Source organism: Lutjanus erythropterus, chromosome 20 (genome assembly GCF_056507025.1).
Source record: "Lutjanus erythropterus isolate fLutEry1 chromosome 20, fLutEry1.hap2, whole genome shotgun sequence".
Lineage (NCBI taxonomy): Eukaryota > Metazoa > Chordata > Actinopteri > Lutjaniformes > Lutjanidae > Lutjanus > Lutjanus erythropterus.
The window spans coordinates 6390181-6534359 of NC_139336.1; the positions used below are offsets into that span (position 1 = coordinate 6390181).

General features: G+C 39.2%; 2 protein-coding genes across 3 annotated transcripts; both read right to left on the minus strand.

Annotated features, from left to right (window-relative positions):
- Window positions 1-753: 753 nt before the first annotated feature.
- Window positions 754-86573, minus strand: vldlr (very low density lipoprotein receptor). Of its 2 annotated transcripts, XM_084746651.1 has the most exons (20): window positions 86057-86573; window positions 68003-68122; window positions 60345-60467; window positions 50787-50909; window positions 47099-47307; window positions 42022-42184; window positions 40344-40466; window positions 38815-38937; window positions 33748-33867; window positions 31054-31179; window positions 29558-29729; window positions 27924-28148; window positions 27710-27828; window positions 24868-25007; window positions 20241-20382; window positions 19330-19479; window positions 9106-9165; window positions 3271-3348; window positions 2534-2703; window positions 754-1092 (listed from the first exon to the last, which is right to left on the minus strand). In XM_084746651.1, the coding sequence occupies exons 1-20, from the start codon at window positions 86127-86129 to the stop codon at window positions 1057-1059; spliced, it is 2595 nt and encodes an 864-aa protein (XP_084602777.1). In that variant the 5' UTR covers window positions 86130-86573; the 3' UTR covers window positions 754-1056. The 2 variants fall into 2 exon arrangements, with proteins under 2 accessions (XP_084602777.1, XP_084602778.1); XM_084746652.1 differs by lacking the exon at window positions 9106-9165.
- A 16290-nt stretch (window positions 86574-102863) lies between these two features.
- sh3bp2 (SH3-domain binding protein 2) lies at window positions 102864-124844 on the minus strand. The gene is made up of 13 exons (XM_084745891.1): window positions 124450-124844; window positions 110326-110465; window positions 110114-110216; window positions 109659-109776; window positions 109357-109424; window positions 108139-108224; window positions 107970-108047; window positions 106983-107748; window positions 106768-106891; window positions 105476-105531; window positions 105214-105289; window positions 103652-103711; window positions 102864-103533 (listed from the first exon to the last, which is right to left on the minus strand). Exons 1-13 carry the CDS (start codon window positions 124551-124553, stop codon window positions 103396-103398), a joined length of 1917 nt encoding a protein of 638 aa, XP_084602017.1. The 5' UTR covers window positions 124554-124844; the 3' UTR covers window positions 102864-103395.
- Between the last annotated feature and the right edge of the window lie 19335 nt (window positions 124845-144179).

Sequence of the window (144179 nt, forward strand, 5' to 3'; positions counted from 1 at the left end):
ACAAAATAGTTTTTACCAAATTCATTTTTTTTCTTTTTTTTTAGCTTTTTTCTTTCTTGTTAAATACATCTGAACTCTAACCCTGGTATGATGCCCAACCATAGCAAAAAATTGATTTCAAGTCAAATGTATACAATCTTATTTACACAAGGAACATTTGATCAAAGTGCATTGAAGAGAGTCCTGATTGACCGTCATGTCTTTGAGGGATGATGGGTAAATATGTACAATGTTTACAAATGCTGTAACCATGGTGATCCTTACACAGCTTCAATAATAATATTAATAATAATATAATTAAACACTGACTGAAAAAACAGCTTGTAAGAATGCACTCCAGGAAGTACCGTTGGAAAGAAAACATAAAAAAATAAAAATCAACAAATAAAAGAAAACTTACATCTTAGATATTACTGCTCAACTCATGATGATACGTAAATATATTCACAAATCTGAGCCTTGGATCAAAGGAGGCATGAAATAAAGTTTGGAAGTTCCCCCATGAACACCTCACTCCTAAATGACCCTTCACCACTCTGAATACGGTCAAAAAGGAGTCTCATGCTGTCTTTAACCCGTATCACGTCAGATACTGACAGCTCAGATCCGTCGATCCGTCGATCTGTTTGGCAAGAGAAACACCGCATCCTCAGCTTTCCAGTTCAGTTTGAACACAAAAAGCCCCATAAGAGATGATCAAATTATGGAAAATTCACCGCGTTTCTCTCATCTGTTGTGAAAAGATGGCATCAGACTCTAAGATGGACAGGAAGCTGAGTCTGAGGCCCAAAATTAATAAGGACCAAAAGGAAAAAAAACAAAATCCTTAACACTTTGGACGCACTGAGTGAAAACAGTTATGACACATAATTCATTGTAGTATTCACATAATAAATAACCTTTCTTCCGGTCATACTCCAACAGATAATGACATAATGCACTTCAGAAGGCATGTGGTCGTACTGTAAGGGCTGCTGCTGCTACGGTCAACCGTTGGCGTGGGAACGAGGAGGCTCCGTGCAACACTACGGGTTGCCGTAAAAAAGACAAAGGCGATCATGATAAATCGTCATCTGTGCTCACTATCGAAATCTGGAGACAGAAAGAGGGAGGGGGAGCAGAGAGGAAGAAATGGTTTTATTAAATGTTTATTTGTTCTGATAATTTGTTCTGATAATTGACAGCAGAGACATGCTCCGAGGTCAGTCAACAATACACTCAAGCTTACTTAAGGCCACAAGGGTCAGGGTGAGAGTAGAGGTCATTAACAGGATAGTTGGGATTATTTGAAGTGGAGTTGTATGAGGTACTTATGTGTATTAGCTACAGTAGGTGGCAGCTGACACGCCCCCAGGTTGAAAAAGAAACAGGAGCTAAGCAGCGTGCTGCTGTGGACAGGGCCAACAACAAAACATATTTTATGCTGTTACATAAGCCAAATATTGTACTCTCCAAACCAATCAGTCTCCATGGCCAAAATCAGCCATTTTATCTCACGGAAGACAGGAGGTGCTGGTCTACACCTGCCTTGATCTCTGAGTTTTCATGTACTGTTGTATGACTTGAACGGAAGACCAGCAACTCCTGTACACTAACAGATAAAATTAACTTTTCTCCAAAGGAGCCTGGGTGCTTTGGAGAACACAATATTTGGCTCTTATAACTTATATTTATCCTGTCAGAAAAGGCTGTCTGGCAATAAGGTAAAGTGGTGAAATTACTCTAAATATTGCATACACTGAAAGAGGTTCGGTGCTGACCCTGTCCACGGCAGTACATTGTTTAGCTTCCAACACTGATACTCCTGCTGCTTCTCCAAACTGGGGGCAAATTGACTGTCATCTACTGGAGGTAATACACTGGCTATTGTACCTCATACAACCTCACTTCAAAAAAATCCCAACTATCCCTTTAACATGTAGAATTCATCCTCAGTCGGGATGAAAGTCAAGCTGCATGGTTGCTCAGAAACTCCAAAGCAGCAAATTATTTTCTGATTGTTAGCAAAACATTTCAAGAGCTCGTTTTATTATTTAACAGTGTGTGTCACGATTTTAGGCTTCGAAGGTGCTGCATGGGGCTTTTTGTGAATTCCAGCTTACATATTCTCTACTGATGATGAATTTCTAAGGAGATAAGCGTGTTTTCAGATCAGTACATCCAGCTTTTGAGGTCTGAGGCCTTCTTACCCAAGATGCTACAGGGCTCAATAAGGTTTACCTCCTAGCCTAGGGCAAGTCAGTATGCCATGTAGGACAAGTAAATCTTGTAAATCTAGAAACCTGCCCGATTGCAAGTGGTAAAAAAAAGAATTAAACATCAAAGTGAATGAGTCCAGCCCTGGGGATAAGGGGAGGGGGTCATACTATTTTTAATATGCAAGAATGTTTGTTGCTTCACATTTATTACATTTATTGTTCTTGTTTTTATTAATTTACTTAAAGATTCAACATGCCAATTGTGTTGGGGCAAGTAAAAGTGGAATTTGGGCAAGTGAACCCTGTACTGAGAGGTCATTTGGTTGTTTACTCACCGCAGGGTAGGTGTGTCCCACGTTGGCGCTGTGCCGGGTGATGTCAATGTTGAGGTCTTCTTCTGTGGTCTTCAGGTAGACAGGGTTGTCAAAGTTCATGCTCTTCTGGTTCTTTAGCTGCCAGTTTCTCCACATCAGGTAGCCACCCGCTGCCGCCATCGCCAGCAGCACTTTGGAGAGAGACAGAAACAGCAAATATTCAGCTCACTTCATTTCATACTCTAAATATTTTATAAGACAGTGCCAATCTAAACTGAACCAGATGCTTCAAGAGTACAAATTGGGGGAACAAATAAAATTTATTGGTTACACAGCTAGACTGTAAGCTGTCATTTTAGCAGGGAAAATAACTACAGGAAACAGCTGCAGCTAAAGAGTGGATCAAATTATATTCTGTCATAATAACTACATCAGGCTTGGATGTTTATATTTAACTACAACGTCTTGGAGGTAGTTGTGTTTGTTTGTATGATAATCTGGTAAAGTGAGCAGACAGACAAACACCCTGCCCTGGCTTCATCAAGATTTTTTTTTAGGCAGAATTCCCCCTTCGACCCCTTTTCAAGAGCACATATTACTGTTTTAACTGAACTTAAGTATCATGAGAGCACAATTTATTAATTAATGTGATTATTTTTAGACATAATATTTCTAGACAAATGCCTAATTTAAGATAATTAATTCATGGCCCATATATTCAGACTCCATGTGTGTGTATGTGTTTAATTTCTACTCACAGACAGGCAGTATGGCCCAGGCAGCAGCAGACCCTCTGGCTGTGGAGTCCACCTGGATTGATGTGCTCACATTTGCTTCTGAAAGACAAAACAAACAAACAGGTCAACACCTTACACCTAAGACACTCCAACACGCCAACAACAAATAACTGCTGTCTTTTCCAGGACATCTCCTTGTTCAGTCTGAGAATGAAACATTTCAACGTGTTGAAAAGGAAGAAAGTTTAGTCAGAGGTTTGACTGACATGTTGTACAGATACAGGTCTTTTAATGGACTGAGTGGCAGACAGAGTGAGGTTGGGAGGATCAAGATGATAAATTGTGTGTGCTTTAAGTAGTGCAGCTCTAAAGCGCCTAAAGAGAGGACACGTTTCTGTTGATACATGGGAAACAATGATTGGAGGTCATCATGAGTTCAGCTGATGTCTGAATGATCCTTTTTGGAATTTAACATCAACAGCTGCTAAAACTTGACAGACAGAATCACTGGATTTTTTTTTTTTTTTTAAGATCATTTTTTGGGCTTTTGCCTTTATTTGGATAGGGACAGCTGAAGATATGACAGGAAAGGGGGTAGAGAGAGGGGGAATGACATGCAGCAAAGGGCGGGAATCGAACCAGCAACCGCTGCAGAGGACCAACAGCCTCAGTACATGGAGCAAACGCTCTACCAACTGAGCTATGGGAGCACCCCAGAATCACCAGATTTAAAAGTTAATCGGCTACAAGCCAACTTATATGTGAACTGATGGGTTAAACATGAGTCACATCATATTGCACATGGTCTTGATGGAAAACAGATACCGACGGTGCCCAAATTTACCACCTGATCATGACATTGCAAAAGATGCCAACCACTTTCCAAAAGGTTCTGTGTTATGGAGTCCCTGCCAGTGAAGAGAACCTGTCTGTTTGACAATTAAAGCTTAAATGGTAGATAAGTATTTTATGTCTTAGAAAAACAGTGAAAACATGTTTAAAAAAAATTAAAGCATTTGGGTACAAACACTGAGTTGTTTTGGTATAAAAATGGTCACACTCAAACATTAACACTGTAAGCACATCCAGTCCAAAATTATCAGCCAACAAAATTCAGTCAAACGTCAGCTGCTGTGTATCTTCAGAGATAAATGTTAAACTTTGTAACAGCACTGTGTAAGGAACTGTTAGATCCCCCAAGTAAACATTATTCAGTCTCAGTGTGTTCAGTGTCAGCAACAAGTGAGTGACATGACTGGCAAACAGCTCGGCTGAAAGCAGCGGCAGAGACTTCAGGACAAAGACAAAAAACAAGGGTTGTTAACTCGAGTTCTTGTTGCCAGTCAGCTGCCTCTGCTGCCAAATGACTCAGTGATGTCATCAACACGCCTCTCAGCCACAAAATGAACAAGACACAGAAGAGCTCACCAGCCAAACTCCAACAATGTCTCCAATAAAACTCATTGAAAACTACTACTTCTACAGTAACTCAGTCATCTGCCTGGTTAAACACATTTTAAATTCTACATTTGAACCACTACAGTCTAAACTACATTCAGACAGTTCTAGTTGTTCTATTTTTTAGCTTTATCCACTTCTCTCTCATTGGGTTAATATTTTGTGAAAGCACCAACGGCCATTACAACAATACTGGCGCAATACTGAGATATTTTGTTAAAAATATTGTGATATTTACTTATCCCCTTGGAGCACACAACATGTCATCAGTCACATCCTACATGATCAAGAATTATTGATATCAAACCATCTGAAACTTCACCATCATGATAGGTTCTTCAGCTATATTGCCCAGGCCCACGTATAATGCATTGTTTTTTTTCAAAGGCTGGTGATATGGTTTTGGTCTTTGAATGTGACTTGTTGACAGAAAGAAATCATCATCTGTCTCTAAATACTTTCTGAATATTTCCCTCTTCTGTTTGTGGCTCTCAGCCCATTGTTGACTAGTGAAAATTTCCGTCTTCAAAAAAAAAAAAAAAAAAAGAGTTCAAATATATAGTTTCATCTGCAAAAAAAAATCATATAACAGCTGGCCATTCGTTTTTTTTTTTTTTTTTTTTTTCAATTGTTTCTCAAATGCAGCCATTTAAACTTTAAAGTTGTGAAAACACAGTTGTTACCAATGACACTAATTAAGAGTCAGGGTGCTGCTAATGTGCATGCTGACTCACTGGAAAGGCTCTGCTACACTAAATGGAATGGAACCTTAGTTAGTATCATTGTAATCCCTGTGCTTACCTGAGTATTTCAAATCAATACAGCTGCAGATTAATACACATGTGGTGCTCCAGTGAATATGTGGGGCAGCAGGATGATGTATGTGGGATTGACTCAAAATAAACTAGTGTGTGTGTTCATGGTAATGGAGGAACAATGGAGCTATTGCATAAGGGAACTTTGCCTATTTTTTATTGTCAACAAATCCTATGAAATGACAATCACTAGATTTATCATTTAGTTTTAACATGTTTTAGTACCTTTTCATATAGTACTGCTGCAGACACAGTACTAATCCAAGGCTGTATTTTGAGTTGTGTGGCAGAAGGAGAAAAAAAAGACTAAATAATCCAAAAGAAAACTATGCAAGTCTGCAAGACTTTTTTAACCCCTGATGTAGGAATACAGTTTGTGTTCGGCCAGACGCTGAGTTCAGAGTAAAACATGATGCAAAGGAAAATGAGACATGCTGATGTCTACTTCTCTTCTTGCTCAGCTGTTTCCTGAAGCTGACTGAAGGATTTCAATTACAATCAGTTGTCATAGTTTTGTATTTTCATTACTTTTTATTTCATTTTCAATTCAATTTACCTTCAGTTATTTTCCAGAGTGGATTTGTTTGTTACTCTGTGAGGGTAACTGACTTTTCCACACCTTGTTCACACCTAGGTTTAGTTTTTTCAGTTTACTTTCAGTTAACTATGATAGCCTTTGTTACAGTTCTTGTGTTTGATAATATAACAATCTTACTTTAAATTGAACTTTACACAAGTGGAATTTGTACTGATTCTGTTGTTTGGGGACACTTCCTTGTTTTATCCACTAGGTGCTGCTCCTGGGCTGTGCTTGAGGACAAACATCTGTTTCATGCTGAACTATAGATTAATATCCAGATAATCTTCCCCACCAGCTGATTCTACAGCAAAAGAGGAGCAAACCTTCTGAACACTGAACATCCTGTGCAGATGCATCCAAAGTACTGCATCACATGTCTAGCAGGGGAGTGAACACCTTTAACAACATTACAGCTTAAAAACAAAATGTAAGGTCAAACTAACTGAATAAAAGTCATGAGAACAAGTGCTGTAATTAGAAACGAATGGGAACTCATCAGCTAACTGTGCCTGTGCTCCTCGTGTTGTTGATTAGGGTCCTTGTTTCAATGTGAAACTCATTCACCAGCTGCATTTCTCAGAGGATTAGGACAAAGTTAGTGAGCAAACACTTTACTGTAGCACAAGTTTACCAATCAGATTTTAAACCTTGTGAGTGTGAAATGTTTACAGGATGGAACAACGCGGCCAAATCCACATACAGCTGACGTCAGGCCAGAAATGTGAGCCAAGACAGACATAGAGCACATACAAGCAAATGTCAGCAAATTAATCAATTGCCAACATGAAAAGTGGGGGCAGACTCACTGACTTGATTCTGGTTTCAGATCAATGACACAACAGGTATGGAAAAAGCAACAGAAATGCACTGGATTCACAACTCTTTAAAAAGGATTTCTCAGCTGAGAGAAAATCTTCAGAGCTACTGTATACTCTAATCACAGCACAAAGCCTCTGTATATTTTATGTGTGAATGGTTTTAAAATGAATGGTGGTTGAGAAAAATGTAGAAAGTGAGAGAGGAAACAACTTTGTGCAATTAGTAGGGATGGGGAACGAGAACTGTAACTGTTGAGAACTGGCTCCAAATTGTCCGTTGGAATCTTATGCCTCTGAACTTATTAAATTGTTTCATTGAATGTTTTTCTGACAGTTGCCCCTTCACAAAACAACGTATTTTGCACTTCTGCCCAGCCGGGCAGCAGGTCCATTACCGGGAGTAAATATACTGTCATAATAACATTAGTATCACACAGGCAGAGTTAACTTTTTTTTTCTTTGACTACCACTTTCTATTCAAAAACATTTCTTCATTTCTTCCACGTTTCTATGAGATTTATTTATTTTTTTCTATTTGTGCTACTATGTAATTGAATCTGGCTCTTGGTTTCATACCATCGCAACCTACAGCCCATTTAGAGTGTAATTCCCAGGGTAGGTGATAAGAGTGAAAGCATGACAGCGTTTCCCTGACAACTTCAATTTGCTCAATATCAGTGTCATTATGTTGTTGCATAACTTTTCATCTTATTTATATATACTTTTTTGAGGGTGCAATGTGCCTTTCAATGGGCCAAATACACACAATCTGTTGGACTTGACTGCCTGACACCTCAACTCAGCAAGTATGTGTTATCTTTATCTGCCTGAAATGTTCCTTCTCTTCTTTATTTGATGAAGGTTGAAGGACTAAAACATTGTATCTTTAATACATTTTATTGCAGGTAAAGGACTATGTAGAATTTATCTCTCTTGCTCTTTAACAAACCTAAGTGAAAATGAACGCTGTACAAATATTCTCTCATTTCTTCAGACAGAGTGTTGCTACAGCTACATCTCAGGCTACAGTCAGCTTAACTAAAATTGATGAGGAATCAGTAAAGGAAATGATAAAGAATTGGACCAATAAGCAAAGTCAGTAATCAATAAAATCTCATCAATTCCCATGCCTAGCAGTCACTTCAACAAAAGAGAGAATGTAGCCTGAGCACATGGTATAATCTACACAACAACAACAGCAACATAATCTGTTACCAGAAATCATACAACACACTGCTGGAGCAAGACATAGTCCCATGTCTTTTATACTGAACCAGTCAGAAGCAATGCTGAATAAGACATTATGTGCTGAAACATTGATTTTTTTAACAAAAAGATTTAACAATTAAGTTTAGTGTGCGGAACATGAGAGCTCCCTAAAAGTCAAGCCAAAGCAGTGCAGATTTGGTCATAGATCCCACCTCGTCTAAGTTAACAGAGGGTATGTGGGCCAAACTAATGAGGGGGGAAAAAAAATCAAATAAGTTATTTAATGTATAAAAAGGCAATTTCATGTCATGATTGGCAGCTGAGCTCTATGGGCAGGACCCAAATATTGCAGCTCAGCTCTGATCATGACTGCACAGACTGGCTCCAAATGACTGGGATATTTCGGCTTCATGTTTGTACAGTGGAGGAAGTAGAGACATGACATCCATCTTTATTTACAGTCAATAGTGCAGATCAAGACAGCTGGGATGGTATTACCCCTTGAATACCTCGGGCTACTTGATCATGTGTTAGAAATTAAGTATAAACAGACTTAAGTGAGTTATCTGAAAAGCACACTGGCCTGAAACACATCTAAATGCCTTTAATAACCCAACACCAAAGCACCGATAGAAGCAGTCAATACAGATACAGCTAGACAGGAAAATGACATTCAACCCAGGATGTTAAAAATCTCCACAGAGGACATGAGAATGGTTTGACCATTTCATTTTGTCAGTAGATGAAAAAAAAGGCTGATTCAAGAGAACATGAGGCAAAGAAATTAACTGCAACTGTGGCTGCAGCCAAAAACAGAGACAGATGTTTCCAAATTTAACAATTAAAATGGAAAAACACCGTCTGAATCAACTGTAAGGGAGAAGTTTGTTAATTTTTGAACAAAGCCCAGCATGCTTTAAAGCAAGTCACCATCCCAGAGATGAGCAGCAGAGCAGGCGACAGCTGATGGTTTTACCTGAGGGTGGCTGTGTTAGAGCTTTCCCATCATCCTTTGAGGGACCTTTGGTAGAAGGTTCTGTCACAGAGAGAGCCAAGAGTCATGCTTATGACAACAGAAACTGAAATCCAAACATCAGACCACAGACGCTGTCCTATTTTTAAGCTCCACACATGCATGTAGGCCTTTCTTTGAAAATAGACCAGATCTCAGGAGACTAAACTAGTAAATCAGCGCTCAATAGACGAAAGCAGGATTCACATTTCTTCAGCGAGAAAGAAGCCAAGCCATCATCAAGCTAAGATACAAGACAAATAGTCATGACACACTACAGTGTACAGAAACAGCAGAAGTGTTACATCTTTACATAAGGACAATTCATTATGGTTTCCCTGCTTTGATAAGACACTTAACATTCAAGCCAGATGTACACTAAAGCTGGAAAAGCAAGAGCCCGACATTGAGAAGCTATTTAACGGGTTCAGAGCTACATTATGCACAGTAAACAACATCGATCAGGAAGCCCCTATCAGCATCTGTACAACCAGGACAGGCAGCTGCAGCAACAATAAAATCCTTACTGGCTCATCAATACAGTCCTGATTAGCAGCGGCAGCAGCAGTGTTGCTGTGTTTACTGTAAAATCACAGGGCCATTAGGTCTGCAGTGTAGGAGGTGGAAATGAATGCATATCGTGCTTACTGATAAACAATACGACATTAAGCACAGTCAAGCTGAGACTTTCAAAGCCATTATCCCCAGCAGACTAAACGTGTACTGACTAGATGACTGATGAAGTACTGATAAGTTGAGCTGAAAGTTGAGTCAAGTTTGCTCATCAATTCATCATTTATCAAACAACATGCCAAACATAAAGAGAGTACTCCAGAGATTTAGCATCAACCTGCTTTACACTGAACAACAGTACCAGAGACACTGTCTTTTTATTCCACACCATGGATAAGTAGGTTATGTAGTTAAATGGTTTCTCTGTCTTCATGATTGCGAGTCTGTGCAGGGTCTTTTATTTTGAAAATTGACCAGATTCTGACAGTTTTTTCTGCGTCTGACTTCCTGCCTACTCCTTACAACTCTGCATTGGGAAACATCCTTAAACTGTTGGACTATTTGCCCACAGTTTTTCATAAAGTGAACGTCACCTCATCTTTACTTGCTGAATGTTCCAAACACCTGAGTCCCAAATTGTTTCCGGCATCAGATTGAGAATGAGTATATTTACAAAACACAATAATGTTAATCAGTTTGAACATTAACTATCTGGTATGTGTACTGTATTCAGTCCCAACTTTTTTGGAATCAGGACTCTATTCCTCCACAACACCTGTAAACAGGTGTTGATATTTTAAGCAGTGGAGCTCCCCTTTTAGTAAAATTTGAAGTTTTGCTGCATTTCTTGGGGTTTTTGTTAATGTAAATTTGATATGAGTGTTTGGTCCTGTCTGGTTTCTCAAATGTCAAAAACACTTCTAATCAAAGTGTTTGTCTAGCAGCCTTTCAACAGCAGATTGTCAGGTTGTTCGAATACAGAAAATTGTGTTCACTGCGGACATCGTTTGGTGAGGTATACAGCGGTGACAGAGGAGGCAGGATTTGAACTCTTGGGTTCACTTTTCTCGTTCTTCACGCAACCTACTTCTGTCACTTCGTGTGTACAACCCACTGCAACACCATGAATGCGTTCAAGAAGAGACTCTCCAGAGGTGTGTGCCGTTATCAGAATTTGTACATTTTATCATGTTGAGACTACAAAAGACATCGAAAAACAAAGATCAGGGGAGGCAGCGAGATAAAGCGAGGTGGAGATTATGATGGCAAACAAAGCTGTTTAAAATAAAAACTTCAAAGGGTACATTCAAGAACATAAATCTAAAGAAATTCAATAAGGAAGTGGAAAGGATTTATTTGATTAGTGTATTTGACTTATAATTGAGCTTGGATAAAATATTGACAAGCCCAACCCTAACTGTAAAACATTCAATCTATGATTGTTTTATAAACAGGTTGGTGTGATGATGACTGATATCTTAGGAAACAAACTGTGGAGCTAAATGGAGTCCCAACAGTGTCAGAAAACCCCTGAAACAGCCTCTATTTCAGCCCAAGATTGTTCAGCCTGAAGGAAAACACTCCCCTGCTGCCTCTAAAGGCTGTTACATGAATCCCTCAGTGGTAGTTTCAGGTTCAGCCCTGACGTGAAGAGCATTGCTTATTACTTTCTTTTGCTAACAAGATTAGAGCTGGTCAAAGCTGGAACCACACAATGCTCTACAGTTCCTATTCGTTTCAACTGCACCAGCTGTAAAATGGGATAAATATGTTAGCTGGAGGTTTAGTAGAGAGAGAGCAGGTCTTTGGCTACAACCCAACTAGGAGGAAGGTGGAGGAGCATTCAGTAAGTGACAGGCATCTCTCTTTACCCCCCTCCCCAACCATTCTCACTTTTAAATAGTACCAGAGACACAGACAGGCCTGTAAACAGTTGTAGAAGCACACACGCTTGGATAAAAAGTTGCATGGATTCACATACACAGAAATATACCCTGGACCTGCCAGCACGCACTCACACAGACCTTCTGTATGAATAAAGACGTTCACGAGCTGCATAAAATTGCGCAGAGAAGAAAAAGAAGACACCACACACATCTTGGCAGTCTGGGTGGTACATTCAGTCATCAGAGCGGCTGTAAAGAACCTGGAGGCAGCTCCAAGTTTGCAAACAGGCCATGAGGAGGTGAGTCAGGCTGCAGGGACGTTCACTATATGAAGGCCATTATACATTTCTGTAGAGAAGGCAGGCTGTAAAAGCTCCTGCAGAGCACATTTTTATTGGTGCAGAGACTCAGAATTTTTCAACGATTTAAATAGGTCTGAAATCACTGCTGTTACAGACTAAAGGCGTAAGTATGCTTCAGCTTAAGTGCTTTTTGAGCAGTATGTCACCTCTGTCCTCAGGATAAATCAGGTCAAACTAGAGCAGCAGTTTACTCTGCAGCTTTACCTTATAATTCAAAGTGTTTTTTTTCCTTCAGTAAAACTACTACATTCAAGATTCAAGAACTTTGTCATTGTGCAAGGCACAATGAAATTGCAGTCATGTCATACTTTACTACTACTACAGCTTCTGCATCACAAAAATGTGTGATTTAATCATTTTTTGGAATAAATATTTGAGAAAATGTATTTTAGAGCAGCACTACTAGCCCAAAGTGCGAAGAATGTACACTTTAACAGTTAAGAAAAAACTATAAAAGGCCAATCTGGTCAGAATTCATTTTACTTAAGAGAGACAGCCAAGAAATTAAATGATTTCACCAATATACATCATTAAGACCAAGACTGTCAAAAGTATCACCAATTTGTTACTTCTGATATGTGGAATTAGGATTGGGTGATATCTACTGAACGGCATATGATGACGTCCACATTTAAACATTGCAATGGATGATGATATTGTTATACATGCGTCTGTGATAAAGCCAAAAAAATGATGGATTTAAAAATATTTTTTACATTTCCTCCTAAATTCAATAAGCTTTCACAATAAATAGTATGATTAAATATGCTGTTTTTACTTCAGTAAATCAGGTGCAAGGAGCTAGAATGTATAATAATGGTTGGAATAATAAAAACATCCTTCACTTTTGCGCTTCATTGCTTCAGCAATTTAAATCGCAGTGTTAAGATGGTAGAGGGCTCAGAAGTCAAGCATCACCACATTGCTGTAAAGCATCACAATGGACGATGGCATTGATCGGCCAAACCTTACATGTAATCACACAACACTAACATTTAATAGTATCAAAAGTATAAACACTATAAGAAAAATTATCTAGAGTGCTCATTCAATACCTCAGTTCAGTCTTAATTGTCCTGCCTGAAAACTGGCTTGCAGCATAGCAAAAGCAGACAGTGTTCAGTGACCATCACTGTGAAGGTTCTATTTTGTGTGCCTTTGACTTCTTTTGCCGCAGTATCATAATGGTAAAAACTCTGGTGTCATGACAACTCTAAAACCGACAAGTACAGTAGGTATAAATGGAGTAGCACTGCAGAAAAAGATATCACAAAGGAGGATAAGCTGCAAAAACTGTCAAGAAATGCGGGAAACAGTCTCCCAATTCTCACTTAGAAACAGAAAAGAGTAAAGAAGAGAAGTCCTTAAGAAAACTGAACGGGCTAACTAGGCAGACTTTCATTCAGGAGGACGGTGGGGCAGAGAGTTGTCAGGGAGATGTTCTAGTACTTTGTGTATACCAGTGTCTCGATCTACAGTTTGAGTCCAATTAGGAGAGTATGTGTGCTGAATTCGGCTGTCAGGTTCCTATCTGACACCGCTTCAGTATGAAAAGGCTAATCTGTGGGAGCGCAGAGAGGGGCTGGACGGGCTGAGACAAAAACAACTGGAGCAGAGTAGATCAGAGAGGGAGGACAGAGTTTCCCAGCAACCTTTTTACAGCAGAGACAAAGGGACGGATGGAGGGCACGGCTGCAGTTTGAGTTTCATGTTTAAAAGATTGTAATTAAACTGAAAATGGAAAGTAATTAAAGTACTTTTGACACTAAGTTCTTTCATTGTTTGCAACTACATACAGTAACTAAAATATTTAGCCTCGTGCTAATTAAAAACATTTTCCCAGAGACTAGTGACTCTTACCAGACGTCATCATTATATAAAGTCAATGGAAACATGTAAGTGGATGCAAGCAGACACAAATTCACTCTAGGTGACGTGAATTAGGCAAAAACATTTCCACACATTAAAATGTGAACTTGAGAAGTAATTGCTTTATGATTTAATTGAACTTAATTATTATTATACAATTATTATGACTCCAAGATTTACATAATTTCAATGGACTATGGTCCAATAGACTCACTGAGTGATCGCAAACACATTGATTAGACTGTCCAAAATCTTAATCCAGTTAATCAGTATAAAACCACATAACTGCTTTTGCTGCCAAGAAGTCTGATTATTTTAACAGAAATTGCAATAGTAGTCATGATTTCAGTGGGAACAATGTTCTCTTTGGACATCTAGGCCTTGACAGTTTTTTACTTTTAGTGTGGGACTGTTTCTAATGGTTTGGCCTCTGCCCCTCAAATCCAATGAAAGGAAGTCTTAAAGTTGGAAGTACATTTTTATCGAAAAGTACATGCTGTTGCTTAGAACAAGTTGGGAAAAGACCTTTTTCCATTTCAGCATGACAATGTCACTGTGCACGAAGCCAGGTTCATAAAGCAATAGTTTTCCTATTTGGTGTGGAACAAGAGCTTGCACAGAGCCCTGACCTCAACTTCATCCAACAGCTTTGGGATGAACTGGACCGCCAACTGTGAGCCAGGCCAGCTACAGAGAGCAAATCACTGCAGCCAGGTTCCAAATTCTTACGGAAAGCCTTCCCAGAATAGTGGAGGCTGTCACAGCAGCTGATTATTTCCCATGGATTTGGAAGGAAATGTTCATAATATGTGGGTGTTCTGCCCCATAAAGTCAGCTGTCAAGGCACTAAAAGGGTCACATCCCACTCATGAGTCCAGAGAATTGAAGGCAGCTCAGTCCAGGGCTGAACCTGACAGGCTAAAATGAACCAGAACACAGCGCTGAACAGAGCCCACCAACGACTAGAAGAAGGATCAACCTCTGGAACCCACACAGTTCAGCTGTCAGGATGAGACGACAAAGACACTTTCAAACAGTAGAGGGAGGAGACGGAGCTGCAGCTGAGATGTGAAGGAGGACGGTGTTGAGACTTGCCAAAGAGACACTGAAAAACTGGATCACAACACCAGCTGACTCAGCTACTGTTCAGCTGTCAGACTACTAACACAAATAGACAGCTGGGTTTGTGGCTGGCATGGATACAGATAGAAGACAAGACTCGCAGGGGAACGCACTCACACCAAGGAAACATGCTTGAGTGCCTGAGAAGGGAGGGAGTGACGAAACTCTTCTTTTCGCATCAAAGCCAGTTTAACCCAAAGAATCAGACTGAATTAATGCTGTTTCTTACAATTGATTCTGTGTGTTTTTTTTTTGGGGGGGGGGGTACATGGTGAAAGCAGAGCTCCCCTTAGCCTTTTCTTTTTAAAATCAGTTCCTTAAGAAGAGGCACATTTGAGACAAGCAGCACAGTAAAGGGAAGATGAAGCAGAGAGGAACGCACAGGATCGCCTTTGTGTGTACAGTAATTGAAATGCACATTAGCACAATGAACAGCTACAGGTTTGGTGGTTTGTACTCTCCCAACCATACAATTACCAACGTTTTCCCATGATGCCATCCGCAGCAGCCTGAGGCCATCAAGAGGCAAATTAAAATCATTTGGCTGGATTCGTGGTAATGTTTACCCCAGGGTTCAAGTATTCAAGTAAGTTTCAATTTAACGTGGGGCTGGGTGGTATGACAAAATTTTCATATCACGTTTTTTTTTGGAACTCTTATCGGTTTCATGGTATTTGATGGTATTTTTTTTTTTCATGCAACAGTGTTCTTACCCACATTTTCTTCTAATGAGAAAAGAATTAATGCAGTTGATTGGCTTTAAATAGCCCATTTTACTATTATAAGAACTGTATCATGTTTTTTTTTCATGTCCATGACAGGTAAAAGCATGACCCCTTCAAAGTATGGTTACCATCACATGGCAGGGACGATTATATGATTAAAAGTCCCCATCCACACTATTCGGCACCAGAAATACTAGTAGTTTAAAATATTTATCAATATTTCATTCATGCACAATGCCAGTTATCTGTTGCCTCTAAGATTTTCTGCAGCTGCACGCCACTGGTCGGGGCTGCGGCTCTGTCAGACAGCAGCCCCTCTCGCCCAGCGTGTATGAACCAATCACTGTGGCAACTCCGGATGTTTATATCAGCAAAGTCGGACAGATGAATGTAGACTGTGACAGAATAAGCTGATTCACTCGACTGGATAAACATGTGACCACATTAAGCACATGCACAGACATAAACCTGCAAGCGGAGCTGCTGCTTCTGCCACTACTAGCACTGCTAACGTTAGCCACACTGTGTGTCAGGCTGACAGCTAATGTTAGCGTCTTTTACCCGCAGACACCGTGAACCTCTTCGGTCTGAAAAGGTGAAGTGTTTATTGAGTTGCTGTCATGTTTTGAACATTAATGTGTAAGGCTTGTATTGCACAGCGCAAAGTAGCGCACATTTCAGCTGCATTTAAGGTACGATTTGGCGATTGTAGACTGTGATTAACGGCTTCAAATGGCTCTTAATACACACAGTATTTTTTTCGGACAGTGTTTAACTTTATAAATGAATAAATTATGCTAAATTTTAACTGCTATATGAGTGTTTTCTTGGTGTTAGACTACTCGACTAGTCTAAATCGACAGGGAAATTAATTGCCAGGAACATCCCTAGAGCACACGCTGAAGCAAGCACGCCTGTGGTGTTGGTGTGCAGCAGTGAAATGGGTCCCCGCTGACACACTTTCCCGCCGCGCACGTTCCGGACATTGTTTGGGCTATTCACCGGTATGGCGGTATATGAAAAATTCATATCATAACAAAAATAAAGACCGGTTTTCAGTACAAACTGGTATACCACACAGACAAAATTTAACATTCTTACTTTTCTTGAAATATTCCCAGTTTTGCTGCTATAAACTCAATTCTCCATAGTTTATTAATATTCTAGCTAAAGTTAGATGGCACAGAAACCGCAGATGAACATGGAGTCAAATGCACATTGAGTAGAATAACGACCTTTCCATGTGTTTCTAAACTTACTGGCATAATTGTGGGGGAAAAAACTAAATCACTGATGCCAAGCAATCACCAAACTTCTTTTCATTTTTCTTTTCATTCAATTTCTGGAGCCCCTTTTCTGGGCCTGCACTATTCTGGACTATATGACAACTGAAAATATCTTACTCAGAATAGATATTGCAATTTTCTTACAATTCTTAATTGTCTGGGTCCAGACATTTGAATTCCCCCACTCCACCGAGTTGACAGATTCTCTGGTCCAGCATCATGACATCGAACAATGGTTTCTCGATTGAAAAATGACTGAACAATTAGCATGGCAGGGGTGGACTTGTGGTTATCCAATCAGTGCCACTGGTCCTGATCAACACCACTGTCAAGCTGTTGTCAAGCTGTCCCAGAGAACCAAGAAGGGGAAATAACAGCGATGACCACTAGAGACAGGATAGCCGTTGCTATCAACACTGTTACAAGTCAACTAAAGAGAAGAAGTGTGTAGATCAGCTTGGGCTCCTGCATAATAGTTACTGAAAGGCATGTGTGTGTTGCATTTGCTGCCACAGAAAAGAAATAAAAAGTTCCTGTTTAATGTGTTTGCAAAGGCAGAGCTAGCTAATTAACAGCTACAAGCTAATCTCGTGTCCAGTGCGACCAAATGAAAAAAAAAAGTCTGAATTTGTTTGTTATCCTACCCACAGCTTCCAGCTCTGCAGCTCCAAAACATATTTAAGAGACCTCCGGTTTTAGGCTGTATTAATTCTCTTTAGCCTGACTCTTAGCTGCAAACTAGTTTTTCACAGTCTGAACCAACTCTGAAGTAAAGAGTACATGAAGACGATGTAGTACATTACAGGTAGTTCTTATTGCCTTTCTGTAGCAGCAAACACACACATCTTATTCTCATACTTTATGGCTCACTAAATGTAAAGCACTACTATATTCAATTAAATACATTTAATGTTTAAGATGATAAAGTTAGATTTTTATGAATATACACTCACTGAATTTTGATGTAACTGCAAAAAAGTTGGGACAGGGGAAACAACAGATTAAGAAGTTGTGTAACACTCAAAAAAACACCTGCTTGGAACATTTCACAGGTAAACAGATTAACTGGTAACCGGTAATAGTATCTTGATTGCTGTTATAGGGGTATCCTTTGAAGGCCCTGTCATTCACAGGCATGGATGGGGTGAGGTTCACCAATTTGTGAAAAACTGCATGGGCAAATAGTTCAAAGTTTAAGGACAAAGGGCATGGCTGAAAACCAGCACTGAATGCTGAAAGGTACATAAAGGGTTTGGAGCAACATATGTTGATATCCAAACATTGTTTTCAGATACACCCCTCTTATTTCAGCAAGATAATGCCAAGACACATTCTGCACATATTCTCCAACAGTGTGGCTTCATAGTAAAAGAATTCAGGTACCAGACTGACCTGCCTGCAGTCCAGACCTGTCTCCCATTGGAAATGTGTGATGCATTATGAAACATAAAATATGACAGAGATCCCAGACTGTTGAGAACCTGAAGTTCTATATCAAGCAACAATGAGAGAGAATTTTACTTTCAAAACTTCAACAATTAGTGTCCTCCTTTCCCAAACATTCACTGAGTGGTTAAAAGGTTATGAATGACAGTGACATCTTCCTGTCCCAACTTTTTTTGAACGTGTTAAAATCAAATTCTAAATTAATGTATATTTTCAAGAAACAATAAGTTAATCAGTATGAGCTTTAAATTTCTTGTCTTTGTACTGTATTCAATTGAATATAGGCATATAGACCTTTTCCACAACATTAAAACTTTTTTGAAATTGGGGTTGTACATTTTTCTCTCTTCACTACTGCTGCTGGCAGGCTCTCCTTGACACTGAATAATTTTGCTCCTGTTTCTGTAAATCTTCAGAGGCTTTTCATTTCACTGAGTTAATCTGCCATCTGACATAATGTCTCTGCACATTTAATCACACGTTGTAATGCAGTCTTGGTCATTTGGTGAAGCAGTCTGGGAAGAAATTAGGAGAGCTTGTTTTGATTCAACATATCTTCATACTAATGCAGCAGGATCATCATGAGACTGCACAAGCATGAATCAATATGAAAGAGATTAATTGTGCAGCCCTACAGTTTCCATGCAGGATTCTACAAGTGGTATCTTAACAAGCCCTGAGGCCTGTTTCACAAAAGCAATTTGCAAGCCATGCTCACGCACAGATCACAAATGGGAGTGTACCATTTCACAAGTGATTGTCACAGGCAAACTGCAGATACATTTGTCAGTGTTATGAATTAGGTCAGGCATGTTCATGCATAGGTTGCAGGTTGTATTCTTTTGATTACAAAAACTTGTTAGAGTTAATGCAAACTCATATCTCACGTTGCAAATTTGTGCTTTTGGTTCGAGTACAAACATGAATCACTAAAATACCAAAAATAAATGAGTTTCACCACCATGTTGTTTTGACTCACCAGGTTTGCAGCGTAATCCATCAGCAGCCAGCTCCTGTCCCTCTGGACACACACACGTGTACTTGGGGGAGTGTTTGTTGATTTGAGGTGCAGGAAGACACATGTAGCTGCAGCCTCCGTTCACACCTTTCTCTGTGCACCAGTTAGTACCTGCACATAAGATAATTAAGTATTGATTACTTTGGCATGATGTGGAAAATCTGCAAACTAAACCAATCGTTACAATGAGAAATGGGTGCTAGAGCTGCTGACTCCCCTGAAAATCCATCAAGCCATGGTACAGAAATGATTCATCATATATAATTAAGCCAGTTCTGAAAGGGCCGATATCCCACGTCAAAGGATGATACATGTGTATTTGTTAACAAAATAATATACTGAAATCCTATCTGTGATGTTTAAACTTTTCATTTTTTTGAGTAAATGTCCAATTACTCATTGTCGCCTAAACTCCAAACATTGATGACTGTGTGATGACTAATATACAATTGTTTTATCAGAAAGGAAAGAGATGTTATGTAGGTATTCTTTATTGGCACCCTCCTTTTATAAATCTCAGCTAAATGATGTCAGAGGTTTGCAGACCTGTGTCAATTATGACTGCATGATTATAACTAAAATCATGATTATCATTAGTACTCCCTGTACCTGAATCATGTGTAATTACAGTAATTTCTGATTAACTTTCTTTTCTTTTCATTAGCCTTTATTAACTCACAGTCTCTGTTACTGTAAAAAAAAAAAAAAAAAAAAAAATGGCAGCAAAACTTGAGGCTGCTGTGATGTCATCATGCCTGCAGGACTGATGAATAAGACAACTTTGTAGCCCAACAACCATTAATACCCATCCGTTCTTCCTGCCTCTCTCTGCTCATTTACCCCTCCTCTGTGCCCTCCCAGCAGGAGCTTACCCGACAGCTGGATCAGTTCATGGTACACTATGATGTCCTGGGGGTCATTCAGGTTGCTGGCAAGTGTCACCACGTCAGAGCCGGTGAACTTGTTTGCGCCATAGATGGCTTCATTTTCACCATCTGTCCAGAAGACTCGATCCTAGAGAGGACAGAAAATTTTCCATTAACGTCTAAAAGCTTTGATTACTATAGTACAGATGCCATCTCGATTGAAGAAAATAACATAAGGCCACACACCTCTGTATCAGGGTACCTCAATGTATTATCATGCTTTAACAAAGATCATTTACTAAAGTAAGGAAAATGGTTAAAAAAAAGTCATCATTGTTACCCTTATCTTAGCTTGAATTGGTTTAATTGACCAAAGTTAGTCTGACCATAAATCAGTTCGAAGTGAGATTGTTCTGATATCAGTATTGGAAACACCTCCCATACAGCCAGTGATACAGTCAGGTGAGTAGGAATATGCAAGTATACATACATATCTGATATTACTTAATGGTACTGTGTTACTTCCCAGCAGCAGCCCATATGTCTTTTTTTTTTTTAACCTTAGCCTGGGCAATACAACAATCTCAGCAATCATATCACATCCATACAGTGTTAGACTCCAGACTATAATAGAGCCCTGTGTTCCACGTATGCTCAGTAGATTGGTATCTGTAGTAGCCACATAGACAAGTCTGTGGAGTATAAAATATTTTTTATTTTATTTTGGGGTACGCTGCTGTACACACAGCATACACCCTCTAAAGATGACATTTATGTCACATGAGCCCTTGCATGCCCCCATACACAAGGGAGTGTACAAAGTATACTACTATCTTTAGTTCAAAGATGTTGAATCACTGGTACTGGATCAGATCAGTAATGTATTACTGCAATATTACTTTTTCCAGTAATGAGTAGTGTAAGGGATTACAATTTCCAAAACAGTATTTATATTAGTTACTATTTCAACTGACTCTGAGCTACCTTTTGACCTGGGTAGGCTATCCTATGACATGTACATGTGGCAGGTCACATCAGCTCTTAGCCCAAAAACTAAACGACAGATAGAGGATGAGGGAGAGGGGCAGACTTTTCACAAGTGGAAGCATTGCTGTTACTCTGAGTTTGTTTGGCTCCACAAGAGGAATCTGTGGTGATGGAATCTAACTTGAAGGCCACACTCAGAGAGGTCGACTTTGTTTTCACCACAGCAGACATCTGGACAGCTAAAAACAAAAGCTCTGAGTCTAACCTTTCACTGGATCAGCAGTTCAATTTTTGCGTGCAACAAGCTAACACAGTAATATATAATAATATAACAAGTAACATAATTACTTTTCATACCAAGTAAAAAGTAAAGTAGTATTAATTTTAGAGGAGTAAGAAAGTAAAAAAAAATAATTTATTTTTCTTTCTGAGTAACTTGCCCAACACTGGTACTGAGTCTTATCTCAGTATCAACATCGGTACCGGAACATCTCTACTTCAAAGTACCCTGCCAGCCAGTCTGAAACAAGAATTTAAGTGTCTATGTAAATACAATTATCTTGCATCACTTTAATCAATTCTTTCTTCAGTAAGAAACACTTTTACAGAAATTTAACTTGATCACTATATCACTGCAAAGCTCGAAGAGACTGATTTCTAAAAGCAATACCCCATGGAGAGCAAGCTTAGGTTCAGCAGTATCTTCTTTTTTTTTTTTAATTACAGACAAAAAAAATCCAAAACCCTTTCAAAAACATAAGATATTTCATTCTTTTCTTCGCAGTCAGATGTTCAGACGATTTCTCCCCTCACAAATGGGTGTGAGGGGCTTGTTGAATATAAATACTGTACAAAATGGAGATGGAAAGATTGTACACCACAAATTCAACCATCTGTGTTCCGAGACCATCTGTGTGGCATTTCTGCACTGCACTTTGCAGGGACCACCTGCCAATCAAATTCATTTTTCTCAGTGGCTCTGTGTTTTAGTCTGTTCAGCCTTGATGGATTTAACTGTTGTTAAATGTTTATTCCCCCCCAAAATTGAGCTTCCTGTGCAACATATTTTTTTCCCCATGAAGGAGCTACTAAACTACAAGTGACGAGAGCACTGAAGAGGAAATGCTTCATGGACTGGTTATAAGTTTACACCTCTATCAGCTGGAAAAAAAGAAGAAACAAAATGTAAACTGTTACTAATTATTACTGCTACTATAAGAACTGTTACAGCCTGCTGTTTCGTTAAAATCACTTCTTGTTAAAATTATGCATCATGGTATTCAGACATGAGCTGTGCCTTAAGCACAGTGCCTGCATGTTAATAAATGTGTCATCTGTCTGAGTGAGAGCGAGCTGGCAGTTGTATGAGTGGGTGGAGGTGAGAGAGACAGCCAGAGAGCCACATGTCCATGATCCTATGATTCATAGGGATGTGAAACACACATTACTGATATATGAAGAGTGCAAGTTTTAAACAGCAGATATAATTATTAGTACTTTGTACTCAGTCGTAATATAGAGACACACTATAGTTTTCATGTTCGACCTGCTTTCTCCATGTTAATCCCCTCACTAGAACAGTGCTGATTTAAGCTAAACATGCCAGCAGTGTGACCACTAGAGTGCAAATTCTAAGCTACTCTGAATGTTTAACAGATAATATGATGAAGAGTAAAAGTTCACTTGCATCCTTAATTTCCTTTCATTAATTTTGAACCAGGAAATTAAACTGAGAAACAATAATGAAGGGCAGCACCATATTAACATGTCTACTTAAGCTGGTATCACACTTTAAAGTTAAGGTTGGTCTCAATAGCCAGAAGCACATATTGGACAACTGAGTAAATACAGCAGACAACACAGCAGCAATGCTGATATGAAAAAGGAGGGTAAACACAGGTGTTACACCGACACAGAAATGAATATTTAGAGTAGTTTGCCCTGCTAATTTACTCTGCAATTTCTGCCGTAAAGCCAAAGATACAGATGCAAAACATTAAATTTGGATTATATTTTGATGGATATGTTGGCAATGAAATGATGGACTGAATGACTGTGAGTGGCAGATAAAACTTGAATACTAAAGTGGATGAGATCAAAATAGTGCTTGAAATTGAGTCTAGGCGACTAAAGAGGACAACTACTTATCGGTCATTAAACGAAAGCTCTGTAACTGGCAAAAGCAGAACCAAGCTGCAATATAATTCATCCATGCAACTGTGCTGTCAAGTCCACTAATAGTACTTGTTTTTAACAACTGACAGAATCACCATGATCAGAGCAGATCAGAGAGCCAAAGTGTCTGACAACATTATGGAAAGGACCCGCACAGAGAGAATCTTTGTTAAAGAGTAAAATGTTTTGTTTACCCAGAAACAGCCACTATATTGCTCTGTTCAAAGCGACCAGACTCCATTGACAAAAACAGTCATTTAATTCTCTGATGTACTGCTGCCTTGCACAAAAAAAAACTGATAAACTAGATGGCACAATGAATGTTTGCTCAGTCCTGATCCAGGACCGTGAAGACAAAATGTCACACTAGATATATAGTACAGGATCAGGGCTACTGTTCTGACATATGGAGTGTTGTTGAAAACAAGTGTAAATATTATACTTTTAATGATAATGACTGACTGGATCAGAAGACATACATTTATCAGTCCTAAACACCACAGGAGTATGATCTCCAGACTGTTGACACCATTCACTGTAAATTTAGATCAACAATGCACCTACTCTGCCTCCCACTGCTAAAATATCCCAGATATGAATGCTGCCATGTTGCGCTGGTGTTATCATTTGGAGCCATGTCTGCATAGTAGTGATCAGGGTTTGAGCCACATTATCAACCACTTATACGTACAATCGTAAGCAGAGCTCAGCTGTCAATCATGAAGTGAAACCCTCTTTTTATAACATCAAGTAACTAATAAAAAAAACAACCTGATGAGAATAATTAAGACTTCAATATTCACCAGCATGATGAGAATTACCTAAAACAACAGAGATCATCATCTTGGTCTATTTATGCAATGTGTGCTTTGATGTTTAAAACACGGAGGGGGTGGGGTTAATGATCTATACTGCAGCCAGACAACAGGGAGTGATTAAGTTTGGGAAAAAAAAAAAAAAAAGATCGCTTGAACAATCATAACAAGGGATGAAACCATAACCAGATTCACAATAAAATTCAAGATGATTAGTATTACTCTTCCAAATTATAAAGCCTTTAAACACCCCCAGTTCAGTTCAGTTATTCTGGCTGATTAGACCTCTGCACAGGCTGAAGGTGGGCTGGAGGTTTGGGAATATATTAGGTCACAAATCTCGTCTATCAATAAGCATGATGAAGGTGTAATTTGTTCCACCCCTAGACGGTACAACAAAGCTAAGAGGAAACTTAGGAGGATGTCGGTCAATTACAGACCTGAGAAGAGGTCTAATCAGCCTGATCAACTGAAAATACCTGTGTGGGTGTTCACAGGCTTTAATCATCATTAAAACTATGTCTGATTACTGCGTTTGGAAAAATTCACAGTAAATACTGTCCAGAATCAACTGACATTATCATAACATGTCTATAAGCTTTATTGCCAGAGAGAATAAAGAGTGTGTGTGAAAGAGAATATAATAGCAGCAGTACCTCAAAAACAGTGAGAGCGAAGGGATGGGCCAGGTAGTCTGGAGACTGAAGTACTTTCTTTCTGTTGTCTCCGTTCAGGTCGACGCTACAGAGCATGTGCAGCTTTGAGTCGACCCAGTACAGCCTGCCTTTGATCAGATCTGAGAGGAAGATGAAGCGTATGAAGAAACAGGAGAGGAGATGGTGAGGAGAGGAGAGAAATGAAAGGGAGTGAGATGCATGAAATAACGAAAGAATGGATAATAAACAGGGAAAACGAGTCGAAAGATGACAGAGGGCAGAAAAAGACGTGAGGGAAAGAATAATTACACATGGTGAGCGAGGAATGAAAGCAGTGATACAAGATGATACAGTTGAACATTGAATAAAAGTGTGTTGACAAAGGAAATTAAACCAGAGAGTTGAAGAATTAAGAGGAAGGGTACAGAGAGAAGATGAGGCATGGCGAGCAGAGATAAGGAGAAAAGAAGAAAAGAAAAAAAATCAATACAACATTTCATTAACAAGGACAAATCGATGCTTCTCCACTGTGTTGAGGATGAAAGTACAGGAGGAGAAACCGAACAAAGGCAAACATCTTATTATATGTTCTGGTGAAGTGTTAATGAAGTGATAGTATGGATTAAAAAAAAAACAGTTATTCAATATAAATCAGTAAGGATTGATGTATTCCATGAGAGGATTTAACTTAATAACATAAGCTTTGATCACGCAGAGTGGAATCACAGTAATTAAGTAATAAATCCAGAGGCTGCATTGTTCACTCTTTTCATCCAAGTGAATTTTAAATAAATCTCTTGAGGTGGACAGAAAAATGAAAATGCTACAAGATGCAAATAAAAACTAAAAATTAATAAATGACACTGAAGCAGTGAAAGAAGTTGAGGCGGCAGTTGAAAACCAAAGCTCTTAAAGGATGGGTGGCAAAGTAAACCTAAGTACTGAAAAGAGCTGACTTATCAGCTAAAGTGCTTAAAAGGACAGTTCACACCTAAAATCAAAAATACATATTTTCCCCCGGTCTGTAGTGCCATCTGTCCATCTAGATTTTTTTGGTTGCGACATACAGAGTTTTGGAGGCATCAGCTGTAAAGATGTCTGCATTCTATCCAATATAATGGGACTAAATAGCACTTAGCTTGTGATGCTCAAAGCAAATACACACACACACACAAAAAAAACACATTTGAAAAATTCTAAACCAAACCAACTACTTTCTTTCTGCTGTAAAATCTCCCAGAACTACTTTAGAATCCACCAGATATAATTTCTTTTCTACTAGAAAAAAGTCCCTATATTAAACTGCTCACAATAAGGTCTGTGGAGTATCTTGCTATGATTTCTGGAAAGGCACTGGATTTACATTTTTCAAAAGAATTATTTGGGTGCTATGAGCACCGCAAACTGAGTGCCACTTATACTGGAAGACATCTCTACAGCTGATATCTCCAAAACTCTGCAACTCACACAAAAACTATCTAGATGGATAAGGAGCAGGGGAAAAATATGTATTTTTGATTTTGGGATTAACTATCCCTTTAAAAGGAGTCGAGCTGTCAGTTGAGGTTTAAGCAAGGGTGCAGATCTCATTACAACTTAAAGGAGGGGCAGTGATGTACTGGGAAAGAAATTCAGCCCTGGACTTATCCACTGGGACCGGGACTAAGAAGGGTGACGTTAATTACATTGTTGTGGCAAAGTGGAACAGCTGTCTCTATTTTGATTGCTGTTTGTGCTTATTACAAAACCTTTTACTATGAGCCGAGAGAAGTAGAAAACAGGTCAGATTCAGCCCCACTTTCTACATTATTTTATGCTTTTTACAAGATTCATTACTAGAAGGTAGGTCAGCTTAATTTAAGTGAATCACTAACATTAAAATACCCTCTGGTCCAGGCAGGCTTTCAAGTGAACTGACTGTTAAACCAAACTATTCTTAAAGCTGGTGTTTTATGGTAGGGACATTTTTTCCACATTAAAAACTTTGATTACAGCATCCCTAAGACTTTTCTGATTCACATCAACCTACATGCACAATAGTCTCAAGTGTCATTTACTCATTAACTAATCTGTGATGTGTGTGCCATAGATGAATGCCTGTTCTGCAATGGTTCAGACCAGTGAGCAGTGTAGAAGGGAAGGTGGTATGAACAAAACCTTCATCATGGCTATGTTTATGTGTGAAGTACTTCAAAGGTGAAGTCTGCTTCTAATAAATGATTTTTAAATAAATTATGCAATTGAAAATAGTTTATCAGGGGGAAAACCTTGGAGGGCTCTCACGCACTGCTCAAACTCACCATAAAATTAACTTTTTTAGTAAACAACTTCCAACTATTTTCAAGAATACCTTTTGAAAACCCATACCCAGGACATATAGTATGAATGCAGCCAATTAATATTATAATTGTAGATATTGGGGTAAATCTGACCAGTAATTGAATATAATCAATAGATTTTGGTAATTTTACCTAATCTGTTGCTATTTATATGTTTTTGTGAAATACTGGTCATTCCATCGTGTAGAGGAAGATTCGGAGGATCCCAGATCAGAGATCCTGGAGCAGAGGTCTTTTGTCTTTTGTCTGTTACACAGGCCCGGCTGAAAACTAAAGGGGATGGGGCATTTTCAGTCAGGGCCCCGAGGCTCTGGAACAATCTGCCTGAGGAAGCAGTTGGTTAACAGTGTTATTGGTTGGGTGGATTTTCCTTTTCATTTGATGGATCAGCAATAAAGAGAATGTGCAGAGATCATGTGGACATTCTGCAGCTTGCTCATTGGTTCAGAGTGTGTGTGTGTGTGTGTGTGTGTGTGTGTGTGTGTGTGTGTGTGTGTTCCTACCTAGAGTGATTCCATTAGGCCACTGGATGTCCGATGCCACCAAAACCTGCCTGTCCACTCCATTCATACCAGATTTCTCAATCTTGGCTGGCTCACCCCAGTCAGACCAGTACAGGAATCTACAGGACAAACACATATGTAAATAAAACAGATATTGTGAATGTACATATCAGTTGGAGATAAAAGGTCATCAAAAAATCAGTTTTCCACCCACCCAGACAGTGGATCCACCGCGATGGACGCCGGTTCTTTGAGGCCTCTGTTGAACAGAACCTTCTGCTTGGTTCCATTGAAGTTGGCTACAGAAATGGTTTTGGTGCTGAGATCAGACCAGTACAGGTTCTTATAGATCCAGTCCACGGCGATTCCCACGGGAGTCTGGACATTGTCTATCACTTTGTTGTGTGTGCCAACTTCCCCTCGTTTGTCCAGCACCGTGCTACATGCAACAAAACAGAGACAATGTTACTCAAATTTCAAGTTTCAAATCATCTACCAAGAGTAACATTAAGTAAAACATCATCCAGTTGATGGTCAGATGGCCACATTACCTTAAAGCTACTACAAGGAGCTTTTAACTGGTTATGAAACAGACTCTGCATAAGTTAATGAGACCATCAGCAAGAACATCAGCTATTTCAGTATAATTTTTCTAAATGCCACCAAGTTGGATTAAAATCAGATCAAACGAGCCTGTGTTTACATTTTCACAGGTAAAGTTACAGTCAGTAGCATGTTAGCCAGGTAAAAAGAAGCAGTAGGAGATTTTTATTGTTGATGTTATATTCTGTGGTTATTAAGGCAGAAACACTACCACTGTTGTCCACACGGTCCCCAAAAGCAACAAAAAAATGAAAGCTTCAAATTCCTCCATTTTCTATAAAACAATAAAGGCAAAGTCTGAGCAACCACTTTTGTCTAAAAAGTTTAAAAATCTGATATATCCAACTACAAATACGGATCCTCACTTCAGCTAAAGTCTGTCATTCAGAGTAATAAAACTAACTTGAAATTTAATGCAAACACCTCTTTATTATTATTAGTACACGCAATTGCTAATTTGCATTTTACACAAAATGCAGCTGTAATGTCATCCAGTCAGTCTTGCAGGTGTTTGGTCTTAGACCAAAGTATATGACAAATTAAAATTTTGGCCTGCTGTTGGTGCTACAGGAAAGTCTGGAGATCACCAAAATTCACTCACACAGGGGCAATGAACATCTCCAAAATTATCACACTTTGTGCTACCCATAAAATGTCACCTCAATCTGTCTGGTAGTAGAACCAAAGTGGTGGACCAACTGACTGTCAAACATTGCCGTCCTGAGGGCAATGCTGGTAGAATGGCTAAAATAAAAATCATTAGGGTCAGGGATCTAGACGCGTGGTTGAATATGCAATCTGTGAGAAACACTTTGACAGGGCGTTTCTGTTTTAACCAGCACAGCTTTTCTAGCCTTTATGACCATGGTTTAATTGCCCAGGAAACTCAGACCACTTGCATGAACTGTAAATCATCTCACATGATGCTCCACAGCCAGTTAAACAGTGCATTCTGATAACCATTAAAATAAGGTTCAGTTTGGATGTACTATGAGAATCTTAAAAACAATGAACCTTTTTCTGAGCAAACAGATGTTACACTGATGTATGTTTCAATGCTTTCATGCAGTCACCATTCACCTATAATGTTACAAAACATGAAAATCTACCTAAGCAAACTTGAATGCGACTGTGGAATTTTACAGTTAAATAAATTCATGAAACTCTGGAATCTATTAGAAGTGTTCTTTACATTTTCATGATCAACATTTATTTCTGTGCGGCTGCTTGGTGAGTGTAAACTACCTATAAATGGCCTTCTGGCCCAGATCAGCCCAGAAGATCATCTGTTGGTTAAAGTCTGCGTCCAGAGCCACTGTGTTCCTCTGCTGCTCCACAATCTGAGTGTACTCCTTCCTCTCCAGACCCAAACGACGGATGTCACGGCGGTTAGTGAAGATCAGGCAGGGCTCCTTACCTGAGGACAAGAAAGACTTGGCTAAATAGGAGACACTTACAGATGCTGGAGACTTTCACATCCTTCTTTAAAACATGTAGAAAGTGTGTAGGCTCTTTTTTGGTCATGTACAACACATCTAACTCTATTACAAATGTTTTCATTTGAAGAACATTACGACTATTATGTTATGGGGAGGTACCATCAGGCTGCAGGATACAGTGATGTCTTTGTCAACAAGCAACACAATAAAGTCTTTTTCCTGCTGAAAAAATCACCAGACTAGAGGATGACATCAGCTCCAGCTGAAATCAGAGCCTTTCTGGTATTTGAGAGGTGTCACTGAATGACATGTAAAGATATTTAAGATACATTTCTACTTCAGATTCTCAAAATTTCACTTCCCCAATTGTTCTCACTGTGTTCTTGCATACTTCTTGCATATAGATTTTCAAAGGTAGTTTTAAGATTTAAACTATAAATCACTAGGCTAAATCAGTGTTTTGCATAAACATCTGCAGCTGACCACTCATTCTCTCTTTTTTTTTTAAAATTTATTAAAATATTTTTTGGGGCTTAATTTATAGGACAGCTGAAGATATGACAGGAAAGGGGGGAGGGGGGAGAGAGGGTGGGGAAATAACAGCTGCAGGTGGAGTTGAACCCACAACCACTACAGAGCCTCAGTACGTGGGTTGACCACTCTATCAACTGAGCTACAAGGCCACACCATTCATTAATTTTGTATTCTAATAAAACGTTTTTTATTAACAAGTTGCAATTTACAATCTGTATATATTTTATGACAAAAAATGTGCATTACATATTATATACTATATGAATGTGTGGGTAAGTGCGCCACACTCAACTGCTGGGTAGTGAGGGCAGAGTCGGCTTCAGTGTTTGACTAATATTAGCAAAATAACTGTTGAATCAATGCTGTTCTTAATGTGTTGTTTCATCAGGAAGGGGTCATCCTCAATGAATGGGATACTTGAACTCAATAATTAAGAAGGCCCACAAAGTGCTGCATTTTCTATATACGCCACACAGACATATATGGGCTTAATGAATAAATTATTAAATTTACACTGCAAACAAACTATTGCCTCCAAATTGACCATATAGTTGAATCATCACCTCAGCCACATAGTAGTCTGGTGTGGTTTACTGCAGTGCTTCTGAATGATTAAAGGCATCTCAAAACATATGCTGTATTTGTAGTGTATAATTCTCTATTTTCAGTGGGAGAACAAGTAAAAAAAAAAAAAAAAAAAAACTTTCAGGTTGAGAGCTGCTGTTGTATTTCAGGGAGTTCTGTTTTCCCACCCAGCTGTTGACTCACCAACAGCCTTGCAGACTCCGGTGGTCGGATCCATCTGATAGCCGTTGTGGCATTCGCACTTGTATCCTCCCTTCAGGTTGATGCAGATCTGACTGCAGATGCCGGGGTTCAGACACTCATTGATGTCTGCACACAGAGAGAGAGAGAGATGAGAGAAGAGGCGGAGGAATGAGGAAGAGAAAACACAGGGAACACAGCTGGTATCTGACATGTTTAATTAATCAAGTCTGCTGAATGCTTCAGTTGGGGTAATCAGACATTTGCACACAGCTCTGCTGCAAAAAACATCCAAATCCTGTTTAGACCCAAGATCTTTTAATGAAATTATACTGAAAACAATTACTTTTTTGAAGCATTCCCTTGATTCCTTTTGCATGAGATTGCACAATGATGTGAGCTTGGGATACACAAAAGGAAAATTAAACCTGACAATAATTGCTGTTGAAGTTTTGCCAGAACGCTCTCAAGCAACAAGCTGCTCTCGCCAGAGCTAAATGTAAATATACAAATCTTTTCATGAGTTTAGTGGTTATTTTACACTCGGGAGTAGATTAGGTGCCTCTGTGCAACCAGTGGAGTTAATTCCAGATGGGATTAGACACTTTTCCCAATATCCATAGCGACGTTTGAGGCAAAGATTGGCTCAATAACAAAACCTGTCGGATCAGTGCCTCCTGAACATCGACAACAAATTACAGCACAGCCAATCGCATTACACACTGAGAGAGCCCTGAGAGAGGCCAGAAGTGCACAATAAGAGCATCCATTTCACTTATGGCTGGTGCAGCACCAGCATACAGTATGTCTGACCAAGGCTTTTCACATCTTCAGCCTGACAGTCTCTCATGTCTTAATATTTCCTTTTCAAATGAGGCAGAAAAATAACCTGCCAAGGATATTCTGATTTTGGATTAATTTTGACTGCAGACAGTTCTATCTGATCTCATTTTCAAACAATTGAGGTTTACTGCTGCCAAGAAACAAAAGCATGTCAGTGACAACAATGAGCAGTGGCAGTTTTTTTTCCAATAATAAAAAGTGAATGGTGTCTTAAATGCTCAAGTTTGAAATATTGCCAATGTTAAGCGTACACTTAACTGACTAATTTGAGCTCATGCAAATAGTCAAACTGACATGAGAATCATCTTTAAAAAAAAGCCATGAATATAATTTCCAAAGACACGGCTGAATTGAACAATGTAACCATGATTCAACAATGCAATCATTCAATCAACTACCAATTACTAAAGTATGACTGATGTGATGACATTTTTCATTAACTGTTGCCAAGTCAGATTTCTGTGCTCTCATTTTCCTTCTTCACATATTAAGTTTTGCCAACTGATGACAATAATGATGATGAAACTGAGTTCAACTCTCCCTCATGTCTTCAAGGGTCCACCCAGTTCCTAGAACAGACACTAGGGCTGCACAGTTATGCCTAAAAATGATTATTTTGATAAATACTTTTATTGCACTTTCACATTTAAATTTCCAGAACACTGCTTTCATATTGTGCTACGTTCCTACTAAGGTACAAATCTGTGCATTAACGTATGACTGGTCCTAATTCATTGGTGAACCTCTTAGAAGCACTGCTTTTACTTTTATGTTGTGCTACATTCATATGATGATGCGCCATACAGTTATGTTATGGATGTCTGAGATGATGCCAGAAGAGGCGGTTCAATGAGGCAGGGAGTGTGTTAGCAAGGTTATTCTTTTTGGCCTTCAGTGACTCATCGTACTACAGTTTGTAGCGTTTTTCAGGTGGTTGAACAAGTTAGTTGTATTGCTTTCTCATGCACCCTTAAAATATGATTCGTTCTCGATATCACTTGCCCTAAATCCAAAATACTTCCAAGCAACAGATAATATGTTTTGAGGGACTAGCTCTTTGCCTTTTGCCCAGACATTTGATTTCCATTTTGACACCTGCTCTCTGTTGTATATTACTCTTCTACTCTGAAGTGCAGCCGCAACATCCAGGACATTTTGCACAGGCTGGTGCTGCAGGGTTGCTGGCCAAAGCACTTGATTTGCTATGCAGCAGAGTATTCTATGAGCGGAGCCTGCATTTTAATTGTTAATATCGCAGTTGATCATGTTCATTTAATTGTGGGAAGCCAAAATCGGAATCAAGATTAATATTCAATTAATTGTGCAGCCCTAACCAAGACCCAAGCAGAGATGCAATTATATTCAGTCTAATCGGGATGGGTCCCGTTTTGTCACCGGGTGAGTCAAGAATCCAAATCGACTATCAGCTCTGAACGTGTGGTGTTTCGTCAACATCAGAGGGGACAAATGTTATTTTAAAATGCAAATTGAAAGCGTGAAGTGAAATGAAGAAAAAAAAAGGTGTGTATAACTGCTCTTTAGTTGGCGCATCTCTCTTCTGTGTGTGGGGACTCTGCATTTTAGAGGCTATTCAGACATGGTCCGTTCATCTTCTGGTGCTCTTTTGACATGTCAGGTCAGGTCCAAAACTTTTAAGTCATAAAATGATATCTGAAAAACGGCTTCATCTATTGGTGAGGTCGATGGGGCAGGTTTGATTGATGCTACCTTAAACAACAATGCTCACTATGAAAGTCATGTATTGTTTTGACAAAATCCAATTAAAAAAATAATAAAGTAGGAGCACAAATTTTTACAGCTGTCAGTCACAGCTCTAATGTAAAGGTCACCTACCTCCGCAGGTCTTGTGATCTATGAGCTGAAGTCCAGGTGTGCAGTCACACTCGAAACCAATCACCATGTCTTTGCAGATGTGAGAGCAGCCACCGTTGTTCAGCAGACATTCGTTTAGATCTGAAGCACATGAAGGAAACAAACAGGGTTTGTCAAAGCTGTAATATCTAGGATTGTTATCATGCAAGCAAGACACAAACTTTTGATATGATTTTACATTCTGCTGGAAATGCTGTCGGTCCAAAGCTGTGAAATGGAACATCTGAGATTTTTGCTTTCATCTAAGCATCAAGAGTTTAGACAAGCAGTAAAATGGAGGCAAAAATCACAGTCTGGATTCAAACTGATGTTGAGGTTATGGACCAATATGCCAACTTTAACCCTGAAGTATTATAATAGATTACAGTTTGTGATGCCATTTTGTGCACCTGATTTAGTGTGTAAGGTTCAGCAGTTAAAAGGCTGTTTGCAGGTGTTAGCACTCCTGATCAGCTGTATTTTAATGCCACAGCAGAGTATTTACTGCTGCATTCGTGTAGTTCAGACAGCACTGTAAACCGGGACAGGTGCAACCTGATTATGCTCATTAACATTTCCGAACAGCAGAGTGCAGAGCATGACTTGGCAGTTTACTCCATTTTGTGTTAACCAAGTCTAGCTTGCTGACGGCCTCCAGATGTCGGAGCTTCTCATCCTGTCACAGAGTCCAAACACCCTGTAAAACAAAGATCTTTTTGGCCACCCGAACTAATTATCCCACTCTTTCTGTACACAGTACAGTTTCTTTCAAGTACACACAGTTCATGGGTCTGTGGGTGACATTTTTGCATTTGACAGAGAGGACAGACAGCATAAGGCAGTGGTTCAAAATTGGAGGGTTGGCCCCCCTGTGTGTGTGTGTGGGGGGGGGGTCATGGATGACCAGGGGAGATACAGTGAAACAAAGGTGAATAAATATGATTTATGTAGGGGAAACAATCCAACACAGTTTGCTGGTGCTACCGTGCTGACCTTTATTTCACTAAAATTCAACTTGAATCCTTTTTTATCAGTTGCTTCCTCAGTTATCATTAATGACATGTAAATAATGGTGTGCTGGTGGGGTGGCGTGAACCTTTTTCAGCCTCTGAAGGGGGGACATGCCAGAAAAAGTTTAGGGACCACTGGACTAAGATCCCAACAGACACATTTATTGTGAAGTATCTCATGTTGGGTCTTGAGATGGATGTATTGAACAGATTCCCCATGATCAAATCTGTCTTTGAGTCAATACTCCAACACAATCCAGTTCACCTATGGTGAGGCTGCTTTTTAGCCATGGAAGTCTCGTCAGAGGAACAGACTTTCCGGCACACGTTTTGAAAACCTCTCTGTGTAATAAAAGAGTTAACCATAGAGAACCGCTGGTTTGGTGACTATGTGATTTGAAAACATGGTGTTAGTTTTAGTTTAATGAAGGTATGGGCTTTGAGAAGCTAACTGGTTCATTAATTGCATGTTGAAAACATGGAGTGTAGGCTGTACAAGCCTGTGTTTTATTGTTTTCATACAGACAGCCGTGTAATGTGCCTTTGCTCAGTTCATTGTCAGATTGTCGGCAGCCAAAGTACCCCCAATTTCCATTAACCTACATTTACTTTAAATAATACAACTTTTTGCCTTTATTCAGATAGGACAGCTGAAAATATGACAGGAAAGGGGGAGAGAGAGAGGGGATGACATGCAGCAAATGTGCTACAGGCAGGAATTGAACTGGCAGCCACTACAGAGGACCGATAGCCTCAACACATGGTGCGCACACCCTACCAACTGAGCTATAGGGGTGCCTGTAACTTTGCTTTTAATGGCAGTAATCTTGTAGTGTGGTAAGTTACTTTTAAAATTAACACTACCCAATCCTGTGAGGTGGACAGAAAATACTGTAACTCGGGCAGTAATGAGCACCTCAGTATGTTACAAACACATTTAGCTTTCAACTGAGTTCTCTAATGAAAAAAGAATAGACCTTTAACTTTTGCCCAGGTAGCAGCAAGTTCTTTTACAAAGATGTACTATTTAACTCTGCAACAAAAAAAAAAAAAAACTCTACTGACCATGATCTTTGATAAAAACAGAATAAAAGAAGTTCCTCTCTCTCAATTCAACAAAGCAGGCAGTGCATGAAACAGGATTATTCAGCTCATCACCAATTATACAACTCTACACTGAAAATTAAAAAGGAATAATTTTCAGATTTTTGTTCTTTGATCCATTAAATTGATCATATAACATGACATGCCAATCTTTTTTTGACTGAACTGTCATACAATTCAGATTCAGATGTTTAGTATTCTGCGTGTGGAGAGCATAATCACTTTTGGCTGAGTTCTTTGATCCATGAAAGAGAATTATTTAGATGCACTATTCATTTTCTCACTCTGAACCACAGACCTATTCACACTGCATGAGGCAGGGTTTATGTAAATACCCACTCTTTATCAACCTAAATCCATGTGCAACAGAGAGCAAAGTCAAGTCATGGACACTTTCCTGCCCACAGGAAAAGACGTGAACTTACTGAAAAGCAATTTGTCTTCAGAACAGTGACTGAGTGACCTGTCCAGAGAAATCGAAATGTTGGAGCTTCTTTGCTTTGGTTTGACTTGGTGTAAAGCATCAATGTCAGGACTCAACAACAAGACTTGCCCAAGGCAAGTAAAAATGCCATGTTGGGTCATTAAATCTGGCAATTCACTTGCCTGACTGGGCAAGTGATAAAAAAGAATTTAAGTATGAAACTGTGATAATAAATGGAGAAAAGCAGGAAATCTCTTATCAAAACAAACTGAATATCTTTGGGTTTTGGACTGAAACAACATAAATGAAGATATCACCTTGAACTCTGACATTTTATAGATACTGCAGCCCTTAAACATGAAAATTAACTTTAGCCTTTGTTGTATTTATTATGCTAATAAATAAAACCATTTTTAATGGGGGAAAGCAAAAATTGACTTTAGGCAAGTAGATTTCTGACCCAGTTGCTCGACCAGGCAAGTGAAAAGAAACATTGAACCCTGAATGTACTACAGAATCAGCATTCTGGGAACTCAAATTCAAATATCTCTAGTTCAAACATTTTTTTCATGTCACTGACATTTAGAGCTGCCTGCTGAGGAAGCCCTAAAAGACTTAACAAATGACATTTGCAGATTACACTAGACAAACACACCGTGGGTTGATCACAACTCACTCTGCAATATCATCACATTTACACAGATTATAGTGCAAATATTCACACATAATTAATAAAAAAAATCAAACATGTTTAATCCTTGTGTGTTGTGACATGCAGTTGCTAATATACAGCAATATATTAATAATCCTCTAAAGTGTCACCTGCTTCTGTTTGTCTTAAAATCAAGCTTTCCTGTGAAGGCATGCCACTCTGAATTACTTCAGTTATTTCCTTCCTCATTTATGTAAGCTCCAGTAGTGCAGTTGCTAATATACAGCAATATATTAATAATCCTCTAAAGTGTCACCTGCTTCTGTTTGTCTTAAAATCAAGCTTTCCTGTGAAGGCATGCCACTCTGAATTACTTCAGTTATTTCCTTCCTCATTTATGTAAGCTCCAGTAGTGCACAATGATACTGAACCTGGTAACCTCACTGTTATTACAAGACTCCAGTGTGACTCACACTCTCACTGCTTTAGACGGTTTGTCAAGAAATTGCTCAAACATGTAAAGCATGTAAATCTATTATAATACCAGGGCAGGAATTATACCACAGCCAAAAGGGCAGTGCCATGGATTACCCAAAGCGTGGCCATAATGCCCCTTCTAAAACTAACTGCCATTTTGGCATACCCTGTTTTGAATTGGCTGTTTTGAAGTTTCAGATTTGCTTATTTAAAACTACATGGGACACAGATAAACAAACTTTTCCCAGTCCCTCTGTCATGCTGAACAGTAGCATAAGATACTCCCACTCTCCCAAATGTAGGTTACATTTTTGCCACATTTTGTTACATTAACAGCTAACTCACGAGCTAACATTAGCTAACCATTAACATTATGTGGTAAAGGACAGGCAACTAAACAGTGTACAGTCTAAGTATTAATACATGTGTTGAAGGTTTACCAGGATGCTGCTGCAAACGGGAAGCAACACACCAGGTAGTTCCTTCACTAACAGCTGAAATACCATCATACACACAATATACTTGAATCAGCAGTGTTGGGAGTCGGTGTGTATCTGAGCCACCAACCAGCACATATCTTGATGAGAAATCTTAACTTTTGAAACAGTTCACTTCTCATCCCCACAGTCTGCTCCTTCTAAACTGCACAGCTATCATGAAATCCAAAATGTTTGTACGGAATTAGAGTTTTTAGAGTCTTTATGGATTCTGTTGCTGCTGAATTGACAGAAGGATTGTCAACATTTAAGTAACACTAATGTGCAAATGAGTTTTTTCAGCTGCTGCGATTCTGAGGTTTCAGCTAAATAATGTTTGGACGATAAACTCAGCTTATTTTCACTGTACGCATCATCATGAATATTGCAATTTATCCTAAAAAACATGACAGCAACTCACTAAATGCTAAAATAAATAAACAAATAAATACTAACATTTCAGACTGAGCAGGATCACGGCGTCTGCGGCGACATCAACTACCACACAGTGTGGCTAACATTAGCCTGCTCTACTTGCAGTGTCCACATGTCTATGCTGAATGTGACACTTTATTCTGATACAGCTTACAAACAACCTTTATTTTCATTCTCTAGATCAAAATACTGCCAAACTACACTGGTTTTACAAGCTGTCTCTCCCTCTTTACTGATAAAGGCTTTAGCAAGGAGAGCTGTTGTCTGCCCTGGGCTGCAACCCCAGCTCATGGCTTGCAGCTGCGTAACACACAGGTAACAGTGACCAATGTTGCAAGTTAATAAATATTCATAAATAATTTAACTGACTAGCATTTCTGGTGACTATTGAGTGTGGCATTTAATTGACTAGTCAAATAATCGTGTACATCCCTAATGACTAGAGAATCAAATCATTTTTCTTTCACTTACTGCATTCCTTGATGGGTTCGTCGCTCCAGTCAGGACAGTCTCGGGCTTTGTTGCACACTTTGCTCATCTCGATACACTCCCCGCTGCGACACTTGAACTTCTCTGGCCCGTTACACTGAGTCACTGTGGAGAGGTAAGAATTTTACAGATGAAGAGCAATTTGTGCTTATATATAACATTCTGCAATATTTACATACAACACCTTCTATGCCTATCAGGATACAACTTTTCTTTTACAGTTGTTCTCCTGTCTTTGTATAGAGCCATGTAAACCATTCCCCCTGCTTCCAGTCTTTATACAAAGCTGAGCTAAAACACATTTACAATAAAGCTCTGTTCTTAAAACTGAACCTGCTACAGCCTATGAAAGACATTAATGGTAGCTGAGTTGAAAAGGTAATGGTTAGAATAAAGATATTACTATCATTTGTAACTAGATGTCCTAAGGCATCAATCGGAACCATCTATATTAGCTTCTCAGGAGGGGGGGGCTAAATAATCCTCCAAAGTTAAACAAAACCTTGGAGAGAGGAAAAACTGACATGACCATTTTTAAAGGTTATGGGACCCAAAAGTCTCACTTTTACAAACATTAATGCTAACTTCATGCAGTTTTTTGCATGGAGAAATTGTTAGTTTAAAAATGGTGTATTTAAATATTCCTGCATACTGGCGTCCTGAAACATATTATTATGGCTGCTGTTAAAAATGTCTTTTAGTTGGGCATCTGGTATTACTCCTCAGCTTCCCAGCTTTCAGATGATGTACAGCACTTCTATGTGGCATATACTGCTGACCTGTTAACTCCATATGAACTTTAGCTGGTGAAACAGAAGACTATCTACAGGATTGAATGTGTGAAAAAATATTAAGTTGTAATTAAAGAACATTGCTGTATTCAGTTCTGGAAAGCTCTTCTCAGTTCTTTAAGGAGCATAAGCCTTCAGTCGGGATTAAAACCTCAAGTAACTAAAAAGGCAGCTGAATGTTCAAAACAAACGGTGACAACAATCTCTCTTTGAGCAGTGTGAGCGAGAATCTGCTGAACTTGTCACTCTTTAAAGTCTGTTTTCAAAGCCATGTTTTATAGTACTAGAGCAAAAACAAACCAGGAGATTTGGTATTTTTGTTCTCTTTGGTACATTTATCTTCTAAAAGAGCACACAAAATAAAATGGCGCAATTAGTACAGCCTCAAGTGGATTGTGACACTGTTTGATTGTTCTCTAAACACGCTGCTTTGGTACCTGAGCACAACCTGAGGTGGATTCTCTTTTTTTCGTTCTTTGTAAAACACACCTAGAAAATGTGTAAAGACCATTTACATGCACACAGCATCTACACTGACAAAACACACAAATACATGCAGCTCCTAAACCTTAGGACAGCCTGAGGTGGAATGTAAAAACTGTAACACACACACACACGCTTAAAAAAAACAGATAAATAATGTCTTTTCATTTGATGATGCCCTGAGTCATTTCTAAAGCTGTGCACGTACACACTCACACAGACACAAACAGCACATACTGTTTTTGCAGTTGACTTCGTCTGATCCGTCACTGCAGTCTCTGAGGCCGTTACACTGTCTGCTGCCCAGGATACAGTTTCCATCATCACATTTGAACTGATCCGGTCCACAGGTGCGTACAGCTGCCAAGACACACAAACACACACCTGAGGTACGCATGAAAGTAGAGCTGAAAGATCAATGTATCAAATAACTGATCAGCAGAAAATGGATTGACATCAACTTTAAAATTCAACATTATCACTTAAGTAATTTATCCAGTGTTTCCTGTGGAACGAAAGGTTTGCTGGGGGGCAAGTTTTGTGTGCATGCATGTGTGTGTACACAGTATGAGAATAGACTATTAAATATAAAGTAAGATATAAAGTGTATAGAAGGTAAATTTGAAAAAAAAGATGATAATGATGATAATCTGACCCTGGGTCACCTCTCTTGCACATGGTGGAATCTTGTGGGTTAACTAATGTGTTTTGCAGCAACAACTGCACAGGCTGAAGAACACATTACCAGCAAAAACACAGTTATCAATTAAAAAAAACAAACACACATTCTTTGGTTCCAGTTTGCCAGTTAAGAAGAGTTGCTGCATTTCTGTTTCATGTAATTGTAAATTGGATATATTTGGGGTTGTTGGACCGTTACATGGATATAAACAAATCGGAAATGCCACCCTGGGTTCTAGGGATTTGTGATGACATTGCTGGTTGTATCCTGATCACTGCATGAATTAATATGGAGATAACTGGACAAGTGGATGATTGAGGATGAATTATCAAGTAATTAATGTGAAATGAAAGGAATGAGAACACAGCAAATGGATCAATGCTCACGCTGTTCTTTTCCCCCCAAATATCGACTACTTAATTTCTTCAGCTGATTATTCCAAAGTAAAAATTTCTGAAGATAGATACTTTATTCATCCTCTTTGGAAATGAAACTCCTTAACTCCACCTCCAATACTGATCTTTTTCTTGAGGACAAAATCTGCATTTTTTTCACTGTTCATTTGAAAAATCAATAAATTCATATAACAAATTATGTACAGGTTACAATGCTGGATGCTTGTGGATGGTACAGAAGTTTATCTGTTTTTATTTGTCAGTTCTACATCTCTTTTATTTATGGCCCATGTGACATTATCTAGGGCTGCACTGAATAATTGATAAGTTGCAACCTTTAAAATTAATGACCAGCTATTTGGATAATTGATGAATTGGTTTGAATTATTTGTAAGAAAAAAAGAGTCAAAAATTTCTGATTCCATTTTCCTAAATGCATATATTTTCTGGTTTCATTACTCTCTCCGACAGTAAAACTGTCATGACATAAGGCATTTTCGGTCATCATCCTGTGCTTTGGGAAACACTGATCATAAGTTTTGATAGATCAAACAACTAATCGATTAATCAAGAAAATAACTGACAGATTAAGTGACAAAATAATCATTAGTTGCAACTGTAATCACATCCCAAAAGTCCCAAACTCATCTGACAAACACATGTCCATCACTGACTTGTTCACTTATCTTGGCATTCTTAAGTAAAAGGAAGATCAACACATATTAACACAGTTGTAATAAAGAACAAACCAACCAGCCTGCCATGGTGACAGAAAAAACATACATTGTTATGTTGTTAAAATACTTGAATATGTTAATGACAGCTGGTGTGTACATACGACAGTTAGCTTCATCACTGCCGTCCTTGCAGTCAGGGTCTCCATCACACCTCCACTTCTTGTGAATACACTCTCCAGAGCGGCACTGCATCTCACTGGACGAACACTTGGCCGGCGGCGTCGGGTGACGGCCACAACGAGACGGAGACTCATCTGACTGGTCCTGCAGGGGACAGAGAGCAGATGTTTCAGAGAGGAGTGAATCATGCCTCGCCTGAAAAGCTACACTCACGATTTCTTTCTTTTGATGGGGAAACTGATGCCACTTGTAATTTTAAAGATAATATGATGATGTTAATGAGAAGGCTGGTTTTGTTCCACTGTGTTTTAGCCAACACTCAGCAAGCAAAGCAAGCAGCAAATCTAAAAGCTTTCACAAACTGATATCCACACTCTCTTGTACTCATTTCTTGGCAGGGAGCCTGCAATTTAACTTAAGACTTTTAAAGATGAGTTGGAATAAAAAAAACAAGAACAATTTTAAACTCATAAAGCATGTGATGTTTTGATCTGGAAATCTGGGGGACAAAACATAACCATAGAAATGATAAAAAATTACAAAAAAGGTGCAGCATAAGAGTAGGGATTTTTCAAAACAAGTCTAACATAACCCTTTTTGGTACAAACTATACAGTGTCTTATAGGATTTAGTGATATCTAGAGGTGAGCTTGCAGATTGCAAACACTTGGTCTTACTCTCCCTTCCAAGCATGCAGAGGAACCTACTGTGGCTGCAAAACTCAAAAAAAGAAAAAAGACAATGAAAGACCCTCTCTAGAGCCACTGTTTGTCAGTTCTGGTCTACTGTAGAAACATGGTGGTGCATGTAGGTCTGGGTACTGTTCACATTTGAACTGAGGTACTGATACCCAGCAGTGCCTTTTTTCTGTGCTTTACTCCCTCGGTAATAAACATGAAATTTCCTTTGTTAAAAATAAGTCTACACTTCTCAATTTGAACATTGTTATTTCTTTCAGATATTTTATTTAAAGCATATCACACACCGCACAAAAGTAAAATCTATCCCTCTCTCCTCTCGAACCCATCCACAACCAGCAATCTGTCCATCTGTCACCAGAGCAAACCTGTTGTTTGTGTCGCAGAGGAAGCGCACATGATTTCCCTCCTGTTATGGTGTGGCCACTGCTGTGCTTGCACACGCTAACATTTCACCATTAATAGTCTACAATTCTCAAAAATTGGTTTTATACTAAGGTTTCAGACATACTAATACATTTCACACACTGTGCCCTCACCAGCTTTGCATTTCACATTACATATGCTCCACAGAGTGTTCTGTGCTGAGCTTTGAAAAGTTTAACCACATGTGTGGCTGCTTTCGTCTTACTGTTGCCTGGACTCACTTCACTCCGCTCTGTGAACTGTAGCAAACTGCTGCTCACTCTAAAACTACTCCCTCTTTTTCTCTTCTTTATTCTCTGAGATACTCTTATACCGAGATGCACTCCCAGGTATGGAAATTTGACACTGACTGATTTAATGTGAACTGGTACTCTGAATGATACTGACTGAATTATTTCAAAGTACAGAGGTCAGTACTCAAGCCTTGCAACACGGCAGCCTCCGTGGAAGAGTACCCACTCCCTCTGTAGATATAAAGGCTTCATTCTAAGTTAAAACATTTTAGATTCTACTATTCCTTAGAAAAATACCAGGGTGCCTGATATCTTTCAATGATTTTCCATGCTATTGGTTAGAATAACATTTCACTCACCCCTTCCCTTGTTGACATTTGGGAAACAAGACTTCTGCAAGAAAGACTTGCAAGGAGTACAAACCACCTACAGCTTTACTTTAATTCAACAGCTCATCTCAGAACACTTAACACAGAAAGTAGTGCACTGGAAATCCTTGCAGCTACCAAACTACATAGCAGCTGGAGAGCAATCAGCCACCACTGGAGTCTATTTACAGTATCATATAAAGGTAGCTGATGAAAACTGTTGGGGATGTATCTTGTCATTTTCGTTTTGAAACTGGGAAATCTGCAGACACACACCACCTCCTAGCAATTTGGTACTTCTTCTCTAGCATGCACAGAAGCCAAGAAACCTGCAAGTATACAAGAATACCACAAGCAAGTCAGCCAACATGTTGACCAGGAAGTAGATCTACTGTGCTACAGTGTGTAGCATGTTACTTTAGGTTGAATTCAAGAGCTTGAGATCATTTCTGTTTTTTAAGCTATATATATGATAAATGTCCTTTAAGACTATTGAACAGCCTTTAAACACAATATCAGACATTTCCATAATTTCCCAGGTTTTGCACAGACGTCAGCTTTCAAAAGAGAATCCAAGCAAAGACACACCATGACCCACCGACAGGTTGACAGGTGATCTGGGAGATGTGCAGGGCAGAAATTACACGGGGACTCAGATCTCATAGATGATTTCCACTTTAATTAGAATTTAAACTGGGCAATCAGACAGAATGGGATCAAGAGGAGCAGCAGGAAGTGTTTCTCACACTTTCATCATCTCAGAAAGTCACTGACTCATGTGGGAGCAGATTAATGGAGTGTGAGAATGTGTGTGTGAAACCCCATAACCGTTAACACTGACGCAGGACTGGCTGGGTGTGAGAAAGGGAATAACAATGACCTTCCTTTTGAACACGGCGGTTTAAATATTTGTGGGTGTGAGCGTTTGCATCTTTTTTTTTTTTCCCCCTGCGAGGCCGTCACAGTGATAACCACACAGCCAATTAACAGGTAGGCAGCAAATCGCCGACTCAGTGGAACTTGTTCTGCCGGGTGTGAAAAACGTGTTAGGAGTGTCAAAGTCACTATGTGTGTGTGTGCGTGTGTGTGACCGTGTGCATGTGTATGAGGCAGGTCAATAACCACAGGGTGTTGTGAAAATTGAACTTGCAGGACCGGTGAATGTGTGTGCACCCTGGGGAGATCATTCTGGCCAGTTCATTATAGTGAGGCTAAATCTACTTAGAAAATGAGAAGGAGAGGGTTTGTGGGTTTGTATGTGCTGCCAAGTGGATAAACTCCCAACCAGAGAGAGAGTGATACTAACATCTTTCTTCAAGACCTAACCTCAGTTTTACAAGTTGTCATACCCTATAAACCATTGCATTGCATTCGTAGTAGCATTTAAGAGCTATTGAGTATTTTCATCTTCCTGACCAGTGTTTTCAATTTTTATGGTTTTGTATTTCAAATAAAGTTTGGAGAACAGTAGCCAATGAAAGTAGCTGTCACACACATACATACACATAAAAAACACCCTGATTGATTCACCACACTGATTGGTTTGGCTGGTGAAACAGATGTCATCAGAGATAAGGGTCAAATTTACTTTCTCTGATCCATTAGGGGAGATACACCGACTGTTCTTCTGCCACACTAAACGCCCCATGTTGGAATTCAGATTGAGGATATTTAGAGCCAAACTTAAAGTAACCTTATGAACTACATGTTTGCTGTGCCTTAGCTGTGACCACAACTTGAGTCTCAACCTTAAATTGAACCTTCAGCAAAACTACCCATGACATGTCTTTTCAAACTTCTAAAAACTTACTTTTCAGTTCATTTATTTTATCATAAAATGAGCAATATGTAGAGTATAAAAATGAGTACATTTATGGTTTAAGGAAGTTGGTCCCCCCCCCCCCCCTCTTTCCCAGACACTGCAGAGACAGGCAGGCAAGTGTCGACAAGTCCTCCACTATACGCTGATCATCTGTTTATAACTGTCAATTGTCTGTCAGTGGGATTTTGTTTTAAGGATAACATGCTTATATTTACACTGCTTTGAAAGACTTCATTAATATTTTGTTCAATATCACAGTTATAAACATCTACTCCTTTGAAAAGATTATTAATGGTTTCTTACGACTCATGAACAGACACTCATTTGATGAGAAAACGCAATTTATTTGAACTCTCATTAATGTAAAACTGACATACAAAATAGTTATACCTATACCTATTCCACAATTTTCAAATTGCAGGAGGTACAATATTTGTTAAAGGCAAAATGTGTGTCAAAACACTTGTAAATTAATTAATGTTATGCAGCAAAGATGTCCTGTCCTACAAACCAGATTCTATAGACTTAAAAACATTTGGTAGAGATTCCTGGAAAAAACAAAACAAAACAAACAAAACACCATAGTCATTTTTACATATTTTTCCAATCAAAATAAGAATAATAATGTAAAATAACCCTTACCTCTAATATTGCAATATCAGTCAAAGTAAGTGCAATTAGATAATTTTTCCTATTTGTTTTATAGAATACAGATTTCTCTTAATATAGATATACAAGCATACATCCATAAAAATGTAACACAACACCATTATTTTATATATGTTATACACAAACAAATAAATTATCAAAGGTCAACTTATTGAGTAAAACACCCTCTGTGAGAACTTTATTTTCAACTAGAGTGATCTTTCTTAGGTTTGGTGGGTTCTTTTGCATCCACTTTTAAATGTACTAGCAATATTACAAAGAAGACACAATTATGCCGGCTACTGTCTTTACATTACAGACTTCAAGGCACTAAATAGCCAGGACTGGTTCTGTTTAAAATGCACACTCTGAGGTTCTGATTGGATAAGAAAATAATTACTTATCTGTAAAAGAATAAGAATGTCATCAGTCCACACTGGTCATAGAGCAGGTCTGCTGACAAGAACATCTCAAGAGGTTTTAATTGGGGAACGGCAGTACTTTGAATTGCAGTAATACATGTCTAATATGAATCACTATACATCAGTGACAGCCACTCCCACATATTTTTCTATGCCAGTGTAATTAGTAGTTTGCGGTCAACATCCAATCAATCCTTCTGCCATTAATAATTACATGATTGAAATAAAAGGGCATGGCTATGATCCAAAAGGACCATATCCAGGTCAAGTGAAAATATAGACAAATTCCTGCTTCTGTCTCTGTCCTCTGAAGGTGCACCAATGTAATCCTTTCAATTAATTTTGTCCATAACTTGTATTCAGGATTCATATATTTCACTTAATTATGTGACAGTACATCAGTGTGAGTGAATGTGTGTTGTTGTTGCATTTCTGTCTTACCTGGCAGTCGACGTCATCGTCGCACACCCAGCTGACGGGGATGCATGATGAGTTTCCACACTGGAACTCGCTGGGACCGCAGGAGGATGGAGCACACTCAACCTCATCAGAGCCGTCGCCACAGTCATCCTCGCCGTTACACACAAAGTTTCGGGAGATGCAGCGACCGCTGGCACACGTGAACTCATTTGGGGCGCAAGTGATATTACCTGGAGGCAGTTAGGGGAGAAGAAGAGAATGTGAGAATGCTGAGAGACATCAACATCTACAACAACATCCACAACATCCAACATCAATATCCAATCTGTTGTTTTTCTAGAGTTAGTTTGACTTTCCAAATAGAAACTGATCCATTCATACTCACCAGGACTGAGGCACAGGCTTTCAACTGCTGCTGCCTGCCCACTGGATTCTTTGAATTTATGGGTTGTGTTACAATAGTTCACACAGGGACATCACAGTACCACTATATAATTAGAACTTTCTGCTGCTGCATTAATCAGGGGACATAAGGTTGGCATCACTGTGTATCCAAAAGTATACAGACACTCCTTTTTATCAGGTGGCTCAGCTGACTCAGCCATCCTCTTTGTTAAAAGATGCATAAAATCCTGCTACGAAAATGCACTCTTCATTGACAGTCATTGTCAGTAGAATGTGTTGTACTATAGCTCAGCGATGCAGCTATAAGATGACATTTTTCAAAGACAATGACAGTCACTTTTCTGCCCAACAAGATTTGTAGTACAACTGTTAAGGATACACTGATATTGATGTTTAAAATGACAATTTAGCAGATTTTTTGGTATGTTGTTTTGTGTATTATCACCCTTTTGTACTAGGTAAACAAAGACATCTTAATTATAAAAAAAGGCATCTGTAACACTTCCATACCAGAATTGTCTGCCCACTGAAACAGCAGGCAAAGGAGTTGTGTCTAGATCATAACACAGAACCTGCAAAAAATCTCACTAGACTGATCATTTTAATCCAAACCATTATCTTTCCCTAACCGTTTTTGTCCCCACAAAGTAAATCTTAATCACAGCCTTGTCACATTATAAAACATAGTTTATATAACGTGCACAGGGAGGAAACAACTCTATAAATCTCCAGAGTGTTCACAAATCTAGGGTTTCCATCTAGACACGACCAAGTACAGGAGAACTGCTGGTAGTGTGAAGTGGAAATGTCAACAGCTCAGCTGTGAAGCGTCAGGCCACACAGAATTCACAAAAAAGGACTGTTGATTGCTGGAGAAAATAAAAATCACCTTTCTTGGTAGCAACACTAACTCGAGGAGCAACTGTTCATCAGAAGAATCATGCACAACCCCAAGCTTTAGTTCACTGATGCACAGCACACTTCAGTTGGATATCAACCAGTGGAAAAATGCCTATGGTTTTGGCATTTTATTTATGATGCCCACATATTTTTGGCAGTGTGGATATAGCCGTATTGCCACATTGCAAGTGTCATACCAGATAGATTGAGACCATGACTGAGCCATGTTTGCAATCCCCTGCTTTCCTTAATAAAAGATACCACTGGTTTAAATGGTAGGAGGGTGGAAGTCGTACATAACTGAAGGATGAGAGAATATATGAGGCTCATCGTAAGATTTTGATTTACATGCACAACTGGCAGTTCCCTTTAACAGGTAGCCGGGTTCTGAAGTTACTGCCTGAAAACATGCACCAAACGACACTGCAGTAAAACATCTTGCAACAGAGAGTTCAAGAACAGGGCCACAGATTTAATGCAATCAAACAAGACAATTAAATGTTTCCTCCCGTTACGGAGCTCATTTCTCTGATTAGCATCTTAGCAGTGAGAGGATGGTACAAACCAGTGTGACCTGCTGTTGCAGTGTTGGATGAAATGTAGATCATGATGCACATATTATCCATAGCATTAGTATCAGCTGATAGACACTTGCATCACACTTTGAATTTATATAAGCATCAGGATCCCCCAGGGGGAGGTGGAAAACCTTGTTGGGGTAAGGATCTGGACTAGGGCTGCACGATATTGGAAAAAACTGACATTGTGATTTTTTTAACCCTGCGATATATATTGCGATATGAAAAAATACAGGAATTTTCAACCAAATGATTTGAATAGCACTTTATGTTATACTGCACTGCTGCCATCTTGTGGACAATTAATCTGCACTGATCTTGCGACTCACTCCATATGCAGGGGCGTGGTCTGCTTTGGCAAACTGATTAAGAACGATTGTGATTGGTGGATCGCTGCATGCAGTGTGTGTCAGGTACCCTTGAAATTAGATGAGAACACGTGTAGTTAATTTGCCTCCTACATCGCAGGACCTGCAATGTGACTATTGCGCATACGGACATTGCAATGATGATGCTCAAACGATATATTGTGCAGCTCTAATCTGGACTACATTTCTTAGCCTACTGCCACAGTGACTTAGCCCAGGGTGAGTAGCAGAAACTGGATGGATGGATAAAATTTACCAGCATGCTACAAGCAGCTTCTGCGTTTTCTGTCAGATCCAATTATTTTAGTTTACAATTTGCCCAGACAGATCTTCGTGCTCTGCACAAAAAGCTGTTTGTGTGTTTATGCCACACAGAACTTAGGATAAACAGCTGCAGGATGAGAATTGAAACACACACCCATGAAAAAGTTGCAGTACTTGAGTGCATACAAGACGTCAGCTGTTACACTTAAGTAGCACTTGGATCACTCCAGAAAATTTCTATTCATAAAGCCATAACAGTCTTGTGTTTTCTGCAGAAAGTTGCCTGTCCCTGCATATTATGAATCAGGCCGAAGGGTATAAAGCACAGCTGCAGCTGTAAGGAGATTTTCATTAGAGTCCAGATTGATTTAATCATTCAGTGAGTAAGGTGCTACAGGGAAGTTAGGTTGCTGCAACAACTTTGTGTTTGCATTCTAATTCATAAGGCAACATCCTATGATGTCTGCATTTAAGAAACAAAGACAATATCACAGAGAGTCAAAGAAATGTGGCCTTGTTATGCTCAAACTTGCAGGATACAATTTTTGCAGCTGTCAGTATCTCATAATCCTTGGTGATAATAGGCAGGGTCAGTTGTTTAAAGGTGTGTTTAGGTGATCCTTGTGAATTCAAGGTGAGAAAGTATCTTGTGACCACACTGTAAGTCATCATAAGTCTGCTTTCAAGTCCTTTTCAGTCAAGGGCAATTTCATGACATGATCTGGACAAATGAAAAAGCCACAGCAGGGTGTGAATAATGGATCTGGTTGTTCTTGACAGCAACTTTGACATGTTAATTATAAAGCACTCCAGAAACATCAAAGTTAGATGGATATAAACTGTAAAAGGCACCAGCCTTACTGTAAACATGGCTAATCATGGGCCTGACCACTGCATTTACTCATTGTGTCATTTGACAGCAACTGCCTAGTAATAAATTAAGCAGGACAGACATGTTGCCTGCAGTTCAAATCACTCTATTCAGCTTAAAGAGATTTATCATTCTCTTTCTGTCCTACATGACTACATGACTACAAAATCTACATAAATGTTTGAAATCATGTTAGTTCTCTCCTGGATTAGAATTAGTTAATTCCAACATGTAGTGCACTAACTGAAAATGATCGCTCTAAATGCTGAGGCCGACGTGAGGGCAAGCGTCCCTCCCAGGTTAATGTGTATATGTCCACCTACCACAGTTGACCTCATCCTCTCCATTGTCACAGTCCTTCTCTCCGTCACACTTCCAGAAGATGGGGATACACTGAGTGGAGCCCGCTCCGCAGCTAAACTCGTTCACACGACACGTCCTCATGTCTGCAGGGACAAAAACAAATACACCATCAACAGTGCAGCTATTATTTGTGCTCCGTTTTCTGTGATTCATACCAATGCCATAAAGATTTTTTTGGTGTGATTTGCAAAGTTTTGGATATGTGTTGTGTTGCTAAAAGTGCCAAAAAAAACGCCAAAAAAACTAAGACAGCAACGTCTCTTTGAAGAAATCATGACCCAGTCACTCGAGATAATACTTGTTGTGAACGTACTTCAACTGTACCACCACACAGCTCAGTGGTGCTCATGTTACAGGTCAGCAGAAGAGGATGCCATTAATGTTTGCATCCCACGCCGTCATGAGCCTCTCATCCATGAGTAGATGCATGCTACCTTCTGTACAGTGATACAGTTTGCAGATGGTAAAGAGAACACAGTTCCTACATGAAAATGCTCGCAACAAGGTCTGTGCATTATATTCGAAGGCAGACATCTCTACGGTTGACAACGCCAAAACTCTGCAGTGCACACCAAAACAATCTAGATGGATAAATGGCACTACAGGTCTGAGACATTTGGGGTTGAACTGTCCCTTGAAGAAAACTAACCTGTCACTGGTGCTTTTGGCAGAAGAAAATGCATTTAAGAGACACATATATTTATTTAATGACCTATTAGAAGTGTAAAATTGAGTGGACATGGTGCTGTGGCCAAAAAATGGACAAAAAAAAAAAAATGAATTGCCGCCAACATCTTCTGGTCCAGGTTGGGCCTTTCACTTAAGTCTTTGCCAGGAGTTAATCACTCAAATACATGACCTTACAAACCTTACTGTCGCCTATACATCGTTTTGTTTAACATGTCTGCCTGTTGCTGAGACACTGCTTTATTCTTAAAGTATAAACTTCACTGCGTGGCTGCACCTGTATTAAACATTTTAGGAGCTTACAGCCATATCTCTGATATCTATTTCATCTGCATATTTGGGACTTCAAGGCCACATTCAATACTTTAGCTTTCATTACCAATTCCAATTTACTGCAGAGATCAAGCTTGGGATTTACTGTTCACATGTGCTTAAAAGAAACATACCTAAGTTGTTAAATGTGTGACACTTATGCAGACGTATAAGCATTTCCCCCTTGACAGCAGGGACAAAAATAACAGGAGGACGAAACAAGGTCACAGCATAACTTTTTCTTGCGTTGGAAACAGTGAACAGCTTTTGGCAGAGAGATGGTGATGTTGAGCTACAAGTTACCTGTCAAAAAAAGGCGTTTAGCTGGAGGTGAGATGGTGACCACACAGTCCTCACCTCTGTTAACTTAATGCCCAGACAGCCAGAAAACTGCAAGCTGTTATATAACCCAGCTGCTGGAACATCAACAACTCTAGAAAAACATATTTATATAGCAATATTTTTTCAAGTCAATAGTGTAAATATCTTGATACTTTTGCACCCATCTCACCATTTATAATGTAGTCACCACTATTAAGCAAGTTCTCCTGTTCAGCTTGATTTTAATCAATATTTGTAACACTTTTTGTTTTTTCAAATACTCATTTGTCTTTGTGAATTAAAACTGTAACAACTTGATATTCAGCCCAGATAAGGAACACATCCGTTTTTAATATCAGTAACCTGGAGAGTAAACTCCAGCTTAAAATGTGACTCAAGATCCTCTTGCACCATCAGGAACCACTTCACCACTCAGCATACATATTCGCCCCACAGTTTCCAATAAACCTCCACTTCAAGACTTGGTTTTCCTCTTATCCCTGCGATCTTCCATTGTGCAGGGGCGATAACGAGCAGTGTGCACATAAAAACAGACTGTACTGTGATAAGAACTGCTCAGTGGAGCAGTAGATGGAGGTAAACTGAAAAGTGGCTCCTACAGATGCGTGAACTATTGACTATGAATATGTAGTTTTGTTGATATGCCAGGTGACAATATGCCACCATATTTGTAAAATCCAGTTCTGTGTTAAGGTGGTGAGTATCAACAACAGCGACACAACTCAACTTATTGTATGACAGTACACACTGCTTTCTCTGCCTCAGACATATTCTGTCTCCAACTTTATTGATCTTGCAGTGATCTATTCTCCATACATGTTCCTTGATGAAATTAAGGTCACAACCCTAAGTTTGCCAATTCAATGATTAATTGGCTGAGAATCATTTGAAAATGTTCCCTGTGGCGCCAATCTGATCTCTCAGTAGGATTACAACCAACACCTTAGTTCAAGGAATAAAAACATGTTTTAAAGCCCCCAAACAAATAAGTGTAACTACCCGCCCAATGCATCAAAGGTAATTAACTAAGCATTCAATGCCCACTTTCAGCTTCTTTATTAATGGCACACATACATTTTGGTCTGGTCTTGGTAGGTTTTTTCTGATATTGGTATCAGAAATGCCAATAATACAGCCTAACATGCTGGATCAGGTAACAGCAAGATAACAAATCTAGATTAGCATAGTCTTTTTTTGGTTGGTGGTGAAGCATATCTAATCTGAAACTTGCATATTCTTACATTGACATTTGTCTTGTGGCTGGTGCTCATTTTTGCCCTGACAGCAATCCTATCATATCTACACAGGGTTAGTGGTATAGAGCTGTACAGCAACATCTTTTTCTTCTTTGTTTACCCACACAAAAGGGGAAAAAAACACACATTGGTAATCAGTAAACTGTTTGCTTTAAATCTACTTTTTAATCTGTACTGACCTCATTTTAAAGTGTTTTTAAGGGCTGAGATGCATTCAATACATGTTAGGCTTAAAAGATATTTAGGACTTCTCCCAATTTATCCATTTGAATAATTGCACACTGTGGTCTATTTGAAATTGCAGCTGTTTTTTGTTTTTGGTTACATTCCCAGAAAAGTCAGCACTTAAGACAAAGATTTTCACCTGACAGCAACAGTGTGAACCAGTGTAAACAAAACCCAGATGGCCAACTGAAACGCATGCTGTAACTTGAGCATTAATGGAGGACTCTGACATCCTGGTTGTCTATTTAATCAATGACAAAGTGACAAGAAACTGTAGTTTGCTTCCTTAATTCAACACTGACGCAAAAACAAAAAAAAAAATGTGACGTCAACAGAACCACTGCACCTTCACACAGAAACTGGCAGACGCACACACAGTCACACACTTTAAGATTCCATTCCCTGCTGCCAAGTCATGTGCAACAGCTGGTCAAACAGTACAGTGATGTAACAGCTATAGTAGTTGGGTTGACTTGCACGTACACCACTGCAGCTATGAATGGAACTTAACAGCACACGCACACACGCACACGCACACGCACACACACACACACACACACACACACACACACACACACACACACACACACACACACAGACACACACACAGGAACGCTGGTTCAAGACCTTCAGTTGACCGACACACTTTGCCCACGTGCAAGTGGAAACATGCGCAGAGAGATTGTAGCATTTAGTCGAGACAAGAACAGCCTGATGGCACAAACTCTACAGAGTAGGAGATCAAATGGCGCAGCAGGACAGTAAGCCATTTAATTTCTCAGCAGGGAATTTCTCCAATGTAAAAGTGAAAAACATGGGTTCAAATGTAAAAAGGCATAAGTATGAGACAGTTGTACAAATGTTCTCAGGATAATTAACTGAAAAAGGTTTGCACAGTCATAAAGTGTCAGACATTTTTTTAACCTATTTGAGAGCTGCACAACAACATATAGAGGGAAAAAAATAGACCACCCATATAAAAAAATAGAGATGAGCCTTGTGATACTCACTCAGGTGTACATGATGGTCAGTGAAGCAGCCAGGGCACAAAATAACATTCGGTGCATTTTGAACATTAACTAGCCATTTTGCCATATTGTCATTTAATAGATAACCATCAATGGCTAGTCAGTGAAACACATCTACCAGCCACTTGGATATCTTACCAGCTGGTGACTGGTCCTCATTTTGTGTGCTGGTAGGTGCTTCAGTGGATTATTCTGATGCACTCTGCTACAGATATGCTGCACACTGTTGCACTGCATCCTATCTAGTTTGACAGTTAAATCCACTCCATGGGCGCATTATGGTTTCATGGTTAGTTACAGCAAAAACAGACACTTTTTTAAAAGTAACAGTGGAATCAGGTCTGTCCCTTCAGGACTGTTATCCCAGTGTCTCACAGCAGGTGAATGACCGAGTCTTGTGTCACAAAGCGTGGATCATACTAAGGACATCGTCTCAACATAAAATCAAGATAAAAGAAGACAGGGATTTTCAAGCAAAATACAGGGTTTTGAGAAACACACACTGGGATGAAACAAAGCTCCATCCATCCTCTGGGATATTAATGTAACATTAAAATAAAGATGTAAAAAAGTATTTCTATTTTCCACTCTAGGTTTATCTAGGAGCTGCTTTTTTGGGCACCGTACACATTTTGTTTTTTATTTCTAATACTGCAAAAAATTGGGAAGGTCTTGGCAACACCACACAGCCAACGGCTTTGAATAACTCCAGTGCTTTAATGACTCCCCAAACTGCACCGCTCTCACTTTGGCAGCATCGCACCACAGATCCCCATCCAAGAGAGCAGGAGGGATTTGCCCCGACTAAGATGAAGTGTTGTTTTCTTTTCTGCCAGGGGTAAAGAACTTATTTTTGTATTGTTTTCAGGTGCGTGCACTGAACCTGCGGTGTTGACACACTGCAGCAAAAGCAGAGGATGGCTCTGTGAAAACTGAAAGATGGAGTAAAACCCTATCACACACCTGAAACCCTCTGCTGACCTGGCAAATATCACTTCACAAACACTGAGATGAACCTGCAGGTTCAACTTAATATTCAATCCCTGGCTAAAAATTTGGTTCTGTCATTTTTGTATTTGTTCAGTGAAAAGTCATGTTCAATTTCACGCAACAAAACTCCAGCTAGGCTCTTCCCAAAAATAAACCCAAGACCTTTAATATTAGTAAATATTCCACCCCACTGTTTTTGTTCAGAAGCAGTTCTCTCTATTGGTGTGCTGCAAAAATGATTTTAATTAGTGTAATCTGATATAATCCATCAGCCTAAACTATCATTTAAATGCTAAAAAGTAAAGGTAAAAATTGCAAGCAAATCACAAGTAATACAAAATTTATTTTAATTATAATGTTTGAATGGTGCTGACAAATCAAAAATACCACTCAAAGTTTTGCGTGAGAAAAAAATTAAATTGAGGAAGCAGAATAAGTGAGTCATGTTGTAGGCTATGTATTAAGAGAAGGAAACTGGAGAAGGAAACTAAACAATATTGGATTGTACTGGCAGACACTCAGGGTTGCAGTGAAAAAATGGTATCAAGCCATCCCCCAACATTTTAAAACCCTAAAACTTTTCCGTTTACTTTTACTACTATTTACTATCTACTAACATAAATGACAAAGAAAAGCAACACACCCTCCCAAATAAAAGGCTGAAATCAGTAAATGTTTGACATTTTTGCTTTAAAAAAATGAAATAATCACTTATCAAAATAGTTGAATCATTTTCTTTCAATCGACTAACCTATTAATCATGGCAGCTGTAGTGTGTATCATTGGGCACTTCCACACAAAGTAGGTCCAGTCTAAAGTCTGTCAGCTAAGGGCTTGCGAAAATACTGTTATGACAATAAATAAAGGTCGACTAATTGACTCACTAACGGATTTATTCCACTGGGCATGGCTGCATCACGTTGCAACTATGCCATGTCCACCAGACCTCACTGCAACCGTTGTACACAATGCTTGCGATTACACCAGCAGCGTCTCAGCGTGTCCTAGAAGCTTCCCTCTGCTCTCCTCGACTTCAAATATGCACAAATGTCTATTTTTGACAAATGCCTCGTCAAGCTGCACAGAGCAGATTGAGCAGGCAGCAAGTCAGACAAAGACACGGCATAGACAATCTGGTCAATTTACAAAAGTCAACAGAATCAGGTGGGTAAAATGCTCCACTTCTGAAATACTGCTGGTGGGAAATGCAGCAGTGTGAAGGATGGATCAAAACTGTGGCAAAGACATGAAGTGCCCAGTGGAATAAACAGGTCATGACTTGAACTGATGACTGCTGGTTGACGAGGAAAATCTTTAGTCGGGGGGCAGCCCTAGTTGTCAGAACCAGGACCTCTGTTCATCCTTTGTCAGTAATCAGAGGAATTTTGAGGTCTAGAGTAATTCCCATCTTTTCTACTGTGTACTGCTGAGGCTTTAACTGTGGATTTTCAAAATGCTGTCAACTTATTCAGATGATAAAGATTTATATATGTTGCCTTGGTGCACTATAAAGCTTTAGTACCTAGAAAAACACCATTAAAGAAATGGGTTTGATAAACAGCTGCTGACAGTTTAGTCTTTTCTACTGCTAAGATGTGGGAAAAATGTGCTAAATGTTTCATCAACCCTCCAGCAAGCCTTTCTTCTTTGTCCTCCACCGATGCTGGTTTCAGTTGGGAATAGACCTGAGGTTCAGTATTTAGTTCCAGTACCACTGATGAAAGAGGAATTTCCTATCTTTCTTCAGTTGACTTACAAAAAATGCTTCTAGCATTCAGGAAGATTTCAGGAAGCACAGTGAATATCAAACCAACAAGTGTTTGATGAAGCGCCTTCATCTCTCCTCTGATGTTTATCTCTGTACCTGAGGAGACACCGAAGTCCGTTTGTCTTTACATCGGCACAGTGACGGCAGCAGAGACTAGGGATTCTCATTAAACGGTGACATTAGTATAAACACTTTCCATCATCGCTTATCTACAACGAGCACCTCTGCAAAACCTCACATCACAGTTATACCATTTAAAGCGCAGCAGCACTCCTTAGTTCTATTTAAACAACTTATTTATTTGACAGGGCTGCTCACAGGGGAGTCTCCCTCACTGCTTTCAAGTGCCTCACTGCATTTCTGCAACACTGAGATGCTGGTAGACACAGCAGGAAGTCTTTACTATGCACTCTTACGGTCAAAAATGTTTTTTTAATGCAGCTGGTTGCCAAGCCAACTTGAAAGGTCATCAGCCATAAGCATTACACAGTTTTCCTTAAGGAAAATTTTCACAATGTATTATCTCAGTGGTGGAAGAACTATTCAGAAAACTTACTCAAGTATACGGCATTACAAGAACACTCAAAGTTGTGTACCTTGGTTAAATAGACGAATTAGGCGGTTTAACTGAATAATAATAATCTTACTTAAAGAGGTCTACTAACTGCATGAGAAATGTGAATGAAAGCCACTGAAAAGGCTTTTCACGACCTTTTAACTGCAGTGGTTCCCCTATACATATTTAGTAGCAGTGGTGCGCCACTTCTGAAATGTGACTGCTGGAACAGGGTGAGAGAGGAGACGGCTGCATCTCATTTCTTTAGAAACTCATGTTATGTTATTTTGCACTAGGGACACTTTATATCCAGGTTAATTGATACACTGGTGAGTAAAGCTCACTGGTGAAATGTGGCGAGATTTCAGCAGGGGCGGGTGACAGTCTCTCTTAGGAGCCACTTTGGCGGGTGGCCTATGGCTGGGAAACAAAGCATTTTTTTTTTTACTCTAGATAGATCTAACAGAAGAAATCAATGCGACAACAGTCAAACAGCTGTCCCTCTGTCTCTGCTATCCCTCCAGCTGTCTTGCTGCCTGTCTGCAGGAGGGCAGGCTGATGAGCTCGTACACACAGAGCGGAGGGGATGAAACTAACTTCTGGATATATTTTACTACAATAAAAATCTTCATTATCTGTAAGTGCAACAAAAAGAAGACAGTATGATCAAGTTGTCAAGCAGTAACTTACTGCTTCCTCTTAATCCTGGTCTATTTTGAACATACGGAGCTCATTGTGACAAAGTGCTGGAGGCAGCCCTAATGCAGAAGAGTTGTCAAAGACGGCTACAGATTCCATCACAGAAATATTAATGTTACAAACTATTTGGATTGGGTCCCCTTAAAGAAATATCTTAAATACAAGTTATTTTTGAAAATGTCATTACATTTAAGTAAATTAACACTGTTGGTTGTACAGCAGTGTTGTTATGAAAGTTAATAAGTTAAGTAGATATATTCAGTAAATGTCAATAACTGTTTTAAATATTATGCTTTTATTATGTTCAATAAAGATGTATTCTCCTAAATCTTGATAGACCTCAAATGCAAGACATTTCCTCTAATCATTACTGCGCACAAATGTAGGCCTATTGTACAGCCTCAAGACCACTTCTGATGCCAGCAGACACATAGGCAATTTGTTTTGTGCGCAGGTCTCTATGAAAAAACTGTGTCCTTTCCAGAAGTGCTTCACCTCCACTGCTACAACATCATCCTAAGGCAAACACTGAATAACATCCACAAATTTTAAAAATGAGAAATACAGTTCAATCAGGTGTAATCACCAACTAAACTAAGGTTTGGTCAGCTGAAAGCTCCAGAAAAAGCTACTGAAATATAAATTATTATTCAACTGTAGTATTTTTCCCAAAAGTCAAGAATAAATTTCCATGCACAAATTAAACCCTTTTTATTTATAAACACTTGTTTTACTGTACAGCAAATATTCATTCATGGCTGCTGAAAGTGTTGTGACTTCTGTATAATTTGTATAAGGGCTCCTTGTCTCTATTGCTGCTCCTTGTCTCTATTGCTGCTTACTGCTTGCTGATCCATAAGAGCTTCTATTTAGAGCCTACATAGGTTGATAAACTATTTTTAGGTCAATTTGTCCTTGCTGTTTATTGTGTTAACCTGAACCTGTCACAGAGTCTGCAGTAATTAAGGCTGCTCACATGGCCTGACCTCCTGGGGGACGTGTACAAGCCACAGTTTCAGACTTGTTCTTTATTGTCTGCCTCGTTGTTAATGTGAATTTATGTACTCTGTTGTTCTGTAAACCTCCAAATGAACCTATTAGTTCCAAGTACTTTCTAAATAACAGAAGGATTAGTTGGTCTGCATACAGTGTTCTCTTAGGTGGCATATACAACAGGAATAATAATCAATCATAATGCAACATATTTACTGAACACTAAAAACATTTCAGTTCTGCGGCTTGCAGTCACCTGAGTTCTGACTGTGTGCTGCATTTACACAAGTGGATCACAAAGCCTTTAAACACATACCAAAACAATGCCAAATTTAAGGGTTAATTACTTGGACCATGTTTGATTCCTTTGAAAGAAAGACACTTCTTTTGATGATATGAAGGATAACACTGATGATAGTCTATATTTCCTTAATTTTAATGTCATAAATCTATGAAAACACAAACCAACAATAAACTGTGGGCCATGACGCCCCAATAAATCTGGAATTATCAAAGGCAAAAGTGCCTTTCCCCTAAAGATAATTCCAGGCCTGTTGTAGTAATCAGATCAGCTGCAACATCATCATGATTCTTCAAAAATATCCAAACAAGGAGGAAAAAAATATATATTAAATCTGTATGAGGTAGAAACATCTACTCACGGCAGATTTCTACGCTCTCGTCGGACCCGTCCTCGCAGTCTGGCTCCCCATCACAGTGCCATCGCTTTGGGACACACTGGCCATTGCGACACACAAAGTCCACCTCTGCACAAGTCTTTTTCACTGGAGTGGGAGAGAAAAGAGATGGATTTGTTAAACAGTGAAGAGGAAGGAGAGGCAGGTTTGGTGTTGTTTAATGAAACGTCTCACAATAAAGAAATGGAAAGGTCAAAAAGTCCAAAGCCAAACTCTCATCCCTCATGAATATGAATTGTGCTACACATACCCTACATATTTATTTGAAGTTTTGTATTAATTTTTGAGAATATGTTTTTCAGTCAGTTGATCCTTGAGTCCACGTGGTCATTTGAGCCAAGGTTGAAGGTATTTTTGAGATATCGCACTGAAAAGAAGAAGAGGGAAACCCCAAAAACATAATGCCTCCAGCATAAAATGGAAAGATTATGGCAAATTAAAATAAGTAGCAATTTGGTATAACAGAAACAGGATTTTACTGCATTCCTATTCTGTCACCTGTTGACCCACTGAGCTTTCCCTTGCAGGTGTCTAATGTAGAAGGCTAATGTAGAAACATGGCAGTGCAAGCACAGTGATAATGCATGGCAGTGACTACACTAATGAAAACATACCTCTGAAGAGTAAATTCAATTTCTCCCATATTCTACCAAAAAATTCCCCTACATTTTACCCACTGGACCTTTAAGCCAACATGAAAGTTAGCTTCACAGACTCACAGCTGAGCATTGCTGCTGCTTCATATCTATGAATCCCAAAAGTTACGATACTGACTAGCCTCCTGAATGAGCTGACATGAAGCAATCTCCTAGATTTAGAGCGACATCCTTCCTTTTTTTGGCATTTTTCAACAACAAAAAAAAAACACGGCCTTCTCTTTCCTCTTGAAAATATCAAAGTTACAGAGTGGTGACTCTTTCGAACAGGGAACGTTGTTGTTGTTGAGCCAAATCACAAAATTAACCACAGCTGAGTAAATCTGCCTGTGACGGTATGTTGCTGAAAAATTAAAGGTCTCCAACTAAACCTTTCATCTCCTACAGCTTATGAAGATGCTGTTAATTATGCAAGCTCTGATTAGAATCAAGGCCCCTCCTATTTGAATTTGAACTTGCAACTGTGATTTTGATATAAATTATTAATCATTCAACCCAATCTCCAGGTTTTGTTGGTCTGTTGCAAATCGGAGAATGCAAATAATACAAACAAAAGAAGTCAGGGAGAGATGAAGCTGACTGTTTAATAAACAAACTTGAAAGTATCCCTGATGGTCTGCCAGGAAAAGAGAAGATGGATTTTTTCAAGATGTTTAAGGGATTTCAAAACTGTAGCACAACACAAATCCCTTTGCTCTCAGCACCTCCATGTGCACACAAGGCCTGAGTGTCTCCTAGAGGCCTTTCCTCAGACTCTCTGACCAGAATACAAACAACCAACAAGAAACACCCAACTCAAATTTGAGCTATGACAGCAGCAAGTCGCAGCGGGCCTCATTATCAACCTCTGTTTTTATGAATTCATTTTAGATTCTCGTGTTTCACAATTCCATGTGCCTCAGTTCTGAGTTCAAAGTTAAAACAGCTCTGATCTCCAATGACTGAATATCAGACAGATCAAATCACAACCCGTTTGTCCATCATCACCTGACTGACACCATTAGCAGAGTTAGTCACCAGCAGCAGTCATACCTTTTTCATAGTTCACTGGGATATATGACAGTATTTTGTGTGTTGCTCCATAGATCGTAACGCAACGCTGACTTTGACCAAAACAGGTTCAGGCAGGGACATGAGGCATGAAGCAGTTAAGAAGTGAGTTTGTATTGTTGGAAACAAGACTTGTGTAAGGTTATACTCTGTTAAGAGCCCTCCTCCAGTCATGTTTTTAACAATATAAAATGCTCTGCAAGAAGTAATAAATTGTCTTTTTTGCAAAATAAGTTCAAATAACTTCTTAATTGACTTACATAGAGCTCTACACCCTGCCTTCATTTAGTATTCAAGGATTTACGAATATACAAATACTCCCCACCCTCTCCACACCCCTTCTCCCTCCCCTATGCCGCTTGCCTGCAAAGCCTGCAGTGCTGCACACTGGCTCACCTTCGACTGTCCTCATTAAATTGCCAGATCATTTTAGAAGCATTTGTAGTTATTGCCCCCCCCCCCCCCCCACACACACACATAAAGTAAACAGTTGAGCGAGGTCGCCTCCTCTGTGTCTCACTGCTGTAGACTGGATGACAAACAAGAGTAAAGATGAATGCACTTTTTAAATCCCAAAAGTTTGAAGCATAAACTCTGAACTACTCCTGCCAGAAAAGAGTCAGCATCAGAGCAAAATCGGTGTGACTCCCCAGTGTTTCCTCCTCCACAAGCGCCGTCTGTCCCTGGCTCTCTCCCTTAATGTTCTCTGGCTCTCAGCAGCTGTCTGTGGCTCAGCTCCACCACGGTTCCCAGGTGAAAAAGTTTATTACCCTTTGGTGTGAAGACACTATAATTCAGCTATACATATTCAAACCGGAAACTGATTCTGAAGAAGGAGAGGGACAGGGTCGTGCACAAGGGGGCATATCAAAATGGAATTGTTTTTTATGTATCACTCTCTACAATGATAGAAATGCAACAGTACAGATAAGCCATCAGCTTGGCAAATTCATCAGATAATGTGTTGCTCGCCTCACTGCATCTTCTTTTGTCCATCTGCAACAAGAAACAAATGCAACTTTCTGGATAAGTAGCTGCATCTGGCTTCTCCACTGTTTTACTAGCTACATCCAGCTTCTCCTGTGAGCTGAGCATTGCCACTATAGCGTCATCCCCTCAATAAACAGGATCGGTTCCTTGGGTTCTTTACATCATATATCCAGCCTATCTGAAACCGAAGTTTTGAGAGTTCACATGCTCACTGCAGTTTCAAAGGCAAGAAATGCCAGACATGGCATTTACTGCTTATTTTGCTCCTGATATCAAACAGTTGACGATTGACATCAGAGCAACAGTGGGAAGTAAAGGTGATTACAATGGTGGGCTGGTGAGGACCGCATCATATGCTAATACAGAGCGCTGGTATTTTAATAGATCACCTCAATACAGCATCTCTGTACCAGTTTAATAGAAAGTGGAGTGACAGTATTTTTGACAATACTGACACCGTAATGTCATACCATGTCTGAGTGAGTTCCTTTAACCATCAATCATTTCCAGGTGGCTACATTTTGGTGTTTTTGATGTTAAGTGATGGGGATGAAACTATCGATTTCATGATAAACCATGATAAACCATGGACAAAATTCCTGTCGATTAGAATTACCATGTCAAAGTTTAATTATCGTGATAAACACATTTGATTACCGTGCTTTGAAAAACTCATGGTGAATACTGCCCAGCATCAACGACAGTTAGCAGGCACAGCATGGGTTTGTTCTGCGTCGATGAAAACACTGACACTGCAAAGGACATTATTTCAAATCACTGAGGTTTTCAATATAAGACTTGGGTGGATTAGTACTTCTTGAACATTTTCAGCACATTTTAACAATACTGTGATAATGATAACTGTGGCCATTTTGATAACTATAATCATGATATTAAATTTTAATGCTGTTTCATCTCTTTTAATGTGAAACAGCTGCAGGAAGTGTTGTTTCATTGATGATTCATAACTTAATAGACTTCCAACAGCTTAAAGACCACAATCTCTCCCATTGCTGGCAGGCTTTTAATTTGAAAGATCTGCCAGAAGTGTTGTTTCATTGCAGTAACTGCTGTGGAAGTGTACATTATACTGAATTTAGTATGCGAGCCATTAAAGTACAGTTGAATTAATTTCCTCCAGGAAATCCTGTATATTTACATCTTCCCTCTGTATTGCCCTGCAGTATGATCATCTGTTCTTTTTCTCCCTCATCCCTAGCCTTCTTCCTTTTCCTCACTCATTTTCTTCAGTTTTTCCTTTCTTCCCTCCCAGTCCTGCATGACCCAGATAGATGAGGGACAAAAGAGAATGGAGGAAGATCTGAAATGTATTGGAGACACACACACACACACACACACACACACACACGCACACACACGCAAACCTCTGTCGTATCCATATTTAGCTGTGCTCTATCTGCTACCTTCTCATCACCAGGTCAGTCTGTCCCAGAGGATGCTGGGAAGGCCCTTGCGGGCCCAAGCTAACATGGTTGATTCTGAATGTCATGCGACATCTATGCGTGTAAATGTGAAGAAGTGAGAACATGTGCAATCTACTCTTTACTGTTCGTGGGCACTTCGCACTGAATTCCATTACAAAAACTTATAGTCAAATATCACACTACATCTGAACATGGACTGGAATGTGTGAGAACAAGCAAGGTACTTATAAAGTTTTCTGAAAGTTTCTAAGTGAAGCTGCAAGCCACACTGAAATTCCTCAATATCATATTCAGTGCTGCTACAGTTTAGGGGTGCCACAATTTCAATATTAAATCGAAAACTGATCAAAGTAAGCAAAATGATTTGAAAACAAAGAGCAGAATCACAGTTCTCCTAGTAAGTTTTTTACTTTCCACCCCCACCTCCTTGTGGCATCTGGCACATGTCCAATGAAAAAAGCAACACTTAAAAGACGACAGAGCGATGCTTAACAATGCTTATATGACACTTGTTGCCATGTGGACTTATCTTTTTAAAGATGAATTTGAAAATGTGAAAGCAATGATCTGTTGATCTTTAAAAAAAATCATTAGTGCCCTAGAGCCTTGATTTGTAAACGATTAATCGATCAATTATTTTTTTTGATTAATTTATCGATTAATCTCACAATTATTTTATTATTCCATTGTATAACATTTAATTTACTTAAAATATTTCAATATTTTATTCAATATTTCAATATTTTATTCAATCATAATCCTGAAAAAATAGACACAAATCACATTCGAATAATGATAACAGTGGTAAATTTTAAAGTTAGTCCAATTTCCTCCCTGCTTAATAGACTGATGCCTGATCAGAAAAATTCTGGGCCTCAAATTCAAAGCAAGCTGTGATGCCTATTAATTCAATAACAGATCACAGGTGTCAACCCTTCACTGAACTGGACAATCAGTATTTTGACTTAAAACTTAAACTGGTTATGACATGAAGTTACTTCACCACCGGAGTCATATGCAAGTAAGATGATTACTGGCAGTGTATTTTTGGATCAGTGTGGGCCAAAGAAAATATTTTCTTTCTTCTGCCAACTGAAATTATTACAGTCTTTAATATTAGTTTTGGCCATTTCTGTCTCATACGTGACTGATAGTGAATAGAAAGAACAAAAACAGCAGACTCTGTTAAATGATGCATAGTTTAAAGTTAATAGCAGCGGTGCAGACATCACTTTTAACACAGGGGTGATGCAGACACTTAAAAACCTAAAACCTATTTAAAGTTATTTCTACAAACATGTTCCACATGTTGATAATCCTCATAGATTGTACTAAGGTGCTGACAGGCCGAGTGTGGCGGTAAAAAGGACCAAACTGTTGCATCTTTGTCTAAAATATTCCCAAACTTTAGATGATCACTGTGAGTCTTGCTCTGTGCAGCTTGTTCTGTGCTCTGACCAGGCACCGCAGTTTATAGCAACGCGTCAACACATGATATACAAATCCACGTATTTTCACAATCAATGACGTTGATTATGTCAACAAATTGCCCCAGCCTTACAAGACTCCACAGTCTAAGAACTGTTTTGGCATCAGTGTTGTTGGTATTAAAATACAAAAATCAAATGGAATCATTACCTTAAAATTGGAAGGCAAATTGTGACACCCCTACAACAGTTAGATTGTTACCTTTTGCATTTATAACTACATTCAAGGTGCACAATGTCTGTCATAAGTTACAACAGCAAAATTGTTTTTCACAGATCGATGACATAACTGACAATTTATAGACAATGAATGAGGAAAAAGAAAAGGGTGAACAGCAATCAGTCAACCGCAGCAGCATATCTTAATGTTTCTGACTGAAAAATTATCATCACCAAGCACTGAGAAACATTTTAATGTATAACAGTACTAACATCAGCTGTATTTTGGTGAAGCAGGTCATTGTGAAAATCTCTCAAATTGTTGAATTGTTTTGCTGCAACTTATAGCTGCTTAACAGATATTTGCATCCAATTTGGGTAAAAGCAAAGCTGATGGTAAGCAAAGGGGTTTTTAATACCCTATTCTGTGGTGCTCCATTAAATGTTTGGGTGCAACAAAATGTAGTGTCAGAGCTAGCAACTGAAGAGAAAAACAACTACTAGCACCAGCCCTACCAATGTAAAAAGTTAATTTGGCACCCTGTGAGGTGACCTTTCAAGATCTCAGAGCCGTCACTCCGACTTCATTTACATATTGTTCACTTTGGCAGGAAAACATGCCTAATTGTATCCAAGATGGATTGTCATCCCTCCGCCCACACTCAAAAGGCCACATTAACTGTGTAAATACAATACATTCCAGCCCACACACAGCCTTGGAGCAATGGAAATGGCAACTGATCCACACAGACAGAAAAGCACAGACAGTAACATCCTAACAAACAGAGACTGTCAGGTTAACAAGTGAGAAAAGGCATTTACGATGAGTGTGAAAGGATAAGTCTGGTGTTATTTTTCCTGTGGTCAAAAAAATCCCATGAAATGACCAAAACCAATATTGTGTTGGTCTCTCTCAATACCATGACTTCCCTCCGTTTGTGGCTCTCAGCCCATTGGTTCCTACTAAAGTATTAAATCTTTAAAAACGACTCAAATATATGGTTTCATTTTTTAAAAGGGGCTCAGTAATTTCCTAAAACAGCTGACCACTGTAGTTTTTAACAAACGTGTTTTGGTGCATTTTGATTTACTGTTTTGGTATTTTCAGCAGGAGGGTGTATGTGGGACTGACTCAGATAAACTACAGTTTGTGTGTGTGTGTGTGTGTGTGTGTGTTCATGATAATGAGCACGTCACCCAGTGCAACAGTGTGGCTCATTCATGTGTTTTTATTAGTTTTTGGAGAACAATGGAGCTCTATGCCACAGAGGATTAAAAAAAAAAGTCAGCCTTTAGCTACACAGACAATGCCTGTTAGGATTAATCCAGTGTTGGGTTCTGTCCTTTCATAAGATTTGTTGGCATTAAGAAAAATAAATATTAAATATTATCACTAGCTTTTTCCTTTAAAAGATATAATACAACATAAGTGTTGTGCGTGACTATCTGGTGAAGAGACTTCTTAATGTCTTAAGTTCAGACAGTAATTACAGTGTTACAGTGAGCTATATTTGGAAACAATCTAACCCTGCTTATTCATTTTCCAACATTGCTCACTGAATGCAAACAGACTCCCTTGTAGTCATCTACTGTTCTGTAGTAGTTTTCTTTTATCATCATCATTATTATTATTATTATTATTATTATTATTATTATTATTATTATTATTATTATTATTAATAATAATAATATTTGTGTATATGTATCCAGTGTTCTTCCATACTGGCATTCATGTTGTATGAGGCATGTCAGGCAGTATATATGTCAGTGATGCAGTTCACTGTGCACAGAGGATATGTGTGCTGTATGACAGCAGTGTGTAATCAGCATCTCACCACAGGAGCTCTCGTCGCTGCCGTCAGTGCAGTCCTCGTCTCCATCACACTGCCAGACGGACGGGATGCAGCGACCGTTTCCACACTGAAACTGGCTGGCCTCACATTCTGTCTTAGTACCTGCAGAAGAAGACAGACACAGAGGGGGTATGAGGAAAACTGAAGTGGTTATAGTCCCAAATGCTTATGTAATTATCATCTACTGTTTGTTCGGATATAATTTGCTTTTTGTTTAGTCCTAGCAGGGCTCCCTGCAGTGTTGTAATTTCAAAAAAAATTGTTCTAAACAGAACTAGCGGGCACTCAAGGAGTACTCAGCCACAATATTCCAACTTCCTCAGCTAAGACCTCCCCCCACAACCCCCCTGTTTGGGGTAGCGGCTAGTCACTAAATCGGAGTAACTTCAGATTTAGCACTTTTCCATGTTTCATTCACCCTGATTTCCAGTGGGTTCGTTTTTATCTCTTCTGGAAACCACCACCATTGACATTTTTGCATTTGACTAGTCACTTATACACTACTCATACTGGCTCTTCTAATAAAGCAGTCATCTATACAACTCTATAAACAGGAGAGAAAAACCTTCCTTGAATGATATTGTGTTTGAGTGCTTTAAAACATGCACACTGCAGATGTCTGAACTCACATCCTTCCATTTGCAACTGAAGATGAAGTGGCATCAATATTTTAGTGGCAAACTAAACCTCAGTGTCCTGAAATGTCTACCATACTGTACCATCTGTTCAACTGTCGTGTAAAGGACATCAGATGTACAAGAACTGACGTAAGAGGAGAAAAGAGGAACCAAGTAGCGATTTTTCCCCTATGAGCCAAAACCATGTAGAATCACATTTATGACTTGATTTTATGAAATGGTCAGGCTGATAGCTTTTTGACTTGGAGAGATAAAATAGTAATTATCAAAAGGAAAAAATAATATACTGATGGATTTATTCAGAATTGTAGAACCATATGAAGGTCATCAGAAGGAATTAAAATAAAAATATGGCTCTGCTGAGAAAAAAAAAACTCATACACACACTGACAAAACTAATTCATCAGTTAGTCAAACCATATCTTAAATCTGCAACAATTTTTCAAACTGATTAGGCCTAATCATGTCAAGTTATTTTTCAAGGAAGAATACCAAAAAATATGCTCCTGCTTCTTATGCAAATATTTCAAAATGACTAGGAACTGAATCTCTCTTGGTTTTGAACTGACAAGAATATTTAAAAGAAGTCCTATATTGCATTAGCGGCCCCTTACAGATTTTCTTACTTTCCTTAAGGGTTTTTACGACTGTATATGGTACACTTATCATTAGACCCTTGATTCGGATAAGGGGAAAAAATCCTTTCATGAAGAAAATATTGGAAGAAACCTCAGGAGGAGCAGAGAAGGCATCCCTCTCCCAGGAGGGAGAAACATGCAATAGCTGTCGTGTAGACAAACACAGTAAAATGACAGTTTGGACAATCAGGATGACAGTAGATTGTAAACATATGTGAAGAATTGTGATCATGGAGGAGGTCAAGCAAATTCCACATGAGACCCAAGACACACAACCTCCTTTCCATCATGGAGACGTTGAAGTATTACAGACTATTCCAGAGACTATTTTGTGTGTTCTGCTATCTTGCGGCGCCCAATTGCTGCAATGGCATGTCGTGTTCGTCACTCTCTGTGTCTGCTGGTTGGGTCCAGAAGGGAACACCAAATTTGCAAGACTTTTGCGACATTTTTCCTGGTTTCATTCAAAATGTTGACTCTCGCAAGATCTTGCAGATCTGGGGCCATTTAAACCAGTGTTTCCCAACCCTGGTCCTCAGGGACCCCTGTCCTGCATGTTTTAGATGTTTCCCTGCTCCAACACACCTGATTCAAATGATCAGCTCACCATCAAGCCTCTGCAGAAGCCTGACAACAACCTGATCATTTGAATCAGGTGTGTTGGAGCAGGGAAACATCTAAAACATACAGGACAGGGGTCCCTGAGGACCAAGGTTGGGCAACAACACTGGTGTAAACAGTGGTCCTCAGTAAGTGATGAAGGTTCCTTTTAGGTTCCCAGTATTAATACTTCACATAGTAGTTAGGCGTTAGTCATGACAACAGAGAAGAGAAAAACAGACCACCTCTGCTACATTTAAGTGATAAGGTAATGTGTAATATATGTAGGGGTGGGAATTTGCATCTCAATGCATCAAAATTTTAAACTTTTAAGCTATGGGTGCCAGTTGGATTTTATTTATCTGCAGCTGCTCATGTTCAGTCATCCTCACCAAAATAAAAGAAGTAGCCTAGAAGTAAACATGATGCATGTGATGCAGTTATGGTGGGGATCTTTTTGCCTGATTTGATTCAGAATCTATTTTTGACTGAATTGAAAGGGGGAAGGCACAATTTTCAGTCTCTTGCTCCAGGCTCCCTGAAATACAATATCAAACATAACTGGCAATTAAATGGTCTGCAGCCTTTTCTATTTTTTAAAAACGTTAAATGCAGTAATTAATCAATTTTAAAGAATCCTACAGTCCCCTGCCTGTATGACAATAAAAAAATATGATAGGGAGGCAGCATATTTCACTGTGTGTGGTGTTATTAAGTCATGTCTTCAGCAGTGGAGAGCAGCCTCTCTGCTGTAACATCACCTCTGTGTCCAACATGCAGAGCAGGTACAGAGTTTTTAATGGTGAAAGTAGATATTTAGTTATTTAGTTATTATTATTAGTATATTATTATTAGTTATTTAGTTATTTTCTTCACCACAGAGTTGGCTGAAGTTGTTAAATGCTGCAGTGTGTGTGGATCAGATGCTCTGGTTACAGTTGATCGCGGTTCTGCTCTGTGAATGATTTAACGTCTCTGGGCAATGACAAATATAATTCACAATACACTTCACCTTCATCTCACAAACAATTATTTAAATTTAAATTTTTATTTAAATTAAAACATGATTGAAATTGCTGCCTTTTGAGAAGATGAAGTACATCTTTCCCTGTTAACTGCTGATAAGTCTTGCGTGTGTGCGCTGTAGACAGTCCAGGCGCTTCACTGCCCTCGCAGCCGAGTTCCACCTTTTTCACTCCAAACTTCATGTTAATTGACATTCAGAAAATTGGTTTTCAAATTTTATAAATTGTTTCACAATCTTCCACAACCATATCCTAATGCATCCAAGAATCAAATATTCCCACCCCTAAATAAATATGTGAATTCATATTTTTCATCAGGTATTCAAGATTTTCATGAAAAAAAGTTCCTTTTAGTTAATATTTCTGATCCATTATTAGACACTGTGGTCCTCTGTACAGTGAATTTCTGGTCTCAGACAGCAGCGCTCTTCATGAAGTAAAGGTTTGTGTATTTTGCATTCCTTTTTTCCCTCAAATTTGAAATGTAACAACTGTTGGAGCAGTCAAACTGCACAGGTTTTTCCCAACTTCCTAGACGTTGTCAAAAGTAACATTGCATAAAAGTAAGTGTAAGGGTAGAAATTGTAAAGCTCTTATGACTGCTCAAATTCATTCATGCTCATAGTATAGGGAGACACCACTGCAGCAATGGCGGCTTGTTAATTTTCGGTACTTCGCTGGATTCATCTGTACCAACACACAAGAGGCTAAGCTCAGCACACCTTTCACACAGGTAGAAAAGAGGAAAGAAACACAAGCCAGTAGTTCAGCAGAGAAGTTTGAAAAGAGGACAGAGAGAAACAATCGTGTACCGGTAGCACAACAGAGGGTTAGAGTGATACAAACCTTGTTAATCATCTTGTTTTGGTAGAAAGAGGTGCAAATGAGTCCAAAATACTAGAAAGAGCTGTGTTTAGATTGTTTCCTGAGCAGATTTCATAATCAGCAGATTGATTTAGTAGTTTACCTTTTGAAATCATGTTAGAGATCACATCTGCTATCAGAAAATCATGTGGTTAGTGCTTTCCAGAGTTCGTTTTTCTCTGTCTAGTTGTTAGGTCTGCACCAAGGTTCGACTAACAGCTTTCACACCAGCCCAAATGAACCATACTAACTACGATAACAAACCAGGATCCGTCCTAACTGAACCAAACAGGCTAGGTGTGAACACACCCCAAGTAATTTTTACATTTTTAACAGGGGCCATCTCTGCACTTGCTAGAAGGTTAGAGCAAGCTCAGTGCTACGCTAAGCTAACAGAAACTATCCCCTAACACCAAGATCCTTGGAAAAAAACAAAAAGTAGCAAGTCAAATATGATATGGACTTAACACAGAAAATAACAAAATAAATAGAAGACTGGAGATTAGTGAGAGAAGGAGATGGACTATAGTGGTTTTCAATCTCACAAAAGTCAAAATGTGCATATGCAAAGTGTTGAAGCAGCACCAGGACATTGAATTGTATTAGAATTAAACTCTCAGTTTGGTGAACACTTAAATAGTTGGTCTTGACAGAAGTAAAACTACAAGATTTATTTCACCTTCAACACAAGAAAAACTGTAATCCCAGACTCTCTACTACAAAGTCGTTTTTGTAGTGCAGTGTGCAGTCTGTCGTGCTGGACGTAGTGACGGCTCCAGGTCTTAAAATAACAGTCTGACCTTGACGCTCTCTTTAGTCTGGACGGCGTGTCTGTCCAGGTGGGTAAATGGAGCACACTGTGGTACTAGAAGCCCAGGAGAGGCAGCAAATCCAGATGAACCTTTTAAATAAAAGCTCAAGTTTCCCTGTTAAAACTTTTAGCGTTTGCCAGATAAAAAATATTTAAAAAAATATATGGGGGCCAAAATGGCTGTATTTACACTAGAATTTTAATCTTATCAGGATAGAAGAAGTCTCTAAAAACTGCTATTCACAAATGCCATTATAAGGGAAACTGTTTAAAGTGGGTCAGTAGCTCCTTTAGGGAGAGAAACACCCCCTGCTGATTTGATTTGAACCTGAAAAGCTGCAGGCCTTTAACTGAAGCAGCAACACATGACTGAAGACCTGCATGAATGGAAATGTGCCCAAGTTATAAAACCTATGGCTCTATAAACGTGCTATGTAGCTGTGGCAAGTTAGAGACCGCCCTCATGTCTGCAACATGACCAGCTTATAAACTAGGGGCTTTATGGATTGTCATAGGGCCGTGGTCCATACCCTGGCCTTCATGTGATCTGGACTAAATGTAAACGTCATAGTGTGAAATGCCGTTTTGCAATCCACTGTCACTGTTCAAAGTAATAAAACAAAGTAATGTTAGGTCCCATGGTGGTCCACTGGAAGGGGCGTGATTTCACCTCTCTATTCACACAGAGTATGCTGATCATATTTTACATTCCTTCAATGCTATTAGTTAATGTTGCCATCAATAACAAGTCACAGATAATCAGTAAAGAGCTTAAGTCCAATGATGACTCTGTTCTCTTACTGGAGCCATGAAATTGTGATCAAGCCAACCCCCTAAAGCAATTCCCCTAGGGGAAATATTGATAAAGCTAGTAATATTTGACATTGGTAGTGGATTGGCAAAAGTAATCAACAGTTTTAATATCTGTTAATTTTTCAAATGATCAAACTTAAGTCCCAACGGTCTCCATTTTCTGAAGTGAGCATTTGCTCTTTTTCTGTGTAAGGGAGCTTTGAGCATCTAGCAACTACTTATTCCTGTTAATCAAAAAGAAAAAGAAATGTCTTAACAAAAAAAGGACTGGGTTCTTCCAGAAAATTGTTAAGCCGAGGTGGTACAGTAAGTCACCTGATCTTGACGCATCATGTTTTGTGATCAGTTTAGGTTTGTAGACGATGGCCTCAACAATAGCTGCACCCTTTAAATATACATGGCATTTGGTGCATGGAACAGTATCTATACCGTCTCCCTAAAATAATATTTTATTTATTAATAGTGATTTTTTTGCATATTAGCAGAGATGATCTTTGCTTCAGGTGAGCGGCCTCACTTGTACTATTAACACTACAGACAACCTTGCAATTTTTGAAAATCATTATAAAAGTGCAGCTGCATTAACATAAGATAATGTCCAATTCAGATTTACTGCCTCATCATTTTGCTGATTCCCCAATCAATCCATTTGTTGTTTGTAATCACCAAGGACAACTTCAGAGACATGACTAATGGTGAAATGATTAGTTAATGAATGACAAATGATTAATCAGTCAGTTATCAACCATTTTATTCTTTCATCTGAGTAATCCATAAAGTATAAATGACAAACATTCTTGGTTTTCAGCCTCTTAAATGTGAAGATTTGCTACTTTTGTTTTATACCATTGTAAACTATGTTTGAGTTTTAGACTGTTGGTTGAAAAAAGAAATTGAAGAGGTCACCTTAGATTGCGAGAAATGTGAATAGAGCTTTCAATTATAATGTAAATGTTTTCTCAAATTACAACTCACAGGGGGAAGGCAATGACAAGCCCAGTAAACCACTGAATACATCCTGCAGAATTCAGAGTTTTTGGCTGGACTGCAGGGGCCAGCCCTATGGGTTGCTGGGTGGCTGAGTCAGTAAGTAAGTACCTGAGTGATGAAGTTACACCACTGATCAGTCAAGTGTACGTTCAGTTGGACCTCACACTCCTCAAACAAATCATGATCCCTGCAGCCACAGCAGTGTCAAAACACGAGGCTGTTTTGTGTGATGACTCCCAAAAGAGAGCACAGGAGAGGCAGCATGTGAATATGGACAGAAGTGTTAAAGTGACAAACTTTGTTTGCTCAGTAAGCCTGGTGTTACTCTCAATTCTATGGCTGCAGACTGGAGTCTGTTAACACCGACACACAGGTAAATGTGTTATATACACCTCCATGAAACATCTGCATTTCCATGCATTCATGTATGCCGTGTCTCCCTCTATGGAAGCTCATTTCTACCAATGTGATGGAAACGACATGAGGAAGTCATTATAATGAGAAACTCAAAATAATGAGTTATTATCTCAAAATAATGACTTGAAATTGCAAAGTAATGACCACTTTAAAATGCACCACCCTCTCAAAATCAGTCAGTTTAGTTAGTGCTATAGTCTCTCAAACATGGTGTTTAAAAGTATCACATGGGCAGAATAATAAAAATTGACCTATGTCATAGCAACATTTTTAATTTGGAGGTCTGTACAGCCATATACTAGGTTTCACTTAGTCTTTTTTTTCCCCCATTTGCTCGGTCAGTTCGGGCAGTAAATTGTCATCTAGGTCTGCAATGTCTATAAAATGTCAGAAAACAGTGAAACATGGCCATCCCAGCTTTTCCGGATCCAAGGTGGTGACTTTAAACTTCTCATTTTGTCAGTCTAAAACTTAGTTTAATATGACAATAACCAAAGAAAATGGGGCATCTCCGTATTTGAGAAGTTGAAAATAATATTTTCTGGCATTTTGCATGAAAAATTATTTTAATTGATTATTAAAATAGCTTAATTCTTTTTTACCACTTGCCCATTTGACCAAGTGAACTGCCAAATTTACTTGCCCTACATGGCATTTCACTGGCCCCAGGAAAGCAAGCAATCCTTATTGTAAAGGCCCATCCTGTATGCTACATAACTTAATTCATAAAAAGGCAAATCGCAACATCAAATCCGCCATATTGTTCATGTCTGCATTTTTGATGCATGTCTGCCCAATGATTGCTCTTTTGGATTAGGATGTTAAGTGTTTGCATGACAGAATCTCTTCTCATTCCTCTTGTATTGTGAAACAAGTACGGTATACAGTGTTTCTATGGAACTATATTGGGGAAAAATACATCAATGGATTCAAAATAAAAATAAGTGCACAATTTTTTTTTTCAGGTAAAATATAATTCTGATTCACTCTCGTAATTCTTTTGAATAAATTATTTTTTTTTTTATTTTTCACTTTCATATATTTTGATATTTGAGATCCTATTCTTTTCAGTTGCATGTTTTATCTTTTCAGATTCAAATCTTATTTTTTACAGTTTCAATATTTTTTTTCAGTTTCAGATCTTTCTTTTTCAGTTTCAGACTTTTGGCCCGGATTTCAAGTGGGGGGCGTGGCATCAACTGAGAGGAGTGTGGAATCATGACAGACAGCTTAACAAAAAGGCTAGGGACCATCCCCTATCACATTGCCTTCAGGGAACGTAGGAACTAAAACAATTCAACTCAACACTTTATGTAGGCTACACCAGGTGATTGGCAGTGAAAAAACTGATGTCAGTGACAAACTTTCATTTGCACAGCATGCACGAATATCCTGCACAGCTAAATCTGTTTTAATTTCGTCTGTAAGGCTAAAGCTGCTAATATGTCACTTTATATTTATACTTTTATATTCTGTAATATGTGGTAAGTTTATCCAAATATTTTAAATATTATTTATTTAAATTTACTCCGACGTTTTCGGACATGTGAAAGCTGTTTTAGACAGTACTGAGGACCAATTGCAGAAGCGGAGGGATAAATTATGCCACATTGTGCACTTCAACAGATACACTTGAATGCTTTCCACGCAGTGTCCGCTCGCAATGATGGCGCCCGGCCCTGCAGGCCCACCTGCTGGAGCAGCACACAGGTGAGAAATGTTCAAAATGAGAGGATTTTTGAAATTGTGGAAATTCACTAGTATTAGTATCTACTACTACATTTCTGGTATCATGGCATCCCTAGTGAGAACAAAGTCAGTGGCTCACAACAAATAAACATCAGCCACTGCCATTGGTGAATCTTATTTGCCAATAGGCCAACTGCAGTCGACAAGGCAAATCTTATTGGCTGACAAATCCCTAATTTCAAACAGTCAACACATTTCAGTAGAGCTGTTGCAATACACAATAAGAGGGCTTGGAAAAGCCTAACAAAATAAGAGCATGGTTTCCACCAACAATGAACAGCAGTCAGTCATTACTAAAGATCATAACATTGGAGCAAAGAGTGCTACACAGGGAGTTACAGGGACAAGTAAGTTTAAATAGTCAGAGAGAGCACTGAATAATGAAATTAGTTGGAAAATTGTTTTATTTCCATGGAATGTGAGTAAAACAAAAGCAGGAAAACAGTTCTTAATACTATCTACCTAGGTATGACAATTATTTGACAATAGTATTAAAGCTTCTTGTCTGCACAGCAAACATCACAAGACCCCATAGTAACATATGGACACAGTCCAAGAAGCTAGGCTTTAATGTGAGAAATTGGCTAATTCTTAACACATTTTAAAGACTGGGACATAAAGAAACTGAAACTGTGTTATAAAGTGCCAGCAACCATATTCTCCTGATAAATTAAGCAAAAATACAGAATCCTCCAACTACAAGATCTCCTAAACTTGATTTGCATCAAGATTCTTTAGATGAGAAGGAGGGGGACTGACAATGACTAAGATAGTTCCTAGTAAAAGAGGAAACGTACATTGTCAAGGAATTTCATAAAACTTCATCTTTTTCTTGATGACTCTGAATACTAGAAAAATTCTTCATTATAAGAGCAAACTCATTAAATAAAATCCTTTGAGAGGCTTGCTGCCATGCACAGTGGGCTGAGCTCAGACGCTCTGGAAATTTACTGAAATGTTGAAAAACCATTGCCAAACAAAAATGTTACATTAATTGAAGTAGTTTTGTAAGCTGTTGATCAAAGTATCCCACTGTTAATGGAAGTTGGGACTTGTCCAGCACCGTGTTAAGATTGTACAGTGAACTAGATTTTCCTGACATACTGGGCCAATTCAAAAATTTGGTTATGTCTTGTAAGTTTTAGACATCCAAGTTTGCTATGGGGCCAGAAACATTAGGGACCAGCCCAATGGTCTATAAAAGAAATCTGCATTTTTCTTATTAGCCAGAAAAGATCAAATAAAACCTGGAAAATAAAGAAGAAACCCTTCATCATATGATATCCTAGAGAACACAAGAAAAAAATGAGGTAAAGAGACACAGATTACTCAGTTAAACCCTGACAAATTTTGGCTGTTGCTTTCAGGTGTGCTGATTCTGGTAGTGATGTGGGAAGGTGGCCAACAGAGATGCCATGGTGAGGAAAATGTTAATATCTGTGATGCAAGAGCACTTATTTTGATCTTTAACATTAGATCTTTAGGTCTTCCCCTCACTTGGAACAAAACACCAACCGCGGTAGGTTAAGGAGCATTTGTTAACATTAACACCTACTGCAGCACACTGAGTGGCCAACCTTTATCTCAATTTATTTCTACATTTAAGACATTCAAGTCTGCACCTTGTTTAAATACATTTTAATTAATAGATTGGTAATTTAGTCTTTTAAATTACATGGGGAAACCCCTTCTCGGAACCCAAAGTGATGTCTAAAATTGATAAATTACTTCAGTGATTAATCAACCACCCAAACTGCTGCAGATAAATTGTATTTAGAAAATGTTAAGGGGTGACAGCATATAACATGTCAGTGTCACAGGTCTACAAATCACTTGTTTTTGACTGACACAAGGTTAAAAACGCAAAGATTTTCAATGATCGTAAAAGGCTGAACCCAGATAATCCCCCAGATCACAAGAACTGTTCATAGTCACTTTACACTGCTTGTTTCCTCCTAAAAATTTCTGATGCAAGTAGAGATTGTTGAGAGTGAAAAGGAAGCTTAAGAAAGACTCTGTAGACCTACTACCACAGGAAAATAAATAACATCAACACAACAATTGCACAGTAGTAGTCTTCTATCAGTCTCCTATTCAGTGATGAGACAGGAGGACACAGGATATCTGGATGTAACTGGTTATAGACCAGTCTGTGGTATCCCATTGTCACTTCTATATGTATATCAAAACATAAATGAAGGAATGTGACCAAATTTACCCAATGGCAGACTGAAAATTTACTGGCTATGAAGCATTGCTAATGATGTGTCCAACCATAGTACATACACAAGAGAGGAAGAAGGTAACAAATTCTTAATGCCGTCCAGACCACACAACACCTCCAACTACAACTTCAGTGATAAAGTTGAACAAATTAACACCTCACAGCACTAAAAGAGTTTAAAAATGTTGAATTTATGGAAGGACATTTTAATTATTTTCCACTGTACAGGTAAACACAATGAAATGGCCACTGAATGCATGTGCCTATAAAATGTAGCCCATTACATGTGCCATGAGAGAAAATATCTGTCAACCCATCCACTGTGCTTGAAAACACCAATAAAAAGAAGTTCTGATGAACAACCCTCTTGAAAACAAGAATGCAAGGCTGAGTAATTTTTGGCCACAACTCTTACTTGTATCCAGTGGAAAAATCTGTTTTCCTACGCTTCACAAGTTTTATCCCCACACTATTACATGCACACTAATGCACCAGCTTGCATAAAAACATAATTCTAAAATAAGCCTGTATTCTACGAATTATATATGATTTCATAACAAAAGGTACGGCCTTTTGCAGCATTTATTATACTTTTAAACTACACTCCAGCTGTGCTGCTGCAAAAGCATAAAATATATTTGAAAAACCAGAAGTACACACACTAGTCATCATCATGAGCTGTTATGAAGAAAACGGCCCACATCAACAGTTAAAGTCCTGACTCATCACGTCAGCCTGACCTACTGCTCACTGCTGACGTACATCTAATGCTGACAGAGCAAGAGAGACTCAGACGCCCATATACTGTTAATTCCTGTGTGGATAAAAAACAAACCACTGTGTGAACCAGACCAGTATCATATAGGTGCAGCAGGGTTTTCAGATCAAACAGCTGTCAGTCAGCTTTTCTAGCAGTTTATTTTGTTGAGTCCCTAACCCATCCATCAATGTCCACCCATGTTTGTTTCAGTAATTTACAAGAACAGTTATAGAGTTGTGCTGATAAGATATTCAAGTTTTGGTACCAATACCAAGGGTATACTTTGATAACTTTCAAAAATGTTGTATTTTTTTTTTTTTTTATAAGGGTTTGACCTGCCGATTTTGACCGATTCCGATTTTCAGTCTAAGAACTGGAATTGACAGCATTCACAAACATTTTTGCAACTTTTCTTGTAAAAATTAAATTAGATGTTCATAATATGACACTGACTATTAAATATTCATTAAATACTATTTAAATCTTCTCCAAAGTCCTCCAGGTTACAGCCAGGGCTTATTATAGGTTTACATTAAGATTATGAATCAGCTGAATGTGATCTCGCAAGATCATGGAATCTCGCGGGACGCGATTTCACGTAACCGCCTGTGGAAGCAGATGTAAACAAACCGGAGACAGACGCGATGCAACAGTTTGCTGCTGTAAAACTTTGCCGTGAGAAAAACAGAAGTAGAAGTTAAAGGACTCTGGATGAGAAAATGTTTGAGGAGACACATCAACACAGGTTGTTTATTCTTCATCCAGAACAGGAGGTGAGATTTTAACTGTCCCTCTGTGAACAGCAGTCTGCTGCTGGCTAACATTAGCATGAAGAGCTACATAGTTTACGGCTGTTTTGCAACATTGTCAGCTGCTCTGTCTCGTTGCAGACTGTCTGTCTTCTCTTTATCTTGTTCTTGGAATCTGTCTCTGACACCAACTTCAAGCAGATGTGTCAGAGTGTGTAGCTGTTATCAGCGCTGTGTTGACGTCACAGTCAGTTTGTCTGCTGCACGCATGACGTGACCATCGTGCAGAACACGTGTGTGACAATGATGGGCACAGAATCGGATATGTGACGCTGACCGGCCGGTCACCGGTCAGGGTCGGTCGATCGGTGCATCTCTACTATAAAACATTCAACTAAAAAAGACAGTTATTAAACAATGTCGAAATACAAGCCACAGTACAAGAACTTTGCCTATTTTGGATTTTACAATTTTGATTAAATTCAAGGAAGAAGCAATCTGACCAGACGTTCAATGCCAGCTTTTGGTACTTCACAGTTTAATACTCTGTACCACACAATCACCTGTCGGTCAGTACTAGCGGCGAAACCATTAATCGGTTCATTTGACTAATCAACTGACAGAAAATTGTTCATTTTGATCATTTTGAGTGTATGAATTCATCAAAATGGCAAACAAAGTTAGACTTCCAACTGCAAACTGTTGGTCTAAACAACTGAATCATTTTGAGTCCATAAAAAAAACATCAGGATTTAAGTGGGCAGTCATTCAGGGATCCTGACAAATTGAATAATTAACACTAAAAAGTATCTGTACCGATATACTTTACTAGAAGCACCTGTTGTATTTCACCCATGTACACCCAAGAGATCAGATTTACTGGAAAGATCAGGCTTAATTACTGGCATTCCCCTTACTAGACCAGTGTTCTGCAAGGTTAAGCTCAGTGAGTACAAATTAGATATGTATGTAACATTTTTGAACACAAACCGTAGAGTTGTACATTTTTGTACTTTTCCGACATATTCAGGCAGCCACTGGTTTCCATATAATAGGAAGAAAGTATTGAGCCAGCTCTTGAAAGCTGATTATGTAGTATAATCCATCACATTTAACATCAATTCTTCACTTATTTTTGCCTGAGTTACAATATTGTTGGATGATAATGCAGATTATGTGCAGACTAATTTGAAAAGTCTGTTCAACATTACCTAATCATGTTAATGTAACTCTGGCACTTTAGAGCTCTTACCACCTCCACTCACCCATTTCCTGGGGGAGACCCTGTTCTGAATTGAATAAAAACTAGCAGATGCATAGAACAAAACAAAAAATACATGTAGAAATCTATAACAGATGTAAAATGATTTGCTGTAAAGTAAATGTGAGCTGTAGTTAATGGGGTGCAGCTTGCAAAGCCACCGCAACCAAGAAACCAAGTTGCAGTAAATTATATATTCTTGTTTCTTTAAGGGTGTATTCTCTTGGGTTACTACTCCACTGTCTGTACAGAAACACATTGATTTGCTGTCTGCAAAACTGCACACCCTGCACTTTGATCCAATCAGCACAATAACAGACTTCAATAGCAACCTGAAGTATACAAACCTTTGTGAGAGTATTCTCCTTTTCCCTGCACTGTCAGAAATTTTAGCTGACATTTAAAAGTCTGAACTTCCAACTGTACACTGCCGTGCTGCCACATAATTCAGACTGAGGAAGCTTTCACCTCTTTGTCTTGTCAAAGTTAATGAAAAATGTCACTGCTTCCACCCCTTCAAAATCATTCTTTGTGTGCCTTTTGGTTGCCATTTTGCATAAAATATCGCTGTTCATTTCAACTAAACATACAACTGAGAATCGAAGAGCAAAGGGGTTACAGTGGATTTGATATAGAGCGGTAGGGCAACAACATTTCTCCTGTGGCTGCAAGGTACCACCAGGAAAGACCTCAAATGAATTAAATATGATGTGGTGAACCCAATACCATATAGAAACTAAGTTATTATAGTTTATGTAGGGTTGTTTGGTTTTGATTTGGCTACATCATCCATCTTTGCTCACGACATGAGCCTCGCTTAGCCTCAGCTGTGCATATATGAACTTTTTAAAATACAAAAATGCTCAATTATTTAATCTGTATCAACCATGAGATGCAGGTAATTAATGGTTATAAGCAGCAGCTGAAAAATTCCATATCATTCATCCTTAACATCTTAATACAAGTTAGTCAAAATATTACAACTTTGTCATGTTGTTATTGCTTTTCTCAAAACAAAGTTTACATTTTTCTCATTATGACTCAAAATATTTGAAGCTTTATTCTTGAAATCACTTTTTTTTTCTTCTTGACAGTGGCCTTGGTTCACCATCTTACCTTTTTAAGTGACTAATGCATGCAAATGTGTTGATTAAAGGTCTATATTAATTTCAAATGCCAATTATCTATACAGCTATTAACTGAAGGTATGAGCTTGAAATTAGAGATTATTTGACATGATAATCATTCAACTGCTAGAACTCCCTGTGGGGTTCAAACCGCATATTCAACAGGCATGGAGCTGCAATGAACGTCTGAACCTCCCAAAATAGTAGATCATTGTGAGCTATGTAAACGTTGTCATGCTAGAGGTCATGGTAATGCAATTTTCCCCAGTAACAGAAATGGTTGCAGCGTACTCCTCCTCCTCCCTCTGTCCACCACCCCGCCCACTTCAAGAACCAAGCGCACCCCCACACAGCCCCCCCTCATATAGCTGAGGATCTGGGTCTAGTGCATGGTATCACAGTAACCGTGGAGGAAAAATACATCCATTTTAATCAGGCCAGCGTCGCTGCTGCTGCTCTTGCCGCTATCTAATTTGCGTGACGTCTTGTTCAAATAGGCTCACACAATCTCAATCTGTGTCCGCGTGCATGTGTGTTTGGGTTTGGTTTGTTGCTGAGAATGAGGAGGCGGCAGTGGTAGTGGTGGGTGTATGCTATAGGGAGTGTGCGCGCATTACAAGCACTAGTTTTGATTCACTGTTTCTCCCAAAGGCCATTTTCCATGGTAGGTAAGAATTCAAGAGACTTAAATCTGTGCAAGACACAAGCAGCCAAACACAGCTCACTCTGCCTCTGTGAGCTGTTGTATAATTTAGCCTACGTGCAAACTAGTGCTTAAATGATTAGTAACAGCATTAATAAAATTATGCCAAAGTTGTGTAAATATTTTATGTATGTGGAGCTGGAAAAGAAATTCCACAATGTCTAACAAGCCCTGGCCCAGGACTGTCATACTCCGAGTCACGGTCCTGCAGTTTTATGTACATGAACTTGTTTCAGATATTTAATTTACAGAAAGAAACTCATTAGATTTGATCTTTTGGCAGCCTTTAAGGTGTGAAAATATGTTAGGTGAGTGGAAAGTATCCCGAAAATCCTGATTTAACTTGACCAAGAAAGGCCGGTTCAGTTTACCTTATCCCAGTTTTGAGAATCCTGGCTATGTCAGTGGCTAGGATACTGTGGCATCTAAACATCTTATCCTGAATATTTGGTTATGATCATGCATACAAGTATATGAATAACCAGGCTTCTCATGTTCTATGAAAAAGCTATATTGCAAATATGATCAAAAACAGGAAATCACTCAAAAGCAAGATAGCTGTATGCAACAGACAGTCCTGAACCAGGGCTTGTTGGCAACATTAGCAAATAAAGTTTTGTGTTTGGTTGTCATTGTAAGCTTTCTAAAAAGTAGAGGATGTGAATTAGCACCAAAATGATTAGACAATTAATCCACTTAAACTTGATTTCCTAATTTAATGACTGACAAACGCACAAGTAAGTTCTGTCGCTATGCATTGAAAACATCAAAAAAGAGTTTGTGAGGTCATGTGGTGGGATTTTGTGAGTTAGTGTTTAACAACCACCACTGCCAATGAAAATCTAATTGACTAATATTACTTATTCATTTCACATTATGCTCAGTCACATTTGCAAACTTCCTTCATCACTCTGGCTTTCACCTTCCTGGAAGTTATGGCAACTATAAGATATATCAATTCTTTGGGCAACAGTATGATATTTGCCAATATCACAAAGTCTGCTATGATACAATCTGATACAGTTCAGGGGTCAATATCAGATGATATCATATGTCCATTGAATACACTGACTTACATTTATGTCAACTCTTAAAAAGCAAGAGTTGCAAAAGCAAGAAAGCAAATGTTATGATTATCAGTTTTATGACTTAACTCTTCCAGACATTTGTTACACAGACAAGCTATGGGAATTTCAAAATAAAGGCATATCTTAAAGATGATGCAATAGATCGACACTTTCACTTTGCATCAGTAATACTGGACTGTAGAACATTGAATCCATATATTGATTCAAATGAGTTTATCATTACACCCATACTGTTAATAACTATAAGTTGTAACACTTAAGCATTCAACCACCTAGCTAAAATGCAAAACATTTGCTGGTTTAAGATTCTCAATTTTAAGACTTTCTGGTGGTTATAACTACAGTTAAGGATTTTGTCTATTAAATATGGGAAAAAACAGTTTAAGTCACTTAACTAACAATGATAGAAAACAGCAAAACTGCAAGTATTCACATCTGAGAAGCATTTTCACTTCATTTTTCAAGAAGCTAGTGATTAAATTTCAGTCATTTAATCAATTTAAAGACTAATCCTATCAGTACTCATTTTCTGATTTGTATCATGGACTAGATATCTATGACTTTTAGATTCTTATTAAAACCAATGGAAGAGGATGCTCTGGGAGCTTGTAATTGGCATTTCTCACTACTTTCTGGCATTTTATAGACCTAATAGGATAAAAAAAAGAAAAAAAAAAAGGCTTAACGGATAGTGAAAATTAAATGATGGTTGCAGCACTAGTGAAAACTGCTCTACAAGTACCACCAGTTGGTAGTAATCACTTAACCTTGGCCACATCGCTTATAATTAGGCCCTGATGGGGATCACCTGCGGTCACTCCTCTCCGTCCATGCCCACAGCTGCTGCTACCCTCCCGGGACTGCGGTGCTGCTTGCCAATGTTACCGCTCTATATCAAATCCACTGTAACCCCTTTTCTTCTCCCTGTCGTCCCTCTCCCTCTGTCGGCTTCCACTTCAGGAATAAATAAATAAATTACCAACCTCGCTGGGGGTGGTGATAGCAGAGGAGAATCCCACAGTGGAAGTGAATGAGAAATCAGGACATGAATAGACGCCAACATAGCACAAGAAGCAGGGGTTTATTCCTGTTTTCAGGGTGAAATTAATTGACCGCAGGGCTAATTGGCCATGAATGAGCAGCGACAAGCAGTTGCTGTACAGCACGCGGCAAGACAAACTACAAACGGGCCTCTCCATCCCCCCTATTTTCCCCTCTTTCATTTCGAGATATTGAGCTAAAACACCCAAGCTACAATCAATGACCAATTTAAAAAGACGAACACGCTCCTCAAATACATTTAAAGCGCACACAAAGCACCAAATGTCTCGTTTTAACTCCCAAGAGACGTTATATAGTAATATTTTATTTTAGAAAATGATTTATTTTATAAGAAGCAGTGAAAGGTTGACTAGCCCAAGGTGGAGCCAAGCACGGTAATTCCTTCAAGGAGCAGCCGAGACAGGTGTACAGCAGCTCGGTTATGTTAGCTAACCTCAGCGTGTTTCCCAACACACACACGCGCGCGAACAAATACACATACTCACACATACACACATACGGAGGAGTCGAGACTTACCGTGGACGTTAACGCAGAGCTGGAGACATATTAACATCGGCAGCAGAAGGAGCCCCGGTGTGGACGTGACCATCTCTCGCGGTGTACCGTGCGGTTGCTAGCTGAGCGCTCGCGGGCTGCCTGCGTTTCCTGCTGGCTCGCGCTGGCCTGCTTGCTCTTTGATTTTGCCGGTTCACGCGCAAGCCACACATACAAACACGACAAACACGCGCTCACACATACGCACACACACACACACACGAAGAGAAGAGGAGAGAACTGCTCCTCCTGCCGAAGCCACCGACCGACCGAGCAGCTGCAGAGGACTGTGCCCAGTGAAGGAGCAGTGTCAGTGTGTGAGAACAAACCGAGGTGACCGACGCGCACACCACGCGCCTTTTGAGCTCGTTTCTACTACCACGCGCCGCGGGGGCCGTTCGGGCTCCCGTGCTCTCCTCTCGAGCTGAAATCCATTTCCGAAAATTGACGGTAACGAGCGGCTCCGGTGACCGGTTTGTCAGTGGTGCTACACAGAGCCCGTCACAGCTGAGGAGGATTTTTTTCCTCCTTCAGTACGTCTTTGGCACACTGTTAACCCTTTACAATCCGCAGGAAATAATAAATAATAAAGGAGACTTTATTTACACGCAGATAGGAACAATATCGAAGATGGATAAATACATAGCTCAGTAACTATAGTTTTATTGGATTTGTTATCTGATTAACACTGATCAATTTTCTGTTTATTTATTGCTTATGTTGACAGGAGAAAAGTTAGCCCTTATAGCATTCTGACAGAAAGCCATTTCTGGAAGTAATCAACCCATACCATACCCCCAGCCCTAATCAAGAAGGGTTCTCTAGCAGACAGCCACAACAGTTTGCAATGTCCACTGAAAAACATACAGGGTACAATTAACCTGTGTTGACTCATTTTTATTCTGGACAATCACCACAGTCCTTCAACTTCAGCCACAATGGGAGAATTAATCAGCACAGCCTGGTTTGTGGTGATTTGTTCAAATGAAAATTTGCGAAACTTTCACTTAGAACCAAGAACTAGCTAACCATAACCTGCACATAGTTTGTACTGACACACTTTTCTGATAGCAAATGAACATATTTCCACAAAATTTAAATCTAAAATTATTCTATTGAAATAATTAAAATCTAGTTAACACTTAAGTGTGCTAGTGTTCGGCAAAAAGATTTTTGCTTTGAATGCACACAATGCCTGAATTCTAAATTAATTCAAACCATATACAAAAAGAAATCTTAAAGCTACAACAATTGAGTTTTTAAGACCAGAAATAGTCCCAGTTTATTTCTGTTACTTCTTCATGACCTACATCCTTCCATAAGAAAATTATCTATTTCTATATATTTATTCTTAATGTCTGCCACTGGGTCAGATTCCCTATGAAACCAAATAAAGCAAGCCTGTTTACATTTTCCCAACTAAAGGTATAGTGAGTAGCATGTTAGCCAATCAACAAGAAGCAGGAAGAGATTTTTATATAGATAATTTTATTTTTGGCATTATATTTTGAGTTTATTGTGGTTGAAACGCTAAATCTTTTGTCAACAGAGGCTCCTAAAATCAACAAAATCTGAAAGTTCCTTGGAGTAGCTTTAAGTAACTGTATTAGATACTACAGCAGTAATGCGTCTATTTTGAGGTGTGCTTTTATTTGCGATACAATAGGTTAATATGATAAAAAAAAATAAATCAGTGTCCAATGCTACAGTTGGCCCCACCAAGGGGGCAATTGTTACCTCTTGCATTAAATTTAATTTTAGTCTGTCCTTATGTGCAAAATTATATCTATTGTGTCATTAATTGGTGCACATTTATGTTTCTTATATCAAAAGATGACTAGTGTATTTTAAATAGTCTTTGAATTATGACGGACAATGGTACAAATGCCCCGGGTCTCCCCCAACACTTGAAAATGAGCCTATGTTAATACTCAACAGTGGCCACTGTGACCCCAAGTGGTAATTACAGCATAGTGAAATATGCTGTAATTATAGTCTCTGAGGAGCTCTGGACACATCCTTGACTGTTTGCAAAGGGGAATCGGTCTTTATCTATTTTAAGGTATTATGTATTTTAACCAAACAGAAGAAGTCACAATTACCTGAAGCCCACTACTCATTATGTCAGAATGATAAAGGATCAAATGTGTTACCATTCTGGCAGCTGAGGACTTACAGTATACCTACCACTTGTGAGGCACCATATGTTTAGTTTTGGTTTTATTTCCAATCATTTTGTAAGAGCAGATGTCCCATTTTTCAAAGAGTGAATACCACTTAGAACTAAATTCATCTCTTACATTTTCTTCCCTGTGTCTGTCTGATGTTATTTCTCCCCATTTTGATCACCGGGCCTTTGGATTTTCCAGGGGGCTGCGTGATGCCAGGTTTCATAGGCTCTCTGAGTTCTTATCAGAGGATTGAACCTCATCTTCAGTGATGGCTGATGGCTGCTGATACACCCCAAGGCTCATTCTGTCCCAGATTTTTACATTTCCTGAAAAAAAAAAAAAACACACACACACACACACACATACAAACCACTGTACGATTCTGTATGAGGAAGTGTCTATCTGTCTCTCTGACTGTCAGTATCTCTTTCTTGCAGTCACCTCCGAGCGTACACTAACACACACACCGATTACAGATCTGATGGATGGAAAATCATTATTTGCAGGCTCACCAGCTGCTATAATCAGCTCTACAACTGACAGAAAGAATTAGACCTTTGAAGAAACAATAAATAGAGTATTTATTCACGCACGACAGAAAATGGTAACAATTCATTTGCGGAGGTGATGTGGTTGTTGATCAGTTCCACGCGGTAACAGATATTTACATTATAGACTATATACAGAATCAAGTGAAATCAGTATTTTAACATTAATTGGGTGTTCAGAACAAAGCACTGCTTTGGTGTGTGTATGTTGCTCCAGGTAACCATGAAACAATGAAATCCAGTTTCAGTAAATTGCTGCCATCAGGCAAAAGATACAGAAGTATCTGCTGTGGTTCCACCAGACTACAACGCAGCTTCTTCCCTCTGCCCGTGAGACTTCTTAATTCAGCCTTGCACCCCTCAATGAGAAACTGTCTTTTATAGTTTATCTCTTAAACCAATCTACTGTATATAATTTAAAATGTTATAATTTTATGAATAAATAAATCTATTTTGTATCTAGATCTGTGAGTTTACAGCCTTATCAGGCACCAAATCACTGTAAAGTGATTTAACTCTGTGGTACCTCACACCAAAATCTGAGCAGGAGATCCTTTCAGAGAGAAATCTTTTCCTGTTAATTAGAGTTTAAATTAATGCAAAATGTTCATAGAAGGAGTAAGTGTCTGTTTATGAGTCATAAGAAATCATTAATAATCTTGTAGATTAAGTAGATGTTTTTAAACTGTTAAAATGAGCAAAATCTTAATGGAGTCTAGTCACATAATTTGAAGGGTGTGTTATTTCAGAGCAGTTGGCTTTTATTTTCAGGATAATGGGCTTAACTTTACATTAACAGACAATTAACACGTATAAACAGCTGATCAACTTACAGTGGAGGACTCGTCCTCACTTGCTGTTGTCAGTTTATAATGTTGCATGCCTCTTGTGCTCCTGCAGTGTTCCTGCAGCCTGCCAGAGCTTCCCCAAGTCTGGGGAGGAGAGGGAGGAAACAACTTGCTTCAACCACAGATTGTCTATTAAATAGGATTTCAACCAATTTAAAATGTCGCTCCAATGCACTATTTGGGCTGCGTACTCATTTTCAGTTGCTACATATTGCTCTTTAAGTTGCAGGGCCTCCAGAGAACAGACTCATTGTTCCAGCACATCCCACCGACACTTGACAAGACTTATGTGGAGAATTTGGAGGCCAACCTAACAACTTTCACATGAACTTGAAGATCTGACTGTTCACTTGCTGCCTAATACACCCCTCCCCTTGATAGGTGCCATTTTAATGAGATGCTTATTATGAATTTGAATAACACGTTTCAAACAGCAATGCATTACCGGGTGACGTTGCAGCAAAGGCAAGGTTTGAGCTGCACCAACATAGTGCACTCAGTCAAACAAGTGATAGTGAATTTATATGCATGTTAATGTAAATATGAACACATCCTGGTGGTGTTTAAAAAGCTGGACATGGCCGGGCTAGCTGTTTCTCAGTCTTCATAATGAGAGGCCTGGTGGCTCTAGCTTCATATTTAACAAACTCGGTTTTTAAAAAGAAACATTTATGGGATGCATGGCTTGAGAATCAAAGGTCCGGTGTGTAAGATTTACAGGGGTTTATTGGCAGAAATTAACTATAATATTCACAAATACATTTTTGTTTTTGTGTATTATCAGATGAAAATAAGAATTCTTCTGTTTCTGTTATAGAATGAGCCCTAGGGCACTGGTCCTCTTCCATAGAGGCTGCCATTTTAAACTACCATGCTTCGACAGTTGCCCTGGGAGAACAAACAAAACTCTGGCTCTAGATATGGGCTGTTGCATTTTTTGCAGGTTTCATGAACACCATAGGTTCTTATACATGCATGGAAGGGGAGGGTGAGAGGGAGCATTTGCAATCTGCAAGCTCACCACTGGATGCCACTATGGTTTTAGATTGTCCAGAGACGTGTCTTTCTTATAGATGAAGGAATCTTACATAATCAAGGAATCTTATATAATCATAATAAGTCATAAAACCATATTGTTTTTTTATTCTTATAGGGACAAAATAGAAACAACAGTTAAAGATTTGCTAGTTTGCAAGTTTACTAAACTTGAACTTTTACAGTATAACAACTCAAAAGCCCAACTGACATTTTGAAGTCAGTGAGAAAATGTTTTTTAATAAGAACTAGCTCACAATGTTTTGTTTACAGGTGCTGAGAGTCTAAGCTTCTAAACTCCTCTGTTCCCACATAAGATTTGAAGGGACACCTGTATTACCCACAGGTTTAGGATTTATTTTGTACCAAGATCAGCAAAAGAGTGGCTTTAGCTAATCAAGTGACACTGGGCTGAAAAGAGGCCTCTGGGCTGTGACTCTAAGGCTGCGTAAATGTCTTGTTAGACCACAGAGATGCCATGATTAAAAAAATGCTTTCAATCACAAAACCCAGTGCCCACCACCATCACTGTGTGACCAACTTGTCCGCTGTGGCTCTGTGTATTGTCAGAAATCTCTAATCAAACATGGCAGGTAGATGTCACTGCATAGTGTCAACCAGCACAAAACCCAAGGTGAACATTTACAGCACCAGATGGCTCCATTTAAGCCGCTTCAACCCACATTCATGTTAATCTGTAAATGATGAGGCAGTTTTCCAGTCACTGTCATGGGAACAACAGAAGAAGTTGGTTTTCTGTATCACTTGGCAGCAGTTTTTATATTTTCGTTTCCAGAAATCTACCACTATGAAAGTCTTTCCAGGTAAAAAAAATAGATAAAACAGATGGAAATCACCAGATAGGATGTGGTGTATCTTACTTAAGTCATGACATGATAATAATTTGATTCGAAATGTTTTGCAGAAGAGAAGAACTGTAATAACAAAAATTGTGATATATTGCCATTTATTACATTTTTCAACTAAAAAGTATCAGATTGGGATCACCAAAGGCCCCAGGATATGATACTATCACGATACTTCTGTCACGATACAATATTATTGTGATTTTAAACATTTTGCCTGAGTACTGTGATTGTGATAAATTGAGATTTATTATCTTTTTTCAACAAAAAATATCAAAGGGGAAATCACCAGAGGCACCACCACATGATATTATCATAATACTTGTCATTATACAATGTATTTGCGGTTTTAAATGTTTTACTAAAAAATTGCAATATATTGTGATTTATTACCTTTATCAAATGAAAGTTATGATTGGTAGGAATCACCAGAGCCACCATGATTTGGTATTATCACAGTTCTTACAGTATGATATTATTGTGATTTTTAAAAAATGTCTTGCGATGAGTATTGTGATAACAAAAATTGTGATTGCATTGTGATTTATTACCTTTTATCAACTGAAAAATGTCCAGAGGGACAATTACCAAAGGTTCCATGGTACAATATTACCACAATACTTAAGTCACACTACAATATTATTTCAATTTTCAATTTTTCAATGTTTTGTCATAAGATAGTACTACAATAAAAAAAAAAAAATTAACTGAAAAATTAAAGGAAAAAAAAAATGTCCAGAGTGGGAATAACCAGAGGCCCAACAATAGTGGGGACAGTGAATGAGTCTGTTCATCTTGCTTCAATCATTTCCACTTTAATGTTTTTACTCACCTATAATGGGACTTTCAAGTAGACAAACTGTGACTGTGACATCTACTGACCTCCCCAGAAAAAACCTCAGCACTATCTAGTGGACTGAAAATAACGTTTAATTTCATTTGCAATATTAATAATTGATAGAATAAAAAATCAGCACCTGGCATCGCTGTATCAGTACACATAAAAATATGCTATACCCCTCCCCCACCGTGTAAAGGACCACTGCAATATTAGATTCAAGGCTTTCCACAGAATTACTTTTGACACATTTATTTTGTGCTGCTTTTCCATGCTGAGTGGCTCACAGCAGCACAGCAGAGAGAAATGTTAAGTGTGTGTCCAGCGGTGCCATGAAACCGCAGCTTTACAGTCAGTTATGAAAAACAAGCTAAAACAACTGAGATTCAACTGGAGCACAAAGAGGGAAAAAAAACTGAAGAAACCCAGCTACAGATGGTTCATAAAACCAGGCCCCCGGTGCGGTTTTAGTTTTTCATTTTCATCTCATCATGGACAAATTAAAAGACTTAAAATCCAGCAGAGAAGCGACATTTAGAAGGCAGAGAACTGCACACAGCCTCCAGATATCAACACTTCCTCAGACCAAACAGCTTTATCCTCTTCTCACCAGGAAGCTGCCGGGACTCTCACCACTGGCTGAGAGCGGATATTTAATCATGGCTAGATCTGGGCCAGGTTTCTGAAGCGGTTTCGTAGCCGAGGGGGGGAGTGTCTTTATCTCTCTGTGAAGGAGAGCTGCTCGTCCACTCTCTTTTTAGGATCTTTATTTTCCCTGCTCAGCCCTCAGAGGAGGCGGAAGAGAATGGAGAGAAGGTTCTGCTGTGATTTAATGCCACACCAGAGTGATTCATCTTGTCCAAAATGAGCTATAACCATGTGCAAAAGCATTAGAAAGACTGGTAGCACACTGAATTGCATAAAAGTAATATATTTCACTTGAAAAGTTGTCACCCCTTGAAGCGTCCTCCATCCATGTTGACTAAAAGCAGATGAAAGGCGTGACTGCTTCGACCTTCCACACTAAAATTTCCCATTTACTTTGAACAGAAATGACATCTGTCGGTAATAAAAAAGCAGAGTGACAGTGGAATAAATGGTAAATGAAATAGTGATTTTCTAGTCAAAGTGTATAAAAGTGCTTTATATAACAGAAACATAATGAAAATATCTGGAGAAAAGAATGCACAGCTCCTATGGAAGCCCTGAGAAACAAGTGAGAAAAAAAAATCTGATCCATTTTCTTTCCTGTGCTTATGACTTAAAGGGATAGTTCAGCCAAAAATGAAAATTCAGTCATTGTCTACTCATCCTCATGCTGATTAAAGGTCAGGTTTAGTTTGGCATTTCATAGGAAAATAGAATCTCCCAAACATTTGAAGTGAATTGTGATTGAAAACACACATAAAATGCCTCCATACAGCTCGTCCGGTGTAATCCAAGTCTCCAAAAGCCTCAACATGCTGTTCACTTGCGCTGGCACACCATCACACCACACAGACAGTGTTTGGACGGTGTGCACGTGCCCCTGAACATGGCTCAGAGTAAAGGATTTACAGTGAAGATTTTGGCTAAAAACATGGTGTAAATGACGTCTCTCAAGTCAACTTGGCATGTCGCTGGCTTAGGAGACTTAGATTACACCAGATGAGCAGTATGGAGGCATTTTATGTTTTTTCAGTTGTTTTTTTCCATTTGAAAACTGGTCACCATTCACGTAAATTGTCTGAATTGTCATTTTTGGGTGAACTATCCCTTTAAGAACAGGCAAAAAATGTTTTGCCAGGATAATCTCTAAAATCCTTCATTTTCTTCATCAGAGTTTTGCCAGGCAAAAAATAAAGCTCTGTGAGATAATTTAATAAAGAATAAGTAAAAGAAAAAAAAAAAATCAGTCTTTGTTGTTGTAATAATTTTGGCCACAAGAGGCTGAAGTGCACCAGACCTCCACGTTCTAAACAGAACTAAAAGCATTCATGTTTTCTTCCAGGTGTCTTTTAATTTCTCTACACAGTCTCAACACAAGGCACATACTGTATATTGTGTTAGTAAGTTATCTAACATCACTGTCATGTCTGTCTTTTGGCAATAAATGTATTTCAACACTATAGGTGCCAAATAAAATACATTTCATATCATATGCTTGTAGTCCTATTTTGAAAACAGGGCAGTGGTGCACTTTAGCCTGAAATTAGTATTACAATAACAAACACTTTCTTGAAAACAATTTCTTTGCCCTGGCAAAACTGTTCCCTGTTTCACATACAATTTTTTAAGGAACTTTTTTCTCTTGTTCTAAAGTTATTAACACAAGAGAGAACATTTAGATCAGACTTTGAAAATGGATCACCAGATTTTTCTTTCTCACTTGTCTCTTGGGGCCTCCATAGGACTGACATCTGTTGGTTAAAAAAACAACAACAACACAGTGACAGTGGGATAAAACAGAAACATGTCAGATGAATGTCAGACAGAAAGAATGCATGTCAGTTTGCTAATCCAGTCATTCATTTGATCGCACTGTTTAGCGATCAGTTTGAGGACATGCTCTGATCTCTGTGTGCTCTCTCATTGGACCATAAGTGCTGTTCAGCACCACAGACAGCGACACTCAAAGCTGGTTACACTCATCTGGAAATATCTACTATCTACTGGGACGTCGTACTTATTGAAAATTCTGGGATCCATCTTTTGCTTCCAATATTACAAACACAAAAAAAGATGAAGTGCTGCTTGGTACAAAGTCGTCTTTCAAATCTTTATTTGCCAGATACTCAAGATATCTCTACACTGTGCAGTGAAATGCTTATTGCCCCCTCCAGTACTGCACTTGGCATAAATTATATTAAAAAATACAATATATACAACAAGAGAAGAGAATATATAAACACAATATATCTACAAAAGATTAGAGACGTAAAAATGTCAGATAAGGAACAAATATTAAGTAAAGTATAACTATTAAGGGATGCAGTAGAAGTGTGGAAGTATTGTTAACATCAGTAACCCTGGCAGTGTCCTTGTTCAGGATTGTGATGGCCTGAGGGAAGTAGTTCATCTGTGGCCTCTCTGTTCTGGCTCTGTGACTGCAGTAACGCTTCCCTGACTGCAACAGTTCAGAGAGGCCATTGTTTGGATCGCTCAAATCCTTTATAATTATACCGACCTCGGTCCTGGAGTGCACCCCCCGAGGTACGTTCGGCCGACCGCATCACTCTCTGCAGGCCGCTGCTGTCCTGCTGGGTGCTGTTGACATGCCAGGCGGTGAACTGACCTTTGCTGCAGCTCAAGATGTCCTGCCAGTACTTTTATAGACATCTTTTATAATGGAAACTTATTATTTTAAAGGGCCAGTGTGTAGGACTTAGTGGCATCTAGTGGTGAGCTTGCAGACTGCAAACACCTAGTCTCACTTTACCCTTCCAGGCATGTGGATGAACCTATAGTGGCCACGAAATTTGCACAAAACTCAAAAGGCCGTATCTAGAGCCAGTGTTTGGTTTGTCAAAACTGTACAAACATGGGGGTGCAACATGATTAATGAAAAAGGACCCACGTCCTCTGTATATGAGCCACATCTGGTCCCTGATAGGTTGCCAAGTGGCCTTCCAACTATTTCCTAATTCACAATGAAAATGAATGAATTTAAAATATTTTTGTCAGGAAGGAGGGACAGTTGGGATAAATTAGGCTGCTAGTAACAGAGAGACTGCTGGTCGTTGCATGATGGAAGTGCAGTAGGATCATACACGGAGCTACACGGGAGAAAAACTAATCCCATAAATGTGTATTTCATACCACTGATAAGTAAAAAAAAAAGCTTGGAGCATAATACGATATCATTTGTCTGTCTACTGGCACAAAGACTGATCTTACTCAACTGGAAACAGAGGACTGCACTAACACAGTTAAATCTTTTGAGGGATGTAATGAAATACTTGCTGTCAGATGAGAGCTAACAGAAAAATGACTCAGATGCAGTCTTTTAATGAAAAAGAGTTTGGTGCACAGGTTGTCAGTCCAAAGAGAAACTAAGGTATCCAGTAAACAGTAGGCTGAAGCAGAGTCAAGTCTAGAAAAATCAGGTCAAATCCAAAAGAAAACACAAGGAATAACAGCTAGAGATTAACACTCAAGTAACTGAGACAAGCTGGCAACAGACAAAGGGCAGCACAAGGACTATATACACAAGGGAGGAGGGATAATGAGGCACAGGTTAACCCAATTAGGGCTGGGCAGGTAATCACAAAGGCGGGAAACATAGAGAGGCAGGAAGTAAAGTATCTGAAACCAAAGACAAAGGTGAGTATCAAAATAAAACAGGAAATACTAACAGAAAACTGGAAACAAGGAAAACATGACCTTAACTGAGACATGAGGATGTAACAGGAGCTAGAGAAAATAAAATTCTCTTTGAAACAACAAGAAGGGAAATTTCACAGAATTTGTCAACTATTTCAATAATATTAATCAATCTTTTGACAAGAGTTAGAGTGGTCTCTTAGACCCAGGAAACATGGATAATAAATATTTTAAGGAACAAAGTTCTGATAACCTTCTTTTTTCTTTCCTTTCTATTATTTCAAGGTAGTTACACACTTATAAAGTCTGTCATGTTATATGTCTTTTGAAATGGTAGACAGATTTTGCAATGCATATTTTGCATTTTTAAAATCTCTTTTGAATACACACTTTACACACATATAGTCGTGTGCTATGACCTTCATTGTCAGTCCTTTCATAAAGCTTAATTTTATTCCTCCCATATTTGTATTTATTCATTTATTTCCTCCTCTTCTTTCTTTTACTTATTCTCAGCTTATTTTATATTATTTACATTATTAACATGGTTCTCTGTCTGTATCTGTGTGTGTGTGTGTGTGTGTGTGTATGGAGTTAGATATTTGTGTGTACAGTCCTATCTGTTCAAAAGGACAATAAATACAGTTTAAAAGGATGAGTTTATGTTAATGGTTTATTAATGAATCATGCCAACATTTCAGTTAATTGGAAAATAAAGAATTTAAACGCAAGATGAGTTATGGGCAATTCATTCATGTTTATAAGTAACATTACTGTTAATGTTTGTTTATGAACTGGCCCCAGGCTTCCTGTCAGTTTGCAAAAGTGCCCTCAGGCAAAGCAACCTGAGTGTCCCTGTTCCAAGGTAACCCAAACACAACAATTCTTTTACACTAATTAAAACATATGTATGAATAATATATTACATTTCTGGCACATTCTGCTATTAAAACCCTGTAAGTCTTACACACTGGACCTTTAAAGTGCAGTACTGTGGTTGGCTGCTCTCCTGGTGTTTATGGAACCAGATGTGCATTTACCAAAGCAGCCAGTTAGTCTTCATCATTTAAGTTTTTTCTCTTTTGAAACCGAAACATACAGTTTGAACAAACTTGATGCCATATTTTTGAGGCTTGTTCTTGTGTGTTTTTGAATTGAGAAAGGGATCATTGCTGCCCCCTTGTGGCTGATGTTGGGAGAAAAACAGCCACTACACCTGTGGTTCTCATCTGCAGATGAAAAGGCTGCAGTTTCAGGACCGCATTTTCAGAACCCTCGTTTTTCACCACAGTGCCACCTACCTACACAATACACTTAATAATATTCAAATCCTTCAGAATCTGCATTAAATATATTTTGTCTGGACACACATGGGTACAAACTGCTACTTGACTACATGGTGGAGGCATACAACCACGATGTAGTTTGTACTGTTTTCTTGAATCTGTTTGTTGCTCTGTTAGTCCCTCTGGGGCACTTTTCACATAGATCAGGTCTAGATTATACTTAATAAACTAATAACTGATAATAAATACACTGCAAGGCCAAGGCAATGACTCTGTCTTTATTTTCCCTGAGTATAATGAGCTAATTCTGCTAATTATACAAATTGCAAGTCTTCCACCAAGTCGAATTGTAAGGCAAAGCAGTATTTGGATGGAATAAATCTTTAAAACTATAAGTATTTGGAAAGAAACTAGTGTTAAACTGGAATAAGGCTTTAAAACTAGAAGTTGTTAGACTGTAGAGTTTTAGTGGAATGACTCTTTAAAACTACAAGCTGTCAGATGGTGGTATTTTGGTGGAATTAACTTTTAAAACTAGAACTACTGAATCAGAAAGTAGTTTTTGGGTAGAATAAACTATATGTTATTGGACAGAAAGAATTTTGGTGGAATAATCCTTTAAAAATATTTAAATGGAATAAGCCTTAGACACACGACTGAAGGATTTTGGTGGAATAATCCTTTAGATCTATGCATTGTGAAACAAAGTAGTATTTGGCTGTAAAACCTTAAAAACTACAACAAAATATCCGAATGAAATTCCGTCTTGTTTCCACATTTGCAGTCATACATATCACTAGGTGGCGCTGTGGTGACAAACAGGAGTCCTAGAAGTGCGGTCCTGAAACTGCTGCCTCACATGCTGCAGGGACATACAGCACTGTTGACCCACGCTGCACTGGTTGTGTTCTGCTGTCCAGCCACAGGGGGCAGTAATGAGCCCGTTTTTAAACACCAGGTTGTGGTTCCGCAAGAGAAAAGGCTTCCAGGATGAGATGTTGCATCATTTGTTTGCTTCCAGTTCCTGTGTTTCTTCTTCATTCTAAAATCCTGTGTCCTCAGTCTGTACTACAGCAGGCTGCACACTAACTGTCTACATTATATACAACATACAGTTTGTTGCACTATGCTCTGATAAACAAAATAAAGTCAACATCCTGTTTTGAACTAACTGTAAATGATGCAATACCAAGTCCCTCATTACACTGCTACAAGCAGAGGCTGAAAACTTAATGAAGCTCCAGCAGCTGACGTGTGAGAGTCGGCTGCTGCTTCAACGTCTTAATGCACAAACTGACCCAAATTCTCACGTCGACTCATTCACTGCATCTTCCATTCATGCTGATGTTTTGTTTGTTTGCAGGCAGAATCAGCTTGTTCATTAACTGATTAATTGATCAACAGGAAATTCATGGCCAAATTTTTACCAAAAAACAAAACAATTTCTGGTTCAATATTACCTAATGTTTTATAGACTAAATTAATTATTAATTTATCATTAATCATTAATCAAAAATTATCATCTATTCTTTTTACATTGGGAGAGGTGACATTTTTTTTTTATAGGACACTACATGGGAAGCTGCAACCTCAATGTCTGAAAACAGAAGAAAAGGACTCCACATTCTCCTGAATCCCACCTGTCAGTGGCACAGATCATAAACCTCTGGCTAACACTTTAACTAAGGCTCATGTCTCTTATTTCTGTGATCTGATGAATAAACTATTGCAAAAATTAGAGCAAACTGGGAGAATGAACTGTAGACCAGCCTGTCAGATAAATCACAGGGGGGTGAACTCATCCTCCTCCTGTGTTCAGCTCAGTCTGATTCAGAGGTGTTTCAGAGTTTATTATAGCAAAGCCAAAAACAGAAGAGGACAAACGTAACTGATGCTCACTTTACCCATGTGATCTGACACATATGTTCTGGTTGAGCCCTAAATTAAGTTTTGGGAGTCATTTTTCACCGTGGTGTCTGAAATACTACAGACCCCAATATTCAAACTGTAACTGTCTGACATGCACACTGTAAAAAAAAAAAAAAACTGAGAGAACTCAAAAATTCAAGGTAATGTACTGTAATAGAGTTTTAAGGTTTGGACTCAAGCGTTGAAGTTTTGAAATATGTAAAAAAAAAAGTTTTGTTAATTTACTTTTCTTCTTTAGATAAACTTGAATCTTTGAATTGTAGAATCTCAAAACAGATTGTATTTGGAAAAAAAAAAGTTTTACAGTGAGCCTTATTTGTCATTATTTGGGTGCTTAAAAATAAAATTTTGTTCAGTTCAATGAATTTACTCTATAATGTTGGAAATACTATTTTGTGGGGCTTCTAAAACTTAAAAATTCAAGTTTATTGAAAGAGGACAAATAAATTATCTCAAGAAAAGATTATAAGTTTGTAAAACCTTAAAACGTAAGAGTTTGAGTTACAAATCTATGTCACTGCAAAGTTTGCTCCACTTTTATATATAAAAAAATTGCAGTGTAAAAGAATTCTTCTGCTGTGGAAATCCTCTCTATGCTCATGTTTTAATTTTTAGAAAAACATGGGAAAAAGTATGCCAATTTTCCATAAAAGGTTCCTGTCATACTTCTGGCTGTAGTTATTTTGACAGCCTGCCTGCCAGTGGAATTTTACAGTAGAGGTTTTGGTCCTTTCTGTGAAGCACGTATCTATTTATGGATGTATGTGTGTATCACTGTGGGTGTTACAGTATGTACATGTTCCATTACTGGCCTTACATTCTAAGTTTAGGACTCTCTGCAGTACTCAGCAGTCTAGGTGCAATGAATGACTCCTTTTTTTGTTATCTACTTTTTAAATACTAATTAATTTCTTTGTGCTTTCATTTTCTTTTTATCTCATTTCTATACCTCAAGAAAATATTGTAAAAACTGAAAATGCCTTGTGTGTTATTTTTCAGTTTCTTCAATAAAGTGTTGTTAAAAAAAAAAAGAAATGAAAAAAGACAACAGAACAACAGGAAGCTCTAGATAATCCTTTATACATTTGCAATATATATTTCTGTAGAAAACAATATATTTACATTTTTACAGGTACTTTTTTTTTTTTTTACAATACATACAACATTTACATATAAATATAGAGTGATTTACAGCAATAAAGTCAGTGCTGTACAAAATGTTATTGCAGAATGTTGACGTTTTTTCAGTTGAGAAAAAAAAAATCCAGATTTCTTCATGTTTTATTTGACAAGGTGCATCATTTATGCTCTGGTTTATTTCTTATTAATAAGTGAGATGTCTTCTATACTCCATTACATTAGAGAAAGTACAAAATTATCAAGCCCAAACACCTGATTAAGAGCCAGTTTAAATGAATTATAACTGAATGAGACTCAGCAAACAATTATCTTTCTCCAGAATCGCCTACTCCACCTTCAAGAGCGTGCATTTCACCACCAGGTCACAGGGCACGCAGCTCCCATGTCTGAAAAATGTCAACACACCGTTCACCTAACCCACACTCGCACTATGCTAGAGGTAAATGTATCCCACAATTCACCTCGGCCTCACACCAGTGCAGAGAATAATCAGTACAGTTTAATGACAAAAATCTGGATTCAGCTTGAATATTATTCATCATGCCAAACTTTTACAACATTAACCACATGTTGAAAAGGCTTTCTGGCGGCGTCTCATACAGGCGCTGAAGGGACACTTGTGTAGAGACAGTGGGGGACGTGACAAAGACCTCAGTGTTTGACAGCCTGGGACGAGAACAGGCTTCAGCCCCAATATCAAAAATCTGATCATTTTGATGAGACTAATGAGAATAACAGCACACATCTGACATTCTAACAAATAAATATTAAATAGACGATTTTATGAGTTTTACAAATCCTAAATACAAACATTCCAGAATAACATTTTATTATGTCTGTTTTACATAGAAGAGGCTGCTGTACTTCTGTGATGGACAACTGGATTAATGAATGTGAGAATATAACTGTAATGATGTATGGTTGATTTGTGGAGTCATAGAAGTGCCATAAAGTGCAATAAACCTGTAAAAGAAGAAGCTAAATGTGGAAATATAAAAGAATAATTATAAGCATTTTTATTCATTTTCACATTTTTTGTTCACTTATTTTTGCATGTATTTACACATATATATTTTAAGAATATACTTATTTCTTTTGTATATGATTGGCTCTTTTTTTCTGTATAACTTTTGAAATCTTTTATATATTTATTTTCACTGTTGTTTTTGCAGCTGCAGTATTCATACATGCAGGAACTGAATACTGGTCCAGGCAGGAAGGCCCGCCTAAAACCAGATGATTGGCAGCTGGAAATAATGAGGAAAAACAAATAGTTTAAAATAATAAAGATAATAAATGATATATAAAAATAAATCAATTAAAAAATATAGAGGAAAGGGCGATAAACAAATACATAAATAAATAGATAATAGAAATAACAGAAAAAAATGAACAGATATTTGAAAATGCATTATAATGCTTTTAATTATTCTTTTATATTTTGTTATTTGTGTTTATATTTCCACATTTAATTATTCTCCTATTTATTTCTTTTTATATTTCAACCTTAATTTGATTATTCTTTAAGAAATTTATTCTATTAATGGCTGTGACTCCATATAATTTTACTTACTTGTGCTTTAAATTAAAATAAAACTGGCTGTGTGAGCTCTAATAAACCTCAACATGCTTCTTGCAGTCTTCAGCACCTGGATGCTTCTTTTGGCATTTGAAATACATCACACAGGCAGAGACTTCAACAAGTGAGAGCAAAAGCACCCAAAGGAACCTCAGGAGAACACATGACAAAGACAGATTCCCAGGATCCCACCTGAACCCTGATCTAAAAGCTTCACTGGCTTTTTTTTTTTTTTTTTTAAAGCTGTCATTTGGTGCCAGAGCGCCCCTCTGTGGTCAACACACATTTCATCCACCTCACTAGCCATCTGACCATCATGTCACATTTTCCCGTTCACACCATTTGTTCAGTTTGTGTAAAGCAGCAGGAATGTTTCAGACGCAGCAGGTGTCTGATCAGTTTGGACTTTTGGTCCGTTGGCGAGTTTGTTTGACTTTTAGAGGAAGTTTATCTTTGTTATAACTTAAATCTTCCCTTATTAATTGAGGTGTATTTACAGGAACTGCTGTTTTCAGTGCACAATAGAGGATTAGGATGATTAGTTTGTCTAAAAATCAGTTCATGCATGTTCCACTGACTGTTGATTGCTGGTGGTTTTGTTTCTTGTCATTGTGACTGACATAAGTTGCACACAACAAAATACCTTTGTGGTGCATTCAGGTGTAACAGCAGATGAAAAATGTGTTTTCTTTTCCACAGTGAGAGGTACGGTCTGTTTTCACGTGTTTGTTCCTCTTTGGTTTCCAGTTGTATATTTCTGTGTGAGCTGACTGTGTCGATCAGCTGATCATTGTCTTTGTGTAGGGCTTCTGCAGGCACAGCGAGCCGTGGTGAGGAAGAGGATGGCTGTAGTAGTGTTCGATCAGAGACGACAGAGTGGGGAAGGGCACCTCGCTGTCCAGAAAGATGCAGTCGTCCTGCCAAAACAGCCACAGTGAGCAAGAGAAATTAGCTTTAAGCCTCATTTTGACTCATAAATAATTATAATTTTATACATATGTATGGGCTACAATAAGAGAGCAGCAGGTTTCTTACCTCTTGAAACAACCGATAGTTTCTGGCTTTGCCTATACTGACATCCCACACCACCAGCACCTGGAAAACACAGACAGATGATTTTATTAGGACTGTTTGTCAGGATTTCACAGACTGCAGATAAAATAGAAGTTCATCTTTGACCTGAACACAAGCTGTATTCACAGAACCTTCACACTCAACTCAACTTGCATTAGAAAAGTATGCAGTTAAATCAACTAAAGAGCAAAAAAAAAAAAAAGCCTATTAAATAGTTTGTTTTTAAAATTAAAAATATATAATTTAGTCACAGAATTGTATAAAAAAATCCTAAAGATATCAGAAAAAATCATCTTTGATGCAACAGTCACAGGAAATAATCCTCTCAAAATTCATAAACTTGTTTTACACAAACTCACAGTTATTGTGTTCACTATTTGGGTTAATTGTACAGTTCAGAAATGTATGTTTAATGTATAATGTATGTTTTGTATTTAAATCAATCAATCAATCATTAAATTGTGCACAACAAAGGAAGAAATGAATAAACCTATCAACGAGCATAAAACATTTAGAGCTACAACAATAAATCTATTATTAATCAGCTATTAAATCAATATCCATATACTTTTACAATAGATTAATTGTTCTGAGACACTTTTAATTGAAAAATCTCTGATTTCAGTTTCATAAATGTGAAGATTTTCTGGTTTCTTTACTCCTCAATGACAGTAAACTGAATATCTTTGAGTTGTGGACAAAACAAGACATTTGAGGATGTCATCTTGAGCTTTGATCAACATTTTTCACCATTTTCTGACATTTCATGGACCGAACAACTAATCGATCACTTGTAAAAACAATTGACAGATTAATTGATGATGAAATAGCCCTAAAAACACTATAAATAAATAATAAATAATTTCACCATATTTTATATTGAGGTAATCAAAAAATAAAGGAAAGTAATCAAGTTACATTACTTTAATATTGTGATACTTGGTTCACATTACTGACTACACTTTTTGACAGGTAATTAGTAACTGTATTGGAATACATTTTTAAAGTAACCCTCCAAACCCTGGATATAATATAATGTAATATTGTACCAAATTACATTATGTAATATTATATAATATGCTATATCCATTAACCACAACGCTAAGGCACAGACGAGCTTTAAGTTAAATGCTAACTGAAGTTAACAGGTATAATACTAATGCTATGTTCATCATCTTAGTTTAGCATGCTAACAGTAACTAAATGTTAGCATGCTGCCAAGGCTAATGAGAACATCACTAGTTTTGCAGGTATTTGGTCATAAACCAAACTACTGCGAAAAAAAAAAAAAATTTTGACCTGACGGTGGTGCTGGAGGAAAAGTCAGAGATATTTCAGTGTGGACCAAAGTTGAGGACTGACAAACATACTGACACATGGCTGAAAGTGTTCATGATAGTGATGTCACTTCTGTTCAGATTTACTCATTGATAACATCAGTGTTATAACTACGAGGAAATTTCTGCAGCGAAGGACAGCAAACTTTTTAAAATCAGCGAACAGAGCGGCTTTTTATTTGTTACCTTTGCTGTTTTGGTTCCTGAGTTTCTGATGCCGTACAGTCCGTCCTGCAGAGAGACGGTGCTGTCCTTGAATAACCTGCAAGCACAAACAGCATCACAGGTTACACACAAAAACATGAAAGTAAATGTTGTGTCTCTTTTTTCACATCACTTTCTTGGTATTAGCTCTAGTGAACTTCTGCTTAGCAGGTGTGTTTTCTACTGGAGGGCTATTTAATCTTACAGCTCTGTTTTGTAATAAAAGTGAATGTGTCATACGTACTTTTCTACAAAGCTGGTTTCATTCGTGTCAATGAACACAGACTCTGGAAGCTGAACCTGCAGGGAGAAACACCCGGTTACACACAATGCAAACAGTGTGTTTACTGGAGCAATGGATGCAAATAAGGTAAATTAAGATTTTGAGAGGGAAAAATGTGTTCAAAAATCATAGTTAAAAAACACAAAAATCTAAGCTATTTGAGCAAAAAGTTTGTAAATGCTTTGAAGACACACACTTTTAAGTTACAAGACTAACAGTTGTCCTCATGACTTCAAGTATATGAGACCGTGAGGGAGTTTTGAAATGATTTCTGAACATCTTTTCAGAAGCGCAAACTCTTATTGATCCATACATGAGCCCATACAACCGAGGTTTAAACCAAACACAACATTCCTGTAGATTAAAATTTAATTAACGTTCCTTTTCTCAGCCCCAGCTGTCCTTGTGGATGCTGTGCTCTTTTGGTAGATACGTACACCACATTTTCATTTCATAAGCATTTAAAGGCATATTTAGGAGTTTTTATGGAAGTGAGATTATGTGAGGTACTTATCCATAGTCAGTGTATTAGCTACAGTAGATGGATGTCGACACACACCCAGTTTGGAGAAGCAGCAGGAGTACTGGTGGAGGAAGCTAATCACTGTACTGCTGTGGACAGGGTCAGCAGCAAAATGTGTTTTAGCCACTTAAAAAAATCAATATCAGTTCAAGTGTACGCCAGACTTGCCTCTTTCTGGCAGGAAACAGCTGTTATATAAGCCAAACATCACTTTCTCCAAACCAACCAAACTCCATAGGTGAAATCAGCAATTTAAGCTCGCAGAACGCAGAAGTTTCTGGTCTACCGCTGCCTTATGTCGGTTAGTTTGTTTGTGTTACTGTGTAATTTTGGTGTTTTAAAGGGTTCATTTGGAGTCACACAATAACACAAACAAACTAATCGATCAAGGCAGCGGGAGACCAGCACCTCCTGTGCTCTGTGAGATAAAATTATTGGTTGGGAGTTTGGTTGCTTTGGAGAGAGTGATATGTTGCTTATATAGCTGTCATAAAAGGCAGCAAGGTAAAGTGGTGAAAATATTATAAATACAGCACATTGTAAAGCTTCCAACACCAGTACTCCTGCTGGTGGTGTGTTCACTGCCATCTACTATAGGTAATTCACTGACTATGGATAAGTACCTCACACAGCCACACTTTAAATAATCTGAACTATCCCTTTAAAGCAACATCTATACACTAATTCTGACGATCAATATTAGTTGTCACATGACTTCAGTCTCTCTTACGTTCTCGTAGTCGTCATCGGAGTCGTTTCCTCCGCTGCGACCGGACGAGCCTCGTTTCTTCCTGAACTCTGCGGGCGTCTCGTCTCCCAGCGAACGGAAACTCTGGCCGTCTGGAGACGCTCTTCTGGGGGGAAAACACGTGTCACTGAGGAAACTTCAACCAGATTTACTTTCTGTGTTTTTAGAAACGTTTTGTTTTTGTGAGTCCAACTTACTGCAGGGGGGCTCCTGGCTGCTTGGGCTTGGCTGAGGGCAGCAGCGGTTTGGCTGCTGGTGGAGGAGGTTTCGGTATCACTGACTTGTTGTGCAGTCCAGTTTTAAGCAGCGGAGAGTGTGGAGCATGTCCAGGTATTGGTGGGTGACTGGAAGACATCTGGTTGGGGGACAGCGAGTCTGACATCACAGGTCTGTGTGGGAATAATCCAGTACTCACAGAGTGAGGACTCGGCAGGCTCGGTAGGCTTGGCTTGCTGCGGTGGTTGCTCATCACCCCATGTTGGTTGCTGCCCAGCGATTGGCTCCCTCCAACATTAAGGGCAGAGGTGGAGGGACCATTTAGGACCATCCTGGTCTCTAATTGATCGCAGATGGGCAGAGTGGCGGGGGATTGGACTGATACAGACAGCTGATTCCTCCAGTCTCTCTTGTCATTCCCGGCCCCCCCTATTGAGGTCGCCCTGCTCTGAAGAGTCCTCTTGGCGTTGGGGGGAGGAGGAGGCGGGGGGGCGGAGGACAAGGACTTTTGCAGGTGGGGGGCAAAGGGGAGAGGCGGAGGAGGGCCTTTGTTGGGGTCCTTCAGTATAGGGGGAGGTAGGACAGGTGGCGGGGGCTTTTTGGGGAGCGGGCTGTTTGGGATTCTGTGTTGCAGCGGGACGGGAGGAGGGGGACCTTTGTGGAAACTTTGACTGGATTCTTGACGGAGCTGGAACGCTACAGGCACTGGGGGAGGAGGGTAGGAGGGCGGCGGCCCCGTGGGTCGACCTAGAAAGCAAAAAAAAGGGAGAAGAAATTAGACTTTTTACTTTTCTGTTGTTAATTTTTCTTTCCCTGCATGTTTATTGGACTTCATGTTTTGCCTGCATGTAAAACTGTTCTCAATAAGTCTCTAGTTTTAACCAGTTTTGTTGTTCAGATTGTTTAAAGGGAGATCTGTGTTAACTGACTAACTCCACAATTCAGTACTACAGAACTAAGAGTCTCACCTGTAGATGTCGGCGAGCATTCACTGTCTGGCTTCAGATAGTCTTCCTCATCGTCATCATCGTCATCATCACCATAATCTACACACAGACAGGAGAGATAGCACAATTTAGTAACACACAGGTGTAACTAGTGCGCAGTGCCTATATGTATTCATATAGGTGGTCTCACCGTCCTCTGTGTTATCGACGGGGTGTTTAATATCCATGGGCTTCTCAATTGTGCCATAGAAACTGTCAGCATCTGAATCAGAGTCACTATTGAAACAAAGAAAATGTTCTCATTAATTCACAGACGGATAGAAAATTCACAATTTGTTCGGCGTATTAACTTGCTGACTTGAAAACTTTTAGCCACTAGTCTCTCTGCTGTTAGCTGTTGTTGCTAAATGTTAGTTTTAAGCTACACTTACCTGAATTTTAAACATCATGATTGTCGTCATCATGAATTGGGCTAATTTATAAAAGAGGGCACTTTTATTTATTTATTCTTTATGTTATTCATTAGCCTGTGCCATGTACCATCTCAGTTAGCCAGCTAGCTAAAAACTGGTTTAGCTATTACAAAACAGAAAATAAATCCTAGGCTATCCTTAAAAACCAGTTTTTCTTAGGCTACTACAACAAATTTGAATATATAAAAATAAAATGAATAAAATATCTTGGTTAAAGATCTATAAATGTGTTGATTTTGGAGGCAATGGTGGACAAAAGTGTGGTGTCTCCATTGCCACATTACATCAAAAATCAAATCATCTACAGAAAGAGCTTCTTTTTGACAGCTTAACAAACTTTAAACTGTAATGTTGGCTGAGAAACTGTAAACTCTTTTGGTCTGTGGGCTGTAAATCTTGACATTTGATTTTAAGGACAGTCCTACCTGGTGGCAGGATCACTATAATGAAAAGCTTTTACATGAGCTGCTCATGTCCCCACTCTCAAAAACAGTGTGTGTTCTGAATAAAAAACCCCAGGCTGGTAGACTACTAATCAAAAACAAGAGGCCGTTTTAATTGCCTACATAAATTATAAATTAGCCTGCAGAATTAGTTTCTTGACAACTATAAGAGCCATTAGTCTGCTGGGAAAAAGTTGCAAACCTGCAATAATTAGTTTGTTAAGTTCCCAGCCAAACGTTAATGACAACAGAGGTCACACTGATAAAGGAGGATGTCTGTCTGTGAGAAAAGAGAAGTGACTTTTGTAAAGTTCTTTCATTGCATTTTTATCTTCACTTGTGCTTGGGGTTTTTTTTATATCATAAAGTTAAAGTCATGGTTTCAACACAATTATACGTGATAGATTAGATATTCTGTGTCACCAATAGTGTGACACCACAGTCTACAGTCTACACTGTGTTGTGAAATATGAGGTGGTTTACTGAAGTTACCTTGGAATGTGGCTCTCTTTTCTGTCGTTATAATGATCTATCTCCCTCCGCAGGTATCGCATCCATTTCTGCAATAAAAAAAAAAAAAAAGTCAATACATGGTTGGTGTGTGTGTGTGCACGTGTGTGCATGTGCAACTGATAAAAGTGTTATCTGTATAATTTGGGCCTCTTCACACTAAAGTAAGTTATACATTAAAAAGACATAAAGGTATTTTGGTTGAAAGATAAAGCTGTATTAATTTCATAATACACACACACTGAATATGTGAGTATATATAGTAAGGGTGTGTTTGTTCTCACCCTCCTCTCGTCCTCGCTAGCTGCAGAGAAAAACCATGTCCTATGTTTTTTACTGAAGTGGACGATCTTAAAAGGAAAGACGTTGCTGGACGTTGTCTCCTCTGCTGCTCTCATGACTCTGTGGAAGAGAAACATTTCATGCTGTGGAATATTTCTGTCCTTTAAGGGAAAATATGCAGATCACAGCTCTATTTGTGAGCCATTCATCCTCGTGGTAGCAAAGCAAGAATATCAGGCCACCCTAATAAACTACCTCGCTGCTGTAACCTGCAACTGACTTGATTGCAGGACTTGATTGAGGTCACATAAAAAGAATATTCTGACTACTGATATAGTGGACACACACACATGTTTACAGCAGTATATGGTTGATTAGCAACCTGAGTCTTAGAGGATGCTTATAAGAACAACATGACTGATTGAGGCCTCTCAGCAGCTGAAGAATGGTCACTGACCTGTTGTAGCCGTTGAGAGAGAACGCCCCCTGTGGTGCAGGAGAGGTACTGCTCTTGAAGTAGTACACACAGCCCTTGTGGATGATGGTGTACCTCAGAGGCCCTGTAAGACAGGCAACAGATATTCAGACTGTCTGTAATGAAATTGAACATGGGAATAAATAGACAGCACAGACATTCTTCTTATTACATAATTTTTGATATGAACTCACATTTCATGAGACTGAACTGGCTGCCTCCTTTCTTGTGGAGGTATCCCGCGGTGGAAACTCCTCCTGGCATGGTGAGGAGGTTCTGAGCCCCAATGGCTCGCATTGGCACCGGCCAGCACACCTCTGGAGACGACATGGTTCTACCAAAGAGGGAAGGAGAGGATGGTATTAGCATCACGGTGTAACAGCTCAATCAGTGAAGACTGTCAAGTCAAGATCATGAAAATGCCGACCTGAATGAATGTAGGTTTTATCCAATATCATTATTGAAAAAGGTTAAGTTAATCACCACTCAAACTTGGTGAAATCTTTGCTCGTCAATCCAGTCAATCCATGAGTCACGTCCCACCAAGCACCTGACATCATTTCAATGTTATATTTTGGGTCATGGCCTTTATTTAACCCAATAACAGATGTTGAAAATTGGGCCATATTTAGACCTTTCACTTTCAAACAAAATCTGACATAGATCGGACACCTTTGAATAATCATATTTTCATTCATCATCCATAACTGCTTATCCTTGACGGGGGGCTGGGGCCTATCCCAGCTGACATTGGGTGAGAGGCAGGGTTCACCCTGAACAAGTCGCCAGTTCATTGCAGGGCTGACACATAGTGACAGACAACCACTCACACTCACACCTACTGGCAATTTAGAGTCACCAGTTAACCTATTATGCTGCATATCTTTGGACTGTGGGAGGAAACCGGACCACCCAGAGAAAACCCACGCAGACGCGAGGAGAGCATGCAAATTCCGCACAGAAAAGCCCAATCCACAAACTCCCCAGTGCCCCAGCTGGCTAGGAGATTCGAACTTAGGACCTTCTTGCTGTGAGGCAGCAGTGCTAACCAATGTGCCACCATCGTATTTTCAATGACATAAAAAAAGATGTCTTTTCACCTTTTGCTTCCAACCAAAATCAAACATTTTTTAGGCGACTGGCAAAGCCATCTTTCAACCAAATTTTGCTCGGTGGGATCCACTGGCAGCCAAGACCAAACAAACACAACAATTCAGGACCAAATCCTCTCAATGTGACCGCTGCTATGAGCCACACCTGCTATAAACATACCCACCTAATCCATCTCTCTGAAAACACCAAAATAAAGCTGCAAGTGTTGATGGTCAGGGTCCAAGTAGATTGTAAGCATAGGGATGCTCATTTCTTGACAAGAACCCACCACATGCATGAATTGCAACATTATTGGCAAGGATTTGGTCACTTGCTGATTTGAACCCTGAACCTTTGTATCCTCAGAGAGAGTGACTTATTGAATGATCCACTGGGAAAAAAAAAGAAAAAACATCTGGAATTCATTATATCCTCTCTAAAAATTCTCCAGAAAGGTCTTCACTATCCCGGTGTGACCGTCTCAGGTGTTGCCTACCTCATCTTGAGCCTTTTGTTGATGCTCTGAACAGCAGCGCTCTCCCTCAGCCGGCTGACCGTGGAGGCTAACACTGTGTGTGCGAACGCCGGCAGCAGATCCATGACAGAGACGTGGAACAGACAGCCGACCGGACTCAAACTTGCTCTCGTCTTTCTGTCCTTAGTGGGTTCACTGTAGCGTCTCATCAGATCCGAACTGAGAGGGATTAGTCTGTCTGGTTCCCTGCCTCCTCTGATCACACTCTCTGTTCATTTCCCTCTCTGATGCTCTCTCCACTTCTGCTGATCCCTCTTTCTCTCTTTCTCTCTCTTCAGCTGCCTTTGTTGATTTCTATCTCTCTCGCCCGCCCTCGCACATAAACACACTTTAACTGAGATAGTGCACTTACGCAAACACATCCATGCACATTTCTACACACAAACGTTTAGTTCAGACAGGAAACACATTATGTCCTGAGTAATTTTGCAGGGACTGAAGACAGAGGTCAGCATAGTCAAAATAAACATTCCAAGTGAAGTTCTTCATCCTCTAATGTGTTTATGAGCAACTTCCAGTCTATCAACAGCATCTACTGACCTCAGAGGGAGAAAGAGGGAGGGTGTGTGTGTGTGTGAAGCCCTGGAATGATGAACTCCACATTTACCAGAACTTCTTGCCAAGCTCCACTCCCTCTCACTGAGATAAAAACCTGAGGGAATGGCTGTTTGTCCACTTAGCGTTCTGGAACACATCTTTCTTCTCCACACCTGCTTTAAAGTGGTAGTTCTGATTTTTTGAAGTGGGGTTGTATGAGGTACTTATCAACAGTCAGTCAAGAGTATTATGTACAGTAGATGGCAGTCGACATGCCCTCAGTTTAGGGATGCAGCAGGAGTCCCAGTGAAAACAAGCAACAAAAGTTATTTTAGACACTCTCACTCTCTCCAAACCTACCAAACTCCTTTGACGAAAACTGTAATTTTACCTCGTAGAATACAGGAGTTGCTGACCTACTGTTGCACCGATCAGTTAGTTTGTTTGTGTTATTGTGGATTTGGTGTTTTAAAGGGTTAGCACAGATTCAGAAGTCACACAATAACACAAACAAACAGACTGAAGCAGTGATAGACCAGCAACTCCTGTGTTCTGCGAAGTAAAAATTTGCTGATTTTGCCAATGGAGTCTGGTTGCTTTGGAAAGAGCAATATTTGGTTTATATAACGTTGGTTTCCTGTTAGAAAAGGCTAAAAAACTTTTTTTAGGCTGACCTTGTCCACAGCAGGACATTGCTTAGGTTCCTACACCAGTACTTATGCTGCATCTCCAACCTGTTTGTGTCTTGACCACCATCTACCGTAGGCAAAACACTGACTACGGATAAGTGCCTCACACAACCCCACTTCAAATAATCCGAACTGTCCCTTTAAGTGTGAAGTGACCTTGACATGCATTGACTGGCAGGTAGACATGATATATGACAGTGTTACATTGATTCTTCCCATCAAAATAAGTTGACTAGTTAAGGTTTCAGTATGTTTCAAATGAACCAGGTTGTCTAAAGGTAAAAGTGTGTATAGGTCTGTCCACACCAAGAACTATAACTTTAACTATGAAATTATTGTTGTAAAAATGGTTCTAATTCAATTGCATGGTGGAGTTAGTGGGTGGTGCGGTCTGGACTTGAGGCGTGGTGAAAAGTCTGCTGTTGTGACACAGGTGAGATATGATGAAACACATAAATGCGGATAACAGCAAACACTTTCAAACAGTCTGTCACTGAGGGCCTTTGTGTCGCTGTACACACAAAAAGGTGTTGTGTAAAGAACTGAAAGAGCGTCAGAGAGGACTTCATCCCCCGTCTGGTGACTTTGGAAAGTTACATAAGTTGTAACCACGTGATGTCACCATTCTTGCACCCTGCTCAGAAGAATTCAGAAAGTGCAATGTTGTGTCAGGCACCATGAATTAAAAAAACATGAAACATGGGAGTGTGGACGGAGGAAGGGAGGGAGAGCTGAGAGCTGATAAAAAATGGAAGCGAAAAACCTGCCAGAGACACAATAAATCACCGCAGCTGTTTGTGTCTGACCTCTGAGTGACCTGCTAGGTGTGTGTGTGTGTGTGTGTGTGTGTGTGTGTGTGTGTGTGTGTGTGTGTGAGGACTGCTTTTATGATTGTCAAATTGGATGTTTTCTGATAACACACAGACAAGCAGATAGTGGTGTCCGTTCTGCAGTTCACTGAACTTCATCTCAGTCTGAGCGAGGTCAAAGTTCATTTCAGGTCAGTTCAGCTGCTTATCATCGATTCGAGGATATCCCGAAGTTCAGCTGCAGCACATGAGACACGCAGCCGACAGACAAAACTGAAACAACATGATGGCACGCTGACTGTGAACTCAGCATTTTCATGTTTTATGTAGGAAGAGGCCTGAAAGCCTCCGTTTCAGTGTTATTCCTTTCTCCACTGACAGAGGAGGAAGATTGCAGGAGACAGAGCAGGGAGACAGAGACAGAAGAGGGACAGGGGACGCACAATAAATCACAAGGGTGGAGCTGCTGCATTTACAGCTCTTCTGACCTTTCAACTGTTTTCATCTTTAACTCTTTAAACAGTTCATCTGCTTTCAGTGCTTACATACCTTCACAGTTCATCTAGCGTACTCTTTAAATTCAAATTCAAAATGTTTTCCATGAGTACACTTCAACTGATTTCAACCTCGTTAGGCTGGTACACTTCAAAACAACCTTCAAATCAATCTGACATTTTTTTGTTCTGAAATCTGAAACTATTACATGAGAATATTTTGAGGAGGAAATCATAATATTGTGAGAATGACGTTGAAATTATGTATAACATTTCAAGATAAGAGAGTATTGTTTTACAATTCTAATATTGTCATTAGAATCTAAATGATACTGGAATTTTGGCATCAATGTCGATATATCAGCCGATAAAATATACTCATTAATACATATTTTCTGCAATGATCCATGTGGTAATAATAGACATAATATAAGATGTAGCTATACATTAATTAAGACAATCAAAAACATATTCTGTAAACTTTTCGTATATATTGCAACACACATATGTCAATACTGATATAGATCAACATACCATCACACTGGTGGGGCTGTAGTTGTAATATTGCAAGAAAAGTCAAAATATATTTTGTGTAATATGTGATTTGTTTGAAACTGAAACTGCTTACAAAATATTGTGACTTTTTGCTCTCAAAATCTCTTTTTCTATTTTAGAATGTTAAGAAAATAAAGTTGCAGTTTAGCAAAAAGCTAATTATTTTTCAAAAATGTGATATCAAAGAAAAATAAAATGACAATTTATTTTCTATATGATTTTTTTTTTTATCTCAGTTTTTTTCTCTCCCAGTAGAGGCTCTAATTATTATTATGATCATTCTTATTATTTTTGCAGGTATCTGAGTTTCACAAAGAACACTTAACATATAATAATGAAATAAGAATGCCAGAATTTTAATCAGATTTTGTGAGGCAACATATGCAAAAACTCATCTTTTCTGGAAAAATGTACAAAATTAACAAATACTTGAAAAAAACAAAACAAAACAAACAAAAAAAAAAAAACTAAACAGAAAAGGGAACCCCGTCCTCGACGAATGAGATTCACTGTGTTTCTTGTGTCAGATGAGGTCACTCCCTCCACTCAGAGGAAATGATGAATGACACACTGAAAGACAAACTTTCTATGTCAGCAGGGCTACAGGATTTCTGGGTATTGAAACTTACCCAAACAAGTTCCTCTTACTGCAGTACAGAGCCACTAACATGACAAACTGCCCATCGGAACTTATACTTTCCACAGGTCACATGTACTTCTCCTTACATCACAATTATTATGACAACAATACTGGTAATACCCTGGACACGTGAACTCACTCACTCAGCTTCATGATTTATTGTAAACAGCTTGCATAAAAACTTTTAATGTGTACTGTAAAGAATTTTGAGCTGGTTCAACTTAAACATGCAAGTTATCTGAAGTTAGGAATAATTACACTGTAAATAAAAAGTGCTGAGATGATTAAAAATTTATTTTAAAGGCAGCTTACTGCAGCAGATTTTTGACTTTTGAGCACAACTCAAACTGTGACGTACTGAGAAAAGCAGAAGTTTTGCTGACTGATAATAGTTGAGATAATTTACCTTTCTTCTTCAAATAAACTTGAATCTTTGACTTTAACCTGATTTGTCATTATATGGGTGCCTGTAAATTAAATGGTTTTAAGTGAAAATATTATTGACTTTCACTTCAATGACTTTATCTAATCTTTTTTTTTGGAAAATACAGTTTTGGGGGGTTTCTAAAACTCAAAGATTCAATTTGATCTAAATAGGAAAAGTAAATTATTCCAGCAAAAGTAGTTTGTTAATAGTAGTGGTAGTTTTTCCAAACTTAAGAGTTTGAGTTGGGCTCAAAATACAAAAATCTCAGCTTTCTCAACTTCTTCGTTTTTACAGTGTCATCTATCTTAATAGTCCCTTTTTGTAGTTTTATTTGAGTTTTGTAAAACACATTGGGTTAAGTCAACTGAACTTGAGAAAACATTCATTAAGATATTAAATTAAACTGACATCTGGTCAGTCAAAAATTACAGACTAAATGGACGTCCTTTTAGATTTTCTCAGTTTGGGGTGTCAGGAGAATTCTAAGTCTCTAACAGTGCATGCTGGGAGATATGCTAATATGTTGTGTCTGATAAGAAACATTGTTTTGACTGGTAGAAACATTTTGTATTCAACATAACACCATTTTGGTAATGTTAAGTGAAAACAAATTATTGACTATATGAACATAAAAATGGAATACAAATTTTACAACCATTTTAAAGTTTATTCAACAACCAAAATTTTCTTGAACAGTATTAGACTATATCGGCTTTATAAATCTTAATAAAATGAACTCAAAAATCAAAACTTTTCGACTTAACATAAAAGAAAATGACAGTTTTTGTAGTTTTCTCGTCATTTTGAGAGTCCTGATCATTTGTGTGGACTCATTTTATGTCATGGATGAATTGGAGTTTACAGTGAGCTGAAAAAACTCCATGGAGGAAACAAAGTCATTCAGAATGACCCACTACACTTTTGGTAAATATATATGTGTATATAGTTCTCTCCTAAAACACATTTTGGTTTGTTGCTGTTATATTTAAAAGGAATCAAAGTGTGACGAGGCTTTGAACCCTCTCAACCCGTTACTGTTTTTTTGAACTTCTCCATCCTGAACCCTGCTGATGTTTTAGTGCCAGAGATGCTAATCAGAGAGCAGCTGTTTGTCAGGAAGGGAAGCACAGGAGCTGCTCACATACCAGACTCATTCAAACATATTTCCTCCCTGGACACACACACACCCACACACACACACACACACACACACACACACACACACACACATGCATGCACTCACTGTCAAACAATGCCTGGGTTCAGACAAACAGTGGTTTAAAGTGGCCTCCATTTTTCATCTTGTAACTCTATATTTTCAGGGACTTTCATTGAAGACACTGCATGGAAATCAACTCAAAAACACGGTGGACGCTTGGGGCAATTACCGTAAACCCTCAAAATAAACGTCAGCTTCTCAATCATGACTGTCCCGAGTTTGCATAGCAAATCGGCCAAAATGACAGCATAATCGTCAGTGCTGTTTAAATACTAAAATATTACTTCATATTTGATCTGAACCAAAAAAAAGCCTAAAATTGAACTGACTTCTAGAAAATAAATGCCGAATAGTGTCTTTTGAGGATGTGTAAACCTCTTATCTGTGTCAAGTGTGTAAACCGCTTCTCTTTAACAAAGAAAAAGGAGTGCTGCACTGGATTTAACAAGAACAGACTAATGGTGACCAAAGTCTCTTGAAATGGAAAGTACTGCAGCTGAGAGATGGAAAAACCCCTGAAGAATGACATCGACATCATGACAGTATTCCTGTTAAATTTCTTCATGACAGCATGACAGCGGCGGGGGAATACAAGACATATTCCTTCATCTCTATATTTCTTTGTAAGGTTAGATACAGTCCAGTGTGAATGTAGCAGGACATACATTTTGAACTGCAGGACATTAGATTTTTTATACATCACAAAATCATAACAGAGACCCAACAGTTCCCACCATGAGCAAGCACTAAGGCGACAGTGGCAAGGATAAACTCCCTTTAAAAGCTGCTTCCATCCATATCAATGGAACGGTGTAGCCTTGTTATACACAGAGTCCCAGTTTTATTGGACATTAGGTGTCAGATTTTTGCAGTCAGTGTCTGTCTGAAGTGACTCATAGACATCAGCAGACTGATGGTATCTTTCCCGTTGGGCTGCAGCCAGTTTCACTTTGTGCTGGTTTTAGGAGGTTCCGTGTCTTTCGTCTGCTTTGCATTAATATCAAAAATGTAGTGAAATGACAAGTTTCACCAACCAAAGGGTTAGGGCAGCCTGTAGGGTAAAAGAGTCCAGGGTAAAAGAGTCCAGGGTAAAAGAGTCCTGCGTACTTTAACAAAGTATTTCCCAGTCTTTTTTTCTGAGGACCTGCTTTTCTGAAAATGACAAACCATCGTGACCCAGTTGACAATAGGCCTTGTCAATACATCTTGGGAAGAGTTTCATGCATAAATGAATATTCCTGACCATTTTTACTGCCATTTCCACATTACCTCTGGGTTACTGAAAACGTTGAACTTAGGTGGAATTAAGAGACTCTCGTTTTTGCCTCTCATTAGCAAAACAGTATACATTTTAAATCTTAAATCTGCAGAATTTCTTTCTTAGTCTTGTATTTATTTGGCAACCTAAACAAAATCTCCAGTGACCCACCCGAGGGCCCTGAACCAGTCTTTGAGAATGATTGGTTTAACCTGTATGGATGTGAAAACTATCAAATTAAATAAAGTATCAGCACTTCAAATTTGCACTGATTATTTCATTTGTCGTGTTGTGTGTGTGTGTGCTGCTGTAAGCCAAATCCTAGGTTGAAATTTCTGGTCGAAATTCAATCCCATTTTGTTTCATTTATAGGGTTTTGGCATGTAATGATGTATTTTCATCTATAACCAGAAAAAAAAAACTATATATATATATATATATATATATATATATATATATATATATATATATATATATATATATATATATATATGTATATCTTGCATCACGATCATAGTTATGTCATAGCTATGGCTGATGTGAAAGGATCATTTTTGAAAGTAGCCTATATATTATATATTCAATTTTACTTGTTCTTTTACTCACAAAAAACATAGAATAGTGGGGAAAAAGATAGCCAGAGAAAGACCTGGCTTCACTCATACACACTCTGAATAAGGGGAAAAGAACGCCCTGCCATGTTTGTATTTCTCTAACCCTATTGCTACCGCCCGGGGTGGTGCTAAACCCAGGATGCAGCAGCAAAATAGTGTCCAGGGCGAATTTGTCTTGGTGGAACATTTGCACGTCTGGAGGCGAGCCCACGCATTACGTTGACTACATGACTGCAAAAGAAAAGGTAACAGCTGTTAGCTTGTTTATGTTTGCATTAGTGTCAGGAATGGATGCTAAGATGCTGACTGAAACAGGTCGCCCAGCGGCAGGCTTGTGCCCGCAGAGTGCATCCGGTGAGTCAGACTAGGAGAGCCAGACCTTCCTTCCTGCAGACCTTCATTCTCAAACTCCTGTAAGGACAGCCTGTAAGTCCCTGCTGGGCAAAACCCAGGAAGGAAAAAGGTCCATGAAACAATCACTGTTGCTCATAAAGCTTATTGCTCTGAGTGCGTGACAACAACTGAATGTGATGTAAATGTGTATTTTAAAAAAAAAGAAATGAGACTGTAATTATGAAAGTGATAGGGAAAACATCACAACGGTTGATAAAATGTGATTACTGGAGATTTCCTGGGTTACACGGCACATTTCCCACTAAGTCTGACATGTCATCTGGTTTCTAGCAATACTTATTGTGGTCAGACAGTATTCTTGGTAACCATGAGATCATGGATGTGATCTCTCCAATGGTACGTAACCATTAGCAAAATCCCCAATAGGCCTAATAGTGCCATCTCCGTGACAATGGAGCAAACTCCAGCAATATGGCTGAAAGCTTAGAAGTAGAACAGGCTATTCTATTGTGCTGCTTTTATGCAGCATTCCCTAAATGTTTGGTTAATTATTTATGAGCCAAAATAAAATAAAATGTACGTCTACATTCCACTTCAGCGTCTATGATGGTGTGACACAGCTGCCAGGTGTCTGCTACAAAAATGTCTGTGGCTAACCAATGCTCCTGCTGTGCAGTGAGCGCGGTGTGTGTTTTAGGCTCAGACCTGATAATCAAGCCCCCAACTGCCTCTGCAAGACGCTCTCGTAAACGCTCAAGCCCAGGCTGATGGAAAGGTCAGAGGTTAACCGCTGTCCCCCCAGGTGCAGCAGATGCAGAGAGACGTCCGTTCTGCCCAGGAAACAGACACCGTCACACAGAGCTGCGTCTTTACCTACGACCCGCTTCCTGTTCCCCTCGCAGACCGACCACAACAGTTCCTCCGCTGTTCCAGCATCGACTTGAATTTGTAGGTGTGAACACATGAATAGAAAGTCAACGTTAGCAGGTTTAGAGGGGTTTTATCTGAACTCTGGCAGTGTTTCCGCTTCCACTTAGGGTTATTTGTCCAGATGAATGATTAACAAGGCTGTGACAGAATGTGTGCACGCTGACCAAATGGAAGGAAAATGAAAACCTTGACTTTTCACGGTATTGTAAACCATTCAGCAGAGGGGACCTGTACATGCTCCAGAGAAGACAAGAAGCATTTTGGATTCATATGCTACAAACACAATTGCGATCCTGTAGTAGATAAGGCCCTTTTCCATTTCGTATACAATGGATATTGTTTTTATGATGGCAAAAGCTTCCTCCACTCTCACCTGCTCTTTTACCCACAAAACATGCACAGTAGCCAGAGGAACGCCCTGAACAAACTGCATCCCCACTATTAGACTTGGGGGAGCAAATGTGTACTTTTCCATCTCCACTTTTTGATCACAGAGAGAAAAAAAACCCCACAAAATGAAACAAAATATTCCACAATGAATCATCGTAATAACAGTTGGTCTCTCATTACCACGGTCTGCTTTTACTAAAGTAGGGCAGCTCACCAACGTGGGCTGGTAGCAAACTGAGGCGACAAAGTCCAAAATGTAAAGTTTGCTGAGGAAAACAGCTTCTTTAAGGATTATATTGATGCCGAATTGACAAGAATACTGTCAACATATGACACCTTTCATTTTGTGTTTTCAAAGTTATGCGTTTTTATGGACATGTGAGAAATTGTTAATATTTCATATTTTTTAAAGGGAGTTTGGTGTAATATTTCCCCTGAGAGTGCAAGCTGCTAATTTGTATATTTGCAGCTTGTATATATAACATTGCCATACTTTTAACTATAACTAGGCACCCGTGGCCCTGAATAGACTTTTTTCACAGCAGCCACACTGATATGAAATAGTAGGTAAACACAGGTGTTACCAGTGACACTTATTAAGGTCCCGTTCTATTTAACATATCAGGGTCTTTCCAGTGAGCAATACCAGTACCTTGACTCTGTCTGACCTGAATGAAACAGAATCGTTATTAGTATCACTGGTCACACCTGTGTACTCTACTTTTTCATGTCAGAATGGCTGCTGTGAGAAGTTTCTGTAGAGCCCGCAGACCCTCCTCAACAAGGTGCACTAACCAGAGAGGTAAGGGCCTGACCATGAGACCACGACAGAGCGTCTAACCATAACCGTAATATGTCTAGAAGCTGAAACCGCGTAACGCTAACATGAACTTTTCATGAATGACGAAACTTTTTGAATTGAATTTTGAACACATTTGTGAATTGCTTACTTTTAATGGGAAAATATTACAGTATGCAAGCACAGCTAACAACAACAACATTTAGAGGAAAAGGTGACGTAGCTATGATGCTCATCTTGGTTCATTTATTAAAATTCACACCTCTAAGTGCTGCCCACTTCCTTTCAGCACCCATGACAGCACGCACCATGGTCAGCTTGCGATCTGAAGCAAAAAGTTTTGGCCACTGTTCTACTTTTACCAGGCTACATGAGCAAATTTGGCAATAAGACAGACAGATGATTTATTATGAACAATATAAACACTATATTATATGTTATAAAAAATCTGATTCTGATGAACCACAGGGAGTCATTGGAGAGGGAAGAAAGAGCTGCGTGCTGCTCTAGAGCCACAGGTTGCGCACCCCTGGACATGACCTTCATAGACAGTGTTACCAAATCACCCTACATGAGATTTAAAATGGTCCTGGTGCTCTTTGACTGAATGAGTTTTACCCGACGGGGGTCTGAGAACCGCTGTTAAAAGGAATGCAAATGGCTGACCAGTGCGTGGGATTCTCTGGTTCCTTTTTGTTAACCAAAAACAGAACAGATACAGAAAGTCAGATTTTACTACACACACACACACACACACACACACACACACACACACACACACACACACACACACACACACACATCTGCAGCAGTGGACTCATAGAAAGCTGAAATAGTAAAAGCAGGTCCTCTTTGTCTACCTGTGGCTTTTCCTCTACATCATTACTTCCCGTGTCCAAATATGGCTCTGCAGCTCTGCAGGAACTGCACGGCCGACATAGTTCCAATGGCTACACACACACACACACACACACACACACACACACACACACACACACACACACACACGCACACACAGCAGAGGGCTTCCACTATGACTTTTCAGAGATAAATCATCATACTGTAGCCGTGTTTCCTTAAAAACCACAAAGATAACAGAGATAATGAGGCAGAGAGAGGTAGAGGGGGGAATAAGAGGCAGGAAGAGAGAAAGAGACAGTGTTGAGATTTTGCACTGACTGACAGGCCCACCCTCCCTCACCCCCCAACACGGGGTCGAAAAATGAGAACACATTTCCTGTAAGTGTTGCCTTTTCTCTGCTCTGCCTCCGACACCAACCTCGCTGAGGGATCACCGTAGCAACAACTGACAGCTGACGTGACTGGGGCACGATCACTGTTATTATCAACGTCATGATTTTCAGAATGAAATTATAAATCTGGCTCTGAGGTGATTTGTGTCTGGTCAGGCTGTGCCAGGCTTTAGATATACAGGTCTACAGTATAAAATAACCAAAAACTGCAGAAAATGAGACCTTTGGCAAACTGTATTTTAACTATTTGCTGCATATGTAAATCAGCACAAAAACACAGTGTTCTCTACTCAAATGTCAGGAGAAAATTGATATTTTGCATGTCTTTTCAAAGGTATTGTGATGGTCTGACAGTTGTCAACTGTCTGCCCAAAATGATGCAATGTTTGTGTCTTGTGGGGAAAAAAAACCATGAAGTCCCCACAGTATGACTGTACAGTGGGTATTTTGTCATGGTTACCCTGCTGTTACACTGGTGGAAACCATTTTTTAAGGGTTGGGCTAAACTGATTATTTTAAGAAACCTCAGATTTAAAAAATAAGAGTTATTATGTAAAATGTACAGCGAATTGAATGCTTTAAATATAGTTTGATATATACACAGAACGTGACTTGCTGCACAGCCTACTTTCATTTGTAATACTCTCCTTACAATGTGGTTACATTATATTCAGCCTCTGTAATCAGGCCTCACTCTGTATAACAATCTCATAGTACACAAGTTTAATGACCTCTTACCTTCTGTTTTTGTGTTGCTCAGCTTCAAACTGATCTCTGCCCTGCTAAAGTAGATCCTCCAACAATGGTACTTGTTTTATCCCGCACACTTGGTGCCTATAGCACCAAACTGTTTCCTGCATTCTGCCAAAGAGGAATCTTTTAGGAGCAAAGGTCGATGCAAATAAACTTGACTTAACCCAACCACGCAGAACTCTGACTGTAGTTTCTTTACGTTGTGTCATTCTGCTTGACTGCACAGAGATGGAGTGAGTGTAGAAAGTACAGTATGCGTCACTACTGCTGTTACAATATTGCTCCTGAACCTGCTTGAAATGGACATTGCTCATGTCTATTTCGAGGACATCTGGAGCAAATTCATGCCACAAATGGACTGTGAGAGTGTTTACTGCTGACTGACCAGCAGGCTTAACTACTGTGGCCTGAAAGGTGCTACAATAGAAACAGCACAATGAACAATTCTGGGTTAAGAGCATCAGCAACAACTTCAAACATGGAAATAGATGTAATGTGACAAGATTCTTTAATGCAAAAATTCTCCAACCACGATTCACAGCTCCTACACTCCAATCAAGAGGCAAAGGCAAAGCTGACGGGAAATCCCTCTGTTGCTTTAATGACCTCTTGGGTAACCGGTAGAAACCTTACCAAATCAAAAAGCAACCAATGATTTAAACCTCCAGCTGAGTGGTTTTGCAAGGCACACTGAATACCTACGCTGATCAAAAGAGCCAGATATTTGAAACCACAAGGGATCCCAGATAAAGACAGAAACCACCCAACAAGATATCCCTACAACCCTTCAAACATGTCTTAGAATTGGTTGCCAAACCAACGCAGGTAAGAACAACCTCCAGTCAACTTATGTGGGAAATCATCCATACATTAACTAAAAAGAAATGGACATCAGAGACAAGATGAAAAACAGAATATGAGGCCAACAACACAAAGTATGCCAGGCTCATGAAGAAGCAAGACAACTTACATCACATCCCTCTGTTCCCGGATACACATCCTGACGCTTGGCTTGGAGCTCCGCACAACTGACTTCTTCTTCCTCACGGACGGAGCGGACATGTCAGAGGACATGACAGCGGCAGCACGGCGTAGTAAACCACCATACTTTTCAACCGCGTGGAGCGACGGATGCACGGTCGGATGAACCGAGTGCAGAATGAATACAGGCACAGATTCGAGATGAAAGGAGTGGTTAGATTTGGAAGAGTAAGAATACAGATCAGTGAAAGAAAAGATGGAAGAATAGATGACTAGAATAAAGATTAATGTCAGAAAATAGACAAATAATTAAAGAAGTGGATAGATGGGAAGATAGAACAATCAGTCGTGCTGGTTAGGAAGTCTGTTGGAGGTCTGAGCACTGATACTCCGCCAGTTGTTTCCTGAAGGGGCCTCCTCCAGCCTCGACTCCTCATTGGTCGAACGGCTGCGGCATGTTCCTTCCTGCTTCCTCGAGGCTAGCATCTGATTGGCTGCTAGGTACAACCCACACCATTACACATACATGCTTCACACACTCGGACACACAGGACCTGAGAAAGGGGCTGGCCGGGGGACTTTCCACCCCCTAAGACTGGAACAATAAGGAGGTCAAGCGCACACGAACGCGAACGCGAACACACACACACACACACACACACACACACACACACACACACACACTGCAACCTGAAACACAAGTGTTCCTGTTTGAGGCTGCCGGTGGGCTTTCATGCTACTGTCAAGCTTTTGACTGCAAGTCACCTAGACTTCCTGTGTTCTTGTACATACTCATACATACTTGTCTACTCCCTGTATATCTTATGTACCGTAAAGATCTTGTATCCATCTGATAGACCAATTACTCATCTTCCTATTCAGTTTATATACATCCTCTAGTTGAGTGTTTCCAACACTTTTTAGGCAAAGCACCCCTTTCTTCATCTTGACCAGGTTTATGCACCCGCTAAAACAACATCACCTCCACTGGTGGACTCAAGGTGGTGGGGGCAAGGGCGCGATTGCCCCTCCCACTGCCCCCATGTTTGAAAAAATGTATCAAAAGTGCCTTCTTGGATGTCCTTCAAGTGGAGAAAATGTGGTATAGTGCCCTAAAGAGTGCCTTATAAGGATTGATAAAGTGTCTTCTAGAGTGCCCTGCCAGTGGACAAAACATAATACAGTGTGTCCTAGTGGGTTGGTTTTTGAGCATGCGCCCCATATACTGGGACTGTCAGTCCTCTGCTGTGGCCTGGGTTCGATTCCAATCTCTGCCCCCCCCCCACCGAACATCCTTCAGTCTTTTTATACAGAATATTTATGTCCACTAAAGTCAGAGGTGTAATGTGGTACTGGAATAAACCTATGACACAGATGCATACAGGAGTGCACTCTTGGTTCGTTTCAGGTCATATAAACACATACATTGGTCAACTATAGCTGACCACACGATCAAATGTTAGACTGCGGCTTAAAATTCTCAACATGATGAAACCACTCATGAAGTCAGTAAGTCGACATGATCGCTCACTCTCTCCCTGCAGTGGTTGCAGCTCTGTGCTTTGTCTGATCGGGGGCCAGACGCTTTACTGATGATTCGATCTTAAACACTTAAAAAAAAACAAAAAAAAAACAGATTAGATTATGCGAACTACTGACTGAGGCCCAAAACATGTAGGGCTGAATTTGTTTGCTGTTTCCTCTAATGCCAACGCTAGCCATCCTAATGCACACTGCTCTGTCACCCGTCAACCCAGTGCAAGCAGCAGTGGTGGTCAGGGTGCGAGAACAGACCCAGAAAATGCGCTTTCAGACTCTTTTCAGTTCAGTTTTATTTAAGTCTGTGTAAAGGAATTTTTCTTCTAAACACATTATACATGAAAAAAAGACTGAGAACTATGTAGTACTGCATTGACTAAGCACTGCCCTCCTCGGTTATTGTTGCTACGCCTGCCAAACTTTCCTATTTTGCACTGTATTTATGCAGTTTATGGTGAGAACAGTGGCAGATTTAACATCGAAATTGGAAGTAACTGCTGAAACACAAGGTCTGTGATTTTTCTTAGAAATGTAACAAATGCAGCTTCTCATTTCTAGCTGATGACTAAAATAAAATGAATCACAAGCAGATTTCATAAGTGTTACTGACTGATGTAAGCTAAAGCTAACTCCCTGAGTTGGCTGAGAAGTCCCCAGCTGACGTTTTAATATTTCCATCCGACATATTTTATGAACCCTGTGAACATGTTTATGTAAAGTTAGCTAGCAGCTCTGTACATAATATAACATTAATGCTAACTGAGGCTAAAGCTTACTACATCTTGCAAACAATGGTCAGATGGTGAACTACAGCAAGTATATCTACATGATATATGACAGAAATACAATCATTACGTGGGAAAAGAAAGCGCAGGGACTAAATTAGTGCAACGGACTTTGAGAAGGGTCACCCAGCCAGACCAGCCGGACTGCGATCGCGGAAGACAGCCAGGATAAGAGCTAAGCTAACCCAGTTTAGACCTGAGACAGTGTGACAGAGTGAGATGAATTCTTTCCGGCCCACTTTGATTCTGCATCAGCCCACATCATCCTCCTCAAACCCCACAGAACAAATGTAGATGCAGGTTAAGTTACTGCCGATAGTAAGCTAGTGTTAGTTAGCCGGACATGCTAACGTTTGCAGCTTATGTTAGAGCAGATGAAGACAGAGTTTGAAAGACTACATAAAAGACATCGCCATCCAGAATCATGAAACACAGTATGTCTCTTCTCAGAGCCTCCTGCACACCTTCAAAACATGTAGAGACGTGGACAACACTAGTTATGGTTGCGAAGCTATGATTGGACAGTTGCTGTTTGGAGGTGGGGCTTAGCGAAGGGTCAATTATGACTGTTTTTTGCCATTTCTATGTTCAGGATTTTTAGGACAGACTGAATATGGCTTGATGATGCACTGGGGCCATAGTCTCCTAACACTATTTTCACATGTCACAGTATGAAAAGTACAACTGTATAATAACGAATGATGGCTGCTCTGTTTAGCTGCTTGAGTTTTAGGATGTTATGACAAAACGGACAAAACTCCCAGTCCAGTTTGTTTGTTTTAATTACTTGTCTTCAAATCATAAGTGTAGCTCGGTTTTTTGCTGCTCTGCACAATGTGAACTGTCATAAAACACAATGAGCAGCACCAAAGTTTCATTTTGGTTGCGAGACCTCTAACCACTGTCCTCAGCAGCTATAACTGTGAGGTGTTAAAAGCCGGAACACTAAAGTTAGATTTTGAAACCAACTAAAGAGCAGCTTCTCTCGTTGCTGCTCAGCTGCATCACCAGCGTTAACATTAAATTATAGCAGAGACTGTGTCAGATGGAGTATGCAGCCCGCTGTACTCAGCAACACCAACGCACAGATTATGTCCATGGTTTAGGCATGAAGCATTACAGCCGGTTCACGCCGGCTGCTGTGAACCGGCTGTAATGCTGAACTGCTGTGGCTCGCATGCCTGTGGTGTCCACTCAGGCAGGGTTTCTATTGCTGGGCTGCAGTTTCTACACTGAGAGCTGCAGCAGGCAAACAGTGATTTTGTTCGAGAGGAAAAAGGGGTTGAGAGAAAGAGAAAAGCAGGAAGGAAAAAGAAAAACATTGCCCTTCACCCAGTTTTGTCATGCCTGTCACATATTCAAACATTGAAACTGTCATGAAAGGTGTCATGATGTCAATATAACTGTCAACACATACTTTTCACTGTGCATTTTTGTCGAGAACCGCGTGTTACATGAAAAAAACAAAAAACAGGCGAGACTGAATCCCTTGCTGCTGTGTGTCTGCTCAAACCTGTTAACACGGACACTGAAATAAAAATCAACAGTTAGGTCACACACCCACATACTTCTCAAGCTGGTAGAGCGAAACTTTAGAAATCTTGAGGCGCCAAATAACAGTTGTATGATCACTGTGCAATAGGTAGAAAATTTTGTCATGAGACTACTGTTAAACTGTTAATTTGGGCTGCACAATATGGCAAAAAATCATCCATATTGCAATTATTTTGACAGACTGCAGTAGGATTCACGACTAGCAGGAATGATCATTTTAGCATCATGATTTTAATTTTTGCACAGAAAAATGCATAAAATCATGATGTGATATTTGTTGGTTCTGTACCAAACATGATTTCTTACATCTAGAGGACAGGATTTGTTGTAATGGGTCATAGCAAGGTCAAAATGCAGCACTCTGGTCATCGGAGACAGTCAGTAATCACCTGTACTTTCTCACTTGCAGTACAGGAACATGTGCAGGTAATGTAGAACAGAATAATGTTTGTTAGGCAAAGAGTCAACGTTGAGCCTTTGTGGTTTTGGTTCAAAAGACAAATCGAGTTGAAACTGGAAGTGTGATCGTGACCCTGTGTCGTGTGCCCGTGAACCCGAACAGTTCTGTGTTGTATCTGGTGACTGTACCAGGTGGAAGCAGGCTGTAGCTGCGGTCAACAATGCAGAGTGTAGACAAGTGAAGCTGAGCAGCCAACAAGGGACGAGCTGGAGGTACGTTAAAGCCGGGTGGAGGATTATGAGGTGAGTAGACAGATGAAGCAGACGAGGTGATAAGGAACAGGCGGGAGGAAGGTCAGAGCCAGGTGGAGGGTTGATGAGCCGACACAACGGACGCTCACACAGGGGGAGATGCTGAGTCACTGACCGCCACAGGGCAGCTACAGACAGACAGAAACTTAAGATGTCGAGGCAGATCTCACGATTGGGGAGTCAGTCCAGGGATGAGCACTCGAAAGTCTTGCAGAGGGTAGAGGTTATATACTGGCTTGATAGGAGATGAGCTGCAGCTGTGCTCACAGGTGAGTGGAGTTGAGGTAGGAGTGGCGGGCAGGTAGAGTGAAGCAGAGATGGGGTGAGTGGAAAAATACTGAGGGAGAGGGTGAGCAGGGGAGCGGAGTGTGTAGAGACGTGACATTTGTGCTAGCACTAGAGTACTTCATTTTAATGCGGTTTTGTCACACATATTTGTCCGTCATCAAACAATTTCATTTGGATATTGCACTTAGCCATCGTGCAATCTTGATAATATTTCAATTAATTGCGCAGCTGTAAGTGTGACAACAATTTATCTGAACACCACATCAAATGGCTGACAGTCAACTTGGTCAAATGCAAGCTTGCAAAAGCCACTTTGATGCATGTGTGAGACGGTTGACCAAGAGGAAGTTTGATCAGTAAATGCTGAAGAGGAGGAGACGTCAACTTGCCACAGTTGAATTATTCTATGTTTGAACAAGTGCTGGCCCAAATTTGGCCGTAAGTTAAAAGAGGAGACTGCAAAACCCCAACCAGCACACATCTTTCAAACTCAACATCCTGTGATATATGTCTATATAAAATATTAGAATATGAAAGGTGAACATGTTTTTGCAGGTCCATCAGTTGGAAAAAATGAGTGGAGAATATTTCTCTGACGCAAAAGAACCTGAGGCCTTATTTGTGTCTGACCTTAACTGGTGAGTGTGTTACTGCAATGACTGGGAAGCAGGCTGGTTAACCACACAAAATGCAATGGCAGCTCCACACTGTCACTGAGCAAACTTACAATGGTAAACATTCTCAGTGAAGATCGTAGATCTCGGATTCGGACCACAGAAGATTCTAGACACAGTGTAAGCTGATGAGACAGAGCTGCAGGGCTGCAGCAGTGCTGTAACAGACAGAAGAGACACAGTGAAGTGTGTGCTGTGACATATGATGTTCAGTGAGGGCTACTGGTTCCAGTTACAGTGAGTCATCTACCCAGTCTGAAACCACTAGCCTTTTGTCTGTCGGTAAGCAACACTCGCTGAGTCAAAGCCAAACCAAGTGAGCATGTTGCATCTTCCAAACCTGTGGTTGCTGTCTATATTGAAACTAAAGCATTCAGTGACTGACAAAGTCTATTAATATGTTTATGTTATATTTGAAATCAGTGTGAGCTGGCAGTGATGTCAGTAGTGTTGCATAAAGGAAATCACAACTGTTTCTTTCTGTGCTGGTGACATCCAGTTTAACAAACTCTGCCTCTCTGCCTCTGACACAGCCTAATCAATGAGTTTTATTTACATAGTGCCAAATAACTAGGGTACTTTTAGTGGTACCGACTGAATTACGTACAAAGTGTGCCCAATCATGGTGCCCAATTTCAATACTTAGGAGCACATCTTTACCTTTTGAGGCAGCTGGATTCGTGAAATCATGCAAGAATCCATCTTGCCAGGCTTCAAGTTATCCGTTTGTGTCCACACCAAAAGTAGTACAGCCAATCAGTGTCCTAGGAGGGACTATTAGCAGCTGTGGGTGTGGTTTTAGGTGTGACAGCAGTTCAGAAGAGCCCATGCAGGCAACTCATCTCAAACAAATGATGGCGGCTCCTGAAGAGGTTGGTGTATATACTGTGAGAGCATCATCCTAATTCGGAAAGTATTTCTTCATTGAAAGAAGAGCAAAGAACAACACTGATGGCTTTTCTCCATGGAAAAGACGTTTTTGCTCTTCTCTCAATCAGCTGGTGGTTCATCCAATCATCTGCCAAGTGTTTTTTTTTTGCCCGCCCTTTTCCAAACAGTTTCTAAGGACGACTTCCCAGATGGTTCCGTGTATCAAACCGTCTGACATGTCAGGTTAAACGCTTCTGGGTGAGAGAGTAATAGAAAGTGTAGAAAAAAAGAGAAAGTGAGAGAGCAGTGTTAGAGCAGCAGCTCGTTCAGGTCACAGAGCTGACTGGGTGAGTCAGGACAATAGTGAAAGTGGTCACAAGCGTGGTTAAACTTTTCGTTGGTTAAACTCGACACGAACAACACTCGCTCACGTATGTAATGTGAAACGCGTGGCAGGCAAGGGTGATGCGTTTGACAAATACAAAATACAGTACATCTAAGAGCTAACGAGTGCACCGTTTACCATGGCCTGAAAGTCCCCCATAGCAGCCACAGCTGATAATGTCAGCACGCCGGCAGCAAGCGTCTAAAAAGCATAACTTAACCCTACGTGCACAACAAAACTTAAAAACAAAAAACAAAACAAACAAACAAACAAACAAACAAAAAAAACAACAATCATGCTGCTGCAGGCACAGGTCTAGGGATGATTGACAGGACTGAATGGATTGATTGCCATTAAGAATTTCACCAATTAAAAATGCATTACTCAATATTTAATCAACAGTCTAGAGATGGCAGTAACTGCACCTCATTTCTTCATCTTTTTGTCTGATGGAGCCGTTTATTTAATAAGGAAACTTAAAATGACAAAAAAAGACAAAAACCCCCCCAAAAAATGTATGATGAGCGAAAAAAAAACAAAAAACACATGCGTTTTGTATCATACAAATTAATAATGATTAATCGATTAATCAGTTGTTAGCCCTTTCAACTACTGGTTGAGGAAAATTCACAAAACTTGCAACCCTAGTTTGGAGACTTTGGACTGTGACCACCGAGCAGAACAGAGAGGAGTTGGGCGCCACTGAGACTGAAGATTTAGGGAAACAGAAACCACTTTGATAATATTTTAAACATCAATGGTTAAAAAGTAACCAATACTCTAGTAGATTATGAAAATAATACTTTAATATTTACTTAGGTATTTTTCTAACACAAGTACTTTACCTTGTAACTGAGTAATATTTCAGTAATGTAGCAGTACTTATATTTGAGTACAGATTTTCTTGCTCATCATGTTGCACACACTGTGAAAACCAGACCACACAGCAGAGACTGGAGGGATCAGCTGACAACTGGAGGAAGAGCCACATATAACATCTTTGAACAGAAAAAATGGTTATGAAATGCAGACAAAACCGCCTGTCATCATGTGACTCAAGTTTCACACTGAGACAAAGGTCAAGAATGAACTTCAACACTGAAAACTCTTTTGAACTGTATTAAGAGTGGTATTTGGCTTTACGACTTAATTAACTCTTATATCACCGCAGCAGAATTTAATGAGTTAAACCCACATTTTACCAACCTATATTCACATGTAGATAAAAGTTTCGCCTGCCACAAAACATTTGGCATCCATTTATAAAATAGACAACAACAGTATTATTGCCACTGAAACACTGCGCTCTGACTGGCTCTGCATGTCTCCGTATTAACCAGGAGTCGTGTGTTCAAACAGAGTAAACAAGTTTATAACCTTCTTACCACAAACTGCACAATAAAGAAAAGCCAAGAAAGAGCTAAAACAGCCCAACACACCACTGTGACTCGACGGCAGGGCTACCGCCACCGTAGCTCAGCGTAACTTCAAGAAAATGGAAGGTTGTAAACTGAATCTGTGGATTACAAAATAAAAGCCTGCATGCTTTGAGAGCAACTGATGCAACAAACAAGTTGTTTTGAGGGACACCTCAGCAGGACTGGGTGAATGAACTCATGATCAAAATGTCAGTAAGAGTATTTGGCCATACTTTATTTTACAGTACACTAATAACATGTACAAATTACAAATTAATTACACAGTAGTTATACCCTTATTACACCAAGCCATACTTTGTATCAAATTAGACAACAACTAGAAATAATATGTTCTTTATAAGCAACATGCAAACTGGTCAGGGGTGAAAAAGATGAGAAGGATTTTGGGAGCAGATAAAAACACAGGCAGATAAAAAAAAAAGTTCTAAATCATATTTTTCATACATATTTTACCATACAGAATACTGGTTACAAGACAGGTAAAAAGTATAAAGTATAAAGTATAATATATGTATAAAGTAATACTAAGTATTAATGAGTAATAAACAGACCAGATAATTTACACTTTATTATTAGATTAATTTTTTGGGGGCCATGATTATTTAAAATCTTACACTATTTCCCCCCAAAAGCATAAATAATAAGAATACAATAGAATAATCCAGTAGTGTAGCCAGAAAAAAGGGTATGTGGGTGTGCATCAGAAAAACTGGGCGTGCCACAGATAATTTTCTCCACAACAAAGAGCTGCATGTGGGTTAGACATGTTGTTAATGATGTTGCCTATTAAGGTGACTGAAACCAATGAGGTATTGAATGATACATGCACAGACACACAGTTGCATAAGCAGCCGTATGAGCATTTCATTGTGGGGTGGGGGGGTGGGTTGTGGGTAAGATGTAATGTTTGCAGTTTTACCCATAAAAAAAGCTCCGTATGAATAATACTCTCAAAACAAGCAATGATCTCACAGCAACAATACACAAAGTAAACAAACATGATACAACAGTGACTGGGCACTGACCAGGGGCAGATCTAGAGAAATATTCATGGGGTGGCAAGAGGGAGGCATGGAGACTTTAAGGGGTGGCAAAAAAATCCCCAAATGAAGACATTTTAACTCGAGTAAAGCATTACAAAATAAATTGTTTTACTCCCAAATCTACAAACATTTCAAAGGAAAATAGAAAATTCAATTTTTGGCCAAATATGGCCCTTTTGATTGTAAAAGTTGCAGATCCCTGCATAACACCATCATCTGTGGTCCATCATCTGTGCATGCATTCACTTCAGAGTTTCAGTAATTTTCCACCAGACACAACTACATGTATGTGTATATATATTTTATGATACATATAAAGGCATCTTTAAGGCAAATTTTAGGGGTGGCAGCTGCTTAGATCCACCCCTGAAACTCATATAGGAGAGCCAGATTTACACAATAAATTATGATGATGATTTATTATTATTTACTCACAAAGCAGTTGATGACCTCACAGTAAGCAGACAGTATACATCAGGGTCGGGGTGGGACTCATTTTCAGCCCGGGGATTTCACCAGATCAGCCCTTCACGCGCGTGCGCGTAAAAAGGCGTTTTTCCGTTTCTCCGATACGGCATTTTTACTAGAATAATGGCTTGGTTTTTATGGCGCCGCGGCCGCCGCGGCCCAAGAGCGCAGCGGCCGTTCGGTGATTTCCCCGGTACTCCCTATGGCCACCCCGAACCTGTTTTACATAAATATCATAAAACAGTGACTTAGCACTGACTCATATTATAAAGCCAGATTTACACAATAAAGTAACCGCTGATACTGTTAATCAGAAAGCAGGTGGTGATCTAATAACCATACACAGTGTACAATGGCATCAAACAACAGCAGCTGGGCACTGACTCACACTGACTGATCATGAGACTAATAGTTTGACCAAAAGTGTTTGTGCACTCAGGATTCACACTGATGTCCTGTCTGTCCTTCTCTCTGCTACCTTGATAAACGTTGGTTGTTTAATCTGATTTGTCAATTTTTACTATTTTTGATGGATTCATAACGAAATCCAAAATGTGCCTTTACATTGCCATTCTCTCATGGTTATATTCTGATCTGTTGTAATGTGTCTGTAGTTACCCTCTAATAAAGTATAACGGTCTAACGGTGGGAAATAATACACTTTAGTTTACAGTACAGTTCTGTTATAATGTGTCCCTAAATGATCCTCTAAGAAAGTCTAATAAGAGTCTTATACAGAGCATATTATGTCTAGTTTTTGTCTAATTTGATACAAATTACAGCTTGTCACGTCTTATCAGGGTACTGCAAAATTAAGTGCAACTGAATATTTTGTAATAGATATAAGGCCTGAATCACACTTTGGCAAATATATGCAAAAATGAAAAAATCCTCCAAAGTTCAAAGTTTAATCCCTTCACTGGTGGTTGTCCAATAACATTTTAGCAACTGCAACTAAGCATAGCAGGTCTTTCTCAGCCTGCGTAAGTGTCTTGCAGCAGTTTGCAAAATAGTTTCTTTCAATTAGCAGTGCTAAAAATGCAACATCCGGTTACACTTTCAAAATAAAGCCTGGTGAGAAATATTTGAGGTTATGGTCACAGTTTGGTTAGGTAAACAAAACTACTTGCATGTTCAGGAAATGGTCGTGCTCTGGTTTAAAATAACTATTGTGCCTCACACAGGAACTGAACCCTGTTCTCCTTTGTGAAAATCTTGTTTCTACCCACCCATCCTTCTCCCTTTCTTTTACGCTCGTTCATCCTTGTAACTTTAAAAGTTGTCCTGCCTGCCACAAAGAAAGGTCAGTTCACGATTATCCATGATTATATCATGAACTGCTGTGATACTTGTTTGTGCAATACTGGGCATAAAAAGATCTACCCTGCAATACAAGACATATATCTTAGCATGAATTAGCTTTCTTACCTAGGACCTGTGTAACTTTAACTTTAGTTAGCATAATGTAGCATTCAAATACCAGTTGGATGATGTTTACCAAATTGACTTATGATGATGTCCACAGTGAAACATCGCCATGGACGATGATATCGTTGCAGGGTCTGAAAGGTTCCTCCTCTTGGCGCAGCATGTGCATAACTTAGTCATGTTTAAAAGGAAAATAATAAACCCAACATATAGATGAAGTCCAGCAGCTTGTTTTATATTTTCTCTCCCACATATAAAAAGACAAACTTGGACAACAACTCTATGGCAACTTTCAAATACGGAGGGTTTTTCAATCACAGCTCGGTGATCAGTGACTGTCAGCCATTGTGATGGACGATGGTATCAGTTCACCCCTAATAAAATGCACTTTTGTAGAGTTTTAATTTTCATCAGAGTTGGCTAGAAACATTGAAGAGTCAAAGTGTCTATCCAGACTTACTGAGCTAACGGTAATTAACTAGCTAGCCACAGCTGGCAAAATCTGCAAGGGACGATTGATATTTCAGTTGACAAAGTTTATGGTTGCAGGTTAAAATTGAGAATCCCATTTTTTAACCATTGGGGAGGGTTGAGGCAGTGTTGTCGTGTGGTTTATATAGCGTTGGGGGGACCATGGCTATGGCACATCGCTGAACCAAAAATCCTGAACACAGAAATCCCGAACAAAAGTCTAACTGTTTTAGAGTTAGCTCACTAGCTACAGCTGACCGGAGAGCTTGTTAGGAACTGTCGCAACTCTGCAAACAGGGCAAAGCAAAGGGTGAGTTGCTTTCCACCGTTATGTATTACATGACACAAAACTCCTCTTAACTTTTACTTCGGTAATTTCAAGTAGTTTTTAATTGCAGGTTGATTGTCAACATTTATTTGCACAACAGACATTTGTAGAGTGATTTGAACATCATGTCACCATGATAAAAATCTACTGAGCTGGTGATATGATGTTATCTCCCAGCCCTATGTTGCAAAATAGATGCACAACCAGAAATTGTATGTATCTTTGCTCTCTGGACCCAAGATAGGTCATTTAAAACGAGTAAAAACAGAAAATGAACCACATATACAGAAGAAAAAGTGACAGTATCTCACTGACTTGCATATTTGTAAAGAGCTGCACTTGCTGTGTGTCACTTTCTGCTCAAACAGTAGCATGCAGCTATCTAGTAAAACAATATTCTGGAAAAAGAAGTAGAAAGCTTTTGGTTAAAAGTGTTGAATTCAACTTACCCATGGAGTGCTGTGTCAGTGGTGGAGCTCCTCTGTCCGTGTCTGTGTCATCAGTTGTGTGAGCCCTACGGAGCTCCGCTTCAGCTTGGTTCACTTCCTGGCGTGGCGCTTCAGAGCTACTGTATGAAGTGTCACGACACCCTCCCTTAAACCACAACTGGCTGCAGCGCTCATACAAACACAGACAGGCTGACATACAAACCAACAGTGCTCCTTAACTGCTTTATAGTGTCACATTAACCCTACTTTGCAGGAGTTCAGTTATTTACAGAACAGTCACACCATTGTATATACAGTTTATATATATCAAGTTTCACTGACTGCAGCCAGAACATCACAACCAACTTCCCCTTTACAGTACAGAACTACTCCTTCTAACAACTAGCCTGCAATTATTTCATAAACAAACGCCCACGCTGTTCACCTGAAGCCTGCTATAGAAGCAGTGCGGTGTGAGTGTACGCGCTCCACAGGTAGTGCTTACATCCGACTACTAATACTGAAGTGTTAGACAGAATGATCATATTGATGTAAGCGTGTTATTCTTGGATCTTTATTTACAACATGTGAACTTCCTTTAGTTCCAACTGAAGTTAAATAGCATATTTGTTGTCTGCTACAGCATATATATGTAGTCTGTAACTCACATGTCTTGCCTTCAACTTTGAGAAATAATCAGAAAATAAAAGGGAGAAATTTATATGATCTGTTTCTTGATTTTATGATGGCGTCCCATGTTTCGACATTGCTTTTTCCAGGTCAGAGTGTGGGAGCAGCGGTTTGATTCTGGAAATGGTTCGCAGATGGATTCCTAGATTTCTGGCGGTGGAAGTGACACCTGCGGACAGGGGACCGAGGCATTTTTTCAGTGGGTTTAACGGACTGAACAATTTGATCTCTGATTTTGTTAGCTGTTGATTTGGAAAAAATTCTGGGCCATTCAGCAGTTGACAGCAGCTAGGCTTCTTGTGTCATCAGGTCACAGGGGCAGGTACAGTACCCCAGTCTCCTGGAAGATAGGCCTGCTTTTGTCTCATACAGCTGCGAACAACCATCTGTGTCTGTTGGAGTTGCCAAGGGACCATGACAACTCGCTGGTATGTAAGTTGGTTGTGAGACTGAGCTGCACTTTAACATTTATTTAGTTCCTTGTTACGCAGCCCTACAGACTTTGCCTGCACTTCAAAGTGACCAGCCTGCCTCAATAGCCTTGTTTCCACCCCAAAAAACAGAACTTTTAGTCCCAGGAACTACTTTTCAGGGAGCTAAAAAGGTTCCTTCCGCCCTGTCTGCACTTCCGCTGTGGTCTAAACACCTGCAAACATTAGGCCAGTTTTTCTGCTGGAGTATGAGAAAGCAACAGCTGTGTTTACACATCAGATTTGAATACAACAGGAATGACACCATATAAAGCAATTCACAGGCACCATTATTTGTCCATTATTTAGTCTATGCTGATGTGTCAAAGTGCAATGTAGTCAGGGTACTCGTCCAGGAATGTTCAGCACTGAAAGCCCTGCCCCAAAAGTTCCTGTGCTTTTGGAAAGTTCTACCCCCCAGACAGGGACTTTTTCAAGGGTAAAATATCCCCAGAACTTAATTTACAATCAGGCCCCTGCGGTGGAAACACAGCTAATGAAAAAATGTGCATGTTAACAGTGTGCAGATGTCACTGATGTTTTTTTCTTTCTGAAGCACATGACCCTCAGATTGTCATAGACAATTTTTCACAATGACAAAAATCTATAAGACTTAAAAGCAAAATATAGCTACATTATCTGATCATGTATAATACATCTGTCTGGTGTCATGGAGGCATCAATGTGAGACATTTGACTCTAAACTATAAATCAAAATGGGAGGAGTCCTGTTTACCAGTTGCATCAAACATAAATCTAACTTTAGACCAGCATTTAGCAAAGACAAATCCTCTCTCCTGTTTGATCAAAGGTATTGTTAACGGTTTTGTTTGTGTTAGAGGCAGACTGCACCTTCTTCAGTATCATATGGGTACCTTTTTTGTCGCTCTAGAATCTGCACCTCAGTCATTTTGACAGGAAGGAGTATATTTACTGCGGCTTATCTTTGTCAGTATAAAAGCTGTAATCACATGCCTGTGTGACTATGAAACTGAGCCCTCCTCCACCGCAGCTTGTCAGCCTGCAGCGCCTGTGTTGTCTGGCCTTTGTGCTGGTTTTGAGAACGTGAAACACTTTGCTGCGAGATAAATAAGCCTTCTTCTAAAACCAGGATTTAGCACACTCCATTGTGATGCTGGATCTAAGCAACAATAGCCTCTGTCCTACTGTAGGTGCAGAACTAACTGATTTTCTGAGCACAGACACATGCACACACAAGCTACAATGCTAACTTCTATGAAGCTCAAATTTGAGATTTAAATACCTTTGCTTGGATGAGACTTGCTGGGTTTAAACTCCAGCCCTGCTGCAGCTGCTTAGTTCAATAGAAAGCCAGAGACTTTTAGAGAAAACCAAACACCCGTCCATACAGCAGGCATGGTAACCACAGCTGTTTCAGAAACGTTTGAGCACTGAAATCACAAAAAATAGTCAAATGCACCAATGCTGTCTTGTTGGTGCAGCTACCTGTCACAAATTTGTTCTGGTTGGGCTTATCTTGGTTTGTTTGTGGGAGAGTATAAAAGATTCAGTTTGTAAAATGCTGTGGTTTCATTTGAAGTCAAAAATAGCTTCCCGGCTCCACAACAGAACCAGCCTGTCCAACCAGAACAGACACAGCACATGGAATTACAACCGCTCATTATATTTCCTCTGCTGTAATATCTGCTGCTCTGTTCCGCTGTATGAACCACGCTGCCTCACAATTTGAGTGCCAAGCCACAGAACTCTCAGTTTTATTTAGCTTACCCCGTCCTGGTGCACAGCTCTCACTGCTGTGGCAATGAACCTTGATGGGAAAGCAAGAATAAGTGTGCACTTGTGCCTACTTTCGTCCTCACTCAGGGAAATTCCGAATATGCAGACCCTACCTACTTTTTTGCTCAGTATTAACTCCAACAGAAGTCCGATTTCTGTACAGTAAATACAGCATACCCCAACACCTTGTGTAGTTGTGGAGGCAGTGTAGCATTGTTACCAGTGGTTAAAGTGAGACCACGATGAAGGAGTTTTAAAAATCTGAATGTACTGGAAATTATGTTTATTGTCAGGTAATAGAAAGAATTGCGCAGACCACCGCCGCCTACAATGCTGCCTCTGCATCGCCATGTTTGTTGCTGTCATAAACTTTTGAATCTTGTTCTTCTTATCTGGGATAACTTTTGACTCTTAGTGGCCCCCTGTAATAATAAAAAAAAATCCATGCCAACTTAAAGTGCAGAGTGACGTTTACATAAATTTAAATGGATGTATCTATTTTCATATTCAAAGGGGACATAAATGAGCCTTAATTCAGTTATTTGTGGTTGTCTCTTCACTGAATCACAGCTGTAAGGAACTAGAAATTTGAGGGAGTGAATTATTTATTTTTGTACACAATTTTCAAGGGTGATGAATGGTGTTTGTGCTTCGAAGGATCCCAAACTTCCAACAAATCAAGATGGTAAGGGAAACTTTTATCATTTTGTTCTTTCAGTCCCATTGAAAACCTCCTGTGCCAGCTAACTTGTTTCATATGAGAATTTATTTTTCACGTAGTGACCAAGAGTTTGTATTTTTATACAAGATATATTGTTGATTTTCCAGTAAAAATGAGAATTTAAAGCAAAATGGAGCAGAGTTTTTGAGTTTTAGGATTTTTCATTTGTGAACAGTAGAATAATCTGTTCTTTTGGCACTTCTATAACATTATTGGACTCATGATGGACATTTAAAAACATCAAACTTGACAAAAGAGAGTAAGAAATAGTGTCTTTTTTATTTCATACATCCTGTGGCTTGATCAAAGCCTGATGCCTATATTACCCACAGTACCAGCCGATTGTAGACTATTAGATCAGAAATTTGGGTGTGCTACTCTAGGAGAGATCATCATGACTTTCTGGCCACTCCAACCTATATTCTTCCAGATGTTCCAGACACCTGCTTATTTTGTGATGATACTAACCAGCCTGATGAACTAGAATGATCAGTTTTTGGAGCTTGAAATTGCATTGAAAACTGCAAAAAAAATGTATAACTGCCAATATTCAAAATTACACAATAAATTCTTATCTTAGGAATTCTCATAAGTAAATATAATGATGAATGATGAAATTCTGAAAAGTTATTATTGTTGGTCTGTTTCTCTGCTGCGTTCTTGCTACGGAACAATGAGCTGCTGTGGCTGAGTCACTTTTCTCCCGGGCCTGTTTAGCATCAGTTAGCATCATAGCTTTTAGCAGACACCCAACATGCCTGGAATGGTATAACCAATCAGAGGCAGAGTAAGGGCAAGTCTGTCGAGTGATGATAGACTCTCCTGGCTCTTTCTCACATATGTAGTAGTACTTTCCATCACTGGTGATGTGTATAATCAGTGGCGTTTCACCTAAAAGGCTGTCCCATCATAATAGATGCTATGAAACTAAAATAGATGTCAGTCAAGCACAGTCTGCTCTGAGGCTTTCAATTCTTGTGCTCTGTTTTTCTAGGCAGTTGCATTTTAAAGGGCCACTAACAGCTCTTTACGTTTATCCACAATTTTTCCCAGCTGTGGTGTTGAATAATCATGTTTCCTTACATTACCTCTCCAATGGTTTGATGTCATGTTCATCCGTTCAGCATGTCTCTCTGGATTCCAAAATGCATTTTTCACAGAGGACATTTTGACATGTCACAGTATGAAAAGCACAGGTGTAAGTAATCAAATAATGGAAGTTGAATTCCATGCAGCTGCTTCAGTTTTAGGGTGCATACTGGCTCTCTGTCACATTTTAATGGCTTACTGGGACACTTGAACAGAGCAGAGCCATCATTGATGCTATCAGTAACACCTAACTATGACAAATCAAAATGTCTCCTGTAAAAAAAAGACTTTTTGCATTTTACAAACGCCTACCACAAGTTCCTGCAGCGCAGCCTGTGATTTTTGAACCTTGAAGGATTATTACACACACTTGAATTGCTTGAGGAAATAGGAAGTATTAGCAAGTGTGTACACCCACACATTATCCATCTTATATGTAGGGTAGGCTACTTCCTGTTTGGGGACTTTTGGGGTCAATACTTCTGTTGTATTGAAGGTTTGTCAGGTTTGACAAAACAAAATGCAAATGTAATGTTTTTCTTAAATTTCTGCGTGGGTTTTACCATGCAATGACTGATTTGCATGTTGCAGTTTTCTTCTGAAGAACGCACTTGGGGAGTCAGATTTAAGAAAAGTGTAGGTGTATGTGCAAACACGTTGTACGTGAGGATGTGTGGTATGTGGAGGTAATGTGGGTGGGTGAACAGATGGGTAATGAAAGTACTCTGGTTTCTCGTTGTTCAACAAATGATGGGAAGACTGACATTTGACAGAGCACATCTTTATGTTTGGGTTCTGCCTACATATGTATATGATTCATGCTGGGTTTTGTATATTCATCCATGGTACAGTTCACTATTTAAACATTTAGCAGGCTATTTAACACACACTATTTCTATATAAGTATAACCTCCTTCCACGTTGTATGAACTGCAGAAGGATGTCGGGACAGTTTTCATGAATGTGGCTTAAATTTGGCACAGTTAGTCCTGAAGTAAGGTAATTAAGACTAAATGAGATCAGCAGGGTTAAGTCTCATTAAGTTTAGGAATAACGCATGCTGTAGGTCTATTGGCTCTCTTGCATACACAGAGCTGGTCTGGCTTGGCTCGGTTTGGCTCGGCCTGTCAGCCCAGCATGGCATGGGTTTGCACCTCCATTACAACAGGGCTACCTGCTTGAAGATGCGCCTTTACCTGAAGAGGAGCTTGAGGTGGCTTGAGGGAACCGCTGTAAATCGGTGGATAAACCGATTCCTCACAATAAAAGTCCCTTGTTGTTTCGGTATTTAAATGCTTTAATTATGAAGAAGACAAAGGAAATGTTTTCATTTGGGGGTTTCATTAGCTGTAACTTAACACGACTCCTACACAGCTGAAAGTGAATATGAAATGGTAAAATAATGCAGATACCTGAAAGCGCAAACCGCGACAGAGGAGAGAAACTACATCTCAACACATAAAGATTCTGTTAGAAGCTACAAAAGTACTGAGAGCTGAACAATACTGAGATTTTAAGCAACATCTTTCTCTCTGCTCTCCTGCGACCACGTGAACTGAGTATCACACGACTCGTTTGCTTGAGAGGGAGAAAGGACGCTTTTCACGGGCTGGCTGTGGCCTGCTTGTAAGACGGTCGCGATCGCTTTGGCCCCACTCCAGAGTAGGTCCATCTCAGGCTCGGCGCACTGAAAGTGATAATGGAAATGCAATTCAGCGTGGTACGGTTTGGCTCGGTGCGGACACCTGAATCGAACATAGAAAACTCCATTACTGGTGTGAATCTGGAGACAAAACAGTGCCAGAGGGCAGGAAGGAGCAAATATTGTTAAACCATCCAGTTAATTAGTTAAAAGATCATACTACTGCTGCAGAGAAAAAGAGCAGTTGGGCTACAATTTGCATTGAATTCAGAGAACAAGAAAAGATAGCCATGCATGAAACGTTAGCCAAAGAACTGATGAAAATCAGACATCAGAAACTAAATAAGGCACAACCATTATGCAGTGGGGCACTGGCACGTCCAAAGTCATGCTGCGCATTAGTCACAGGTTAAAAAAATATCACTGTGATGACACACAACTCTATCATCCTTTAATTGCAAATGACTCATCCAAGCTTTTGAAATACACCACCATTGAATATGAGACAACATGCTGTATTTCTAAATTTGGCAAAAAGATTAAAAATTTGCTTGTCGGTCCAGCAGGTGTGAAACAGGTTTTACAGAAGTTTCTGTTTATGCTGATAGCTGCACGATTTATAAGAGCTACCTAAACTATCAAAAAACGTTACCAAATCTTCCTTTTTTTGGTGCATGTAACATAACTAAGATCCGCTACGAAGGCTCTGGGAAACGGGGCCCAGATTGGCTTCCACCTACCCCTTAAATATCATGACTCTGCATACCTCATCATGTCCAGTCAGCTTCCTTGATGCAGGTTTTTAGCCTTCTTAGATTTAACAAACAATATTCTGGAAGTAGAGACTTCTCCTTTTTGTGGAAGAAGTTCTCTCTGTGAAGTCAGCTAAAGTCCTTCAGCTGAGTTAAGATGACAGGCTAGTAGAATATTGAATGGAT

What these genes read in the sequence shown, in the direction of transcription:
- vldlr (XM_084746651.1), bottom strand. Translation starts at nt 86,129, where the DNA reads ATGGTCACGTCCACACCGGGGCTCCTTCTGCTGCCGATGTTAATATGT. An exon ending in CGAACCCATCAAGGAATGCA is followed by an intron (nt 33,868 to 38,814) that starts GTAAGTGAAAGA and finishes CATGTGCTTCAG; the next exon opens with ATCTAAACGAATGTCTGCTG. An exon ending in GCCTAATGGAATCACTCTAG is followed by an intron (nt 25,008 to 27,709) that starts GTAGGAACACAC and finishes TCTTCCTCTCAG; the next exon opens with ATCTGATCAAAGGCAGGCTG.
- sh3bp2 (XM_084745891.1), bottom strand. Translation starts at nt 124,553, where the DNA reads ATGTCCTCTGACATGTCCGCTCCGTCCGTGAGGAAGAAGAAGTCAGTT. An exon ending in CGTCGATAACACAGAGGACG is followed by an intron (nt 108,048 to 108,138) that starts GTGAGACCACCT and finishes GTCTGTGTGTAG; the next exon opens with ATTATGGTGATGATGACGAT. An exon ending in ATGCTCGCCGACATCTACAG is followed by an intron (nt 107,749 to 107,969) that starts GTGAGACTCTTA and finishes TTTGCTTTCTAG; the next exon opens with GTCGACCCACGGGGCCGCCG.